Genomic DNA, 135,659 nt, shown 5'->3' on the forward strand with positions numbered 1-135,659 from the left:
CTTGACACTGTTATAAAACAATGAAATAAAAGAATATAACACAATGAAATAAAAAATATATATACACAAAGCAGAATACATTCTACATATGTGGCACTTAAAACAGTGCCTAAAGTAGAATAAAATCTATACAACATTAAACTTAAAGAATGCACTTCAAATGAAATGCAATATTTCAGCAGAGTTTTATGATTGTAGCAGAATTATTTTTCTCTATTATTAAAAAAATATTATGTAAATATTATTATGGAAGATAGCGAATCACCTGATCCACGATATTTGAGGTTTATTTTGTCAGTATTGTTTGAAATATTTAATGGAAATTATTGTTACGTTGAAGTAAGTATATTTATATTGACTTGGCAATGAAATGGCAACAAAAAAGGAAAAATAAAGCATTAATTAACACTAAATTAATAGCAAATGAGTTTAAAACAATTTTTTTCTATGTTAATTCTACATTTAGATACACCATTTGTGGCAACACTAATGAATAACTTTCCGATTTGTTTACCTTTTTCGAGTAACGGAAGTTTTTCGTCTTTCGACTAACAATCGTTTGATTACCTAAACAATGCACATGTTAACCCTGCATTGTTTTTTTAAATAGTAATAGCAACAAGCATGATACGAGGATGGCATTGGGGTTGGTGAACGAAAGTGAGCAGGGGTCGAAGTTCTTTACCTTTTAATATTAATTTATATTTATAATTTTTTAAAACTAAAATAGAATGAATTTATAAGAAATATAAAAAAAATGAGCTTGCAAAATCGTGTCAACATACAGACAAAAACTATGTGTAAAATTAAATAAATTTCGGTAAAAGTGAATTATAGTGTGCCCCCTACTGCGCCAACAATGCCAAGTCTCCAATAAAGATTGCGGACAAAATAAACAAATACTTCCGCGGAACAGTTACGGTTACCATTTCCAGCCATATAATTAGGACTTTTAACTGATAAGTATTTTTTTTTCCATACTGCTCGGTGCCTTCTACAGATACCGAAGCACCGGGCAGAATTTTTTAACTTAAAAAAAACATCCTACGGCTTCGCTAGCAGCGGGAGCGGGAACCTAGTAATTCCGCTAGCACATTGAACATAAGGACTGTGTGGATAACAGAAACAGTACATAACCAAAAGAAAAGAAAGAACGGAGAAAGAAGCAATCGGAACATTCTCCATACAAAATTTCAAACATTCTTTTCCTAACTTCATCAACTCGTAAAAAAATATATTCCACTCACCCTTCATCCATTCTGCCGGTTCGATATCAAACCATTCTCAATACAAAATTTCAAACAAACATCCTTTCCTAACTTCATCAACTCGTAAAAAAATTATATATATACATATTTAACTCACTCTTCATCCATTCTACAGGTTCGAAATACGCCCGACATAACAAATTATGAAGGGAACCAACCGTTAGAACTCCAATAAGAATTACGACAACTGCGAAGAATTCCATTGCAGCTGTCTTTTAAAGTGAGAATGCAGATGATTTTTAAAAGCGCATACTGACAATTAAAAATTGCAAAAGAATAAATATTTTCTGTTCGTATTCACATTTAAAAAAAAGAAAGAAGAAAATAACTTTTAATTATAAGCTTAACTTTCTTTATTTAATAAACTTTTTATCATAATAAAGAACAAAATTAAAATCTTTAATCGATATTTTTTAAATATTTTTAATTTAACATTTTTCATAATATAGTTTTAGTTTATGTACAACTCCACCATTGCAAAATGTAGTAAACAAAACAGCAGTAGGGTTGCTAGAAGAGCGTTCCGATGGGTTGCAATATTGGCGACAAACTCGGGGTCACACTATTCTTCATTTTATCCTAAATTTCATCTAAAAGAAAACTTGATAACAGAAAGAACTGTAAATGAAAGCAAGCGAGAAAGAGGTACTTGTCGGTTATAACGACGACTATAAGTCGCCAAGAAAAAAATTTCGCAAATTTGGCGATTTCAATCGTCAAACTATATAGCATGTGATAATATAACTTGATACTTGAGTATATTTTTACAACTTGGCGAAATTTTTTCTTGGTACTTTTTGGTCGTCGTTATAACCGACAAGTACAGAGAGTGGTTTACCAACTTTCTCATATACTCTCTAATAAATGTGCTTGTGAAATAATAGCTGCATTCCATTGGCGAACTAAAAGAGCGTATTAGCTTGCAATTTTTGGCAATAGTTATTGGCGATTAATTATTGCTAGAATTTAGTTAATACAGAAATACCAGAAAACTGACAATATATGTTGGACTTTTTTTTCAATCTACCGATTGAAACTAAAATTTGACAAAGAATTATAATTGTAGTCACAAAATCACATACCAATTTACATATATTTAATTCTTTGTGTTTCTTAGTTATCGCATTCGCATGCTTTTAAAAGTACAGAACGGCAGATAGTTAATTTAGTTACAAGTTTAAAACAGATCTGTTCCAAAGTTTATACAGAATCCAAGTATGTAAAGAGAGTTGTACAGATTCCAAGTATGTAAAAAGAGTTTGTTTAGATTCTCAGTTTGTAAAGAGAGTTTGTACAGATTCCAAGTTTGAAAAGAAAGTTTGTACAGATTCCAAGTATGTAAAGAGAGTTTGTACAGATTTCAAGTTTGTAAAGAGAGTTTGTACAGATTCCAAGTATGTAAAGAGAGTTTGTACAGATTCCAAGTATGTAAAGAGAGTTTGTACAGATTCCTAGTATGTAAAAAGAGTTTGTACAGATTCCAAGTTTGTAAAGAGAGTTTGTACAGATTCCTAGTATGTAAAGAGAGTTTGCACAGATTCCAAGTTTGTAAAGAGAGTTTGTACAGATTCCAAGTATGTAAAGAGAGTTTGTACATATTACAAGTATGTAAATAGAGTTTGCACAGATTCCAAGTATGTAAAGAGAGTTTGCAGAGATTCCAAGGTTATAAGTTTGTACTCGTTCCAAGTTTGTACAGATCTGTAACAAATATGTACCAAATTATGTCCATGCAAACCTTCATCGTTTAGAAGCTATCTTCTTCTTTTACACACAAGCGGAAGAACAGACAGACTTCCTTCGAATGAATTTCATTCCATATTTGTTTAAAATCTTCCAATTTGGTGTAAAGCCTATATACAAAATTTCATCTGCCTACCTCAAATCATTTATGAGTCATCATGATCACAGACAGACAGACTTCGTACCGAAAATAAGCTTTTCGAACTTAGGAGGTATGGAAAGTGGATATTCTCCAAATTTCCCCGAGTTCGAATATTTTGATTATTTACAGTACTTATTTTTTACATATCTCGTATACGAAGGGGTGCAATGCTACAATCTATGTAGATAAAATTTTCCCATGTGATTTTGATGCTTACATTTTAGTTTCGTGTCGATTTCCGACAGTCAGTCACTTTGAAGCGATACAATTTCATGGTAGAAACTCAATTTTCCTCATCACATTAAATGCCAAACTCAAACAGGATTGGCATTTAATGGCATTAAAAAAATTATGCAGATCGAATGAGGAAAGCGGTATGTACAGTCTTTATGGATTTATTTATTGTTTATTCAAATGTATAACTTCAAAACCTCAACACAGTAATTAAAATAGAAGCTATCCAACACACTTTCTCACACTAAGCGCATTCTTTCAACAAGTTTTCTTTTTTACAAAACCACAATTATACATGTTGAAAAAGAAGTATTTATTAATTGTGGGAAAAAGAAACAGTGTCGCTGATTTTTCCCATAATGCTTTGTGTGCTCTTAACGTTTTTACGAGTGCTACATTAAGCTGAATAGCAGTTTAATTAAACAACCAAGGCTATAGAAATGCATGCGATAAAAGCGTTAAAATTCATTTTATTTATGGCCATTCTGATTTCAAGGACTGGATCATAAAAATCGAAGCCCATCTTAAAATCATCACCAGTAAGGCGGGCTGTTATATTAAGTGGGGTCAAAATAACTAATCACATGATTCAAATGATTTTTTTCTTTTTTTTACTACCTCGTATAGAGATACACAAAAAGAAAATATTATACTCGTCAAAACATTTGACCTTGACATTTTGACTTATCTCCACGTTTCAGAACTCCATGAGTCCGTAAAACACATATTTGAAATTATATCTGCATCTATGTAAATACGATACCTAAAATCATTTTGAGCTAAGTGGACGAAATTTGGTACATAACTTGTGCATCAAATTTTAAATGAAATCCATTCAGAAGACAGTCTTTAAGTCCGAGTGCAAATAAACACATTAACTATTAAACGTAAAGAGCTAACTATATAAAATTTGGTACTTAGTTTTACCATCTTAAGTGCATACTTGTACAAAAGTTTGAGCTAAGGATTGATCGTCTGTTGACCTTGACATGCATGAAAACGCGATATCTTAAAAATGCAATGATTTAGATTAATGACATTTAATATGCGATCTATTTATTAAAATTTTAGCTAGTGCTGAATTTTGGCTTTAAACAATTAAGAAAAGGTCTTCCAAAATCCTCGCTAGTTTTTAAAAGCATACTAAGAGGCAAAAAAAAAAAAAGAATCATGCACAGATTCACAAAAATAAAAATCTGAGCATTTTTGTCATTTACAGTCTTATCCTAGGTACACAATTTATATACAGAGAAATAATATTTTTACTAAGAAATATATTAGATAATTTATTTAATTCAATTATTTATTTATTATTAAATTATTTAGAAATTTATTGAAACAATGAAAAGTATTGTTACAAAATACATTTAAAATATTTGAAATATTTATTAAAATAAGAAGGAAAATATTATATGGGAACACTATTTATATCAATGAAAATTTAATTTATTTACTTAATTTGTTATAAACATAATTTTCATGCAATAATATGCTACGAAGTTATTGAACAAATAATTGAAATTCCAATTAATTTTTAATTAAAAATCTAATGAAAATTTTAAAAACCGGTCCAATTACTTATGAAGTAACTTTGATATGCATAGGTGAAAAATTCTCCCAAATGTATATGTCGTATGTTTGGGAGAATTTTTTTCAACATAAAAAAATTGAATAATGAAATTATCATTTATGCCAATTTATAAATAATATCATGTTTAAAAAATCAGGGAATTCGTTGCTTATTACTTAGAAGATGGTATACGAACAAAATAAAGTATTTAATTGCTTACATTTGATAACTAAATATGTCGCTGACTAAAAATTGACTGCATGTCCAAATTACAAAAAAATTGTTGAATATTCGTAATGCTTCTTTCCTGTTTTCCATTGCTTATATGGGATCAGCAGTAATGATTATTTCCATCTTTATTTTCCATTTAATTTCTTTCAACATTTTTCTCTTTACACAAGTAAAATTAGAAAAACTTTTCAAACCTGTAAGCAAATTTGTGCTAGAAACGAGAGAAAAGAAATCGAATATGACATCTAATTTGTCATTTCCAATCATAACCTTTGCTTAACATTGCTTCGAGCATCTTCCAGTACTGGACTAGATAATTTGTAAAATTAAGTGGTGGAACATCGATTAGTGAACTTTCAAAATCAAGTTTCGGACATTGGCGTTGTTAGATTGGTAGATATGTTGGTTCGGTATTGTTTGCCTCTTACATCAGAGTCACAAAAAATGTAAGACATTCATAGCAAGTTATTTGTTTGTCTGGGCATATAGCTATGCAGCACGAGTTCTTTTGCCACCGTTAGTAAAATATTTGGTATTTTATTTATTTATTTATTTTTACATTTTTATTTTTTGAGTCAACAGATGGGAACTAGATAGTATTATCTGTCATTGCAGCAATAAAAACCGCAATTTTTTTTCGCCATTAATTGGTCCAAATGTTGGTTCAAACATTCACCACAATATGTAGAGGAAACGCTTATTTCTACAGCTGCCAATCTGTTATATGTTAAATATTGGTTCAAATATTTAACTCAAGATTTGATGTATCGTGCAACGTCAACTTACAAAACATGGCATTCACAGATACATACTTTAAAAGATATATGGCAAACAGATACATACTTTAAAAGATATATGGCAAACAGATACATACTTTAAAAGATATATGGCAAACAGATACATACTTTAAAAGATATATGGCAAACAGATACATACTTTAAAAGATATATGGCAAACAGATACATACTTTAAAAGATATATGGCAAACAGATACATACTTTAAAAGATATATGGCATACTATATAAACCCAGTTTTCTCTATTTGAGTTTGCCTTTTTTTTTACTGAAACACCAAACCTTTTATTGAGCTATAACTTTTCTCTCTAAACCACCGATGCGATATTATTCTGACATTGTTACATATTGGACATATGTATATGCATTTCAAACAACTGCTATCAATTTGCAGCCACAAATTCAAATAGTTTAGCAATCCGACATGTTTTAATTGAAAGTTTTTCTCTTGATTTGTTCCGTTTTAAACAGTTGATCTCAATTTTGGCTATCTTCCGTGTTATTTGAACAAAAAGAACATTTTAATCTTTTTTTATTGAAAAAATAACTGATTATATCAAAGAAATTTAGTATATAGACAAGATATTTTTAACGGTTTTCTGGATCTGTAATAACATGTTACACTCAGTTTGAAATCTAATTGTAACGCTTCAACTAGTTTTGCAGCAGTTTATTCTGAGAATGGACCTTGTATCGAGATTCATTCTAGCTATAAATTGCTAACTACACTATTCTCGTATATTTGTTTATTTACTTACTTGGTATTTTCTTAATGCGAACGAAAAAACAAAGCGGACAACTAAATTTGGACGGATAGAAGTACTAATCTGTAGATGTTTTGTTGCTTATCGAACTTAGCTCACTTTCGTGACCTTAAAGGAGTCTCTTGTCTCTCCTGGGAAATGATCGAAGCCAGATATCTTAGGTAAATGCTACATGGAGCCCCCAATGGAACCTAAAATATCGCCCACTGAGCATGTTGGATGAGACATAATGAAGAGCCATGGTCAGATACAGAAAGAGTCGACAAGATTGGTCTCCAGCTAAGGGATTTTGCTATTTGGATACTGAGAAAGTCGTCATTATTCGAACATGGTTCTGCCTTCTTTGAAAAATTATTCTCCAGATATTGTGAGCCTGCAATGAAAAATTGATGAAAGTTTTTTGTACATAATGCAAATAAAATATTTACTTTAGACATCTTAGATGTGTAAAGTTACCTATAATACATCACAATACGTAAAAGTAAAAAAAAGATCTCCTGACAAAAGACTTTATTAAAAATATGATAAATTTCTGCAGTTTTGGTGAAAGGAGCATATATTTATTTCACCTTCGAAATAAGCGATTCTTTTTTAATTCTCGCATACGTAATATGGAGAAAGTATAGTAATCATCAAAAAGAAAATCGAACACGATATTTTGACGTATCTCCAAGTTTTGGACCTCAATGAGTTCGAAAAACAAATTTTTAGATGATGTTCATCTGTTTGTAACAAAGTAAACTCCATGCTTTGAGATAGACGATTAAAATTAGGCATACGGTTTTTACAATAAATTTGCAGTCAAATTTTGAGCAAAATTTGTTCAGAGACAGTTTTAATGTCCGGCTGTTTGATTGTAGGTTAACACGCTAATTACAAAACAAAGTGGGCTAAATGGATAAAATTTGGTATCAAATTATAAGGTTTGTAAGATTTATCAAATTATAAGGTTTGTAAGATTTATCAAATTATAAGGCAAAACCAATGAGAGGTTGACCGTCTTTTGGTTCTGGACTTTCAAAAACATATAAATGCGATCGTTCAAAACTTAAATATATCAAATTTAGCATGGAATTTTGTAACTACAAGTGCAGTTTTGAGTCAGATTTTTGTTTCAATCAGTTGGAAAAAACGTATTTAAAACACAAATTCGATTTTTGGATACTATTATCGCCACTTTGGATAATCGCGATACAACTCACCAGAGGTTACATGTCAGATTCAGTAAAAATGATAAAATAATGCCAAAAGTTGATATTTCGTAACTATTGTACACCAGTCACATGCTAGGCGTTACCTGGCATGAAAAATTTGTTAGAGAGTGTACAACAAATTTTTTGTGGAACCACTCCCGCTGGTTTTAAAAATAGTTGCTGTATTAGCATTCACAAAGAATCATCTCCAAAAATATTTGTTTAGGACTCAGAAAGATCTAGAATATAAGAGTAACATCATCTCGAAATTGAACTTTGACCATTGCTTTACTTTCTTTTTGTTACACAGTAAAATAAACTGACTCACCCATTTTAATTTCCGAAAAAAAAACCCGTCCATCTATAAAATTTTATCATTAAACAGAGTTCAAAGAAAGTTTATTAATGAGATTAATAAACTGATTCAGCGAATTATTTAACATGACTTATTAGTCATCAACTTTTTGTTTTAAACACGCCTATAATCTTTGAATAAGCAGTTGATTGTTAAAATCAATTTATTCAAAGGTATAAGAGAGAAAAGGGTTTGAAAAAAATTGTCGCCCACTTGTGATGCCGGTCGTTCCTGTGAAAGCGGTTTTGGCTTTCAAGAATTAAAGTAATTTTTTTTTTTCTTAGAGGAGTGTCTTTTACGGTAGTAGGTGGGCAACTGTTGCGTGAATAATTGCGCATCACTGGTTTTTTTCTTCTCTGATTGCTGCCCATTGCCCATTATAGTGTTTATTGCCCATATATAATCGGGTGGCACCTTAAATTGATAGTATGGATTCGAGTTGTATTATTTACGCCCATTTAATTAATCCCGAATAAAATCCCAATGAATAAAAATTATATTATTATATTTAACTAGTATTTAAAGTAAACAATAAAAATTTAGTGTTTGGCACTAGAGAATTGTATATTCAAAATAAATTTCATAAAGTAACGCTTTGTAAAAACGCTTTTTTTATTGTTTTAAAAAGTAAAATCTTTTTACTTTGATTAAATTCTAATTTTCAGTTTTAAATTTATTACTCATTATTATAAATCTTGTGGAATCTTGGAATATTTTTTTTTCTTCAAATTCATTATCAGATGAGGTAACTTGCATGAAATAAATTTCGTTAAATTAATCGATTAGTTGATAATTAAATTCTGAAAATATTTAAACCGAATAGAAAATATCAACAGTAAACTATTGTACGAAATACTATTGCACTATCACATTAGGAAATTAATGAAAGATAGATAGCCAAATTACATTTAAAATAAGAAGTTATTTTTTGAAGTTGTTTTATAAAGTATATAACTATAATTTCAATTTAATTAATTTACAAAGTTTCATCTTAATTTAGCCCATAGTAAGTTCATTCTCTTATTTCTTGATCCAATTCCACTTTCTCTACATAATTATTTCAAGAGAAGCTTTATAAAATTGCTGAATCGGCTAAACGCCGACACATTCTCACGCTTCGCGTGAAGGGCTAGAAAAATGTCCAATAAGCACATTCTTTTTTAAAGGATCCTTGCATTTCCCTTACTTGTGATTGACATGCGTCGGAAATCCCTATGAGAATCTTAATAATATATTAGCACTGTAAAAAAATATTTTCTCTATCCATATCTTATGTTATATAAGACGAGGGATAACTTCTTCCGGACTTCTGCTTTTGTGTGGCGCTGTGGCGGACGTGACTTGTTCGCGCCTTCGCCTCCCGAAAGAGAATAAAACGAACTTAAAAATACAAAGTCTCTTCACTGCTTGTTACATCTGCGTTCTGCTTCACATAAAATAATGCTTATATATATATATATATATATATATATATATATATATATCATGTGTCTCGGAAACGGCTCTAATAATTTGAATCAAATTTTATATTAAGATAAGGTTTTGCTTTTTAAGTTTATATATATAGGTGTCTTTCCTAAAAAACACGTTTTGGCGCAATATTTTTTTATAACTAACAAATAAAATAAATATATTCAACTTAGACTTCGAAGTGTAGGCAATGAAGTGTTGTGGTCAGAACAACAAGCGTGTGTTGCGGTTTCTCTATTCGAGTCGCGGCTTTTGATTTATTATAATGCTTTTGTATTTATATTTAATATTTTTTCTTTTTAAAGTTATTTATGTAGGTGTCTTTCCTGAAAAAACGCGAAGTTGCACACACACACACAACCCATTTTTTCTTTTTTAAATAATTAACTATTAGAGTCTTTTTTCTATCTGCTCTGATGCTGACAGTGTAATAGAGCAGCACCTCGGAGCCGATTTCACCATGGTAAAACGGAGTGCAAGTTCAAAAATATAAATAAAGATAAATAAAATTTAAAATGAATACTGCAATATAGCAAATTGTTTCGAACAACATGTTAAACTAAGAGCATTCACGATTTTCTTTATTTAAGTGATCAGTTCATATTGAAAAATATTCATATGTAATCAGTATATAATTCATATTTAAATATTTTTTATAAAAAATGATAATTTTTTTTAAAATCTTCTGAGTCGCACACCGGTGATGCAATCACTCTCAGCATTTTACGAAACTGACAACTTCAATTTTGATACAGATATTACACAAGAAAATTACTTACAGATTAGGTAGATTTCTATTCGAATACGTAACATACAGATTCTTATTCAAATTTCAATAGTAATAACTATGTTAATTAATGTATAAATATAAATTTACATTAAGTAACTTTAGTGAAACCTCATAAGAACATCGTTTGTTGATGAGGCAGGTCTTAAGGCGATTAGACTAGTTGAGTTAAATACAGAGTCCCACTGCTAATTGATTTCTAATCAGATTGTAATCAATTGATTCACATCGAAATGGAATAATTTCGATTACATCATGCGAAAGTATATCGAAAAATAAGCATATTTCTTGATATCCATCCCTCATCCATTGCTCCGAATAGGTTGAAACATCCAATTTTTATATAGTCTCCTATTAGCACAAGATTTTATAAGACACCTGCACTATTTTGTTCGATAAACCGAATGCCGGATAATATCGTGAACATATCATGAAAATGTTGGGTGTTTTATGCTAATAGGGTCGTTTCTCTTTTCGTCTTTTCAAGCTATTTCGACGTCTTCTTTAGACTGGAATGAAATTTCTAAAATGGCAAATTTCGATGGCATCACAAAGAAATATAATGAACCAACGGGAGTGGTCTCCGCTAAACACTTTCTAGAGTACTCTCCAATAAACTTGCCATGACAGAGAACGCCTTGCATAGTATTGGCGTACAATAGCTACGAACTATTAAGTTTTGGCGTGAATTTAGTATTTTTAATGAATCTATCGTGTTAACCTTGGCGAGTTTTTTGGTGATTAATCCCTATTACGCCGTTAATAATGCCCAAAAATCAAATTGTTCTTTCGATACTTTTTTCTCAACCAATTGAAACACAGATTTGACTCAAAACTACACTTGTAGTCACAAATTTTCATATCTAATTTGATTAATTTAAGTCATTATGTTTTTGAATTATGGCTTTTACATGTTTCTGAAAATAGAGAGCGACAGACGATCAACCCGTTAATGGATTTGTCTCAAAGTTTGACAGGTGGTTACATTATAGATGTTAGATAAATGTACCGAATTTTATCTATCTAGTTCTCTTCATTGGGTAGTTATTGTGTTAATTTGTATATGAACAGCCGGACCGATGAGCTTCTTTTAACGGGTTTTACTCAAATTTTGATGGAAATTCGCGAATTTGGTGTAAAGACATATACCAAATTTCATCCGTCTGACTCAAAGGGTTTTTCAGTTGTCTTTGTCACATACAGACAGACAGACAGATGAACATTTTCCAAAAATGTATTTTTCGAACTCAGGAAGGTCTAAAACTTGGAGATTCGTCAAAACCGAGAGTTCGAATTTTTTGGCGATTTTGGCTTTCTCTATTCTACGTTTACGAGAAAGAAAAAATGGTTGATTTGCTTTCAGTCAGTACAGAGGGAAAATATATAATATACCCATCGTCATCTTCCATTTCATTAAAATTGTCTGCTTAGTTTCCTTACTAGGTATTATAATTTTGAAATGAGAAACTTCTATGATTAATCGTTGAACAAATGAGACCATTGCTATAAAGACAAAGTACCTAATTCCATACTTCTAGCTGTTTGAATTTCCAGTTATCTAGCTGTTTGAGACCTTAAATATAAAGATGTATTCAAATCTCGCTTGGATTTGCTAGACTGGTTGAGGGTTACAGCAGGACACATGCACTGAACGCCATTAAGAATTTAGGAGAAAGCTAAGGGTTCCTTCTTTCTTTCTCTTCCTCTTTCTCTTCCTCTTTCTCTTCTCTTTCTTTCCTCCTTCTTGCTAAAAGAGGAAAGTATTGTGGTGAAAGCTTATAAGCCAGTTAACAGCTAAGCTACCCGCGTGATTGCTTTTGTATCATGGTCATGTTACTGGGCTGCGAACCACAAGGTCCCAGGCTCTATCCTCGTTCAATCCAATTCGCCAAGAGTCAAAGAATTAAATCAGCTGCATTAAAACCAATGAATCAAAACACATGAATCTCCAGGTTTTGGGCCCTCGTAAAATCGAATGAAAAATAAATAAATATAGTTCCTTGGTGAATGCAATTAATCAAAAATGGAACAAAATTTAATACGTGTTCATTGTATTGTATCCAAAGTGTAGATTTCTATAAAATTTTCTGATATTTCAGATGACAAAATCCGTCAATTTTAAAAATTGTCTGTCTATCTGTGTTAGCATAAATATTATAAAAGCAATTTCTTAAAAAATATTTAAGAAATAATATGCATCTGCCGTCAATTTTCTTAAAAGTTTTCTTTAAAATTTTAGTTAATGGAAATTTGAATGTGGAATGGAATGGAAAATTAATATGTGATTTTGACCTTTTCCGTCGATATTTTTCGAAAATATTTTTATGCAAAACTAATTTTTATACTGATTTGAAATTTTAAACGTTTATTTTTTAATGATACTAACTTAACTGTCTTGCAAATCTTTCCTAAGATTTAGCAATTAAAAACATTCTTGCACAAATTTCAACAATGGATTTAATGTTGCAATGGAATTCAATTCTTTTTTTTATCAGATATTTAATCGTGAGATTTTTTCCTTTATGAAAAGAATATTTAAAAAATTATATAATAAAAATATTTTGTTTATTATAGTATACAAATATATTTATGCGAAAAAAGACAATTTAGGCAAGCAAACTATCGTTGATTTAGAGAGGCATCGTCCTCGTCATCTGACCAAGGTTAAAAAATTACTATGCCCTTCCACAACACAACCAACGTTGAAAGCTGTTCAGAACTGTAGGTTATGGGATTGAAATAAATTTAATATAAATTCCGCATAACACTGTATATGAAATGCTTTGACCATTTCTAAAAGAATAATATGAAATTAAATGTTTCATGAGCTTAAATTGAAATTGCTGCACTTTAAAATTTATCAATTAAGGAACACAAGTAATTGGTAAACAATGAAAAATTGATTAAATTAAATGATAATCGAAATTCTGCTTTTAGATAGTCTAAAAAAATTTTATATGAAAATAGCAGCATTTATTGTGAGTAACGAATTAAAAGGGGAAAAAAAAAACGTTTAACTGAAGACTGAAATTTACAAAACAAATTAATAAACTACAAACAAAGCATTTGCCGTCGGGGACAACGCATTTTAAACAATATCTAAGCGTAAAAACATTAAATCACTCATTTCTTCAAGCACCCCTAAGGCGGGAAAACCCCGTTTAGTCCAACCCGAAGCCAAGGCGGGGCCAAAACCGCACTGACCGACACCGATCTTCCTGTGCAGCCCCCCCTGATGTCCTCCCCCACTTTCACCCCGCACTCATTCAACACGCACGAGCAGACAATCACGAGCAAAAGAACAAAAAACAAAAGCTCGCTATGAAAAAAAGAAAATGCTGAAGAGATCGTCCAGTTTTTTTCCCACGCCACCCCTGAAGGCCCGCCTAGTACTCCCTCTAGTGGAAAAATAAAAAAACAAAAAACGAAAAATTATTCGACGAATCAATACGCAGACGATTCCGAGTTTTCTCCTCCTACAAAGAGAAGAAGAAATAAAGAACTAAAGATCGCAGACGATGCGCAAAGAGCTTTGGTGTTGTTGCCAATTTTATTTTATTTATTGTTGTATTTTTTTACGGCGTTGTTATGGCTCTGAAGCACCTGCTGAATTCCTCGCGCAGGTTGTAGCATAGTGGGCATTCCTTGTTCGAAACCGAACGAGTGAGAGTGGAAGATCAGACGAAGTGCTTTAAACGGAAGGAGAAAAAAAGGAGTGGACGCGTGAAAACATGATCGCCTTGCAGGTGAGTGTCTCCTTTGTTTATCTGGAGTTTTTAATTAACCGCCGGGTGAAAGTGATCTCGCCTTGATGCATATTAATAGCTCTTACATAGCAGAATGAAGGAGACTGTTTATTCTCCAATTAATCAAACTCAAATGTTGTCTTTGTTTAAAATTAAACGCAATTCGTATTCAAATAGAATGAAGGATTGTTTATTTTCCAGTTAACGAATTGAATTCTGCCTTTGTTTGATCTAACACTGGTGGAGAATGTTTCTTTCCTAATTAGTTGCTAAAACTTCATCTTTATTTATTTATTAATAGAAGCTAATTTCAAATAGAATGAAGGATTGTTAATCTCCCAATTAGCTAGTTAAATTCTCCTTCTGATTGATAAAACAGCTCTTATTCAAACAGACTAAAAAGAGATTATTTGTTTTCTAATTAGTCGCTCAAACTTCATCTTTCTTTATGTTTATGGAATAACTTTTAAAAATCATAACATCATTCATAGAAAAGTTATTGTATTGCTAGTTATCTATCAGGGAAATTTATTTTGGCTTAATGCATGTTAACAATGTTTGAATTGAATTCTGTCTTTGTTTGATCTAACACTGGTGGAGAATGTTTCTTTCCTAATTAGTTGCTAAAACTTCATCTTTATTTATTTATTAATAGAAGCTAATTTCAAATAGAAGGAAGGATTGTTAATCTCCCAATTAGCTAGTTAAATTCTCCTTCTGTTTGATAAAACAGCTCTTATTCAAACAGACTAAAAAGAGATTACTTGTTTTCTAATTAGTCGCTCAAACTTCATCTTTCTTTATGTTTATGGAATAACTTTTAAAAATCATAACATCATTCATAGAAAAGTTATTGTATTGCTAGTTATCTATCAGGGAAATTTATTTTGGCTTAATGCATGTTAACAATGTTTGAATTGAATTCTGTCTTTGTTTGATCTAACACTGGTGGAGAATGTTTCTTTCCTAATTAGTTGCTAAAACTTCATCTTTATTTATTTATTAATAGAAGCTAATTTCAAATAGAATGAAGGATTGTTAATCTCCCAATTAGCTAGTTAAATTCTCCTTCTGTTTGATAAAACAGCTCTTATTCAAACAGACTAAAAAGAGATTACTTGTTTTCTAATTAGTCGCTCAAACTTCATCTTTCTTTATGTTTATGGAATAACTTTTAAAAATCATAACATCATTCATAGAAAAGTTATTGTATTGCTAGTTATCTATCAGGGAAATTTATTTTGGCTTAATGCATGTTAACAATGTTTGAATTGAATTCTGTCTTTGTTTGATCTAACACTGGTGGAGAATGTTTCTTTCCTAATTAGTTGCTAAAACTTCATCTTTATTTATTTATTAATAGAAGCTAATTTCAAATAGAATGAAGGATTGTTAATCTCCCAATTAGCTAGTTAAATTCTCCTTCTGTTTGATAAAACAGCTCTTATTCAAACAGACTAAAAAGAGATTACTTGTTTTCTAATTAGTCGCTCAAACTTCATCTTTCTTTATGTTTATGGAATAACTTTTAAAAATCATTACATCATTTATAGAAAAGTTATTGTATTGCTAGTTATCTATCAGGGAAATTTATTTTGGCTTAATGCATGTTAACAATGTTTGAATTGAATTCTGTCTTTGTTTGATCTAACACTGGTGGAGAATGTTTCTTTCCTAATTAGTTGCTAAAACTTCATCTTTATTTATTTATTAATAGAAGCTAATTTCAAATAGAAGGAAGGATTGTTAATCTCCCAATTAGCTAGTTAAATTCTCCTTCTGTTTGATAAAACAGCTCTTATTCAAACAGACTAAAAAGAGATTATTTGTTTTCTAATTAGTCGCTCAAACTTCATCTTTCTTCATGTTTATGGAATAACTTTTAAAAATCATTACATCATTTATAGAAAAGTTATTGTATTGCTAGTTATCTATCAGGGAAATTTATTTTGGTTTAATGCATGTTAACAACTCAAATAAAACAGAATAAAGAAGACTGAGACTGTTTATTATCCAATTAGTCGCTGAAATCTCGTCTATAATACAAATATCTCTATCAAACAAAATGAAGGAGAGTGTTTTATATTCAAACAATCAAGTATGTTATTGAATTTTAATAATTATTTTGCAATAGAAAGATATTGTTTACGTCTTAGTTAATTTCAAATTTTTTAATTCTATTTGTATTTATATATTAAATTTGAGCGAATAATAGCTTAATATTTGCACAAAAGGTTGAATTTGCATTTTATCAATTACTGGATGAAGATGATTTCGATTCGAACTGGTATTTAATAGAATGAAAACAAATGTTTTATTTCCGTTTAATCATGTATAAATCACTTTTGTTTAAAGTTAAGTAGAAATATTTTTAAGGAATCTGGTTTGATATGGTACATAAATTTTCTCATGAAATGGTGTGAAAAAAGCTGGTATCATTTTTTATTGTTGTTGTTTATATTTATCAAAAATTCTGTATGAATCATATTTTGGTGCTTGAAGAACATTTGTAATTTGTGTCTCTCAAGAGTTATTTCCATTTAATTCACACTGTACTTAAGAAATTGAAGAAGACTGTTTGTTTTCCAATTAGTTACTAATATCTTGCTCTTTTTTATATCTGATGAGACATTTTTAACAAATTATAATTTGATCTTATAACAGATCAATGTGGCTTTTTATTAAATATTGAATGAAAACTGGTTTAATTTGACCGGTACAATAGCATCTAAAGGTCGAACAAAAGGGTTGCAGATGCACGGGCGTAAATTTGAAGAGGAAATATAGAATTAACATTTTTTCATTTATTTTAAATTCTTAAAAGAAGAAGAATATTTTTAAAGTCATAGAGAAGAAAAAAAAGAGCAAAACGTGAGCATTATTTCCTTGGAAAATTATTTTGCATTAATGATTCATTAATGTTTATGATCACATGATATATTGTCTTTTTTTCAGTGTTATGAAAGTGATTATCATTTTTTAAATGAATCATCTCATTTTTAATGATTATTTTAAAATTCTTTGAATTTTTTCATGTGTTGCTTCTTAAATAAAATGCTGAAAGTTTCATAACTCTTTTATGAGATTGATAAGTTATGGACATTTTACACAGCACGAAGGGAATATTTTACGCTCTGCTTGCTGTCAATATCAACGGGACTTTCATTAAGTTTTTATTATCATTATAATTTGTTACTTGTTTAGAATATTACAGTTTTTATCAGATAATTGTATATAATAAATTTATCTTTGAAAATATAAATGTGATGAATTTTTTTTTAGTTATCAGAAAAGGTGTTCATTTTCTTGATTTAGGGAATAGTGCTATTTTTTATATTTGAATTAAAATCTGGCGCTTGTAAAAAGTAACAAAATATTTGTTTATGGCTTAGTGAAGTCAATTTCAGTAAGAGTGTATATTTAAATTTATTTTTCAATAAAAAAAATATCTATTTTCTGTTATTTAAAATTTCGATTATAATTTAAACCAACGCAATAAACACATAATATTTACTTTTTTAAAGTTTATAAAATTGATGAAATTTGTATTTTAAACATTCAGAGAAATAAATTTCATTAGATCAAATTGGAAAAAAAAACATTATTTCTTTCGAACAATAAAGAACGCATATAACGCAATAATTAAAAAAAATATTTAGTTGATATTACAAAAAAAATCTTTATAGTAACTGATACATAAACTTGAAAGTATCAAAGTAAATTAAAATATAGGGTATCACGGTCCCTCTAAAAAAGCCTAAATATGAACCTGGCGTAACCTAAAGTCATCGATATATTTGATTTGAATTTAAACACAATTAATCGATATTATGTATAATCGAAATTTAAATGTAATTTTTTTTTTTAATTTCTTTGCGCTTCCTCTAAACCGGGACAGAACGCAAAATTCTCCTTCCATTAATAAAGTAGTCGCGTGTTGCTTTCCACTTGAGCTTTCATTGATCATTATATTTATACATTATATATATTATTTTTGTTTAATTATACAGAATTTTAAATATGAAATATTTTCAATACAAATTTTCTGTAGTAAAGGATTAAATGAACAGTAAAATGAATGATTCCCCAGTTTTTGTTAATTTTTGTTCATACTCTAATGAATATATAATCTAATATATTAATCAGATTCATATTGAATTATGTATTATAATTTTCATCTGATTCATATTCATAAATATCTGATGAAATTCATCAAAAGTCGTTGATTTGCATTTCGTTTTGAAATATATAAGTGTTTTTTTTAATATGAAATTCAAATGAACAAATACAAATCTCAATATGCGAGTTCGTTTTTGTAATTGTATATGTTTTATTCTATCTATTTCGAATAACCTTGAAATGGCGTTCTAGGCTATTCTGTACAATCTCGATTAGATGAATTTATATTAATCAAATTATCTTAAAATATTACTGGATTGTGTTATATTGTTATAGCATTACATAAGAATAAAAATTAACTGAAGTGGCAAAATGATTTGGTTCGTTCATTAGTGTCATATATTAATGGAGAAATTAAAAATTTTCCAATGAAATAAAGATAATCTTGCCCTACCATCCCATTTATAAGTTATTTTTTTAGGAAAAAAAAACATAAATATGCTGTGAAAATTAGGAAAGAAAATAATATTTTGAATGTGTGAAATCGAAAAAGAATTACATTATTTATCCTAATCCTATAACAAAACTGAAGCGTGCAATCAATCAAAGCCTTGAAGAATATTTTTTTTTAAAGCTGAAACCATAAATAATTTTATTTTTTTTGTAAAAAAAAAACTACAGTTTGATAAAGAATAAAATGCGCAGCTTTTGGTATTTGAAACAATTTATAGGATTTAAATGCTTTCAGTTTTAATCAAAGAAATTAGTCTTTTTTTATCATTGTTTAGAATGAATGTTGAGATGTTTTAATCAAATAATTCTCCGATATTCAAAACAAAAAAAAATGACTATATACCTCACTGTTTTTCTAATATCAGATTATTTTCCATCGAGGTTTCTAATAATCAGTCTTCATTTGAACCGGCATCACGCTGAAGAACATAAGGGAGTCATTTTAAAAAATTTTTTAAAGTTGTGAGCGAAAATGCAAGATGGTCATGAAGTTTTTATCTGATTACAAAATTATTATTACAAACGTAACATTGAGTATAATGCTGTAAAATTTTTATTATTGAAAAGTCGTGTTCTTAATTTTTTAAATCTAACAGATAGTGAAACTAATGTAGAAATGATAATTTTCATTCGATTGTCATCAAAATGATTTCTGGCTTCAACAAAGAAAAAAGTTCAATGAGTTTTTCGCTTCCAAGAATTTAAATCTCTTTTTTTTTTCAATGTCATTCTTGGGTTATTGTAAAGGACAAAGTATTTGCAATTCCAGTTAACGGTATTACAATAGTCAAAGCTACATCGCAAATGCCATGCCCAGTGTGACAGTCGAAATGTTGGATAATACGTGGCGAGAACTGGAGTACCAGCCTTGACATTCATTAAGCTACCAAGTGCATTCACATTGAAATTCCCCGACTTAGTGGTTTCATTAAAAATTTTATAGTCGTTTATACAATATATCGAAACGAATGTATATAATATTCCAAATTTTTTTTATAATTTGGAAAAGAACAAAAAGAACAGGAAAAATCAAACTTGTTATTTTTTAAATTAATATTCTAATAATTTTTTCACTCAAAATCGGCTTATGAAAGGGAAAAATTTAGCAAACCCTTATGAAAATTTGGATCACACAGCAAATCTCTTTAGTTGGTCGTCAAGGACCTCTCGAAAATGGCATGTGAAGAGAATAATGCACTATCGAATTTTGGTTCAAAATACAATAAACTACATATTTCGCATGTAAAATATAAATTTATCGATCTTTTTCTTAAATCTTTCGATCTTTTTAGTATGTTGCGTCATACTTAACTGAAAGAAGAATATTGAGAAAAAAAAATTTATTTTTAAATAATTGAGCAATGCACGTAATAATTATAGTATTATCTCCTATACTGTGACATTCTAGATCTTTTATTACAATGTATAAATTAAAATTATTATTTTTACTGTTATAGAAACTCCTAATTTATCTTTATTAAAGTGAAGTTTGCAAAAAAATGCTTAAATTAAAATTTTGCTTCAAAAAACTCATGCAGATATCTACTGTCATGATACTGAATTTTGAATTCTAAATTTCGTGTAAAAAAATGTTTCTTCTCTCTTTTTAAGCCATGTACTATCGATTGTCTATAACAATACAAAAACATTTTTAAGCAATGAAATATGAATAGGAATGAAAAAGACGAAGATAAAATGGCGAAATTAGAGATTTTTTTGCAATTTTTTTTAAAAAATGATAGCACAAATTAGCAGTAAATATGTTTTGTTATAAAGAGTCTGACATGATAATATTTACAAAGATAGATATTATCTGCAAATTTCGAAATGAATGAAGCATTTGTTCAAAACTTTTAATTTGTAACATTGCAAATTGTTGGACATATAGCTATCAAATTTGGCATTTAGTTACTTAGACGTTGAGATGTTGATAAGTAATATATATATAGATATGTATTCGAATATCCTATAAATTATTTTCATAAACGTTCTTTTTGTTGTCCCTAAAATATTATAAATTTTTTTAAAATAAATTTTATCAAAATATACAAATTTTGCTTTAGAATATCTTGTATTCTTTAAAATATTCGCTTCAAAAAAATTGTTCGATTTTTTTTTTAAATTGTTTCATTTGGCAATGGATATGTACTTACTTTTTTTATGATGATTATTATTTTTTATTTTCGTTGAACAGTTTTCAGAACGATCAAAATCGTGATAATAAATTATAGCAATAAATTTATAAATAATGTAAAAATATTATTTAAATATTTCTTCATAATTGCAATTGTTCTAACAATAAATTTATTATTAATGCAAAAATAGCATTTAAAAATATTCATTCATAATATTCATATTTTCAGTCTTTATATTTTAGACCAAAGAACTACAGCAACAAATGTATTTCAAATTTTTCACAATATTTGCAATCTGATTAAATTGGCAAATATCGCGGCGGTATGTTTCGCCTGCAATGAGAGATGGCGCTACGAGCAATTAATTTTGTCTCATTATGACAGAAATGATAATCCATTAAATGCATTTTTCACAAATATTAATTCAAAGAATGATCTGTTTTCTATTGCTTCTATTTACCTAATGAAATAGCAAAGTAGCAAAACTCCACGATTCAATCATTTCAAGCAATTATATTAGTAAAATTAGCTTAGTATAAATGGAGGTATTTAGATTTTAGTAGAAATTTATGAGCAATATTATACAAATAAACATTGATTAGAATAATTTATGGCAAAATATTCACTTTTTTAAGTCAGCAGAGTTAAAATTTTCTTCAATATATGCAATATTGAAGACAATTACTTTGTGTGTGTATGTATATATATATATATATATATATATATATATATATATATGTATGTATGTATATTATTGTGAAGGACTTTATTATGAATCAGGGGGGATTATGGGATTGCATATCAGAAAATAGGAAAGCTCATGTTTTAGTGTTCTATAGAACATATCGTTACTATTGTAGTCAAAATGTCATATGTCAAATTTGAAAAGCATTTTGCTATCGCAAAAAACTTGGATATGTTAGTTACATCTGTTCACTGATGTGTAATATGTGCTTGCATTCTACTAAGAACATCACGTGTCAGTAGTGGTTCAAGCTGTTAAAACTAACTTTTCCCATTTTAGCGTGTACATGTGATTTTTGATTTTCCAACTTTTGAAACAACAACAATAATTATTCTTCATTCATATTCATAACTGCATGTTTTAGCGTTTTATAAAGTACATATCGTCAACTTTATATTTAAATGTCGCATGCCGTATTTATAAGTTACCTATCCAAGTATTTTATTGATTTAATATTCTTCGATAGGCTAGCTATATAATGCTCTCAAATTGTTATATGTAACAATTGATTATTGCATATGATACAAATTTCCATATGGCGATTTCAGTTCCTATTACATCAAACTTTTGTATTTGTGTGATTTTTGGTATAAGATATTTTGATATAACAACAACTACTTTACAATTCTTCCTAAAATATAAAGGGAAAATAATTTTCATTTTATTTTTATTTTCATTAAATTAACACTATTGCTGCTATTTTTCAAGGAAGTGCATTTCGAATGGAAATTATTTCAATAGTTACCACTTAAAAAAATTAATACTTTTTTTCCCTCTTTAAATGCTTATAAACACTAATGTTCAGAAATACTAAATGTCTTAATGTTAAAATGGAAAGCAGATATGTTTTATTTAGCTTTCGTAACATTACGTTTCCCAACGAATAATTTATTTCACGTAATTCATCTGGACTGAAATTACTTTTTCTAAACAAATAAATAAATGACATTATAAAAAACATCAAAAATACTGATAATCACAAAATTGAAGCCGTAAATCTCGTTCTAATATAAACTAATCTCTCTTGAATTTTCGCTGTAGTCTTTAAAGCAGTTTCATGAGTTTATTTATGCACGAAAATCATTTTCACGGTTACAGCTATACAAAAAAAATTTCCAGTAAGTAATTATAAATTTAAATAATGATAAATAAAAACAAATTTTTGAACTAGTAATTTAATAAATTTAAAGGTTAAAAATCATTTTTTTTATTTAATTGGATTAGAAAGCCAATATGTTAGATTTTGATTCTATTATTTTGAATAAAGCTTCATAGTTTTCGAATTCCTAGTTTAAATTATTATTAATATTTTTCTATAACTAAAAAAAATTCTTATCTGAAGTAAAGTAATAAATTTCATATCAAACTTTCACTAACAAACTTCCCACTTTTTTTTTTAACTTCTCTCTTTCTTTTTATTGAACTTTTACATTTGAATTTAAAAGTTCATTAATGTATTACAGAAATTGAATTTTTTGTCTAAGAATAGTTTCTTAAATCTCTGAAATTAATGATTCTATTATTTGGTTTTATTTAATTGCAAGAATCTTTCTATTTTGAAATCTGAATTTTCAATCCTAGTTGAAAATTTCAACAAAATGTATCAAAATATTTGATCGAAATTATCTATTTTCTGCTTTATCAGCTAATTGAAGAGTAGCATTTTTATGATTATATGCCCTTGCTACCAGTCTTACAAAACACCTGCAAATTTACTTTTTTTATGTTTTTGAACTTTTTTGACTTTTTGTTTGTTTTTGAACATGAAGGTGGTGAAATAATCAAAACACGAAATTTATCCGTGATATTTTATCATGATTTAAAGAGTCATTAATTATATTTAAATTGATCATCAATCTACTACATTAAGATATTTATAATTTTGGATTTTTTTTTTTTTGCAGAAGTTGTTTTAAAATGATAGATTCGGTCCTCGCATATTAATTTAAAGTAAGAAAGTGACGTAGCGTTTTATTTCATATCCTTTAAAACTGTGCAAAATTCGGATACAATTTGTTCATGGGAAAATGAAAATCTTTAAAAGTTTAAATGAATCGGTAATTATAAAACGAAGATAAGTGTCTCTGGACACATGCGTCACATATTCTCTTTTTATATTTGTTGATTCAGTTATTAATATAATGAAATATCATTAAATTAAATTAGTTCTAGATCAACCAACAATTTTGTCACTTAAACAAACGAATATTAATAATTTCTTTAATAAACATGTTTGTTTAAAATTGAAAAGAGGCTATAAAATTAAGAAAAAATTTCGTAATTAAATGAATGATCAAGGTGTATTCTTCAAATCATACTGTACTACAATAATTCAAGGTGTAAATTTTAATCATAGGTGTATCCTTTACTGTATATAATTGCATTTTTTTTTTGTAAATTATTTATCAAGATGTATTGAATTGATAAACAATATTTCAGAACTCGCAAAAAATATTTTAAATCATTTAAAGCAGGTCATCTTAAACCACATTTATATTATTTTTTAAATAATATTTCGGCATTTGCAGATGGTATTTTTGATAGTTGGAGCCACGACATCTTAAATGACAGCATACTACTTGGTAAATGATATTTCAACATTCACAAACAATATTTTAGATAATTTAAGATTTCTTAAACGATAGTATACTGCTTGATAAACAATATTTCAACACTTACAAACAATATTTCAAATAATTTAAGCCACGACATCTTAAATGACATTATATTATTTGATAAATAACATTTCAACACTCACAAACAATATTTTAGATTTTTTAAGCCACGATAACTTAAAAGACAGTATGCTACTTGATAAATAATATTTCAATATTCACAAACAATAATTTAAATAATTTAAACAACAACTTAAACTGCAGTTATCTTACTAGATAGATAACATTTCAACACTCACAAACAATATTTTAGATTTTTTAAGCCACGATAGCTTAAAAGACAGTATGCTACTTGATAAATAATATTTCAATATTTACAAACAATATTTTAGACTTTTTAAGCCATGATAACTTAAAAGACAGTGTACTACTTGATAAATAATATTTCAATACTTACAAACAATATTTTAAATAATTTAAACAACAACTTAAACTGCAGTTTTATTACTAGATAGATAACATTTCAGAACTCGCAAACGATATTTTATATCACTTAATGCATGGAATCTTAAATTAAAAATTCTAACCTAATTGGAATATATAGAAAATTTGAGATCACGATCGTTTTACTGCAGACAAATTGTTTTATATTTGTTTGCCCATTAGAATCCTGCAAAAAAAAGAAAGATGCTTAGTGATTTGATCTAACATTCGGTACATGTAAATTTTGATGCAAGGACCCCATACTAATTTTATTTATGTGTCCAACTGCTTTTTTACTTCTATATACTCACATAAACAAAGGACTATTTTTTTCTAAATCCAGAAAAATCTTAAAAACGGAGATTTATTAAAATTTCGAGGTCAGATTAGTTACTATCGTACCATTTAACCACTTGTTTTATTTTCTTTACTATCTAATAAGATGACACCTTCTATTTTGGGAATAATTTCTTATTTTGATTCAAATGGAAGTCTATTGAATACTTGACTTATCTATGCATTCGAAGTAATTTTAATACAACTATCAAAATTCGATAAGTCGATGCATGTATGACACTCGGGCAAAACAGTTCTGCGGCTATCTATATATACTAGCTCTACCATCCCAGAAAATAAAAACCACAACAATTGCTCATGATTATCCAACACCAAACGCGCTTCCAAATACGTTCTGCCAAAAAAAAGATTTTTACATCGTTAAACGTACCTCGATAACCAATATCCGTATCGTCCACCACAAAGTCCTGATCCTAACAACATTTTCACCCACATTTCAGACCACGATAGTTGAACGGACCTTATCCGGAAGTTTTAATATCAGCGCAGAGAACAAGTGAGAATTGTAAGACAATAGCCGTCCGTTGACGGGATGCGGTTTCCGATTTAGCCCTTTCGCACCACATAGGCAAACCACAAAGTCCGTGATGATGTGATCGAAATGGTTCGAGAAATATATAGTGTGTTTTATAGTCGAGAATAGAAAATGTGTTTTTTTTTCAAGGTTACTTAAAAGATATCCGGATATGATTACTATGGATGCGTCATGGGAAAAACGGATTTTTTTCCAGGAACCTAAAACGGATTCGGTCACAACAAGCAACTTTTTAATTAATACGAATCCGAAACTATGAGATGCAAAAGTTCTTGGAATATAGGCATGTAAAAGAGTGTGACTTCATAGTCACATGACAAACGTAGATGCTCATTTAGAATTTATTTTTAAATTTTCTGAACTTATGTCTGAAACTTTCTATAACCCAGACACAAAATCTGGCTTTCACAAGAGGGAAGAGTAGACATTAAAAAGATAAAATCCAAAAAATATATCAATTAACAAGCAAAATAAATAAAAGGTGTATAAAATGGAAAAATAATCATTAAAAATTAAATAAAACAGAAAAGGGTAAAGAAATTAGTATATTTTATAATTATTAGTTCTTTTTAACTAAATGTAGGAAATTTAGAAAGAAGTATTCTTCAGTAGATAACTATTTCAACAAATAAATCTAAATAATTGCTTGGCATTACTTTTTTAAATTTATTTATTTACTTTTTTATTTAAAAGTAAAATAAATGTGAATTCTCACGTAAAATACTAAATTATTTTTACTTTCAATATGAAAACTTACCTTTGTTTCAGAAAATAAAAAATTATGCCTTTTTAACAAGTCCCAGGAAATCTGGGACCTCTGATCCAGTCAAATTAAGGACCTCAGATTACTTTAATTTAACTGTATTTTGTCATAATCAGCTTTAGGACATCACATTATTTTTTCTACTTGTAAGCGGACAAATGGATTCCAAAATTAAACGGATTGGTCAACACATTGACTTAGTTGAACTTCTACTTTTGGATTGAATTGTGTAAAAAAAAAAAGGCATTTTTTTAATAAAAATTTTGAAAGTACTTTTTTTAATAATTAATATCATTACAGTACAGTCCGTTAATTCATATTTCCATCATCACTGATTAAGATTTATATCAAAATATAGCAAAAATCAATGCAAGCTGTGTCTTTATTTTAATAATGACATATATTACGATTGACGATATGTATTCTTGGTGATATGTTTTTAGAAACATTTTATTCAGTTCACTTTTATTTATTTATTTATTATTACTATAAAATAAACAGGAAAAAAGAAATTGGGAGACATTAGGTGAATTGTCTGCGGGTTAGTTAATTGCCCTAAAGATAATGATAAAAAACCAAAGAAACAAAAAAATATGAAATTTAATTTTTAAGAAATGATTTAAAAAAATAGATGCAGCAAATGCATCAAAAAGGGAAATTTTCAGAATTAAAATTCAGGTTATGTGTGCAAAATTAGTTCAGACGGGTAATAACCACTTTTGATTCATAACCATTTTTGCATAGCTTTAAAATAACCGCAATTAAGTGAAATTTACCTTTGGAAGCGCCATCTATTGAGTAGATTAAAAATTTATCAAGAATAATTCCATTTTTTTTAATATTCTATTCTCTGTTTGAAAAAATAGTCTGAATATAAATGAATTCATTTAAAGAAAGACAATTCCGAAATTAACAACTTTTATAATATTTTTTTTATATATATTCTCTTTTCTAATATTCTAATATACTTTTAGTACTGTAAATTTGTTCTACTGTAAGTTTGTCCTTTCTTTTTCCTTCTGGGAATTTATTTAATTAAACAGATTTCTGAAACGAACAACTTTCATTAAGCCTTTCTTGATGCTTTATTTTCTACTGTTCTTATATGATTCTAGTTTCCTATTTCTGAAATATTGCCTTTTTTTTCTATTCCTTGAATTAATTTGTTTAAAACATACTTCCGGAGTTGAAAACTTTTATAATGCTTTTTTTATGTTCTCTTCTACTATTCTAATATGCTTCTAGGTTCTTCTACTCCAATTTTGTGTGTGTGTGTTTTTCTCCTGTGAATTTATTTGGTTAAATATATTTCTAAAACTAACAACTTTCATTAAACTTTTTTTTATGCTTCATTTTCTACTATTCTTATAAGATTCTAGATTCTTCTGAAATATTTCTTTTTTTTATTCGCTGAATTCATTTGTTTAAAACATACTTCTGAAATTAACAAATTTTAAGACTTTCTGATGTTTTGCTTTCTATTATTCTAATGTGATTCTAGGTTCTTCTATTTCAATTTTGTCATCCTTTTTTCTCTTGTGAATTTATTTGGTTTTGAAACTAACAACTTTCATTAAGTGTTTTTGATATTGTATTTTCTATTACTCTTATATAACTCTAGATTTTTACTTCTGAATTATTTCCATTTTTGCCTATTCCTTGAATTTATTTATTTAAAACATACTTCCAAAATTAAGGACTTTTAAGACTTTTTAATGTTCTGTTTTCTAATATTCTAATAGGCTTCTAGGTTCCTCTACTTCAATTTTGTCCTTTTTTTCTTCAATGAATTTATTTCGTTAAATAAATTTCTGAATCTAGCAATTTTTACTATGCCTTTTCTTATGCTTTATTTTCTACTATTCTAATATGATTCTAAATTCCTACTTCTGAAACATTTCCTTATTTTCCCCTGTTCCTTGAATTCATTTGTTTAAAACATACTAGCGAAATTAACAACTCATTTGGTTTAAAGATACTTCTAAAACCAGCAATTTTCATAAGACTTTATGATGCTTTGCTTTTTACTATTCCAAGGTATACTGCAGCTTTCGTCTTTATTTTCTTCCTTTTACCCATTTATTTAAAGGAAACTTCCGAAACTATCAAGTTTGATAAGATTTAAATATTTTGTTTTTACTTTTCTAATATATTTCTAGACTCTTACTATTGCAACTTAATCTTATTTAAAAAAAAATCCTATTTATATTACAATGAAAGCAAACTCTTAGCCTTTAATTTTCATTGCGAATTTGCATTTCCTTTGTGATTTCAAACGAAAAGAAAAAAAGGGAAGAAAAGCAATCTGCTCATGAATTAAAGAGAATCGAATTGAGTTCCGATTTAAAAGAAAATCGGGGGAAAAAAAACTAAAAGTGATTTAAAAGAAGGTTTTGAGATATTCGCAAAGGAAAATCGTTTTTCGTTTTTATATCAATTATAAATCATCTTTTAATCCGCTTTCAAAAGTATAAATGAAGGTTTTAACCCCAGTAAAAACGAATTACGGATTTAAATGCCAGGTATGCTGGAGATGATAGTAAATTTAACTGAATCAGCTTTGCATGAAAAATAAAAAATTAAATGACATAAGATTATTCTTTTTACGATTTCTTTAACCTAGATATCCTGAATAAGGTTACTGAAATTCGTTGTAATCAGTGTTGCTTTTTAGAGCCTATATTTCAAAAATCTAATTTTCCCATATTTGGTTCGAAATTTCAAATGGAGGCTTATTTTTCAAAAATATATTTATAATGTATTTGTTTCTGTGCTTGAAAAGTTGAAATTTATCAACCGATTTTTTACTCTCAAACAGATATGGGAGAATTTTCAGTTTTGTTATGCAGTTGTATGCTCTCGATGACAATATGTTGTTTTAATAATTTCAGAATTATAAGGTAGTCGATTAATTAAATTAAATTTTGATTTCGCGACAGTGAATTGGAATCTCAAGATTAAAGAACTGAAAATAATTAACAATGAATAATTCCAATTAATACTGTATTTTAACTAAAACTATTAAGAAAGCATTAGTTACTAAATTCAATTATTGCAGATCTTTCCTTTTTTTTTTTTTTTTTTTTTTTTTTTTTTAGTTACAGCAGACTCCCGATGATCCGCGGGCGGGTTATCCGCGCCTGCCACACAAAGTTTTTTTTTTTTTTTTTTTTTTTTTTTTTTTTGTTGTTGACTGATTTTTTCAAAAAGGTGTAATTTTACAGTTATGTTTTTGTAATTGCATACTACATTACAGTATTAAAACAGTACATATGTATTAATTTTTCTATGTATCCTTGATGCCTCTCGTAAATACAAAGCACTTTTCTGTTTTCATTAACAAAATGCATTTTAGGTTAGTACTACTTTAGGTTAACTTAATATTAAACTAACGTTTAATATTAAGCGTTAGTTAAACATTACCTGCTGTTTATTTTACGTTTTATTGTACATAAAACGATTTTTCAAAGTTGGAATGACTTTTCTTTTTTGCTATACCCGTTTTTTGCTTTTTTCGGATTATCCACGATTTTTGTTATCCGCGGCGGCCGCGCCACCCAATTCCGCGGATAATCGGGAGTGTACTGTATTCATTTCTTTCTTTGTACCGATTATGTTCAAAATTTGATACATCTAAAATTTTGGTATCAAGATATCATATCAAATTTTATTTATTCAGTTATGCAGATTTGGATAACTCTACATCGAAAAATAGATGCAATTACTAACAATTTCAAAGACAATACAGTGTGATTTCTTACTGATATTACTTATATTGTCATTAAAATTTAAAATGGATTAGTCAGATTCGATATACGAATAGATCGTTTTCAAGAGGAAATAATTAGTCATAAAAATATATTTTTTCTCTGAGTTTAAATGGACAAACCGTCGTACAGCTGTTTTCAGTAGCAGTAACAGTTTTCATTTCCTTTGTTATAGAATTAAATTATTCAGAGTTTATTTAAAACTCCTGTGCCTCTTAGTGGCACTATTTAATCATGTATTAATTAAGAAAATTACAATTTCACTCCATTTCAAAATTTCAGAATTGAAAATTTTCATTTAATATATTTAAATAACTTTTGTTCAAGGAATTTTCAAAAAGCATTTGTCAGAAAATTCAAATACTCCATAACAATAAACAGCGCGACATTGAATTCCTTTATCATTTCTGACTTCTGCAAAATATTCATAAATCAACGGGTGTAATGAAGGTGTCGTAATCTTTCCTCCGCATAAAATTGTTAATCTTCTGTAAGGTAAGTAATTGTTGATCTTGGCATTGGTGAGCGATAGTAACGATATATAGATTTTCAGCGCATTTTTATTATTTTTACTGAATCGATTGTGAGAATCTATATTTTCGACGCCATTTGGCGACCGTTTGACACGGTACTACAATTGTAATTACAAGTAAACGTTCCGAATTTCATTGATTTAAGCCATTCCGTTTATGTATTATTGTGTTGAATTTGCTATAAGATATAACAATTACATTAATATATAACATGTGTTATATATAAGATGTATGCGATTATACAGACCAACAAATGTTAACTCTTTAACATATTTGGTTCAAAATTATACAGGAATCTATATTTTAGTTACTAAACCTGTATACTAAATTTTATGCTTCTAACTGTTTGCATTTTGCAGTTATCGCGTTCTTTTGTACTCGAACAGCCAGACGGACAACCTTTCTCTAAATGCATTTTTTTTTTTTCAAAATTTGATTGAAGTCAATAAATTTGATCGTAACTCTGGGCATCAAATTTCAACCAACTAGCTTTAAATGATTTTAAGTTACTATGTTTAAAGATAGACAGATATATATGGCCAAAAACAAAGGGGGGTTTCGAATTCAGGGAACTTTGGATTGGGGAAATTCGCCAAAATCTTCATTCGAATTTCTTAACGATTATATTATATCCTCTATACTTCGTATATTAGAAAGTGAAAAAGTAACAATTTTTGCAATTTATGTGTTTTATATGTGCATACCTGCAGAAATGATTGTTAAAATTTTCAACAAATATTTTTTTTTTCCAAAATTTTTACAATTATACTATGCCATCATAAATTGTATACTGCCATAACGTTTCGAACACCATAGATAACGCTTTTTATTTATTTTTTTAATTAATTTTGGCTAGATATGAAAAAAAATTCACTTTATTGAAATAATTTTATTGTTGAAAATATTCACTTTTGCAGCAGGAAATAGATATTTAAAGCCATCTTATTCTCAAATAATTTTTTAATAAAACTGAATCTTTTTTCAAAACATTAATCATTGCTCAATAAAAATCGAAAACATAAAAAACTGTATTCACTTCTGAATTTTTTCATATACTTTGAGAATATGGTGGTTTCGGTTTTAAGACCGCCGTATAAATCCCAAATATGCCTTCTTTTGTTTTAGATTTATTATATATTTCCACAGCATGGCGATACTTGTTTTGGATTTGTCGTAAACTTTTACAGCAAGGCAGCTCTAATTTTAAGTTTATCGGTAACTTCCACGGAAGGTTGCTTTTGTTTTAGATTTGTCATATTACAAAGAGATAGACCACATCTTTATTTCTTGACCAATTTGTGCCAAAATCTGACACAAAATTTCACAACATTGTAACTTTTGTTTTAGATTTTTCGTACCCACAAACTATTAAATATTTCAAATAATTATTCTGAAAGGATGAAGCTTTCCCCAAATATCGTTTCATTTATGATTTGTACTGTAACGAACCTTTAAAAGCAATTGAAAAACTTAAATAAGAATATTAGTCTCTCAGTTTCTTCATATACTTCCATAGTATGGTTGCTTTTATTTTTGATTTGTCATATATATCCATGATAGGGATTGCAATACCGGTATACCGGGATACCAAATACCGGTATTTTGAGCCATTTGTACAGTTTTGTAATACCGGTATTCACAAGTTTAAATACCGGTTTTTCGGTATTTACCAGAAATTTTTAAAATTGTCTTCACTATATATTCAGGGATTGCCAACATAGCAAAATAGTATACTTTTTTGTTTTTATGTCTCCCTAACAGCCGAAATTAATTAACTAATTAATTGCTTAAATCTAAATTAGCGAAACATGGATTATTCCTGAAAGAAGATATTGTATCCATAATGACTTATGGAGCAACAGTTATGAAAAAAGTTGGAAAGTTGATTGGTGCAAATCAGCAATTGTGCTATACTCATCGAATTCAGTTAGGAGTAATAGATGTATTATCCCCAAAAAATAAAGAAGAATCCAATTACTGTGGATACAGAAACTTCGGATTCTAACTTTGAAGAGAATAAGTGTGAGTGATATTGACAATGAAGATAATGACATCGTAATTGTTGAAGAAGATATTGCTAATGTGGATGAAATATTAACCCATCAAGAATTGCGTCCTATAATTTATAAAGTTCGAAATTTTTTTAAGATATTTAAAAGTTTCCCTATAAAAAATGACATATTACAAAAATATATACTTACTGAAAATAAAACAGAATATATGTTAATATTAGATTCCAAAACACGTTGGAACAGTTTACTCCTAATGATGGAACGATTTTTGAAACTGAGGAATCCAACCCAAAAAGCAATAATCGACCTAAACCTGTAAATTAATTTTTCAGATAGTGAATTCGACTTAATATCCAGAACTGTATCAGCTCTACTTCCAGTAAAACTGACTATTGATCCATTATGTCAGAGAGATTCCAATTTATTAACAGCTAATGCAACAATAAATTTCATGTTGCAGTCACTGAAAGAACAGCACACATCACTATCTGAAGAACTATATATTACATTGAAAAATCGCACAGAAGAAAGGCATATCGAAATAGAAAATGTCTTATGGTATTTACATAATTGTAAAGACTTTGAAAATGAAATGAAAAAGAGGAAAAGAAAATAACCAATTCAAATCTAATCAAGTTTATAGCAAATTTTCTTAAGAAGATTTTTTTTACCCACAAGCCTATACACGTTTAAAAGAATTCGGTTCAGTTATCGAAGATTATGATGATACTAATGTCGATAGTGAAAAGGAACTGTCTCTTGAACAAAAATTAGAATTAGTGGTAAATAAAAAAAATGTTAACGAACCAAAATGCCATAAAGAAATTAGCTATACCCAAAACCATCCGACGAGAAATCGATTTATTTGAAGATGAGGGATTTAGAGGTAAATACTTAGAAAAAGTATATCGCGCATTAAAAATAGTGCCACCAACAGGCATAGATGCCGAAAGAGTGTTTTCGACAGCTGGTAATTTTTGCACAAAATTACTTTAAAATTACTTTCTTTTTTTTTTACTTGACAGTGCAATTGATGCATTATGTTTTTTAGATCACTTTTCAAAAATTTGCAATAGTACCACAGACTGAATAGTGATATTTACAGTTTTTTGTGATTTAAATAAATAAAATGCTCCTTTACTTTTTTGGGATTCCTTATATAGTGTTATAATTTATAGGTTACAAGTTATTTTTTGAGATATTTACACTCTCTAATAAAACTGGCAAATTAAACAAAGAACACCTGTGTTTTCGTTCTTTTTCCAAAATTTCTAATACCGGTATTAAAACCGGTATCCCGGTATTAAGATCTAAAAAATACCGAATACCGGTATTGAAATTTTGGTCCGGTATTGCAATCCCTAATCCATGAAAGATAGGGTTTGTTTTAAGTTTGCTGTAACTCCAACAGTAAAGCAACTTTTGTTTTAGATACTTCCATAAAAAGTTTCGTTTTAGGTTTGTTGTAAACTTCGACAGCAAAGCAACTTTTGTTTTACATTTGTTTATAGTAACGTGACGGAACATACCCTGCCTATATTACCCAAAAATTTAGCATAGACCTCCAATTTTTGGCGTCAAGATCAGATTCTAAATTTCATTCATCCAGCTTGTTATTGTTTTGAATTATCTTGTTCCCATACACATGCACAGAGAGATAGACAAGCAATGCTATTTCTATGATTTAGTCCAAAATGTAATGCAGATCTTCAATTTCGAAGCAACAGTTTCTTGAACATATTTCATTTATGTAGCACGTTCCCATTTTGAATTAAAAAAATTCAAATATAATCGAACAGACGGCTCACAGATATTAAACTTGCTAACTTATTTTGCACTTCAGATTTATAATTTTGAATATAAACTATGTTCCAAGTGGCATTCGTTTTTCATGTCGCCTTTTTGAATTATCGTGCCATAAACAGATATGCAGACATTGACGAGTTTCGTCCAGAATTTGACAAAGACCAACAATTTTGATATAAATGTTTCGAATTTCATTCGTGAAGATACAGGCAAGCCTCCCTTTGATGTATTTTTTCCTAAATCTGACATAGATTCTCACCTCTTATTTTTTCACTTTCTCGTATACGTAGTATAATAAAAGTACAGTAATCGTCAAAAAATTCGAATTCGAGATTTTGATGAATCTCCATGTTTTAGATCCCCTTGAGTTCGAAAAACACATTTTTGGAAAATGTCTGTTTCGATAACAAAGATAATTCAAAATCTCTTTGGTCTAGAAGGTTTGAAATTCGATATATAGTCTCTACACCAAATTTGCTATTTTCTATCAAATTTTGAGTAAAATCTGATCAAAGGAAGACTATCAAATAAGCGTTAACATGATAATTACAAAATCAAGAGAGCTAGACAGATAAAATTCGGTACATAGATTTAACATCAATACTGTAGACAGCTGTCAAATTTTGTGCCAAATCCAACAAGGAACTGAGATCGTCTTTCAATCTGTATTTTCAGAAACATGTAAAAGCGATTGCTCAAAGATGAATGACTTAAATATATCAAATTTGTTACAGGATTCTGTGATTAAAAATGCAGTTTTGTGTCAAATTTTGGTTTCAATCGGTTAGTAAAAACGTCTCTAAAACACAAATTCGGTATTTGGGTTCTATAAACTGCATGCCAGGGATTAATCGCCAAATAACTTGCCAAGAATGTTATGAAAAATTCAATCAAAATACTAAATTCTCGCCAAAAGTTAATGTTTAGTAATTATTGTACGCCAATGCCATGTAAGACGTTCTCAAGAATGAACCTTTATGGGAGAATATGCGAGAAAGTTTTGATAGGAACTCCCAAAAAACATTCAGCCAAATCTATGATATTATGACATTTAATACCAAATTTGATTTAAAAAAAGGGTTCCATTTTCGAGTTGTAAGGACTGGCAGATCGATATAACACAAAAAGTTGTTTTTTGTTTTTAGAAACGTAGGTCATAAAGAAGATCGTACTGGCAGCGATATTTATATTAGGTTCCCCCCACCTTGAGACTACAATAAAGTAACGCAACCCTGACACTTGCTGTGTCTTCAGTATTGAGTTAATTGCGATTAATGTAGGGCTTGATGCCATAATATCTTATGACTGTGGTCTTGGGGAAGTATGGATTTTATCGGCAGCCGCAGTGCACTACAACATCATGCACATTAGTGGCTGATACTCTGCAAACGAGGAAACCAGCGTAATTATCCTATTCAAACTGCGGAAGATATCTCAGAACCACAACGTCCACCTCCAATGGATCCCATCACACGTAGACATTAGTGGTAATGAGGCCGCTGATAAATTTGTCCAAAGAGGGTAGCGAGAGATGAAACGGCCACTGTCTCTTCGCTTACTTAACAAGAACTATACTCAAATGAAAGATTTACACCCAATTCAACATGGCATATTCAACCTGCACACCAATGGTACATTGGAACATCCCCTGGCACTCTGCTGGAAATCAAATGTGACCGTGGCTCCCAAACTGCTCTGGCTAGACTAAAAAGTGACCACCTTAAGTGTCTTTCTTTCGAAAGTGGTAGAAAAATCCATCCTACTTGTAAAAACAATGCTGTGACCATCCATCTTCACCGGATCACATTCTGGATTCTTTCTAAGAGAGACTTAACATCCGATCCCCTTATTATTATAGATTTTTTGGCGGTCAACAACCTACTGGAGCTGATCTAACATATGTCAGATTTTTTGAAGATAAGCAGCAACAACATCAACAGAAACATATAGATTCATAAAAAAAATCTAGGATACTTTTTTTTTGGCGATAACAATACTTTCTCCTCGTATATTAGAAAACACAAATCCAAACTGTTAAAGATCGCTGCTCCAAAAAAAATAAGGAGAACACTTAACAAATTAGCCTGTCCATTTCCTTCGCTTGAGTTCTTGGGGTTATTGCCAAGAACCATTCTCGTTGCTCGCCATTTAAAACACGTCTCGCGTTTCTTATCTAGAAAGCAAAACCGTTTGATAGGTGAAGTTCAAGGAGGAAAAGCAATGCGATAAAAGGCCATCCGCAGTGCACTCACCCACATTGGGTCATCCTCATTTAAATTCAATGTGTGACCATACTTCCAGTCCTTTCAGAAATCTCATTATTGTAATACGGCTGAGAAATTGCACATTAGGAGAGTTAATGAAAAATGTGTCTCTTCAGCTTCTGCTGTGATTTATTGGTGAAAGTTGAACAAATGCTACTTTCGTTTTCTCCTCTGCCTCTCTCCGCCTCTATCTGGTGAGGTTGGAATGTGAGTAAAATACGTTGCTGACAGTGCTGGTTACCAACCTTCTAAATTTTGAGTTTCACCTTATTATATTCTTTCTTTGAATGATTTTTGTTGTAATTTCGACTCTTTTCCTTCTTATTTTGAGTCGTTTTTTTAATAATTAGTATTAAAATACATTACTTTTGTTACTTATTTGTATTTACGTATTTTTGAGAGTTACAATGTAATATGCTTTTAAGAGCAATAGTTGTCAAACTTTTAAATTTTGAGATTCACCCTATCATTATTTTGAGATTCACCCTTCATTTTAATTATTTTTATTTTACTTCCGATTATTCTAATCATTTTTGGAATGGTCATTTTTTGAATGATAATAACAAGCAATAAAACGCTGTACTTCTTTCGTTATTTATCTGTATTTACATATTTTTGCGAGTTGCAAAGTAGTATGCAGTTAAGAAGGACGGCTGCCAAACTTTTACATTTTGAGAATGTGTTTTAAAGTGTGTTAAATTTTAAATGTGTGTGAGAATGTGTTTTTAAATTTTTTTGTGTTTAGAGAATTGTTATTTAATAAGAAGTAATAAAGTGATGTAATATGCATTTGCATATTTTTGTGAGTTGCAATGTAGTATGCAGTTAAGAAGGACGGCTGCCAAACTTTTGAATTTTGAGATTCACTTTATCATAAACGCCTCCATTTGATTTTTTTTATTTACCTTCCATTCTTCTAAACATAAAAAAAATTGTTTAGAGAATTGTTATTTAATAAAGTATTAAAATGTTGTACTGCTTTTGTTACTTACATAATTTGCATATTTTTGCGAGTTGCAATGTAATATGCAGTTAAGAAGGATGGTTGCCAAACTTTTAAATTTTGAGAATGTGTTTTAAAATGTGTTAAATTTTAAATGTGTGTGAGAATGTGTTTTTAAATTTTTTTGTGTTTAGGGAATTGTTATTTAATAACAAGTATTAAAATGCTGTACTTCTTTTGTTACTTATTACTTACATGTTACTTACATGCATTTGCATATTTTTGCGAGTTGCAATGTAATATGCAGTTAAGAAGGATGGATGCCAAACTTTTAAATTTTCAGATTCACTTTATCATAAACTCTTCCATTTGATATTTTTTTATTTACCTTCCATTCTTCTAAACATTTTTTTAAAATGGTTTAGAGAATTGTTATTTAAAAAAGTATTAAAATGCTGTACTTTCTTTTGTTACTTACATGCATTTGCATATTTTTGCAAGTTGCAAATAATATGCATTTAAGAACAAAGATTGTCAAAGTTTTAAATTTTGCGATTCACTTTTTCTTAAGCTCCTACATTAGAATTATTTTTGTTTTACTTTCGATTCTTCTAATCATTTTTGGAATTGCTTAGAGAACTGTTTTTTAATAGCAAGCATTAAAATGTTACATTTCTGTCACATATATTATTGTGGTTTTAACTATACAATAATTTTTGGTACAATAATTTGTAAGATGAAACAACCACAGATGAAAACGATATTAGCAAACTTTTAAATTATCAGATTCAATTTATCATATCAGTTCCTTCATTTAAAATACTTTTATTAGATTTTCGATTCTTCTAATTTTTTTTCAAATTTTTTTAGTCAATTTTAAATAACTAGTACTAAAATACGTTATTTCTGTTATTTATTTTTATTTGAATACCACGGTCGATTATAAAACAATAATTTTTTGTGTAATGATATATAAGCATTTAAAATTTTTCCGATTCACCTTATTGTTACTAGAAAATAATTTGAAGTAAAAAATTCGAATCGAATAATTTTGATCTCACTAAATTTGTAATATAAACACTGAAAAACTTACAATTAAGTGCCAAGTGAGATGGCACAAGTCGTAATTTATTAAACATTCTCCATTCGAATCAAATTCCTGTTGGAAAAAATTTTTGGTGTCTCGATGCATTTCTTAATTGTTTTTGCTCGATAAATGCTAAAGTTCCTTAAATAAAAAGAAGAATTAATGTAATAACAGAAGCTAAGATACATTAATCCGTTTTTACTTTCTCGTATAAAATATCGTAAATATCGTAAATATCGAAAATAGCGTAATATCGTAAATATCGTAAATATCGAAATATCGTAATATCGTAAATATCGAAAATATCGTAATCGTCATAAAATTTGAACTCGAGATTTTGACGAATCTCCACATTTTAAACATCTACGAGTTCGAAAAACACACTTTTGGAACATGTGCGCTTGTTTGTGACAAAGATAAGTAAAAAACGATTGAGTTAAACGGTTGAAATTTGGTATAAGATCTTTACACCAAATTTTTTCAGTTTCTGTCAAGTTTTGTGTAAAATCGGTTCAGAGGAAATCAGTTTGTCTGGCTATTCGAATATAGGTTAACTACAAAACGGACAAAACTAGACTGGTAAGATCCGGTACACATATTTAGCATCTATAGAAAAGACAGCTGTCAGATTTTGAGCTAAATCCAAGTATGGGTTAACTGTCTGACGGTCTGTACTTTCAGAAATAAGTAAACGCAATATTCAAAAACGTAATGACTTAAATACATCAAATTTGGTATGAGAATTTGAGACGACAAGCGCAGGTTTGTATCAAATTTCTATTTCAATTGGATGAAAAAAACATATCTGAAACACAAATTCGATTTTCAGGTAGTACTATTAACCGCATGCCTAGATTAATCGCCAAATTACCCACCAAGTATCACAGGATAGATTCAGTAAAAAAGATAAATTCAAGCCAAAAGTTAATATTTCTTAACTATTGTATGCCAATGACATGTGAAGCATTCGCTGGTATGACAAGTTTATTAGAGAGTGTCCGAGAAAGCTTTTGGAAGACCACTGGTTTTTTCAGTCATGAAACCTTCTTTCAGGAGTAAATTTTTGATGCCAAAATGATTTTTCCCAACTGATTTGTTTCATAAACGCTGAAATACCTTGCTGCAATCCACAATAAAGAAATCCAGCTTTTCAGCGATATCTACGCGTATGTGCAAAAATACGGTAGTAAAAATCTAGCCACTCTGTAACAAAAGCTTAGATTCTAGAATGACGCTTCCTTTTACTTTGTAGTTTCTTGAAATCACCACTCCTCCTACATACAGTTAAATTATTGTAATGTCTCACACCTTTCACTGCACCTCGTAAATCCCTCCTTAGCTTTGTATAGCTTGATGTAAAGTTGCGCTTTATATTGTTACACCAATGTTTTTCTGTGGATAAAATTACAAGCTTCAACTTATTACTAAAGAAGCATGAAGTTCCTTCTTTATATTTCAGCTCTTAAGATATTTTAAATGGAATAATGGGTTTTCTTTGTTTGCTGAAAGGCAGGCTTTATATTTTTGTTACATCTCTTACCACTGTGAAACTTTGAAATACCTATCTTTTTGACAACTGTGTAATTCTGTTTCTATCAGTGTTGTTTATCTTTTACTTCGTATGTTTAATATTTTTCCAACAAGTTTTAACTACTAAAAAGTTGTTTTTTTTTAGTTGATTTCGTATCTGATGTGTTAAATTCCTATAATTTTTATGGGAGGGTTGCGTTAGGTACATGTTGCATATTTGATATAAAAGTGTGCAAAATAATTTAAATTGTAAAAAGCTGGATGCCGCTATACAACTGAGAACCAATTCTAAAGTATAAATTTCGGAATATAGTTATTTTTTCAAAATAAAAAGCGAAAACTTCAAATATCACGTATTTCGAAAATAAATTATGGGATATACAGTAAGCTATCCGATATAAACGAGTTTACCACTATCGGATAAGTGAAAATATAGGATGTTCATTAATTATTGTCGGGGTTTCCGTACCTCATAACTTTCGAATAAAAAATATTGCGCAAAAACCGATTACGTATTCATAAATTACAACTCAAAGAATTTTATTAATGATATTAAAGTGTAAAGCGAATGCGCTAAGATCGCATTGTTGCCAAGTAAAATTCTTTGAGTTGTAATTTACGAATACATAATCGCCTTCAACTGAATGCCTACAAAGTGCAAATTGTGCAAGCTTTACACTTTAATATCATTAATAAAATTCTTTGAGTTGTAATTTACGAATACGTAATCGGTTTTTACGTAATAATTTTTATTCGAAAGTTATGAGGTACGGAAACCCCGACAATAATTAATGAACACCCTGTATTAGAAAAAAAAAGTAAAGGATCCTTTTTAGGCATTATACCTATATTATACATTAAAGCTATTATCTTTTAGGATATATCGTATTCGAAGAAAGGATAAAAAAATTTCATAACAAACAGACCTTGTCTACGCCTATATTAAGAAGAATATAATGTCTTTAAGATTAACTTATAATGTCAAAATTATTTCTCCGTTTTTGAAAACATTTGTAGTTGTAAAGTCAAATCAATACAGATAATATTTTCCGACTGTTACATCAGAATACCTCATGAAAAATATCAAAATCATTCTCTTGCTACTTCTCTTGTTATTTAAAAAGCTTCACAGTTGCTTAAGTAGATTTTAGTCCATCTCGATGAGCCAATGACCAATTAATAACGCCAATTGCGCCACTTTTAAGTTCAGCAATTGTGACAACAATTTTCTTCCTTTCAATCGTCACTATAAAGTTATTTTATAACTAAACACAAATAAAGCTCGGTTTGATTAAAATAAAAAGTATATGCACTTAAAATTAATCAAGAATTAAAAATGCTTTTCATTTCCTTGTATTCTTAAAGCACTGGAATTTGCAAACTGCACTGGATTTCTTTCAAATGACGGAAACATAACCCATCTTACAAACCTACACAATTAATGATAGTGAAAATAACAAAAAAGCGACAACTTTTTGACTTCCTCACACGCGAAGTACAGAGAAAGTATCGTAATTGACGAAAAATTCGAACTCGGGATTTTGACGAATCTCCACGTTTTAGACCTCCCTAAGTTAAGAAAACACATTTTTGGAAAATGCCCGTCTCTTTGTCAGTAAAAGAAATAACTCAAAAATGCTTTGAGGTAATGCAAATTGGTATAATATCTACTCCAAATTCGTAGATTTCTATCAAATTTTGAATAAAATCTGTTCAGAGGATGTCTATCTGTCCAGCTGTTCGAATATAAGTTAACACTAACTACAAAACGAAGAGAGATAGATAGAAAAAATTCGGGTACACAGATTTAAAATCTATACTGTAGACATCTATGAAATTTTCAGCAAAATTCCTTAAGCGATTGACTGTCTGTCGGTCTGTGCTTTCAGAAACATTTAAATGCAATAAAAACTCTGTGATTTAAATGCATCGAATTTAGTATGGGATTTTGTGACTACAACTGCAGTTTTATATGAAATTTTTGTTTTAATCAGTCGGGAAAAACGTCTCTAAAGACAAAATTTAATTTTCGGATACTATTCAATGAAAAAAAGAAATGCTTCATAACTTGCATTTCAGAAAACTGAGATTGAAATAAAAAGTTGATGACAGTTAAAAATTGAAGAAAAACTACTCGCTTAATTTTACAAATCTGATTATCACTCCGGAATGTTATGTAGGCAAATTTCGTCTTAATATCAGGCATGTATAATACATTATTGTATGATATTAAATAATATTTACTATAATATTGTTGAATATTGAATATATTATATCGCATACTATAGTACAATATTGTACGAGTGGTTTTGCTATCTTGGTCATCAGGTAATATCTAGAGACTTTAAATTGTTTTTCTATATAATTGGAAGAAACCTCAAAGGTTTTCTACTTATAGCAATTTATTTTTTCAGTGAATTTATTTCAGGAAGAATTCTCCGAAAACACTTTCAATCTTAATATGGGTTGCAAAACTTGCATCAAATTTCTGTGGTCAAATGAAGGAACTTTGTTGCCAAGACGACAATTTTGCTTCGACAAATAAATCGTTTTCATATACGTATATATATAGTGTCAGATCAGATTCTATTATTAAATTTATTTCATAAGAAACTCTAGTGCATAAGACCCATTTTATCCTTTTTACCCAAATTTCAACTTAAGCCCTAAACTAAATAAGGTAAAGGAGAGAAATGCCATATTTAAAAAAAAATCATGCGATAATTACCTCTTATTTATTTAATCTGACTTTTATTGGGGATGCTATTTATCGCTTTTCTGTATAATTTTTATTTATAATTTATTTCAGACATTATTGTTATATCATATTTTTTTTTTAAAAAAGTGATAAACGATAATAATAACATGTATTCTAGAAATGAAATCATAAGTCTGATTAATTTTCGCAAAAAAAACTAAAGAGGTTAACATCATTTTTATTGTTAGTATATTTTTGTTGTTACAAATTGTTTTAAATATATATAATAATATAATTTTGTCTTACCTGTGTACACTTTTAAGTCAGTCACTATTAATATTATTAAATTGTTTATAATGATTCTCTAAGCCTTTTACCATATTCTGCTTCATTTTTTGCTAATTCAAAGAAGAGTATTTAAATTTCGATTGAAAAGCTGGGGCACCATAAAAAGTAAAATTATTGGCACTTGAAAATGTGTTTCCAAATTTTAAGGCTGAAAAATGGAAAATGTTATTCCTTTCGCTTTTTCGATTGCTTTCATATAAAAAACCAACTGGAGTGGTCTTCCCAAAACTTTCTCGCATACTCTCTAATAAACTTATCATAACAGCAAACGCTTTACGTGAACTGGCCTACAATAAATGAGAATTATTTTTTTGGCATGAATATAGCATTTTTACTCAGTCTGTCGTGTCAGGCATGGCGAGATATTTGGCGATTAATCCCTGACATGCGGTTATTAGTATCCTAAAATGAAATTTGTGCTTTAAAGGCGTTTTTCCCAGCCGATTGAAACAAAAATTTGACACTAAACTACAAATTGTAGTCCCAAAGTACCGTACCAAATTTGGTATATTTAAGTCATTACGTTTTTTGAATGGTCGTTTTAATATGTTTCTAAAAATACACACCGACAAATAGTCAACCCTCTGTTAATTTTGGCTCAAATTAGTCGGGTGTCTTTATTAGAGATGTTAATTCTCTGTATCTAATCTAATCTATCTAGTTCTCTTTATTTTGTGGTTATCGTGTTAACTTATATTCGAACAACCGGACAGTCGTACAGAATTTAATCAAAAGGTGATAGCAAAAATCTGCAAATTTGGTGTTAAAATGGTTGCCAAATTACAACCATCTTGTTCAAATAGTTTTTGAGTAATCTTTGCCACAGAGAAACTAATGGACATTTTTTTTTTTTTTTTTTTAATTTAGGGAGTTTTGATACTTGGAGATTCGTCAAAATCTCAAGTTAAAATTTTTTGACTGTTACTATACTTTCTCTGTACTACGCACACGAGAAAATAATATTTCCTGATTAGTCTCATAATGCGGTATTAATACAAGATGCCACATATATTTTTTTTTGCAATGATTCATTCATAATACTGCTATCTTGCCGAGCACTCTTATATAATGAAAGTTACAAAATTGTATTTAAAACAAAGTCAGTCTTATTTAAAACGAAGTTACAAAATTGTATTGAAAACTAAGTTTGAAAAACTTGTTAAAAATAGAGAAAAAACTTTTTGGAAACAAAGTTAACAGCAAGGTAACTTCTTGCATTTTTCAGTGATGTAAAAACGGTTTGGGGATAGTAATATGCTTCAAAGTTAATGAAGAAAGAACAATTTTTAATTTATGAGTCTAATGATTAATTAATTCATGATTTTAATGAAATATTTAAAATTAAGATTGACTTCTGAATAAATAATAAAAAAACCTGACTGATGACCTCGCTGATATTATTTCCATGTTTCCAAAAAACAGATATACATGCCCCCCCCCCAGTTGCGGTTGGAATCTATAGTTAAAGAAAACTTGATATATTTTAAATTATTTGCATCTCACGTCCCAACAATTTACTTTTTCAAGGAACTTATTCTAAAAATTCCTCGAACCCCGTCGATACTTACACCCATTAAGGTTCTTTTCGCACCACTGTGTGGTCTGATACAGTAACGTTGTCGCCAGAAAACTAATTTGGTGCACCGGCAAATGAACCGTTAGGTATACGCCATGGCGTCTATGTTGCATCTACGGAAAGAACCTCTTCCTGTGTCAATTACACGCGTGGGACTGTCCACGCACGAGGCCCAACCAGCCCCCATTACACGAATTTTAGCTTAAATCCCCGAAGGAAATAATACAAAAAGGGGAGGATTGTTTTTACGTCGGAAAAGGAAAACCGACCGTACTCAAGACCGCGTTGTAATTACGCTCCTACAAAGGAAACCGCTAAACAGGTACGATTTCTCCCCCCTCCCCATCTGTTCCAGAACATTGGTTATGGCTATAATTCTCATTTGTTCTTAGCAAATTTGACAGGAAGTTTTTTTTTTCTCTGTTCTGTTTTGTTCTTTAACGCTTTTCAACACGTAAGAAAAACATATAGTGGCCCTAAGTTCAACTGACTGGTTATGGGTTTTCCAATATCTTTTTTGTTTGTTAGTGGTGTGTTCTGATTTTCTTTTATTACCTGCGGTCAGAGGTCAAATTTGTAGAGCGTTCGTAGAATGAGATAAATGCATAGAGTAAACATACGAATTTAATATAATTAAGGAGCCTATTTTAATTTTTCTTTAGAAGGACTTGGGGTTATAACATGTTCTTAACAACTGGAATGAGGGAACTATATCATTCATAAATTATTACTTTTTTTAAAGTTAATTCAATTAAGAACTTCTTGAAGATTTTCTATCGATCAATTTGAGGTAAATAGTTTATTATTTTTGGACTCAGCAGTATATATATATATATGGATTCTTGAACTACAACCAGAACTTAATTAAACACGACAAAATATATACAAAATTCTATTGACATTTAATTGGTGCTTACAGTTTAAGGTAGGTGACCACGTTAAAACACTGGCACGTAGTGACGCGTTAAATCACTGGTGACCACGTCGAATTTTTTAGAAATTATGAATTTTTTAATTTAATATTCTTAATGTTTCAATAGGTTTCTTCATATAACCACTAGAATTTTGTTTCTAAGTCTATTGGGGGGGGGAGGTTACACTGATTTTTATATTTGCATTTAAGTACGTTTTAATACTATCTGGCATCTTTAGATGACATTTCCTCAAATTATAATCTTTAATAAAAAATTTCTTACGAAAAATCTCATAAATTAAAATTTAATGCATATTTTTTTCTTCAATGTGTTTTTTTTTAATCTTGATTTGGAGAATAAGTAATCTATTAATTTAGAAATATTTTATAATTGTTTCCGTGCTTCACGATATGAAAAAAAATAGGAAATTTCTTGTTATTTATAATTTGAACCCCAATATTAAAAAAAAAGGAATAAAAATACAACATTTTTTAGTTCAGGAACTAGATTATATATTTCTTAAATTATCTGCAAAATTTTAAGCAAATCATTTAATAAACCTTTTAACTAGAAGATTTTTGCTTTATAACCTTTTTTTTGAGAGGAAAAACGCCCTTTTTATCAACTTGTTTAAATACATTTTGAGACTTAATTAGTATATTTTATTTTATAGATGATTTTTTTATTCGAAAATATAACTTTTTGAACTTTTTTGAAAAAATTCCTCCCGATCGTAATCACATAACTTAAGACGTTTAGTTTGTGATTCATGAGTTTATATATTTTAAGAAAGCCTTGCACATAGTTAAATTATATGGACCTATGAATTTAGAATAGATAAATTAGTCCAAGAAAGGTAAGGACAACCCTCATGGAAAAGATGAATTTACTTCGAAAATTTAGAGTATCGGATAAACTCTCATATGATAGTTTTCTACATATATAAACAAAAAAAATTAAGAAAATCAGAAAATATCTGACTAAAACTTTTTTTTTGTAGTTTTCACTCAATTATCAATAACTAATGCAACAATCTTTTTCAATTTCGTGCCAAGGCAAAATGTTTCTGACGAAATGAAGGCTGTAAGAGATAACAGTTTAAGAAACCTTGATCTAGATATTCTAATTACAAAATTATATACAGTAGACTCCCGATTATCCACGGGCGGGTTATCCGCGCGCAAGAAGCAAACACAAATGACTGATTTCTTCAAAAAGGTGTAGTTTTACAGTTATGCTTTTGTAATTACATAATACATTACAGTATTAAAACAGTACATATGTATTAATTTTTCTATGCATCCTTGACGCCTCTCGTAAGTACAAAGCACTCTTCTGTTTTCATTAACAAAATTCATTTTAGGTTCGTTTTGAGTGATATACTAAAATATTAAGCGTTAGTTAAACATTTCCTGCTGTTTATTTTACGTTTTATTGTACAAAAAACGATTTTTCAAAGTTGGAATGACTGTTTTCTCTTTTGCTGTACCCGCTTTTAGCTTTTTTCGGATTATCCGAGATTTTTGTTATCCGCGGCGGCCGCGCCACCCAATTCCGCGGATAATCGGGAGTGTACTGTATATTATTTTCAAGAATAAGCGAACATTAGTTACTTCAGTCCCTCAAGGATTCAACTAAGCATCATTAATTGCATAACGTTGCTTTGGCTTTAGTTGAATATTTAGATGAAATTTTGCTTCACAGAATTCCCATTTATATATTTAGCTTCTTATTTGGTTTGAAAATAAAGTAATTTTTTTTTACATCTAAATCATTTTTATTGTATGGTTTGTCTAACTAGTCATTTAAAAGTTATCTTAAAAAACGGCAGAAGACTATGATTTTTTTTAAGCAATTGACCGAACCTGAAAAGAAAACCCATCTTTACCTTTTATCTTTCTTTTCGAATAATTTTTATTATCTTTCATTTTACACATATGTAGAGAAAATATCAAAAAGTTTGTGTGTGTTTTTTAAAAGTTGCGGACATAGAAAATTCATTAATTTGTAGAATAAAATTATCCTTTACAACCAACTATTACGAACCTATTATCTTTTATCAGAATAGGATTATCAGTAGATATTTTGCTGACTCCTGATATAAGCTGATTCAGCTTATGCTAAAATACTTTGCTTTAAATTTTAAATAAAAACTATGCCAGTTAAATTATGCTCGCAATATAAATGACTCCATCGACACAACCACATTATGCGTGAAATGGAAGATTACAAGAAAATATACGAACAAATTGAATCGCATCAGTTGGTGTGAAAATCTCTGGAGAACATAAAGGTGTTAAAAATGAAAACGTAGCAAAGAAATGGCAAAGTTTACTTGACTGTGATTCGATAATCGAATGAGCAGATTGATAATCAGTCATATTTCAGTGTGCCAACGACCTGGCCTAGGGGTAACTCATCTTCCCCGTGATCTGTGCTACTTGGGTTCGAGTTCTGGTTCGGGCATGGTTGTTCTCTACCGTGTGTTCTATATGTGAAATATGTAAAAGGGTCCCCTATAAAAAGGGGTTCTGCAAGCTATCTACTATTATCGTGGCCAGTTAGTGTGCAAGCGAATGCGTGAGTGTCAGCATCATATGTGCTTGAAGTCAGACTTCTGCCCTCGGGTGCTCAGGGGCTTTGCCCTCAGACGCCACTGCAGACTCGGCTTAAATCACTGACAGTTCGTCTGCGGGGTTGTAAAGTGCCATAAGTAATAACATCTCTGTGTACTCTCAAAATTTATTTGCTAACACAGAATTTAAAAAAAAAAAAACATTGCTATAATGCTGGTCCGAAATTCAACTTTTAAATAGTGTTTAATCCATGGGCACGAATGTTTTTTACTCCTTTCTGTGAATGCACTGTCTTAGCACGATTAACTGATTTTGGAAATTCTATTTATCATCAATCTATTCTCGTCAGAACCGGCTAGAAAACTAGAAGGCGGCTCTCACTGAAAGTTCCTTTTGCAATAACTATCAATTAACCTCAAGCACAAATGTTTCAAAAAGTTGAATTATGATTTCAAATGCTAAATTTAAAAATAGATAACTCTATGTTGCTTTTTAAAGACACACTAAATCAAGCATTAATTTTATTTTAATAGTTAAACTGGCAAGCAAAACTTTCGTTTTGACAACATTCTGGCATTAAATATTGTATATAAGAATATAATTAAATACATTTTCATCAATGAAATGTAAGCAATTTTGTGTGTGTATATATATATATATATTTCGCTGAAAACTTAATTTGAATAACCGAACAAAAAAAATAATTAGGGTAGGAGGGAAAGGGGTAGGTTTCAATGCTCGAAAGCTTCTCACAGGTTTTCTTGTATAAAATAAAGATTTTTCCATTGTACTTTTCTGTATGTAAAGGTATTTATGAAGAAAGTTTATAAAGATAAGACATCGAATTAAGAACTTTACAAATTATTTGGACACTTTATATCTCCATGAATCCGAAAGAATATCAAACCTTCCTATACTTGTCAATTCTTTGGAATGGACGCTTTGTTTATAAATCAAAATTATACATAGATAGATGAAATTTGGCATTTGGTCTTTATACTAACACTGTTCAAACACGCATTCAAATTATTAACCGAATTTCTAGAATGGGAAAGTATTTTTCTAAAATGTTTTTTTAATTTCCCCCATCTCTCTATATAAAATTGAATGTCTGTTTGTTTGTTTAAATCTTTTATAAATCCATATCCCTTAATGGATACAAACAGTATTGGCACAGATGTTCCTTAACACATAGAAGGTTTAACTGTACTATTAAGATGGAAAAAATATAAGAGTAAAATGAATTTACGTTTTTTCGTTTAAATTTCAGAACTTATCATTGTACAAAAATCACTTTTTCACCCTTTTAAAAAAATCAAATCTTTAAATTTTCAGTAACACAAATTTAACTTTTAAGCTATTAGCTCCTTAATTTTAATAATTTTTTCAAAATTAATTTAAATAAACTTATAATAATGCTTTCTCCCCATTGCTATTTCTACCTACTATTTGCCCGAGTCTATTTCACTGTTTACTTATGTCTATCACTTGTCCGCTTTTGCCAGTGTTAAATTTTAGGATTAATAACTTGTTAATATTAAAGATTTAGGATTTTAGTTATCCTAAATCTTTAATATAATAAGTTATATTTAATCTTTAATATTTAATTACTTACTATTCGAATTAGAACTGCAGTTTCTACATCATTTTAAGGAATTGTTGCTGTTGTTGTTTCTAATGGCACTTATCAAAGACAAGCCCACTGACTTTAGAAGTCAGTGTTTTTAAGCCAAGGGTGCGTCTCTTGTTCTTTCAATAGCGCCATCTAGGGCCAAGAGTACGACTTAGCTACACACACGTCACAACCCTTTTTACGGGGTGGACTTCATTCATACATTCATCCCCAGATCGTAATTTAAATATGAATCTAAGAACGATCACCCCTGATCCAGTACCCCCAATCTTATTACTCTCGACATGGAGGACTTTGTGACCATGACAGATTTATCGCAACCCAGGGACACGAATCCAACACCCTACCAACGAGGTTATCCCTCCTTTTTAAGAAATAGAATATACTAACTCCATAAAAGCATGACATAAAATTATATGAACTTTTTTTATATAAATGCAGAAAAATGAACGCTGAAGGAGCAGTGAACACAACTAATAGTACATTATGAAGCTAAGTAAACTAGCACAATACATATAAAAAAAAATTCTGGTGCATGGATTGCCATCAACATTGAAGGAAAATGTTATGCATTTTTTTTTCTGACATACGAAGCATACAATTGTATATTGTATACGACAGCTTATTATATTCATCAAAAACTCTGAATTTCAATGAATCTTTACGTTTCAAATTTCCTGAACTCCCCGCTCCCTCTATTTTTTTTAATTGTGTCTATTTGTAAACAAAATAATGTAGTAATTTAGAATTATACATTTGATACGTGGCCTCTATACTGAAATGGCTAATTTCTATCAAATTTTGTTCGAAATCCATCAATATATAGTCTATCTGTTCAACCATCTATGTTCTGAAGAATACTGTATCACAAAAGCGCAAACAGCGATTTGATTTAGCATGCATGATTTAGTGTTCCTCATTAGGATAATCAATCTACATTAAATTTTGGTTTAAATATCTCGAAAGACTGATAATTAGTCTATTAGAATATAAGAAAAGTGATTAACTCAAAAGTGCAACTGTTTATGCATATGAAAAATTTTATGCTGTCTCATCGCTAAAATGGTTGGTTTGTATAGAATTTTAGATCACGCGGTAAAAAGTAAGACACTGAAAATCCATGTTCAATTTTCTTCGCTATATTATGAAACACAACATTTTATTAGTATAAGAAAAAGTTGAGGAAAGAACTTTCTCTCTATTTTAATTACTGAATTTAATTTCTTACCTTACATTTATACACAAGAAAAGATATTTAAAAATATTTGTCATTCAAAGCATTTATGCTCATATTTTGTTAAGTATCTACAATATTGCCCTCCTACGCAACAAGTTCTTTTTTTATTTGGTAATGAAATGAATTTTACAGATAACGAACAGATGTTGATTAGATGTCGTTCAATGACCTTCATATTCAAACTTTGCGTCGGAAACGAAAGTTCTAGAAACTTCTGGAATTTTGGCGTTGTCTTGAGCGGTGATACGATATTCTTCCAGAAGCTTCTTTTAAATGTCGTTGGAGTTAGAGGCAAAGCTGAAGTTAGTTGAATTGAGCTGAAGCGTGCGTGGTTGAGTGAATTTTCTCATCTGATAGTTGGTCACCAAGGAGTTTTCTCTGAGCGCTTTGCTGCTTGTGTGAAGATGATTTTTACAAGAACTGTTTTGTGTACGTTTCTTCTGTATTATGTTGCCTGCATTTTGTGTTTTCGTGTAGAATAACATCTTATACTAATATCGTTACACGTTACTATTGGAATTATTACCATTACAACCATCAAATGGATTTCTTCTTTAACAATATATTGCGATAAAACTTGTAAATACACATTTTCTAATTTTTAACTCATTTTTTTTAATTCCAATTAAATAATTTAAACCGTTAATGCAAAGCGATGTAGATTTGCATGTTATGCTTAAAACTTCATATCTCTTTATGCGGCAACTTTTGCATAGTGGGTTTTGTTTTAATTTTAAATTTAACAAACTATTTTATTTTTTTCGAACACAACTAATATCTTTGACAGTTTATTTCTTTATATATGGAAATTCTCATTGTTGGCGAGCTGTCTATGCACAATTTCATTGCTTGGCAGGTGTAACGAATTACGATTATTTATATAAAAAACAATAAAAACGTACAAGAAAAATTGTTTTCGGATATAAACAAGGTAAGAGTGACAAATAATATTTATATTTTTGCATATACTGTTAAATTTATACAAGAAAAAATATAACTGTTTTGTGATGTAAAAATACATCAATATGCAAAATCGGTTCTACATAACTTCACTAATCTTATAGTTATTTTGTGAAATTTTTTTTACTGTTTTCCTTTTTTTTTTTTTTTTTTTAGATATATTCAAATATAAGATCAGACAGTAGATTTGTAGAACTCAAACAATGATTGCTCATGATGATGTAAAAATACATCAATATGTGTTTTTTAATTTTAAAAAAAATCATCTATTTTTTTCACTAACTACAAACATTTCCAGATTGATTTCAATTTTTATTTATTAAAAAAAATCATTTATTTAAGGGTTAATATACATTTAGTTACTTTGCCTTAATTTTGGGACTTTTCTATGGAAATTCAGTATAAAATTTTGAACCAATCAATTTAATTCAAAAAAATATTGAAATATTCAAATCCTTTGAATATAGATACAGTGCTGAATTTAGAATTAAGATTGATTTGAGTTTTGTCCATTTAAATCTATCAATTTAAATTGTATTTTTTTCTCTTTTATTATATATAATACCGAATATAGGTATCTAGATTAAATATATATCGTGTTTAGAAAGCTAATATTATACAGAATCAGGAATAATTGACCGCACCTCATAACGAAGTCATGTGATATAAAAAAAGTTTTAATTGGAATGTTTTATGTATTCATAAAATTAAAATCGCTTCTCAAATTTTAATTTTTCAAAATTAGAATAGTTAAGTTTTCAGTTCAAATAGTCCAAATCTCGGATGGAATGTTTTTTATTTTTACATTATTTTCTTTTTGTATAACGAAAAATAAAAATCATTTTATCTTGGACTTCATTGAATAACAGTACCAAATCGACTTTTCATTATAAACAGTCAATTACAAAAAAAAAAAAAAAAAAAATGGCTCACTGATACTCTGAACTTTTCAGTAAACAAATTTGCTGATTCAGCACTTAATAAAAGCAAGATGAGCTCTGGTATGCTTTGGTTAAATATTCTTATCTTAAAATATTTGAAAAAAAAAAAAGATAATTTCTGACTCAACAATTGATGTATAGCTAATCAAACTGTGTCTCCCAATATTTAATTGAGAAGAAAAAAAAACTAAAAATGTAAATAAACTGCTGTGGGAGATTAGACAAAACAACTTCGTAAAACTTTTGTTTTAGTTCACGATCATTTGTTTTTATTTAATTATTAGTTTTTTTTTCTTTCTTACTAATTGAAATAACTCGCAATTGTAAGTAACCGACACTTGGGAGGTCAAAAGTTTGATGCTTTTCAAAATGATTCTTCTTTTTTTCCTTCTTTTTACCTTGTACGAGAATCGTCTGCTTTTTTTGCTGTTGCCATTTCGCTCGCTTTTATTTCTGTGCTTTCAGACAATAATAACGAGCTGACAGAGAAGCCGCTTAACCAATAACTCTTCTCAAATGTGCCCGCTTTCAAAAGGACAACAAAGTAATTGAAAAAATAAAGACAGCGCTCTCCAATTAAATTAAACGTTTTTTCCTCTTTTTCCGCCAGTAAATGTTCGATTCACCGCTCTTCTGTTGAGAGGTTAATCCAGAATATTTATGTACGATTTCCACACCGAATTACAGTAAGAGTTATACTGGAATGGTCTTTTTACAAAGAAGAGAAGTTGTTCAATGCTAGAACAATGTAACAAGGTTTCTGAAGTTATGTAGGATCATAAAATGGCGGCAAACCGACTTTGCTTGTGAAAACGATAAGAAAAGAAAGAACAACAACAAAAAAAGATAAATAAATGAGAGAAAAAAGAAAAGAAATACAAAAGAAATAAAATTATCTGAATTCAATTATTTTTACGATTGACCCTAATCACAAGAGTTTAGTAAAAAAAGTAAAAAGTTTAACTGCAGAATAATTTTTGTACTTGATTCCTTAATTATTTAAGCATCGCTCTGTGGCAACGGTGAAAATCGGAAATTGAACTCGGCTAAAGAGTTTATAAAAGCTGTAATTTATACTACGAGATTGTTTTTGTTCGAAGTTAATTATTAATCAAGTAAAAGAAAATAGAAATGATTCTTTTTGAATATCGCAGACATAGCTTTCAAGGTTTAAATGTTTTGGTAAGCAAGAACGACTTTGTAATTTTTATTTTAATTCACAGTTTCTAAAAATATTTTGAAAACATGTTTAAATTGTTTATTGTTTTCAGTTTTCAAGTCACGTTTTTACCATCTACTTATAATAATAATGCATGTTTAAATAATTTAAAACTCCACGGCTAATTTGATGTTAATAATAAGGGGAATAATTATTATTTGGTTTTAATTACATTTGTTTTAGTATTCTAAAGCAATTTTCCATTAAACTTATGAAGAAGGAAATGGCTAATAATATCTTTTATTTTATCAGAAATTAATTCATGATTTTTACTTTTTTTTTTCTTTTTTTTTACGAAAGCATTAATTTAAAAGCAGTTTTCAAAATTTTCGCATACTTTATATATATATATATAAAAAAAAATTCCAAGGTATTTCAAGTGATCAATTCCTTTTCCTAAATGGTCACTCTTTCATTTAATTCAACAATTGCAAAGTGGTTGAAATTTCTTATAGTAATAACAGTTTCAGTTTAGCCTCAAAATATCACTTTATTAATTGAGTAAAACATATTCTACAAGTGTATTCCTATTAAATATCAAATTTTTGTGATGACTGCAAAATAAGCAGATTATTTGAATTTTTCTCTTTTGAAACTCATATTTTGATTTTTTTTCTGATTGTTTAATATCAAATATCTTTCAATGGAATTCTAAATAATTGTTGCCTAGTTTATTATATTAACACTTTCTACATTTTTTAAAGAATAACAACCTATTCATTTAATAATTTTTTTTTCACAGCAACTCTTTAACATTCTGATTATCTACCTTTTTTTTTATAGTAATTTCTGTACGACCGGCGTTCAACCCCCTGCTTGGCGCAATTTTCAAAAATCGCCAACAACGGTCTTGCGCCGTGTTTTGCGAAATGTTCAAAAGCGAGGAAGCAGATGTGCAATCATAGCGCATAATAAAGGCGAAATATAATAGGTTTGCCAATCTAGAGAAAACGGAGGTTGCCAGCTTTGGCGCATTATCGTATCTTGGCGAAGAAGGGGGTTAAACTCCGGTTCAACCGTAATTTCATGTAAAAAGATTAATGGGTATAGTTATAATTAAATGCTTAAATGAGGGAAGGAGGGAAACAATTGACATATGCGAATTACATGTGAATTCTTCCCTCCTTGGCATATTTGGCGTCTTCCCGTTGTTGGCCATTTTCATCATTAAACATTGTTTTTGAATCGGATATCAATTTGGAAATGTAGAGGACCAATACAAACCAGTGAGATGGTCTACTCCAAACTTTCTCGTATAATCTCTAATAAAGGTGCAGTACCAGAGAATATTGCATGGCGTACAGTAGTTACAAAATACTCATCTTTGGCGCGAATTTAACAATTTTATTGAATTTATCGTGTCAACTTTGTCAATTTTTTTGGCGATTAATACTAGTATGCGGTTAATAAACATTCAAAAATCGAATTTGTGACTTAGATAAGCTTTTCTAGACCGATTGAAACAAAAATTTGATTACAAAACTGCATTTGTAGTCACAAAATTCCATACAAAATGACTCATATTTCAGTTTTTGTGTTTTGCGCTGTTTACATGTTTCTGAAAATACAGATCGATAGACGGTCAACAGTTGCAGTTGGATTTGGCACAAAATTTGATAGGTGTCTTTTCTATAGATGTTAAATTTGTGTACCGAATTTTGCCTCTCTAACTCTCTTCGTATTTTTAATTGTCGTGTTAACTTATATTCGTACAGCCGGAGACGCACTTCCTCTGAACAGATTTTACACACAATTTGATAGAAATCTGCTGTAAAGACCGTATACCAATTTTCATCCGTCTATATTAAAGCTTTTTTGTGTTTTGCCACATGCAGACGGACATTTTCCAAAAATGTGTTTTTCGAATTCAGCGAGGTTTAAAACGTGAAAATTCGACAAAATCTAGAGTCACTGGCAAACATAATCAATGGGACCAGCATGCCATGTTTAGCGGTTCATTTTTTGGCGATTAATCCCTTGTATACTATTAATACGTAACTGGCCTGGTTATTTATTGAGACTTTCATGATATGGATCCTCTTACTTTTGCTGCCTGAAAAAATTACATTGAGTCCGGGGTAGCCTGGTTGGTAGGGCATTTGACTCGCATCCTTTGGGTTGTAAGTTCGAACCCCACCTGCCGAAGACTCTCCGTGTATGTGGTGGACTGGAGCACGTAAATGAATGGTACAGGTTCAGAGGTTATCGTTCTCTGATTCAGGTCTAACTATAATCTGTGGAAGAGTGAATGATATGCATGAAGAAGTCCGCACCCGTAAAAAGGGCTGTGATTGGATGTGATAATTCTCTGGTGCAAGATCCTTTTCTAGGATATGCTGCACCGAAAACACAGTTCACTTATCGAATTTCTATTTAGTTCCTTAAGGAAGAAAAAAAAATAAAGGGCTGTAAAGCGTGAGTAACTAAGTCGTACTCTTGGTACTAGTTGGCGCTATGGAAAAAAACAAGAGACGCTGACGCGGCTTAAATCGCTGATAGATAACTGTCAGCGGGCTTGTAGAGTGCCATAAATCACAACACAACAGAAATTACTTTTCAATTGTGCGAAGCAGTTTTAATCCCTACCTTGCTACTGATAAACGAAATGAATAATAACAGCATGTATTATAAAATAACATAAATAGCAAGTTACTTCAAAGGTTGTGACCAAAGTTTTATTTCCAGAATCTATCGCATTATCATTTGCGCTTTGTTATGTAATAAAGAAAACGATGTGTAGATTTTTTTTGTCAACCATTGAGAACCAAACTTTGATTGAAATACAGTTTCAATCATTAAGTACAGTTTCACCATTTAAGGTAGTGGTTTTAATTTATTGGGTTTACATGTGGGTGGATATGAAGGCGCTCTACAGATTAGACCGTTCGAACTAGAGGTACCAAATTTGGTCCAGATATATTTTGGTGGATTGGAATATGCACCTCGGAGCGCTTTATTTGAAATTTCAATAAAAAAGCAAGCAAAAGATTGGTATTTTTTGTGATAAATTCCGAGGATTTTGAAACACACACAAAAAAAAAATTTACGTCATCTTAAAATTCAAAAATTATCTTTTCAGAGATGCCAAGCGTTTTCCGTATAAATATATTTTTCTATATTTATAAATTTTAAAATAGTTTTAAACATATTTTCGAACAAACACTGCAAGAATCCTGAGACAAAAATAAACGGATCACGAACAAATTCCAGAAAAACATCGAGGTTATTGATAAAATAACTATTAAAGTTGCATTTTTTTTCCATTTTTTTTTTATAATCTGAATTATTATCCTGCCATTAGCACGAATCATTATTGGTAAAACATATTTCAGAAAAACAATCGATATATTTACTTAATTCTGGAAAGAATCTGTAAAAGATTAAATTTATATCTAAAAGGCTATTAAGGTGAATAGAAATTCCAAACAGTTTTAGGTTAGAAATTAGATAGCATAGTTAAAAGCCTGCAAACAAAGAAAATCATCCATTTTTTTAAGTGTAAAAGTATCCATATTGTATTTAGGGATACCGATAGGAAATAAGGAAAATGAATAGTAAAATCAGCAGAGTGTAGGGTTTTAAAAATAGCATGAACTATATCCCTTTTAAAATTTTATGGACTTATAAGTTAAGGACAAAATATATGGACTTTATCAAGCTTAAAAATATGTTACTGAAGACGGCATTAAGATCAAGTTACATTGAATGTTTAGTTAAAATTTTTAGGGGACCAATTAGTTAATAAAGATGACTGTTATGAAATAAAATTATTGTCTTGAAGGCAAAAATTAGTGATAATTTATTTGCTGTATTGCATTTGATCCTGAATCAAATTTAAGAAAAAATTACAATCAAACATTCTAGAATGAGATCAATAAAAGTATTATAAAACAGTCCAAGAATTACTTTTTCCATTGGTTATTTCTAATCGTTGTTCCTTGATCTCAAATTTTTTGTTTTGAAGATATAACTTTAGAAGACACTATTTAAGAAAAATAAATTACGATGTTTTAGAATACAAGTTTTTATGTATTTAATATTAAACATTTAATTCCCAAGCTAAATTTCTCCTGATTTTTCAAATTCAAAAGCTATATATATATTATTAGTCTTGATAACTTGTACGTTTTTTATTAAATGATTTATTAATGAATAAAATGAAAGTTTTTATTAAATAGCACAAAAAATTATATCTTATTATATACAAAAATAAACATTTAAATAAATAAAATTTTTATTAACGTGAAAACATATACAACCGATATTTTCCTCCCATTCATATAAGTACAATCATTTTTGGCTTGATGCCACGCACACAATCCCTCACACATAGCCACCCAAACACCTGCTGTGCGGTACCTGGCCCACAAACATCGGTCCAATCTATACACGAAATACCTTCCAAAAAATAAGTTCCTCCATAATGACCACTTTTATTGGCCACAACCATCATGCCGGGTCACGTTTGCACACGTGGGAGTTTAAAAACGCGGGACCAAAAAATAATAGCCAAAAAGCTCACCGAAGGAAGTACCACCAAAAAACAAAACAAAGAGGAAAAAATTTTTTCACCCATCTCCAACAGCTTCTCCAATATGTGCCGCTGAAAAATACAATATTGGAGTCACCAATTTATGCCACGCTCTCCTTCAAAGCCCCGAACAAAAACGTGATAAGCCTCGGGCGAGTCGTGAGTCGAGCTTTTTATTCGAGATTGTTACGTGTGACATACCGAACGGTGCCCCGCCTTTGAGCTGCCTTCATACTCGGCTGTTATTACTGCAGCAGTAAGTACTTTTTCTTGGGCCCATCTTCGGGCCCGAGGCCGTTTCTCACACACGTTAAGCCCCGAGCTGAAGAATTATTATTTTGAGAAACTATTAAGTGGTGTAAATGTGAGGATTCGGAGGGCAGGGATTAAATGTATTTTTGTAGCTGGGACAGAGAACTAGTGTATTTGTGCTTGTGATCTTTGGATAATACCCGGGAAATATAGACTTATAAACATTTTGTAACTCTTTCATGACAGTAGTTTTAATATTGTAGATGGATCTGTTTATTACAGTTATTACATGTTTAAGCTGCTATGCTGGATGGGCAAAGTAATAATACAGTAATGTATACTTATTACTTACAAAGAAGAACAAGAATGGCATAGAGTCTCAATACTTTCAACTACAATCCTTTCAATCTGGGTTTGAATTTAGGTTTAAGGTGCTGGCTGACATTCATTATAAAAAGCCACCGTGAGAGAAATCTCCAGCACATTACTTTCATGACAATAGTTTTAACATTTTAATATGGAATCTGTTAATTACAATTATTACATGTTTAAACTACCGAGATTGGTATAGCCACTGTGTTGGATGGACAAATAAATAAATAAACAGTGATACTATTTATCCAGTCTCCTTGCTCCAGCATAGGAGAGCAAGAGAAATATAGAACCTTGACGTTTTCAACTACAATTCTTTCAATCTGATTTCAATTTAATATTAAGATACTGACATCTATTATAAGAAGCTACTGTGAGACAAGTCTTTTACATTGTATCTACTTCTTTGTATGTTCTCAAAAGACCACGGCAGAGATCTCAACTCATGCTACAGAATCGAATTTACCAATTTTCATTTCATATGAAAACTCATAACTACTAGATACATCACTAATAATCGTCAATGGTTGTAATTGATCATTAATACAGTTAAACCATTGGCGGGATTTTTAAGCGAGTAAACAATATAGCTTTATTTTCATAATGATCAAAATAAGGAAGCATATTATAATAATAAGGAATAAAAAAGGAAATAAGGAAGCATTAACATATTTACTTGCAAGTTTTTAGTTCATATTTCCTCTTGCTCTTATTCTTTTGTTATTTATCATCAGTATTAGAGAGAAAAATCGAAATTATTTAAATAAAAATGAATAAAATATCCATGTTAGATTTTATGGCCAGCACATAGCTTTAAAAAACATTTGTGTGCGTGTGTGTGTGTGTGTGCTGAAAATAGAAACTTATTGATGAAAATAGTGGCTAATAAATAGAAGATTACTATTTTGTTCCCTTCGCTTTGTATTTGATTTTTAAAAAGTAAATAAACAACAATTATTGTCTACACAGTGCTTCAAAATTGGGTAGGGGGTGCATCTACATCCCTTATTTCACTCCCCTCTTATTACTTATTTTATTATTGACTCATTCAATTATTTAATGTATGGTAGCTTATACCTATAATGGTAATTAAGTGCTGCTGTAATTTTAAAATTAATAGATTTAATTTGAGGAAAATCATTTAACATATTAAATTAAAATAATATTTCTTAAATAATTTTACTTGGTATATGCTTTGGAATTATATCATTTTGCATGCTAGGACAATCCATTGATTTATCAACACTTATGTCTAGACAATAGTTTAACAAGTATTAATGCTAGAGGAACAAGAATTTTATGCATTCCCACGACTCATAATTAGTTTCAAGGCTAGAAATATCTGCAATGATATTGTACTTTAACAATATCCCTAAGAGAGACGCCGAGGCCATCTCTATATCTCTGTCCCTCTCTCTTATGCTACGCCACTGGCAAAAGATCTGTGTACTACATCACAATCCTGAGCGATGGACCCTTTAAATATGGCTTTCCAACTGGAGTTGGAGCCAACACTTTGCAGAGAAAACAAGTCGATGCGTTCCTTGCCCAAGCACAGTCATTTCAGGAACAAATCGTCCAAGCAGCAACAAAGGCAAAATTACCCGGCCCCATTCGCAACGAAAACGAGAACTATGTAATCGAATCTACCCTTTCACACCCACTTCTTCTATCAACCCGTCATTTCCTTTACAACGAAATTTCTTTTGATTTCTTCCGGTCCGCTCAGGAATGGGAAGGCACACACACACACACCACACATAGAAATCCACCGACTAAATGTCCTGAGGTAATGACTGTTCTTACCACCCGATTCGTAAGTTTTATTATTTTTATTGCTTCACCACCAAACAATTAAGGAGGGATCTGCCTTTTGGTCTGTTAAGAGAATAATAAACTGGAGGAGAGAGAAAGGCCATGCGGGTTTTTGGTCTTTGAGGGGGGGAAAGGAGGGGGTTGACTCATAAAATGACCGGTCTAATAATCTACCTGAAGGAAATACGTTTTTTCCGTCCAAAGGGGGAGGGAGGCAACAGGTTCGTCATCTCGCCCTTGAAGAAGCGCTGGAGGAATTGACCCCCAGAGGTCAGGTGGGGTCTATGGGAAACTGGGGCCAAGGGATCACGTGACTGAGGCGGCAGAGGTTAGTAGTTGTTAAGTGTCGGTGTGTGCAGGTTGGTGGGACTGGAGGGCGAGGCTTGGCGGTTTATCGCAGAGGCTCGTTTTTTACTTCGAAACAAAAAAACTTCAAGTAGTGACGAGTTGGACAAAGTGTCATATATTTGACTTTAAAAGTTGAAGTATATGCAATAATGGTTAAGGCATCTGGCATAAATTACATAAATCGGCTCTTGCCTCCCACTTCCCATCTCCGTTACAGTCCCACTGTCTTTAGGTTTATTTTATGGTTCCCTTTTCAGAACGATTCGATTTGCATATGAAAATATTTTACCATAACTCAAATCAAATATTACAGCTTTCCAATCCCAAAGCATGGTTGAGCGAATTTATTATTTAATAGATAATGAATTTTGTAATAAAATTTAATAAAATAGCTGATTTTTTTACTAAATGAAATAGATATTCTATGGTAGGACAAGGACCGCTTTCAAAGCTAAAATGTTTCATTTTGCTATAAACAACAATTAAAGTTTCATTTCATAAAAGTTTTATTTTACTTAAACTATGAGTTTTATTTGTTTATTTACTATGTGTCAAAAATTTAGTTAAAAAATTGGTATTTTAATTCAACGAATGTTGCTTTAATTATTGATTTGTAGTATCACGTTCACGAGACATACATGAAATGGTTAATGTTTTATTTTGCTTAAACTTCGAGTTTTATTTCTTTATTTACTATGTGTCAAAAATTTAGTTAAAAAATTGGTATTTTAATTCAACGGATGTTGCTTTAATTATTGATTTGTAGTATCACGTTCACGAGACATACATGAAATGGTTAATGTTTTATTTTGCTTAAACTTCGAGTTTTATTTGTTTATTTACTATGTGTCAAAAATTTAGTTAAAAAATTAGTATTTTAATTCAACGGGTGTTGCTTCAATTATTGATTTGTAGTATCATATTCACGAGACATACATGAAATGGTTAATATTTTATTTTGCTTAAACTTCGATTTTTATGTGTTTCTTTATTGTATTAGAAACAATTTTAGATAAATAATTGGCCTTTTAGTAAAACGGATTTTGCTTCAACTCTTGTAACAAAATATGCAAGGTAACGAGTTCATGAGATGTACATGGGATATTTAACAATTTGAGAACAGGAAAATTCAAAAGTGAAACAAGTTATGACAAGTAAATAAGACAATTCCAAATTAAATCTTGGAACTGAAAAGAGTATCTTACCCAAACAAGTACAGCTAATGAATATGAGAAGAACCCAAAAAATGCAGCTGATAAACAAAAGTAACATTTTGTAACATGTAAATAAAAATTCAAAAAATGAAAGAAATTAAATGTTTGGTACAAAATCTGTAAAAAGCATCTTAGGACAAGTTTAAAGGATAAAAAAATCAGTTTCCTGGTGTTAAAGACGACCCCGGCATTAAAGTTTACCTTATGGATCTCTAAACCCACTTTCGGCACTCCAATTTTTTGATTGAATGTTCGCCAACGCCCGCTATCATTTTTCTGGCAGCAGATTCCAGCAACCCGCAAGATGGGCGTGCGTGGCATCCCGGCCGCTGGACTCTGACAGGTGTACCACGGGGTTAACTATGGAGTGTGTCCATGTTCCTTGGCCATGTTTCTAAATTCTTCCATGCACCCCACCCACCCCCTTCCTCCTTTCTTAAATGGTGGAAAGAAAAGTTTTTTCCTTTCATTTTTATTATTATTGTAGTCCTCTTCTAATAGGACATTACAATAATCCTCCTGTTGTGCTGGTTGTAGCCATTGAATGGAGACGGTGTCGGCTTTTAATGTGTGGCTTATGCTTAAGCATTTTGTTTTTTTACATCGACTTTTATTCTAGGTGATATTTTTCCTTTCATTTTTTTTTCTTTTCTTTTTACGACCTGGACTTTGTCGAGGGTGGGCAGGTCTAGCCTTAGGGGTAGGAATTTATGAGTTGATCTTTTAAGATTTTTTTTACCTTCCCCGGTTGGTCTACCGTGGGAAAGAAGTCGATTAAGAGGACTTTCTGGTTGTCTTGTGGTTTATGAGAAATGACTTGATGGCTGTTTCCTCATCGGTGGCTTTCATCACTTTTCTCTAGTAAAGGGCCATTAAGTTCTGAGAAAAGATGAATGAAAAACTACTCGGAAATCGTGAAAAAAAAAACCATCTGGTGATAAGTGTAAAAAAAGAATTGAACACTCAATTAAGAAACAAAAGTATATTCTTCAATATCGTGGATTTAATCTTATAACTAGGTAACTGCAAATCAGTTGTTTCAAGAAAAATGCTTTTTTAATGATTTTGATAGAATATGATTACTAAGAGCAGCCTAAATGAAGAACTTATGGATCCACAGCATTTTTCCAGTCGTAGAATATTGTGAACTAAGCCAATATTTTTATGCGCATGCTTAAAATTTGCCAATTTTGAAATCACCCAGTTACTATTGTGAGCTACAACATATCCATATATCTTTTTTGCTCAGTGATATATCAGGGATCAATAACTCCTTCTTACTTTTTACTACCTACTTTATAATATTTTCATCACATTCACGTGATATTTTATTTTAAAAATGGGAATAAAAACATTAATATTTGTCTTTGCTCTGTCCTCTGACATGGTAATCCTGCTCTTCTGTTACAAAGTCTATTTTGTTTTAAAAATTCATAACTGTAAGTCTTCTGAAGTGTTGCTAAGAATAAAGAACATATTTTTATAGGTAATAGGAGTTTATAGGAGTAAATTATTTGCGATTAAGCAATGATGTGGTAAATAACGCTCAGGGAATAATAATTTGTGACTCATTCGAGATATTTTGACTCAAAATGGAAACAAATAGGGAATTTGTCTCTAGGTGCCCCCCTCCCCATGACTGGTTCTTGAAATTTCATATTCCCCTATTCCCTAACGTCGATACGCCACTAGTTTTTTTTAATCAAAAAATTTGCTTTTCAATCTTTGATTAAAATTTCACAGTGCAAAATTTGAAAAAAATATTGGTAAATAAAATGAATAAATTTTCCTTTTGCAAGTAATTTGTTTATTAAACTAAAAGAAATTTAATTACCAATTATTTTTCAAATTTAATGAAATTCTTTAAATAAAGTTTTTTTTTTTCTTTCTGTAATATAGTAGTGTGTAACTGACGAACTTTTAAGTACATTTTTGTTAGTAAAAAAAGCCTAAAACCTTTTTCGATTTGAAACCGCTATACTATTTTATTTATTAAATAGATTGGTAAGTAATGGAATTTGAAGAAACAAAGTAACACGATATTTCTCAGCTATTAAGTGGAAACATCAAAAAATTCTTTATTTTATTTATTGATCTCGGCAACAGAATTCTCGTATTCTTTTCATAAACAAATAGACACATTCAACTTTTTTTTCTTTTTTTTACTGTTAGGAACCAGATACAACTGTCGTTCTTCTAAATTACCGTAGATGTAGAATATTTAAGCAAATATCATATATACATACAGATGTAGTATATTTAATTATTTTGTATTCATTAATGAGTGTGCTGAAGAAATTTATTTATCATTTATTATAAAAGCCCTTTATAGTAAAAATGTTTTTTTTTAATTCTCCTTCGAGTTCAATCACCGCAGAATGTTTCAGCGACCCAGTTTGTCTTTCAAAGATAAGAAACATTCTTTTAACTCCCTAAAATACCCCATGATATCGTACTCTTAAGAGGCTTATTTAAAAAAAAAAAAGCATTCTGTTTAACAATGGAACTAAGCAACTGTATGTTTCACATCCTTTGAAAGTCCCCAGAAAACTCCTTGTCCCCCAAACAAATCTGGATGACCGTCTCTAAAGAACAAAGCATGATCACGGGTGTTCAATCAGACTAAAGAAAATGTGTATGCGGGGAGGGGATTTCATAATGATATGCAGACGTCTCGGACGTCTGTCAATTTTATTGAAAGAATGTTTGGGGCTTTTCAGTATTGACAGATCTACTACAATGTTTGTTGGAAAGAGTCCCAAAGCTTTTTAAGATTTTGTTAATTGTCGATTATCGTCATTTTATTTTGTTAATTATCGATTATCGTCATTATATGTACGTGTTTATTATTTCACACTCTTGTGTAATAAGATTTAGAATTGGGATTATGTTTTATAAACACTTCTAAGCTACTTTTAATAGTGTGTTTAATGCTGTATGGCCAAGTAATTCTTTGGGGTCAATCGTTTTCCAGCTATGGAATCTTTTAGATCTAACTTTTGCAAACAAATATTATTGAAACGAAGTAAATGACTTGATTTTTTTCAGGTAAAACTGACCATCTTCCGATTCGGGAAAATAATGGGAGGCATTATTGAGATTAAACCATAAGGCAACTAACCCTGTCAGTAAATAAAAATAAGAAAAGTATCGATTTACTAGTAAACAAGAAACAGACAGCAATTATTCAGTTTAATAAGAGATAGTTTTCATTTCCCTAATATTTATATATGTGTAAAAGCCATCACTAAAAGTATACTTCTCTCAATAGAATAAATACAGAATTTATGATAAATTTAGGGCATGGTTCAGCATCTCATATCTACCAATTTGACCTGTCTGCTAAGCAAGAACCAAGATCACAAATTCCACGCTCTTAGTTTTGAAATTGAACTATATCATGCATTATCAATGGAGAACTCGGAGAGAGATAAACTGTTGATTTAGCGTCATTTGCGCAAGACGAGTTCATCAGATATGTCACGACGTATGATTTGCTGTCCTCCAATCGAGGATTACTAATCCTACGTCGACTCCCCGGGCAATGGACGTGGAAATGAACGAGCGTTAAATCTACTTGTCAAAGGGAACACACCGCTTTTTTACCAGCAGCTACTTCCAACTCCTTGTTCGAGGACAGAAAGCAACAGCTGTTTTGACAACTAGTCGGTCCATCCTTTACCACGACGCTCAACATCTTCCCTAGCGGCCCATACATCACTTTCGTGGAGGAGCAGATTCTTTACGAGCAGAGGGGACACTTGACAGGACTTAATCTCTCCGGCAGAGCATGGCTGCAGCGAGATCATAAGTTTGCTTCAACGTCACATGTGCGAGAGCAAGAAAAACGAATGTTTCCAGAGATTAAATTATACGCAGCGAGACTTTAAATCAACGGAATTTATTTTGCTCTTTTTGCTCAGGAGATGTATGGTTCTAGCTTCTGTGGAGGGAAAGCTGTCTTTTTGTTCTGTCGTACGAACGTTCTTTTTTTAGGGTCGGTTGAATTATGTGCTGTGCAGAATAGATTTTCCGGGAAAAAGGGTCGTGTTTCAGCAAGGGCTACCGGTCGACCCCCATTAGGAGCCATCAGTTTTTGATGTATTTATGATATTCAACGTATGTTCGAGAAAGGTACCTTTTTTTAAAGAATCAAACATGCCTTTGCTCCATTCTATTCTCTTATATATTCATATCAAGTTATACCAGCGTGATTTCTTTTTTTTATAATCAAGTTTGTGTTGTTGTTATACATAGCCATAACCCATTAAAAAAATATTTTATTTATGTACATATAAATTAATGTAATTTTTGTGTGTATATGTGCGTTTGTGTGTGCGTGCGTGTGTTCTACTTTAACAGGACTGTGATTCATTCTCACTGAGTCATACCCATATTTGTGTGGATTGTGGGGGTGTTTTGGAACTCTACAGACTAGGACATTTAACCTAGAGCTATCAAACTGTGTATTAAATCAATTACCTTTAACTGCGCAATTTCTCAAAATATAGTATAATCATCAAAGACTAATGCATTGTCAATGCATATGGTGTTGTTGAACAATAACAATACCGTTACTGTACATCCAAAAGAAGCAAAAATCTGATTACATATGATGAAATTCTAATTATGTTATTTAAAATGTTTCCCAATATGGTACAGTTCTTTTGTATAACCAAAAAACAGAAATCTATTTTTAAAAAATTTGATATAAATTATTTTTTTGTTAATTGTTATTTAACAACGTCGATTAATTGTAAAAGAATGTTGCCACAGCGAGCTACTTTATGTATAACATTAATTTCGTCTAAGCCTACTATTCTACAGCTTAGAATTCTGATTATTTTTAACAAAATTTATTCAAAATATCGGTAATTTAAAAAGCAAAAGAAACCAAACCTTTTTATTTGAGAATGCTGAAGTGTAATTAATTTATATAAAAAATTCGTAATTAAAAGAACTGTTTCGCACAAAAGACTGCATTCGAAATTAGTTTTTTGATCCTATAATTCGCCTTGGAAATGATGATTTAAGTAGAGGATTTACCAACTTTGACAGTATTATTGAATCTACGGGTTTTCTTCTTTGAATATATAGATTATAACAGTACAAATTACATAGAAATCAAAATCTAGCTCAGTGTTCGGAAAGCTATATTTCATTCATACTATTTATTTCTTTCATTTCTGCTCAAAATTAATAATATCTTGGATTTTCAAAGCATACTGAAAATCCAGCCGCTAATCCAGCTTTATGCTTATAAATTCTTTGGGATTTCAGGAAAAACTTATTGGAAATATCGATAAATTTAAAATTTCAGTATTAACATCCATACAAATAAACAAAATGGAAAATTGCAAAAAGCAAAGTAAAATTGACTAACATATATTTAAATATGTACATTTTTTATCATTACATTAAGAAATGTAAGTACTACATATTCAACGAATTTCATGAAGTTCAGCTTGATGAAATTCTGAAATGATCTACAAACAACTTGAATCTAAATTTCATTTCATTATTTGATTTTGTCACTAGTAAATGAATCTCTTTATAAAGTTATGCAGTTTTATTTTGTACAACTGAAAGAGTTCAAATCTCAGGTAAAATCTGAATGTAATATTATGGGCTATTGGTCTATAACGCGTCTCAGTAACAGTGCCGTAGTAGCTTAGAGCATTGTATTTTTCCCTATCCTTCCTGCTCATATTCACTAATTTTTATCTTTAAAAATGCAAGAATATTGATTTCGCACTAGACACTGGAGCACAAATAGTCATCTATGCAACAACTCCAAAGGAAGCAAATCGACATTTTAAAACTTTCCTTCTTAAATGATACTTATTGGTACTGGTATATTTATATTTGTCACTAATTGGTGACATCTCAATCACATGATGATCCCATCTAAATATACTGGCTATATTCGTATTTCTATACAAATGCCAATATCATCAAGATATTCATTTTTTTAAAACCAAGCGATGTATATTTCTATCGAAAACTTCTCCCTTATTGATACCTTTAACATTATCCAAAAAAATAAAAATAAAGAGGGCAATGTTTCAGGGTGCTTTTCAATATTAGTTAGTGTCACTATAAAATATTGCATTCATTTTTACTTTCTCGCAAATGTAGTATAGATAAAGTATAGCAATCGTCAAAAAATTCAAACTCAAGTTTTTGATGAATCTCCATGTTTTAGACCTTCCTGAATTCGAGAAACACATTTTTTTGGAAAATTCCGTCTGTTTGTCTGTGACAAAGATAACTCAAAAAAATCTTTGTTATTCAATTGAAACAATATACGATCTTCATACCAATTTTGCAGATTTCTGGGAAATTTTGAGTAAAATCTGTTCATAGGAAATACATCTGTTAGGCTGTTTGAATATAGCACAATTATTACAAAATGAAGAGAGCTAGGTAGAGAGCTGCACAGATTTAACATCTATAGTGTACACATCAGACAATGAGGGACAGATGGTCTATAGGTCTTTACTTTCAAAGGCAAGGAAACATGACTATTAAAAAATACAGTGACTTAAATATATTAAATTTGGCGCGCGATTTTGTGGCCACAAATGCAGTTTTATGCCAAATTTTTATTTCAATCGGTTGAGAAAAACGTGTTTAAAACGCAACTTCGATTTTTGGATACTATTAACGCATGCCAGGGATTAATCGTCTAGTAACTCACCAAGGATGTCACGACAGATTCAGTAAAAATGCTAAATTCGCGCGAAAATTTAATATTTCGTTACTATTGCACGCCAATGTCATGTAAGGCCTTTTCTGACTTGGCAAGTTTATTAGATAGTATCCGAGAAAATTTTGTAGAGACCACTCCCGCTGTTTACAATATGTGATGAATAACTCTATTGAAAATTTCCCTATTAATGACACTATCTTTAAATACTACTAAAAAACATTGTAAATGGCAATTTTTCCAAGGTCCTTTTCAATACCAGTGCCACTTCAAAACCATTATATTCGTTTATACAGTATGTGATGAATACCTACATCAAAAATCGCTCATCTAGTGACACCACCTTTAGTGATGAATTATAGAGAAGAAGCCAAAAGCTTTAATGGCCTTTCTGAAGTTCATTTAATGCCCAATCACAAAATGATGGATAGATCTATCAAAAAATTCCCCTCTATTGACATCAAACCTTAAAGGTACATCTTAGAAGAGTCCATGATCTTCATGGATTCCTCCAAGGCCTGCTATTGTTACTATGCCAACACTTAATCGAACCCTTCCATTATTTTTCGTCTCTATAATCCATTATTTTCTGCCGACCATTAATAGAGCGTGTGAAATTGGGACACACCAATGCCCACGCGAGCAACCGAGTCCTCGAGCAATCCATCCATGGCGACTCCCACTCCATGACAGTATGCCACCAACAGACAACAAAGGAAAAAAATCCACTTTGCAAACATCTCATCCCCATCGAAAACCTGAAAGATGAGCTCCTGTTAAAGACAAAGACAGCGGCTGCAGGAGCAGGCCTGCTGTAATAAGTCATACAATAAAAACGAAACAAAACAAAAGCCTTCCCTTACCACTTAAGCTCCAACAACTGTAGGTATTAGCAGGTGTGGGTTTTTAGGGTTAGGCACGTGCAATTCATGCAAAGTATTCACTCGCCTGTAATGGAGTCACCAGAGAGGTCTTTGGACGGTCAGTTACCGTCATCCCAGGGTCAAGGGTAGGAACCCATACAGGCGTGAGAAAAAGCCAAGTGTTGGGCACACGTCATCGTTTATGAAGTGAAGGGGGGGGAGGGAGAAGGGGGAGAAAAAAGAGATGGAAGAAAAGTAGAATTTTCTTTCTTTTTTTGTCTCGCCCCGTAACAGCCCGTCGATGGAATTTGAAGCGGGGACTTTTTGAGCTTTATGGAACTATTGGCAAGTCCAGTTGCTTCGAACTGTTTGGAATTGTTGCGGAAGAAAAACAGTTTTTGCCCGCGGTGAACCTGTGGAGTTAAGTGGGCCTTAATGGCAATAGCAGCGGGAAATGTGGAGATCAGGCTAGAACCCAGTGATCTGCCTGGTTTTTGGTAAAAGAAAAGTGCCCAACTGAGGTCGTTGAAAGTGTGTATGGGTTTTAGCGTGATGTTCTGTAAACATTTTTAGACGATGCAAATTTGTTATGATTTACAAAAATCGTTTTAGCTTATAAATCAGAAACGACTTCATTCTTTCGAGTTATTTCAAGAATGTCTAAAAAAATCGTATTTTCTTCTTGCAAGATCTCATTATCTCACTCAATCATTGAACTTTAAATATCGATCAAGAGGATTTGGTTGCCTTTAAACACATTTTCAGTAATAAAAATAATCTTTATCAAAATTGTGTAAACATAGTAAAAACCAGAAATAGATAGAATTATAAAAACTATAGAACCAACTGGCAGAAGAATCTTATTGTTTTTCAACTCAAATTGATTTTTTTTTTCGGAAGTGAATGGAGTCATTTCACATGCCAGCAAGACCATGTGGCAAATGGAACCGCACCTATTACCTAATAGCTAACGATTGACTGTTCCATTCTTTTCATTCAGTAAGATGTAAAGTTTTTTGGGAACGGAACAGTATGCTTGAGATTTTACATTTTCATTATGTTGTTGTAATAAATTCAATAGTAACTCAATACTTCAATAGTTCAATTGTTTAAGAATACTCTTAAACTACAAAGAATGTCATTAAAATTCTAAAAACACTTACTAATATACACTTACTTACTTTATAGAGGAATAAATGAAATCAACTCTCTTGAATGTGACTGGAAATGATTTTTTTTATTTTAGTCTTCCGTAATTTTTTTCTATTTAAAAACTACTTAAGCAGATATTAAATTATAGCAATAGCTAGGTTTCTTATTATGCTCAATTGGGCAGAGGGAAACCAATCCTAACATTTGATAATGCAATTCGTCTATTTGCTAATCCGATGTCTTTTTTATGGTCATCGTTAAATACTTAATGTATTAGATATTATCTATTTATGACACAGACATTATTTCTTAAACATTCTCCTAATCTCCCGGGGAGGTGCACCTCAAAAATGGAGATGAAAAGTTTCCGACATGATAGTTGATTCTCGCTTTCCTGGTGGATTAAAAAATGATGTGGGTTTTAGTACCCCCAACTGATGACAAGATGTTATTCCTACCGGAAGGGTTGTGCCGTGGAAAATGATGGCTCTTAAAACTCAAACATAGTTCCAGCCAATGCTGTCATGTCTTTCAGATTTTCCCTGTGCCTTAGTGTAGAATCGGAGTAGTCGTTTAGGGATTCTTTGCGTATTCAATTTCCGCTGATTATTTCGTATATATTTCAGATTGCTTTCCCCCCAAAATTGAATTTGTATCATATACTGTTCTTATTTGCAGGCGACCCTAGCAATATTTGCTCTGACTCTTTGGTTGGAGGTGTGCGCTGAAATACTCAGAGGTTACCCCTGCATAAGACGGAAGAACCAACTCTACTGCCCATCACCGGGAAATACGTATCCCAAGTAAGAGTTGAGCATTTTTAAATCTTTTAACAATTTAAAGTCTTTTATAATTATGAAGATGATTTAAATCTCGGGATATTTTATAATTATAAAACAGATATTCCTTTTTTAAGTTAGTAGCAAATAGTATTTTTGTATCCTTTTTTTCCATATCTAATCTTTTATTTATTTATTTTTATTGGTACTAAATTTTGTACTAGAGATTTTCTATTTCCTTCCTTAAAATTGTCTCATATTTCTCATTAAAATGCATTCCATTATCTACTTTTTCATCATTGTACGAAAAAAATTATTTTCACAAGCTGAAATTCGTTTCTGGTGGGAATAAGCTGTTATTTGTCAAAAAAATTATTTTCATCTTCTACTTGTTTGAATTAAATCTGATTTCAAAGATTTAATTTGACTTCTTTACAAAAACGGCTCACGTATGTGAATTCGAAATAGATGTTTCTGAAGGAAAATTCATCACTGAATCTAATGCACATTCATTACTATTAGAATTCTCCTTAATTCATTCATCAGTTAGTTCCTAGCAACCTAAAATACAATTTTTAAAAGACTTGAAAATAATTGTCATTGTCATCAAACAATAGAAAAGTGATCTGGTACTGTTTCATTGTAAATGGAGCAATACCAGATCATTAATGGAACTTTGTAATAATAAAATCAATATATAAAATTTTAATTCATATTCTTACATGGAATATGTTTATAAATTTCAATTTGCATAATGATTTTAATTTATTGTTTTAGTTTTCTGTATAACTGAAAAATTAAACTTTACTTAAGCAAGTGACACTGGCTTCCTATTTCTTCAAATTAGTCAGACGGTGCTAAAATTTATATTTGGCAGTTTCTGTGAATAAAATTTACTATTAAACTATCTAGGATTGAAGACTTTTGCTGAGTAAATAACAGGTATTTCATAATATTTTTTTTATTATTATTGAATGCGTTTCAAACTGATTTTGTTCTTCTCACAAATCTTGAAACTAATTTTTTTCAGGAATGGAAAAAGTAATTATTTTTATAAATTTCAAATACTTAGATTGTTTCTTTTATAATGTTTTTAGTTGCATATATTTTATAATGTTTTGTTTTGCAAAAGATTATTGCTACTTTCCTCCCTTACCTCCCGGTTGAGAAATTGATAAAAAAATTATTAAATGCAAATATTAAAATTTAAAATCCTTTTTTTATTTATTTTCCCTCAGTTCTACGGAAGGGGAAGAAAGCCGGTCGGAAAGGGAGAGGAGGAGCAAGAGGTAAATAAATAAATTAATTCTTACGATTTATTACTTATCAATTAATTGCTGCTATCCCGATTTATTACTTATCAATCAACTGCTGTTATCCCGTTTTATTATTTATCAATCAATTGTTGCTAACCCGATTTATTACATATCGATCAATTGCTGCTATCCCGATTTATTATTTATCAATTGTTTCTATCCCGATTTATTACTTATCAATCAACTGTTTTTATCCTTATTTATTATAAATTAGTTATTGTTATCCCGATTTATTATTTATCAATCAATTGCTGATATCCCGATTTATTATTTTTCAATGAATTGCTGCTATCTTGATTTATTACTTATCAATGATTGCTGTTCTGCGATTTTTAAATGTTCATGAAAATGTATACATTTTTATTCCATAATTTTAATAAATCGAAAACATTTCCCATATTTAAAAAATTTGAACACAAATTAAAAAATTATCGGAAATCTTTAACTATCGTTTAATTAACTTTTCGATTTGACTTAACAATAATTTTAAATAATTATTAGATTTACATTGGTTAACGATTTCATTCCTTGGAAAAGATGATTTTTGAATTAATATCAGGATTAAAAATACCTTTTTTCCCTTTTAATGTTAATGTTGTAAATATGTTTAATTCGAAGTATTCTTGCACATGATATCCATCATACTGGTCTTGAGGTTTTTAAATTGTGCGTTCATAAATTCTTTGAATCCTTGTAGTTTTTAAAATGATACATAAATTTAAAAAGTTAGCAAAAATTAATAAATGCACTTTTTTTAAATTTTTTTTTCTTTTTTTTTTACGAAATTACTTTGAAACAAATTTCATTCAACTTTATAAGATGCACCAGATCGAAGAATCTGCAAATGTGCATTATTTAAAATGCTCATTTTCCTTCATTTTTACAAATTTGCTTAAAAAAAATTTGATTATAGACTCAAATTTTAGTGTAATAGATAATGAATATGTTAAATTTTTTTTTTCATATGCTAAATTCTAAAATAATTTCAATGAGATTTAAATTTGGATAGTTTCAAAAAAATTGACTAAAACTTTTGTTTGAACAGGAGTTATATTTCATCAAAAAATTTAAAAAAGGTTTCCATAACAAAAAGAAAATCTAATTATTTGCATTACTTTATTTGGTATTATTTTGTCATTTTTCCCTATAGCATTTTCATTGTATTAAATATTCTGATATTTATTTTAAAATTAGATCTGGAAATAGACTGACTGTAAAATAAAATTTTACTAGCAAAATTTCTACGACTTAACTAAACTGAAACATTTTTCTTTTACATATGTCACTGCTTTTCATAAATATATCTCTTAATAAATTATTATACCATAAAAATATGTTTACGTGTGCAATAAATCACTGTGTATTATTTTACAGAGATCGCATCGAAAAGTTTATCGACGAGAACAAAGCTCTGGTCAAGCGAATGGTTGGAGAGTATTCATTCGGAAGCGAAGACGATTCCAATAACACCCCTTCCTTCAAATTTGATCAGTTCGAAACATACGATGGTCATCCTGTTCACAGCAGAAATAAGAGAGCCAGAACGGCATTCGGAGCATCACCAAATAAGTAAGTTTGACTAATCTAATCTTGAAAAGTTGAGATGTTTTACATGTCCCGTAAAAAACGATCAATATTTTTACACCCCCCCCCCCCATAAAGTTATAAAACTTTCCATGATATATTTTTCTATTTAAGAAAAAAACTTATAAAACCACTTCAAACCACTCATATTATCTTACTCATAAGCTTCCACTGTTTCCTTGATTATAGTTTGTCACCTGATGCTTCTTGTAAAGGCAATTCAAGTATGCTTCTTGTAAAGTAATTCAAGTATTCTTCTGGTATTATTTTACTCATAAGAGACTAAGAGACTTACTCATAAGATATTTATGAGACCAATTTACATAAGCATAGACTTATCTTCTTTCCCTTAATATTTACCTTTGGTTCTTCTTTTGCCCTTTCATAAAACCACTTCAAGCCATATTATTATTTTACTCATAAGCTTTCATTCTTATTTTGATCTTCCTTATAGTTTGTTACCTGGTGTTTCTTGAAAAGGCAATTCAGGCTTTTGTATTATTTTACTCATAAGAGTAAGCCAGTCTTTTCTTCTTTCATTTAATTTCTCTATTTGGTTCTTCTTTGGCCGTTCTCAAAAAAATATTTCCAGCCATATTTTTATTTTACCCATAAGCTTTCATTCTTCCCATGATCTTCTTTAAAGTTTGATACTTGGTGCTTCTCGTAAAGGCTATTCAAGCTCTGTCAGTATTTTATAAGAGTAAGCCGTAGTCTCTTTTTTTTCACCTAATTTCTCCTTTGGTTTCTTCTTTGTCTCTTCTCATAAAACCACCTCAAGCCATATTATTATCTTGCTCATAAGCTTTCATTCTTCCCTTGGTCTTCTTTATAGTTTGTTACCTAGTGCTTCTGGTACAGGCATTATTTTAATCATAAGTGTAAGCCATAATCTTTTCTTCTTTCCCTTAATTTCTCCTTTTGGTTCTTCTTTGGCTCTTCTCATCAATTCATTTCAAACCATATTATTATCTTACTCATAAGCCTTCACTCTTACATTGATCGTCTTTGCACTTTGTTTACCTAGTGTTTCTCGTAAAGGCAATTCAAGCCCTGATATTATTTTACTCATGAAAGACCTTCATAACTTTTATTTCCTCCCCTTCATTTCTTCTATAATTTCTTCGCTGGCTCTGCTAGTAAAAAAAATCAAGATCTGGTGCTACTCTATTCCTGAATAAATTAGCCTTACTTAAAACTATTTTATGAAATTTTATAAGCAGTCGACTTTATTTTAAAGCACAGGAAGTCTACTGAGTAATGCATTAGATACTTCCTTAAGCAACTCAAGTAATTATCAAATTTTTAACAAAACATAAAACTGTTGTAAAAAGAAATTAAATTTATTTATATATTATGAAATTGTAAATGAAATAGCTAAAAGGATGCTAAGACACATTTTTAATGTTTATGTTACTAACTCAAAAGTGCTTTTGATAAAAAATTAATTCGAAATTTATCCGGAAATTATTTAATATGATTACAAATGTATGAAAAAATTCTTAAATTCTCGCTATAAAATCCAATTTTTTAAAAATTATTTTTGTGGTTTAGGAGGCGGGATAACATATTCAATAAATAATCAGTGTTAAGAAAACCTTTCAACTTTTAATGTTATTTATTAATTTTATTATAACAGAATAATAAATCAAATAAAAGCGAGACTTAAAATGAATAGATTAAACTATATTAATCATTTTATTGATTTAATTAATATTAATTATTCGATGAATATTCAGACAGATTTCTTCAAACTAATTTACTTTTCTGTATATAACTCAATAACTGTTATGATAGTAGTTTTAAAAGCGCCATTTTCTATTACTTCATAAATTAAAGATGTCAAAAGTTATGATAAAAATTAAAAGGCATACGCTGTGTGCCAGCTGCTGTAGTTATCCGGATAGATCTACTAATTTTGCTGATTGTCATAAAAGATTTAGAAATATGTTTTGTGACATAAAATAGGGATTTAAGTTTATATGAGACATATTTTATGCCTATAATTAAAATAATTTTATATAGCTTATAATAATTATAAGACTCTAAAATTTGTAATGATTTAAATGTACATGAGTCACATTTCGAACTTACAAAGTCTATAAAATTTGTTAAGCATTTAAAATTTAAAAAAGTTTCTAATTTTATTTGGAGCATTGGGGAAGCTTTTCTCTTAGATTATGAATGGCATTTAATCCATTTTTCCGCCATTTCTTTTTATCAAAACGTTAGTTTGCTAATTTATTAATGAAATCTTTGATTTAAAAATTGAGTACAATGATCTAGTAGTAAAATTTTGACTACTGTACCAGACGACTGAGGTTTCAAAATCCAGCATCGTTGAAGATCTATCATCTGCAATGGTTAAATGATGTCCATGAAGCTTGATGGCTTCAACGATTGCTAATAGGGCTGCTTACGCCAGCTCAAATTTTGCAATTGCAGTGATTTTGGAGTAGTTAGTGTAAGCCTGGGGCTTGCCAAATTAGTTGGAATTAAACCATTTCCGTTAACTTGTAGTGAGAGTTTATAGAACAGTTGTAGGTTCAAGAGGAGTTTTCATCTGCTGTCTAAAGAACAATTGGAAATTAATTCTACTTAAGTAGCATTGGTTAAATTTAAGATTATAATGAAGCTTCGTCGCCAAACATTTGCCAATTGTTAAAATTTTTCCCAAATGGCTGCCATCTTGGAGAATGTCAAAAGGCTAAATTGCACATGAGAAGCATTCAGATTTCGTAGGTTTGCAACTAAAATTTTGTAGATTGCCACATCTGGAGCATTATCGCTTTAAAAACATTACATTCTACCATTGTGCATATTTATAAAATATTGCGACTAATGAAAAATTTACTTTTTTTATCAGTTTATTCATTTTACTGAAATAAATATTTTTATTGTCAACTTGCTATTAATTCACTGAAATTTATAAAACGATTTCCAGTAAGAATTAATTAAAAATCAAACGCAGAAGACAACAGGAAAAAAAGGCTTGTGAAGTAAAATAGATAAATAGAATTAATGTAAAATGAATTTGTAAAGTGTTGAATATTTTGCTACATTCAAATACATTCAAGTGAGTGACAGTAATTATTTCTTTATTCCAGAGTTGATGCTTGTGAGTCAGCCGTTGAAATTGTCACCCCTTACTGGGCATCGAACAGTGCGGGAAAAATAAGAGCAATAGTCAATACGCAGCATCTGCAGCAAGCAATACAGCAAGAAGTTTGCCAGTAAGTAATATTTTGTTCAACGCATGTTTAACAATCCAAATATTTTGCTCATTTTGATGCCTACGCATTCAACAATTAATATTAATTTCCTTAAGAATTTAATTCTAAATGAAATTTTGAAATCACAGCAAAGAACGATCATGGATATATTGTTGAAATAAAAAGAATTTAGTTTATGATACCACGGAAATTTCCTGAGGTTTTTTGCTTAAAGACAACTACCTGTTTGTGGAAACTTTTCTCTATGGTTCTACCACATTGTTAGTTTCTTGCTTATTTCATAAAGTTATATAACGAGTTTGAAGGTATTAAATCTGAAACTATATTTTAGGTGCAATTTAAGGGTTTATTGTGCTGCCATCTATGGATGACAAATGCAGAACTCTTTATACTTTTAAATTTTAATTTATGATTTTAAAATATTAGAAAATCTTGAAATGCGAGTAATGTCACATTGAAGACGTATGAGTTTTGAAAATAATGATATTAACTTTATATGTGTTGGATTTAAAAATGAACCCAGCATTAAATATTCCTTTGATGCATAACAGATTTTAAACTTATTTCCTTGGTGAAAAAAGCTTATAAATTAGGGGGGAAAATCAATTACTACAGCAAAAGCAACATATTTCGATTTAAATATTTATAGTACTTAATTTTATATAAAAAATCGTATACAAACGTATATCTGAACTAGAAATCATATTACTAATTTAATTTAAATTCATAATTCAAAGCAAGCACCAAGCTATTTTTCTTGTATATTTCGTTTGATAAAACTAATTCTTAACGCCTATGTCTGTCTTTAAAATGATAATTATAAATTGGATTAACTTTATTTGTTATTGTTAGAAAACCCTAGGCCAATGATATTTTAAAGAGTTTTTAAGCGTTTTTATATTCAAAAGTCAATTAATAGCTTCGAAATTCATTTGAAAAGGCATGTCTTAAGACAGAATATGTTAAATTACTAGCTGATTTTGGCAACTAGTTAACTCGCCGTGAATAATGGCTGTTAAAAATGTTAACTAAGCATTTTGTGTAACTATACTTTAATAGGTTTCTCCGAATTTTTAAACTAATTTTGATAGGTAAATTTGCTATTCCCTTACAACTTTGGGAAATTCATATCGTTATATTTATTTGCTATGCAATAAATTTCCCTAATTGTCTATCTGTAAGAATGCATTTATTAAAGAATTTAGATGTTTTTCAGTGAAAGAATTTATTAAAAGTGGAAGAAAAGTAGTGACCAAAAAATTGGTATAATTGATAAGACATTTTTTATTTTTATTTTTTAGGAGATGTGGAAATATTTTTTTCAACTATTATATGTTTGAAGTTATCACGAAAAAAAAAACGCCAGAATTTCGCTTAATTTTTAATTAATTAAAATTTTAAAAAGAAAAATCTTTCGGAAGTGCGCATTTTTACCTTCCAAATTTTATTTATGACAAGCTCTATCTCAAACAGTTTACAAAAAGTCCACACATAGACACAGTTAAAAAAACAAACACCCACATTCCTTTTTATTAGTAGTAGAGATTTATTTTAAATATGATCTCTATGCTCATGCAGAGTTACTTAATTTTTTCATTTAAATAAGTCATGTAAATTTCTTTGAATATCGAATTTGGATAAGGGTTGAACACAATAAAAAATTAAACGAATTTATATATAATAGAATGAACATTCATAATATTTTTACATCGTTTGATCCATTTATAGAATGATTATTTTGGATTCCATTTATTCATCTTCTTTTTTATTTTGATCTGTAATACATTGACATTTTTATAGTTTTCTTTCATGTATTGAATAATATAAGGATCAAAAGTGTTTTAACATTATAGTTAAAAAAATATTCATTATTTCCTGAAAAATAATTTTGTAACTGGCATTTTTTTAAAAAAGTTCAACACCTATTCAATTTCGATAATTGTTTATAAACTTATTATTATTGTTATTTACTTTCCTAAACTGAAATGCTAAACATAAAAATGTTAGTTTTTATATTTAGTTATCTTGGAAAAAACAAATAAAATAAAACAATTCTATATCTTTGCACGCATGATGCAATTCTACATCTTCAATTCCGCTGTCACCTCTTCCACATTCAGCCACCAAGGTTAAACTTATTACCTCAGATGCAATCAGTGGCTTTTAATTTCACGTCGGTGGTCATTCCCGGTGAAAAATGTTCTTCCTGATTCCATCCATCAGACCTGATCGTGTTCTTTCGCAAAACACAGCTCCCATAAATCGGATCTCCCCTCTCCACGAAGAAAATCTCCTTCTTTCGTAACATGAAACCAAAAGTCAACATTAAAACTGATTTCTATCTCCACCTCTGTTATCTCTGGGTCATCGCCACGGATTGTCAGACGTCACGATGTCCCACAGGGAACCGTTATTGGGACACGGGACGGGACAGCCCTGGAATGCTTCCTATTAACGACTTCCCAGCTTCTTTTGCGGATGATATAGAGAAATGCTAAGTAAATAATTCGCTGAAGCAATCGTCCAGGAAGGTAGTCCTGCTGCTTCCGCCAATTATTCCAACCTGTGTTTTCGTCGTTTTATGGCTGTCTGTGTGGATTTAAAATTCCTTCACTGTGCTAGTTTGTTGGGGGATGGGGGAGATCCCCACATGTTGATCTACTTCCGACGACACTCGTTTGGAATTGTTGGCTGGAATGCCTTAATTGAGCTGTCAGAGGGGTGGAAATGGGGGTTGTGATTTGACCTCAGTGGCATCGACGACGTGCTTTATGCATGATCATAACAAAAGAAATGCATGTGAGGGGGCCGGGGGTGAGTAGAGAAAATTTAAGAGGATTATGTGGTGCCCTGTTTCAGAAAGTAATACTATTTTCTGATGAACATTATTAGAAGTTCCATTGTAAGGAAAATAGTATGTTAGTGGTCAGTAGAATCAAGGGTAAATACAAATACAGCAGACATCAGATAATTCAATGAGTGTCGTCTTGATGTGGGTTGTGTCATCGGAAATGGAATTTTGTACAATAATATTTTTAATAGTGTGGTATAACTTCTTAAGAAATATGTGGCGAAAACGAAGCGTATTATCCAAAGTTTCGGTGAAGAGAATTCTAAATCGAATGCATCGAATAAATTATTTGTCATTTGGAAGCAAATCTGCAATAAAATAGATGCATTGTAAGATTCTCTTTCTTCGAATAGTACAAAAGAATCAAACAAATTTAAGCCCAAGAACAAGGATGAAGGTTTTCTGAATAACGATATATCCTTTGATCATGTTCTTTATTTTTTATTATAGAACACGTATTAAAAATAAAAACAAGTGAAGTCGAATTCAAAGAGACCCGTTCTTCCATATGTACTTGTTTTCAGCGAAGGACTTCATTAATAAAGAACATTCCTTACATTTATCTCAATTTTTGAATATTAAACAAATTAAATTATAAATAAATTTTATATAATTACATATGGTGATTAAAACATTTAATTAGCAATAACTCTTCAATGAACTAATATAAATATTCTTTCTCTCTTAAATTTTTATTCTAAACATGCGGCGATAACTCTTCTGTGTATATATATATATATATATATATATATATATATATATATATATATATATATATATATATATATATATATATATATATATATATATATATATATATATATATATATATATATATATATATATATATATACATATATATATATATATATATATATATATATATATATATATATATATATATATATATATATATATATGTATGTATGTATGTATGTAATGATATCTCTTAATCTAATTTAAAAGCTAATTAATTTCCTAATTTTTATCTTATTTTAGCCCATATTAATTTCATGCTAAAATGTTCTCTTATTTCCTAATCCAATTCCACCATTTTTATTAAATGAATGCTACAAGAGCTATGTAAAACTGCTTTAATCAGCAGGTTCTCACGTTGTGAGTGAAGGGATAAAACTCCTGAATGTTTAGCAAATTCTATTTCTCTTTGCTAAGACTGACTACATGTGTCAAAGAAATCCCTCTCAGAATCTCAGACTAAGAAAAATTTCAGTCTCTTCTGCTCTTGTATCGCTTGTGAACTACGTCAGTTTCATCTTTGTTTCTTGTACATAAATTATGTTCCCGGGATGGAATAAAGCAAAGTCAAACATTCAAAAGTGTCTTCTCTTCTGTTAAAAAATATGTCTTTACATATATATATTTTTCCTTTCTCAAATTTTTCTCCGAAACATTTAGCAATAAAATGTAATTATCAGTTTTGATTTATTAAGATATTTACTTAAAATTTTCTAATTCGATTTTATTTTAAAGTAAAGCTATGACGAACAGATAAACTTCATCGCGAAGATTTCGATCTGGTATTAGAAAATGCATGATCAATATCAAGGAAGCTCAGAATGGATGATACTTTATGATACTTTCGCTACTAATTTTTTTTAACACTGAAATGAATGAAATGATAGGACTAAGACAAGACGGCATTTCATGTGGGCGTATTAACAAGCGACGTACAAAAATGGTTTCAGTGCGATTCGTGCGTTAGAAGAACATTCAAAAAGGAAATTTATCTTCAGCAAATAATAAGAAAAACTTTAAATTGATTATAAATTCCTTTTCCTAACCTTTTTTTAATATATTCCCTAAATATCTTGGTGAAAATGACCCTTGTAAATTCTTTATTCACAATTCTACCACGGTACTTTTAATTGCTCTCTTGATAGATTGTATTCGATACAAATACACAAGCGAAACAATTTCAGCCAAAGATTACACAACGATTACTCGAAAGATAATGTCCCAGAATGGCAACATCATGACAAATCAGCGCAGACTTTTCACTGTGTGCAGATAAAAACTCGCATCACCTTCAACGAAACGAAAAGCTGGAAAAAAAGAACAATAATAATTACCCCTTTACAGACAATAAAAAGTCGTGATCTCATGAATATATGCCCGATACCAAAAAAAAAGAGAGTGAAAACCTTCCTTAATTTGGTGCAACACCGGCAGAGGCCGAGTTATAAATCGTTGATTATTATCCGCGAAAAACCGGTCTTTTTATATTTCTTTTTTTCAGATGTATCTCTTCGTTACAAAAGAAACGCTCTGGTGGGAGGGGTAGAAACATTATTTCCTAACCTTCATCACATTTTAAAATATTAAATAAAATAATAACTCGGTTGGGGCATTCTTTGGGCCCAGAGACGTAGTGAGCCCATCAAATGGTTGATGTACGTCCACATTGTGGTGCGCTCGCAGGGGCCTTCTACAAGTGTTTACATTCCAGACAGGACTTTTGGGCGATGACAGGCCTTTGCGCTTTTATGTCGGGGGTGGGGGATGAATGGAATGGACCTTTGTTAGCGCGGTTGGTGGTTGTCACGTGTTTCTAAAGTGAGGACCGGTATGCCACAATTTCGGCTACAGAGCGTACCTCACCAGTTTTTGTAGGGCGCGTCCACAAATTGGACGTATCAGCTTGGCGATATAAATTGCTGAAAGAGCGATCAGATAAAGAAAATAAAATAATTTACATTTTAATAATTATTATAAATTAATAATTTACATTAATAATTGCGATGTATGGAGAGAGAAAGCATTCAAATCATCAAAAAGTTTCAGTTTTGGATTTTCACATTTCAGAATCAACACGAGATCTTCAGGATTTGACTTTCATTGCTTTGAATCTTCACCAAACAGATCTAATCAAACATGAATAAGTCATTTTAGAAATTATGTCTGTTTGTGAATGAAATAAGTCAAGAAAAAATGTAGCCGGCTACACGAGTGAATTTGCTAAGAATCACAAATCTCTTTAGAAATCTTTCATAAATCCTCTCCGAAAGAATAGATTAAAAATAAATTTTAGATCAAATCTGTGAATAAGAATATAAAATGCATAATTGATCCTTTTTACCAATTTATACGAAGCTAAACATAAAATTTACCTTGTATAAGTGCAACAAGAGGAAAAAAAAACACTTCTGTTAGAACTGGTCTTAATTCCCATCTTGATTAGAAATACCTTTATCATTTAAGTCTAATTTTTTACTACATTTAATTCTAAAAATATCAAATAATTTTCTTTTTTTTGTTTTTTTTTTTGAAAAAAAGACTATTTAAAGAAATATTTTACTGAACAGGTCTTATAACGGATCGAGAACAATGAAAAAAGTAATGTTTTTAAAATTAATATCATTTTATAAAATTTATTCATAGAAAGGTAATTTAACAGCATTTACTTTTCTTATTTTTTTCCAAATTTAAATAAAATTTTGCTAAGGCTTTTGCATTTTACAGTTCTTTAATTTTGCAGATTTTTTTAAAGATTTATTTAAAATATTAAGTTGAGTAGTCTTTGGGTGAAATTTTCCGGTATCCTCTTCTGAAATTAGTCGTTTGCAGAATAGTTTCTGTCTTTTGAATAAATTTTTTTCGAAAGATTGATTAATATTTATGTTTATTCATTCTAATTGTCTCGTCGCTTTTCTTTTTTTTTTCTGCATTCCAGAATTTAATTTTTTTTGCATTATTCATTAATCACTATCATTATCATTATCATTATTTATTAATAAATGTAATTTAGTTTCTTTTGCTATCTAGTGATTTTTTAAAAAAATTTATGATGAATGTTTGAAAGATATTCATTGGCGAAAACTCTTTTGTGCATATATTTCCATTCCACTTTTCTTAGACAGAAAACAAGAATATTCAGAGAAAAGTGTGTCCACTTTAACAATCTTATTTCTATTAGGCAGATTCTTATAGGAAGACTACCTATTGCAATGGTTCTCATGACAAGACTTTAGGAAAATTTCTGCAGATCTTCACCGATCATGGTCCCTACAATCCAAACCTACCCTTCCTTCAAAAGTTTTTCTTAATGTAGACTGTTTAAGACCCCAAAATGAATGATCACAAATGATATTTGTCGGTAGTAAGATTCAGTGAAAGTGAAGAACTAAACACTTCCTTTTTCTCTTCTTCTTAACCAGTCTCAAATTAATTGATAGTATTACATTTAGTACTAGTTAATTCATGACTCCATATAACTATTGCTTAAACTTTCCTTTTTACAATCGTTTCCCTTTTTCTTGATTTCTTTAAAATCTATTCAATTTTCATTAAAACTTTTATTCACAATCTCAAGCATATAGTCGAACAGAAATGGATGATTAAATATTAGTAGAAATGCAGCATGTTATTTGCGGTAAGCGAAGAATAATAGAAGGAATTTTAAAATTATAGTAAATTTCATAAGATATTTTTTAAACAAAATGGTTTGTTAGTATTTTTTTCTTCTTTTGACCAGTGAAATAATTAAAAAAAAAAGAAAACATTCGAGTGCCCAGTCTGCTACAAAACTATTAGTGATCAAAATCATAGCAAGCGAAAAACTGACGATAAAAATTCTTTTCAGAAATGAAATCAGTGTTTACGAAAGCAGTTCCGATATGTAATACGTCTCCATATCTAAAATTTCTTAAAGTTTGTAAGCAAGACTTTGTATCCAATAGACTATAATGAATGATTATTCTCTAATGTAAAGCAATTCTGTAGAACGAGATTAAACATCTTATACTGGTTATTTCTTTTTGTGGCAAAAATTATTCATTGACCAAAATCAATTCGTAAAAATTTTCAACAATCGAGGAGTTGAACTAAAAATTGTTGTTTGTTAAATTCTTTTGAAATCTCTTCACATCAAAATAATATTCTTGGCTTTTTAGAGGGATAGTCAGAGAGAAGAATATTCTCTCACAGTTTTCTCGACATCAACCATCTTAAGGATTCGAAACCAACTGATTAAGAACCCTAGTTATATCACTTCGCGCTTTCTTTCTTAGCACAGATTATCACTATGGTCGAAAAAGCACACTTAAACTTCCTTGAAAGAGTAGTTTCAACTTCTCTCAACCCGAATTTACACTCACCTTGATTTACCTTAGACTCCCTTATCCAATCAGATACTATATCGCGTTCCCAGCTTGGCCGCAGACGATATCAGTTTGGTGTCCACCCCCAACTTACGAGTTGCTTTTGTGGGCGAAAGACACCGGCTAATGGCATACGATAAGAGATTGGCAATGGCCAGAGGGCAGGCATTCAATTATGATTGCGGCCTCGAGGTGTGCCCCCCTTCCAGAGGAGGGTGGAAGATTTTTTTTTGGGGGGGGGGGGAGATTAAAAAAAGTATCGTTCCTCGTAATATTGCTTTCTCTCAGTCTCTTGACAGGGCAATAAAAAACAAAACTACACGAATAAAAAAATTTTTAAGACTTAAAAGAAAAAGAGTCGTGGAAGTTTGGTAGGGTGCGGCAGCTCTGTAAAAAAGGCTACCGAAGCTGGATGAAAGGTGGTCTTCGGTGTTTTGCAGCTCAGAATGTGTCAAAGGTCTTAATCTACCTGCGATTGCGGAGTACTTGCTCTCTTGCTTTTTTATTTATTTATTTATTTTTTATCTATCAACTTGACGTGGAAACAGGGTTTTTCATCGGCCTGGCTCCAGAGCAATTGGCAGGAGGTCCATGGTAAAGTAATGAACATATTTTCGAATAGGAATGATTCCGTGTAGCGCTTACATAATTTGAAGAAAAAAAAACTAAAGAATGTGGATTTGGGAGATATTGACCCAGTTATCAGAGATAATAATATATTTGGGTAAAACGGTTTCACATCAGCCTTATTCAAAAACAACTGGTGGCAGGTCCATGACCGAGTCATTAACATATTGTCGAATAGGGAAGATTTTTTGAAATATTTAAATAATTTTAAAAAATCGAAGAATTTAGAGTTATTATTCCAATGTTAAGAAGAACTATGGAGTTATGAAGAATTGGGAGAAATTATCCCAATTATCTCAATTGTTTGAAATGTTGGGTTTCCTTGGGAGATATTTTCCCAACTTAGACCTATTTTAAAAATAAGAAATAATAATTTAATAAGAAATTAAATGTATCTCAAATTTCATATTTCAAAAAATCCAAGTCATTTCAAGTTCTATATTTGAATAAAATTCTACGCATTAAAAAAAATGAAAAAAAATTGCATGGCATTCTTTCTGAAGTAGTTCAGCCAAACAGGTGGAACTAGATCTGAAAACAGATCTGGAAATTCAACTAATATGTATGTTTCTTTTAATAAATTTTTGAACAGAATTTAATACAATTTTTTTATAAATTTCAAATTACAAAAAAAAAAAAAAAAATTAAAAAAATAAAGAAAGAAGTGAGAAGAGTTGTGCACGGAAATCTTTCTTAAGTAATTCAACCCAATAATCGAATTAATTAATAAAATTATTTCTTTTAAAATTGAATTCTTAACTATAATTAATGCTTTGTGCCGATGTGGATATTTATATTCAATCTTTCATGTATATAAAAATACATAGTAAATAAATGCATTATAAGAATTCGATTTAAAAAATACAAGTGCATTTTTGTTTGAATCTTTAAAACAATTTTGTAAAATTATCAATGGCTTACAATTAAGGACTTAGAACTTATTAATTTTTGCTTCATTTCATTCACAGAGTAGATATAAAGAGCTCGAAAATCAATTAATTATAAATAATTTCTTGAATCTGTGTAAACGATCAATGAATTAGCTCTATTAAATTATTATTATAATAATATAGAATACATCTAAAAACTAATTTACCATCGACTGTAGTGAAATTTAGTTTTTTCTGTGCTTTTAAACTTTTCTTTTGATTATTTTTATACATTTTTGTCTTCAGAATGTATTTTATTTCCTACTGTTTGTATGTTTTTAACTTATAAATTTTAATTAAAAAAATCTAAATAATTACAGAACTAAATCGACAAAACTAAAAGTTATCTTGTCAGAAAGTACTAAAAAAGAGCAGCCTTTTTTTACTTATAACTTATTTTAAAGTTGAATAAGTTATAGAAATGGACATCAAGAAATGGACATCAATTTTATTTTTTTAATTTTTCAAATAGTTATGAAAAAAATTAATAGTTTTGTATAAACTATATTTGCGATTCCTCCTTTTTGATCATGCATAATTCTTTATCATCTATTAAATTAAAACGAATTGCGATTATTCTTCTATTTTTATACTTATATGAACACATTAATACATTTAAACTTATTCTTTGCAAAGAATTATTTAATTGTATTTTATTTTTCTGAACTCTACAACTCATTCAATCCCTTTAACTCGCAATGATAACTATTCTTAAAGTTATCAGGGAATAATTTTAGCATTGCGGTTAATGCATTTATTCTGTTGTTTCTTATGGCACTTACCATAGACAAGCCCGCGGTTACGAAGACAGCGATTTTAAGCCGGAGGAGGGGCGTCTCTTGCTTTCTTATAGTAGTGCCATCTAGGACAGTCCAAGAGAACGAATTAGTTACACATCCCTTTTTACGGGGAGGACTTCATTCACTCATCCACAGATTGTAATTTAGACCTGAATCAGAGAACGGTCACCCCTGATCCAGTACACCCAGTGGTATTACTCTCGACAAGGAGGACTTTGTGACCACGACAGATTTATACGCGCGTCAACCACAAAGCACGCGGGGAATCTTCGGCCGGTGGGGTTCGAACTCGCAACCTAAGGGACGCAAATCCAACGTTCTACCAACCAGGTTATCCCTGCTCATGGTTTCATTCTAGGTGATGCTATGCATTATAACATACATATTATACCGAGATTGTGTACAAATAAGTAAAAATAATGCTATTTTATTTAGCTATTAATAAAAATAATGCTATTATTTTTATTACTTCTCTTAACCCTTTCTAGGGGGCAGGGAAGTATATTTCCCACCAAATTCATCAATCCTTGTATGAAATTATGTAGGTTGGCATAAATTCTGAGTCTTTTTAATAACACAGAAGCTTAGATGCTTCAGTTCCTTATCTCACACAAAATGGTGTGTCTGATTTGTTATTTAATTATTAATTAACTAAATTAATTAATTAATCAAATTAAATTTATCAAATAAGCAAGATGAAACACTGTTCTTAAGCCAGTTTCATTCCTAAAAATGTTTTAATGTACCATGACTAGACAAAAATGGCTATTTAAAGAGTTAAATAGAATCCAAACAATACCATAATCATAAAAAAAGCAGAATATAACCCCAAAATTGTTTTATTATGTTCCTCATGTTAATTACAATAACAACAAAGCTTTTTCAAAAATTGTTTCTGTTTTACTTTTGAAATGAAAGTACCTTCTCCATTAAATTTCCATTTTTCTTTCTTTTCTAACCTCTCTACCACGTGTGGCTCAATTTATCTAGAAAATTAAATCGGTAAAATAATTTTATATGTATATAAGCAAGAAAGTAATAAGATATTTAAAACTACACGCTTTTTTCAATCAATTGTTGATTCCTAAAAATTTCGATTAAATATTTTAACTAATTTAGTCTTAATGACCTCTTGAGCAAAACAATTTTACTAAATGCATATTGTGAATGCATGTGTGATTGCTAAAAATTTCAGTTAAATATTTTAAATAACTAAGTCTTAATCATTTCTCGAGTAAAATAATTTTTAAACTTCAAACTTTGAACGACATAAAACTAAAATTATTTTAGAAATTTTACATCTTTCTGTTCACTGTATTATGCAATTTCCCAATTTTCTGTTGATATTTGTATATATCCAATTATATCAACAAAAAGAACATTAGTATTTGAAAATGGACTCACTTAGAAAAAATTATCATTACTTGGTTCTGAAGTTAATCTTTAGTTGTAAGTACAACAAAAATTTTATTAAAATCGTGCTTTATATTAAAGCATACTCAAAATGGAGGGAGGAACCGAATTTTCATGTCCTATTTATCCAACAAAAGAAAAAAAAGTTAGATTAAAATAAATAACAAAAATGAAAACGTTCTGAGTGTCACTACAAAAAAAATGCTGCTGTAAAATACGCTTTTTTTTTTCCTTTTTTTTTTTTTTTTTTTTTTTTTTTGAACTGCAAAAATACTATTGGACAAAAAAAAAAATGTTTTCATTGTTAAGATAATTTATTTTATTTGAAAAGATGATATAGAAATGACTTTGCGCGGTCATATTTTCGGAAAGTAGCAGGGAATACTCAAAATTTTAGCTTAATTTTTAATTAATTAAAATTTTAAACAAAGTTGTTCTAAATCAACAACGGCTTGTAGAGCACAAAGACTAATACACGTACATTCATCTTTACCACTAGTGAAAAACATAGAGAAATAAAATTACCTTCTATGAATTCTATTGATATATCAAAAGATTGTTCCAGAACAAAGTGAAGATATATTAAAAGACTATCTAAAATGTATTCAAGATATAACAAAATACTTTGAGAGCAAATCCATTACAATTATAGCAAGCTGAAGGAGATTTTTCTGCTAACCATGGAACAGGGTAGAAAAAATACATTTACAGTGCCAAATGAGTCACGTGTCTTTCACAATATCGTCTTATCAGGAGAATTTTGGAGGTCATCCCAACTCAACTTTGATGAGAGGTGACTAAAAATGTAATTTAAAAAAACTGTTGCCTGTTCTATATTTTTTAATTATCACATGAAACAAATAATAAAACAGTAAGAATAAGTGTCAGAAAAAGAGAAAGCAAATTTCTGTTATTAATTAACTTGTAAATAAATATTGATAAAATAAAATATTTTCTCAAATTTGTTTTTTTTAATGCAATATTTTTTTACCATTTTTTGTCAAAAAAAAAACTTTTATTTTTTTCCCCTTGTTATGGCAAAGTTTTATTATTATTATTATTATTGACTGTAAAACGACCAATACATTTTAGGATAAGGTCACACACAGATTGCGCTCTGTAAAGTTCCAAGTTTTTGTGTGTTTTTTTAATATTATACTATTTAAAAGGCAATACTATGAATAACTGTAAAAAATTGCTTATTTTCCATTACTATTTTCAAATACATAAACATTTATTTGTATATTGCTATTATTTATGAAAATTCCAATAATCATGAATTAAATGTTATAAATACCTTATAGAGATAATATTTTAATAAAAAAAAGCATTAATATTTATTTAAATTAACATATTTAAAAGAAAATACTCATATGACATTACATATTATTTGCATTTATTATTATAATTACAATGTAAATTTTATATTATTTTTACATTTTATTTTATACTATTTTTACATTACATTTTATATTATTTTTCTATCTGTTTTTATAATAATCACAAAAACAAGTATTAAATTATTTATGCTCTTTCTGTTTAGCTGTGCTTTCAAAAAAATAATTTTATCGTAAATAAATATGACAAAAAGGAAATAATCTGCTCATTATCTCGTCAGAAATTGTTTTAATAATGACGTTTTCTTTGACCAAACTATTTACGAAACATTAAAGTTTGTGCCCCGAAAAAAATGCCTTGATTTCTCTTCGAAAAAATATTAATAATTCTGATCATGATCCAGATATGATTGGAAAAAAGTCAACACAATAAATCTTAATTAAAAAAAATATTAGAAAATTCGAGTCTTCTATTCAGAAGAAATTTTACAAATATAATGTTAATGAATCTAACTTTTTAACACATTTCTTATCATTCTGAAATGTTACACTAGATTCATTAAACTCATATTATAGATGGCCTATTAAGAGAAATTTTTGATATTATTGGCTTCAAATTTATTGTGCGTCATCGATACACTGATATATCTTTTTGAATTTTCATAAAAAAGGCAAATAATTTATATAATTAAATAAATAATGTATAAATCTTATATAGGTTAACATCCACAAATCAGAAGAATAATTTCGATTTTTAAGATTTTAAAAGTAATTCTTACTGAAAGAATGCTCTAATTTATTCACCAGCTTTTAATATTCTTTTATATTTGGGAATAAAAATATTATGGCTAAAAATAAAATGGCATTTCTTTTCTTATTTTCAAAAATTATTTTGCTAACAAATTTTAAACTACATTGTTATCGTTCCCTTACTTTTAACAATCTCATCGTTAAATAAAAGACAAAACATAAACACACATCTTTACTCATTTCCTCTAAAGTATATTGCACTAGCATTGAACTTTACACAATAACAAAAGAACAGACTGCATCTCACTCCTGAGTCACGTTCCTTCAAGTCCCCTGACCATTAGTTACAATTTACTCAAAAACTAAGAACTCTGAACTTCAAATCACCACCCCTTCCAGCGATGGCAACAGAAGGTCCACTTGTTCCATGAATGAAAAGCTCTTGTCGGGAAAAATTAGAAAATTCATTACAAGCCTGAACTACACCGGCTCGGAACAAGCGCAAAAAATCGACATCTGCCCATGGGGTTAGTCGCCTTTACGGCCTCCTGACCCTGGCCAGTATTCCCATACCACCCACGCATGACTCCTGACCTCGGCGGATGTTTTGAAAGAACATTCTTTTGTCTACTGCCAGTCCATCTATACCCGTTGTCCTTTCTCTTCCCATCCTCCCTTGTCGGTCTAATCTAACTCCACTCATATACCTTCCCCCCCCCTCCATCCAGTTTTCTTAATATCAGTGATGGAAACATGGACCAGCTTGAAGGGTGGTAGAGCATCAGACAATGGTGAAAGTCACGATGGCTTTTGAGAACTCCAACGTTTCGGTGGATTTGCAGTGAAAGAGACAGTAATTGCTCAATTATGGGTTCTGGGTTAAGGTTGGATTTGCCATTTTTGCGGCAAATTCGAGTAGTTGTTCTTTTGTTGTTTCTTCTGAAGCTATTTAATGCCTTCTTTCTTCTTCCCTGCCTCCCTCCCCAATGCTATCTCGTCGTTTTCTGGTACTTTCCATGTTTAGGAAGAGATTGCATCATAAGCGTTAAAGCATCGTTTAGTTCTCTTTCTCTCTTTTTTTTCCCCCTACCACTTTTTCGTAATGATGTTCAGGCAATGATGCTATGAGGAAAGGGAAACGTATGGTTTTTTTCCTTTTTTTGATTTTTTTTTAACAAATTGGTTGAATATGAAAAGTTAATGGGGTGGATGCAGGAATGAGTAAAAGCCATTTAAGGTGCTTACTTTCTTGAAATGACTTCGCTTTTTAAATTTGACTGGTTAATCGATTCGTGTCATTTATGTTCTTGAGCGTACTCATTTTTTTATGTTCGACATAAAAGTCGAATATTCATGCTAAAAGTTATCTTTAAATGAAGATTAAAAGCATTAAAAACATTTTTTTTAAATCTTTTTATAACTTAATGTTGAAAAATCACATAATTGTCAAGTTGCAAATTCAGTCAGTCATTTAGCAAAAGCAACTACGCAATATTTTGTAAAATCTATTGGGCGTTGTTCCATGATTTTCCTGCAGGAAACCTACCCAACAATAATGGCAAATTGGTTGGACTATTAGACGTGTATCGCAGAAACATAACTTGATTCTATTTTTGATTTCTAAAAAAAATTCGAAAATGATATAAAATGTTTATCTGGAGAAACTACTGAAAGTTCTCCATATCCCTGATTTCCTTTTGTCGCAATTTATGATTTCTTAACAGTACAATAGTCCTGATTATGTCCTACAAATAATACAGAAAAGAATTGCACTTTTCAATTAAATGAATCAAAAATGCTTAGGAATAGTTGTAATTTCAATTTCATACTTAATAATATTTTAGATAATTTTTAATCGCAGAATCCAGGTAGATTTATAATTTTGGGGATTTTTCGTAGATTTTATGAGTGAAAAACATGAATTCTTGTCCTAAAGTGCATAAGGTATATGAATTTTTCTAAGGCACATTAAGATATCTATACTTCTTAACCTGTTGATATAGCTACCTTAGTTTCCATTGAGACATCATTAAGTATAGAGGCGAAATCTTAACAAATCAATAAAATTTTGATGTTTAGTATCAACCATTAGTGCTACCATTTTGTACTTATATATTATCACATAAACTACGTCGATATTCAAGGAATAGCCGACAAAGGATACAGCAATCAGTTTTTTCGCCGGATATGTTGTAGGCGTTCAAACATGTCCTGAATAGGGATTGCAATACTGGACCAAAATCTCAATACCGGTATTCGGTATTTTTAAAATCTTAATACCGGGATTAGAAATTTTAGAAAAAGAAAGAATACAAGGTGTTTCTTTGTTTTATTTGCCAGTTTTATAAGAGTGTAAATATCACAAAAAATATGTAACTTGTAAATTATAACAGTATATAAAGCATCACAAAAAAGTAAAAGAACAACTTATTTATTTAAATCACAAAAAAAGTGTAAATATCACTATTCAGTCTGTGGTACTATTACAAATTTTTGAAATGTGATCTTAAAAAACATAATGCACCCATTGTACTGTCATTAAGCCTGAAAAGTAATTTTGTGTAAAAATGACCAGCTGTCGAAAACGCTCTTTTGGCATCTACGCTAGTTGGTGATATTGTTAGCAATACGCAATATACTTTTTCCAAGTATTTACCTCTAAGTCCCTCATCTTCAAATAAATTAATTTCTCGTCGGATGGTTTTGGATGTAGCTGATTTCTGTATTCTATTTTGGTTCGTTGAATATATTTTTATTTATTTCTAATTCTAATTTTTGTTCAAGAGACAATTCCTTGTCACTATCGACATTAGTGCCATCATAATTTTCGATAACTGAACCGAATTCTTCTGAATTTGGATAGGTTTGTGGGTAAAAAATTGTAAGAAAATTTACTATAAACTTAATCAGATTTGAATTGATTATTATCTTTTCTTCTTTTTCATTTTCATTTTTAAAATCATTATAATTATATAAATACCATAAGACATTTTCTATTTCGGTATGCCTTTCTTCTGTGCGATTTTTCAATGTAATATATAATTCTTCAGATAGTGATGTGTGCTGTTCTTTCATCATTGCAACATGAAATTTATTGTTGCATTAGCTGTTATTAAATTAAAATCTCTCCGACATAATGCTTCTATAGTCAGTTTTATTGGAAGTAGAGCTGATATAGTTCTGGATATTAAGTCGAATTCACTATCTGAAAAATTAATTTACAGGTTTAAGTCGATTATTGCTTTTTGGATTGGATTTCTAAATTTCAAAAATCGTTCCATCATTAGAAGTAAACTGTTCCAACATGTCTTAGAATCTATTATTAACATATATTCTGTTTTATTTTCAGTTAGTATATATTTTTGTAATAAGACATTTTTTGTAGGGGAAAGTTTAAATATTCTAACAATTTTTCGAACTTTATAAATTATAGGAAGCAATTCTTGATGGGTTAATATTTCATCCTCATTAGCAATATCTTCTTCAACAATTTCATTGTCATTATCTTCATTGTCAATATCACTCTCACTGTCACTCTCTTCAAAGTTGGAATCCAAAGTTTCTGTATCCACAGTATTTGGATTCTTCTGTTCTTTATTTTTCTTTTTTTGGTATAATACATCTATTACTCCTCATTGAATTCCATGTGCTTGGCACAGTTGCTTATTTGCACCAATCAACTTTCCAACTTTGTTCATAACTGTTGCTCCATTAGTCGTTATGGATACAATATCTTTTTTCAGGGATAATCCATGTTTCGCTAATTTAGATTTAAGCAATTAATTAATCCATTAATTAGCTAATTAATTTCGTCCGTTAGGGAGACATAAAAACAAAAACGTATACTATATTGCTATGTTCGCGATACCTGAACATATAATGGGGATAATTTTAAAAATTTCTAGTAAATACCGAAAAACCGGTATTTAAACTTGTGAATACCGGTATTACAAAATTGTAAAATGGCTCAAAATACCGGTATTCGGTATCCCGGTATACCGGTATTGCAATCCCTAGTCCTGAATTGATTAATGCATTTATTGAATTATTTCTATTAACATCATTCTAGATGTTATTTTTTTTCGATGTGTTAACAAGCTTAGATTAATTTTCTAGTATGGTTTCTTAAGATTCAATAAGTATTTATTCTCTATTTCTCAAATGAAGCTTTTTGGTTTTATTTTATTTCCTCCTCTTGTTATATTCCATTAAATTAGTTAATTAATTAAATTTCAAATTATTTTATTAACGAAAAAATATTAGTTGAAAATTTAATATTTGAAGACATTATCACAAATCATTATTGCAAGATTTGAGCTTAGGAGACATAGATCATTCCAGATTTTTTTAAATCTTTTTTTTTGATAAATTAGCATGTTTAGATTAATTTTTCTGATATGATTTATAATAGTTATTAAGTATTTATTTACTGTTATGCAAATTAGATATTTTGATTCTGATCTAATTTCTCTATTTCAGGGCCGTCCAAACTAAGAAATGCAACGGAGACTGCAATTGTGAGCAGAAGTATAAGTGGCACAGGTTACTGGCTTACGACCCTGACGATGACTGCAAGGGAATCTTCATGGATTGGTTCCTATTCCCCTCCTGTTGTGTCTGCAGGTGTCTCAGCCCCCTCAAACAGTGACGAGCAATCGCATAATCGATTCGCAAATGTGATTTACGAATCCAGGCAGAAGAGACTAATGTTTCTGATGGAAAAATTCTTTTTTAATCACCATTGTCATGTTTGAGCTTTTGAAGTGCCCAAAGAACAATAGACTCCAACTATTACGAGAGATTGATCAATGACAATCAATACTCTTGGAGCAAAAGCACACGTACTGAATTTAGGAAAACGTAAAAGAGAATATAGGGAGAATGTATTTGAATTTATTTGGAAAAGAAATTGGTAACTATTTTCGTGAAAGAATTCAAGCGAAAAGAAATAAGTTTATGATTGTGTATTTAAATTTGTGTGTAAATGTTTAATTATTAGTTTATTTTCTTACAAAAAATCTAAATAAACAAGACAAAATGTCTACTAGTAATGAATTTATATTGTATTTAAATATTTAATTAATCGATAATATTTTATGAAAGAGCATTGTCTAAAGATAAAAATAGTATCAGATGAATAATTTAAATATAAAAAATAAGCAAAGAATAGAAAAAATAAGCAAAATTTGTAATAAAGCTGGGTTACATTTTCATTTTAAAATAACAATTTATTATAAATTGATAATAAATATATAAATTTATATAAAATATAAATTTATTACATTTTATATAAAATAACAATTTATTATAAAATGTCTTGAGCAGAAGATACAATAAATATAGTAATAAATATAGTATAAAATATTATACGAAAAATTACTGAATACTTTTTTTCAACAAAAACATTAGAAGTAAATAGAAAATATTCAAAGAACAAACGAAAATATTCAAAAACAAATGAACTTTAATATTCAAATATTAAAGTTCATTGAATTAAATTTCATAAAGTTCCGCAAATTGTGAAGATTTAATTATTCTATTAAAGAAAATTAACATTTTTATTTCAGCTGTAGATTTTTGATAAAACATAATTTGAAGTGATATGTCATAGTAAAAAAATAAACTGCCCAAACATGATATCATATTATGAGTAACATCTGAATCTATTTTATGGCTTATCATTCGAATTACTGAAGTGTTTACCCAGTTTTATTTATGCTAATAAAACCGACAGCATAGTGTAATATTTTTAAATGCACAAAAAAATCTGTTATATCTTTTGAAATGTTGTAATAAAAATATTAATTAATGATTGATTGAGAAATTAAATTTCTAAAATGTTGATATTACGAAAACTGAACTTTGAAGAATTGATAAAGTATGTGTGCTTGGACTTGACATAGTAGTCACAGTGCCATTTAAAAAATTTGTTAGTGAACAATTTGATTGGATGAAGTGATTGGATTTGGTGAATAGTTTTACTGTCTCAGTTATACTTGTAGAGAATCATTTCTTGAAATATCCAACAAGCATTTATTTATTTTTATCATATTAATACTCATATTTTTAGCCGATGATGTTCAAACAATTAAGTGAATGTTATTTTACCAAATTTGTTTTAAAGAAAATGATTTATGTTCAATTTATTTGATGACCATGTGTTTCTATCGATTCAGTACTAACATTATATAAAGATGTTTCAAACATATTTGTATCTAATAACTAACATACTTTCTGTTTCTCTTCAAATATAGTAATTTCTTAAAATTTATATTGTAGTCTTTCTATTTAAGAATGTGCATAATTATAACTATCTTTTCTGGTTAAATTTTATTTTAAGTTTACTCATAAATTCTTTTTTAAAATCTATATTTCAGATTTCCATAAAAGCCCTTATCACACTTTGATTAAAGCAATATAATAATTTCCAAATTATTATTATTTAACTGTGCAATTGTTTTATGTTTCGCTTTCTTGTTCCGTAAGATTGTAATTATTAGTTCCTATATTTGTGTTTAAGGCGGCCATTTTTTAAAAGAAAATGAATCAGATACCAGTGAATCAAAGTAATGGCTGATCTTGAGATTCAGATATCTTAAACTGTATATATACCATGCTGTATGTGTATTGTTTGCCAATAAAATGAGCCAAATCAAAATCGTATTATTTGTGTCATGGCAATGAAAGTGACAAAAAGATGTTACTAATCTAACCAGTTAACTGTTTCGGCTTCTTCGGAAAATGCATATCTAAACTGTGTCGCAAAAATTTAGCGATGACGAGTACACTCGTCAAACACAGAGTATGTGTAATATGAAATTAGTTGCAATGAAATGACTTTTATTTTTTTAAATTTAATAATAACATTTATTTATTTACTTAAACTAAAATACATTTTTTGAATATGAACGAAAAGAAACATAAAAAAATTAATATATTATTTTGTTAGAGAATAGTATTCAGCAAAGCAAGGAACAAAGCATAATCTTTTATTTGTTCCTTTGATTTCGACTTGGTCTCAAAATATTTTAAACATCTTGAAATTTACAAATATATTTGAGTTTTTACAAAAATTGTAATTCAAACTGAAAGTCATCACTAGTTATTACACCTGACGAATAAATTCGTCATAACACAAAATGTTGTATTTTTTCCATGGCGAGTATACTCGTCAAAAGTGGTTAACTGGTTAAGACTGTATGTGTGAAAGCAGTAGTAATTGAATTAATTTTTACCAATACAAAATTTATTCAAATATTTGTACAACATGAAAATTAAATGACAACAACAAAAGGGGAAAAAAAGACCTTTTTTATTACAATATATCGGTAAGTGTTTATTTTTAGTATTTAAAGTTTTAAAAAATAATTTATTTTTAGTAAATAAATAGCAAATTATTTTTAAAAATTGATAGTAATTATAAAAGACACTGTCAGTAATTTTTAACATATTAATTTTAATACACAAATAGTATGTAATATTTTGAATACAGCAGTTATGCAATAAAATTGCAAAATAAACGGTACAATCTGTATCTAGTATTTTTAAAAAAATAATTAGAAATTCTTTATTATTTTATTGATTGAGTATATTAAACATCAAATAAGCCTTAATGTGTATTTAAAAGACTTGGAAAAATTATTCGCTCACAATTACCAACATGAATTCTTGCTATAAGAAAACTTTTAACATTATGTCATTAGAGAATGCGAGGAACGGTACAAAAATTAGAAAAATCGAGGAAATTCAAATTAAAAACATTCGAATAAATCAATTCTATTGCACTAAAATGTGAATATCAATCCACAATTAAATACTTCCATATCATCAGGCATTACGAGAAATAATTCAGAATTTAATTGAAGTAAGGTAAATTGAAAGTGCCTCAAAAACAGCTGCAACAATAATCGTCTGCTCTTTGATTACGATTTTAGATACTTAAATATTTTTTTATTTTTATTTTGATAATACTGATAGTTTTTTTACATAAAGTTTTAATAAAAGCCTACGTGTTGACGTTATGTCAAAATCCATAAACAAAAACAGAAGAGATTCAGTTTAAAACGAGTATATGTTGGTAACATTTAAAAACTCTTTGAATTGATCTGTAATTCAATGCCTTCTAACTTTTATAATCATGATATAGAACGCGTAAATAAATTTTTAAAGAATCACGGGGAAAAATATCTTATGTTAATGAAAATAGAAATTTACCTATTTATTTTTAAGCCAAACTGTCAAATAGGAAGTTTTTAAAAGTACTGTTCTTAAAATATTTAACTGCAATAGGAATATCATCTATTAGCATTGAGAACTACTTTCCTGTTAGTATGGCAACAATGCTAATACAACACTCGAATATCGAGTTTGGCTACTATTTAACACCGTTGTCGCCAATATTTGAGGACAACTAGTGCTTAGCGACGAGTAGAGTCATGTTTATGGAAAAGTGACCAACTTTCACTAATGCTTAATCATATAAATTGTTGTTCGGCCACTAAGAGATGTAAATGCTGAAACAGTGTTGGAACTGAAAGAGCGTTATATCAAAGTTTTTAAACTCAGTTGTTTGCATGCATGGATCAAATAAATAAAATCTATGAGAAATCTATAATCTATGGATCAAATAAATAAATCTATAAAAAGAAATACAGAATTTATAATAGAAATCTTGGTTTATTTCGAAGACACAATATAAAAAAGATCAGGATTTATTTCCTTTCATGAAAGGAAATAATTTCTCTCACTGTTAAATATTACCAAATATGAAGATGCCAGTTTCTCTCTCAGCACTACAGTGTACTGCCAAATTGGGACAATGCTGAATTTCGATTACATATGATGATTACAATAGCATATAATTACTGATTGAAAATCAATGAAATAATACTGTTAATGAAAAAAAATCGAAAAGAAAAAAAAAACACTTTTTCTGAATAAGTCTATTAATAATGAAGATGTATGTATGTGTTTGTGTGTGTGTGTTTGTTTGTTTGTGTGTGTGTGTGTGTGTGTGTGTGTGTGCGTGTGTGTGTGTGTGTGTGTGTGTGTGTGTGTGTGTGTGTGTGTGTGTGTGTGTGTGTGTTAGGGCTCTGCAGGGCAGACTGATATTTATATTGATTTGATTTGATATACAATTACCAAATTTTGCGCACAGATATCTAATTTAATTAAAAAACAATAATATAATTAAAAATAAATAAATACTAGCTTAGCCATCTGATACAGAAGCAGTGAGGAAAAAAAATATGACGACATAAATAATAAGAAACGAAAATAAGAAAGCATAAGTGGGAGGTTTTAAGAAAACGAAAATCTGAAATAGAATGCAAATCGAAAAAACGTGAAAATGAGTAATTTAAACTAATACACAGACACTGAAAATGAAGAGTGGTTGTGCTTAATTTAAGGAGTGCGGGCACTTGACAATATATTATGTTATGTTATAGCAGCATATGAGGCAACGTAAAGACAACTTTGGGACAAAGCACGTAATTTTGAGTTGCGGACAAATGATGAGGATGATTGTTGATATGATACTCCACCTTGTACTTATTTGTTATAGCAGTAGTTATTAAATTCACATCTGCCACTAAACAATTTAAAATTTTATTCAAATATTCGTACAATAAAATAATGATTAAACTTTCTGTTTCACGCTTATTTCTTGATATTTCTTTTAAATTTTCTTTCTTCTGATAAAATGGAGTTTTTGATAAAACGGTAGTCCTTTATAGATAATTAGTGATTCTCTGCATTTCTAATAATATTTTGCAGCTTCATTAATTAGTGAAGCTATACATTAAGTGCAGTCTGAAAAGTTCCTATAGCGATTGGTTTGCATTTGACTGTTGCCATTTGGCAATTAGTAAAAAGAGTCGTTTCTATGCCATATATGTTAGTTTTTAGTTATATACAAGGAGTGTTCAAATGAAAAGGTACGAAACGTCGTAACAACGTAACCGTTAACATATTTGCCTATGCCGCTATGGGAGAACGTAACGAGACATCTAGGGATGCGATTGGAGTCTCTGGCGTAGATAGGAGTATGCAAGGGCTACCCGCATGCGTAGAAGAGAGCAGAGGCTCTTATAAAGAGCGCCATCCAATTGACATGGTATGTCAGCTACTTGGTGAATTCCTCGAGCACAAAAGAACCATTAACTCCGAGACATTCCGAAGACTACTGAGGTCCATCAAGAACAAAAGACCCGGGCTACTCCCAGAGGGTGTGGTTTTGCTCCATGATAATTCCAGGGTCATACAGACGGAACTGACCAAGTTCAAATAGGAGCAACTCGATCATCCGCTTTACAGCCCGGACATATCACTCTGCGATTTTCATGTGTTTGGTTCCCTGAAAAAACATCTGAAAGGGAAGCGCTTCAACTCGGAGGGCGAACTCAAGGACGCTGTGAAGGACTGGGTCTCTTCACTGCCAGAAGAATACTGGGAGCAAGGAATCCTTCGGCTCTTAATCAATGAGATCGTTGTTCTCAGCCCTATGGTGTATACTTTAGATAAAGTCTTCAAATATGCCCACAGTGTCGTTTCGTACCTTTTCATTTGAACACCCCTTATAGATAGATGGCTCAAAAGTTATACAACTGTTATACTACGAAGAAAAAAAACCTGTAGCTTTATGTTGGGGACCATGGGTCGGAATATTTAGCTAGGTCGAGCTATTTAGAAGCGTTCTTATAGTTTTGTTGCAAATAAATTTAAAAAAAATATCAGAATTTTTTAATTAAATTTTGCAAAAGATATTATGTGTTATTTCATTTATTTCAAATAGTAATACCAACTCAATATCAGTTTAATAGACACAACACACTGTTTTTCACACAAAGGATAAAAAAATTCTTCTTAGCCGAGATATATTACAATGAAGTCAACAAAAAATTTGTATCCTAAGTATTTAATATTTGTATTCTAAGTCGCTTTCAAGTATTTGAAGCATACAAAAGTATAGTGTAATAATCACCTGATATTCGACTCAATTTCGATGATACGCCACGTTAAAATTCTAAATAGTCTTCTAAGAGCCCCCCCCCCCAAAAAAAAAGAAACATAAAATTATGTGTTTTTGTCGACCCACACTATAATACAAGAATATTAGATTAGAGAAATTTAATTCGTAATCTTTACATAAACTTTTTTTTGAATATTTAGTATTCTTCATTTACTAGACATTTTTCTGTCAGTTATGCGAAATATGCTAATGCAGTGTCATATTCCAAAGAATGCAAAGCGGTTTTATCTCTCAATGTTTAGTGTTAAAGCTTCAGTATAAATGTAGGATGTCTGCTATTATCGAGGCCAATTACTAATTTCTTAACAATTAAAAATAAACATATTATTCCAGTCAGTAAAAGGCTTTAAATGACGGAAAGAATTTCATTTTATGTTGCTTTAATTAATAAATATATTTTTGAAAAGGCTATGAATTTTAATATTCAGAAATATGCACTCCCTTCTCCAGTCTTATCTGCCCTATTTAGTAAAATATATCGGCACTTTGAAACATACGATAAAAACATCATATAACTTAATAACAAAAAAATGGCTGAATATCGACTGTTTAACCTGTTAGACTATTTTATCGACTGTTCATTTTTAAGAATAAAATTGAAAAAGTAAAAGAACGTTATATAATTTCAACTTGATATCATTCCCCTTCAAAACCACTCTCAAAGCCATGATACGATAAAAACCTCATATAACTTAATGACAAAAAATGGCTGAATATCGACTGTTTAACCTGTTAGACTATTTTATCGACAGTTCATTTTTAAGAATAAAATTTAAAAAGTAAAAGAACGGTATATAATTTCAACTTGATAGCATTCCCCTTCAAAACCACTCTCAAACCCATGAATTTAGCAGTAAAATTCCTCTAAAGTAGCGATTTTCAACTCTACCTAACTTGTTTCCTAACTCTATCAGCTTTAGTCGAAAAGATTTTTTTTTCACAATTTAAAAGTGGCAACATTTTTTTAAAAATATGATTGATGGGACAAGAAACTATATAAAAAGATAGATTTTGAAAAATATATTCATTGACTCAAGCAACATAAAGTCCTTTATTGCCTTTTTCCAACTGGAACCATATTTGTGCCGGCGTCCTGACCTAGGGGTAGCGCATCTTCCACGACATCGAGGTGTCCCGGTTTCGAGTCCTGGTTTGGGCATGGTTGTTCTCTACCTTATGTTCTATCTGTGAGGTGCTTGATTGAGCCCCCCCCCGTAAAAAGAGGTTGTGCAAGCGAGTGTGCCATCTTCGTATGAACTAGAAGTCAGATTTCTGCCCTCGGGTGCTCAGGGGTCTTTACCCTCCGAATCTACTGCGAAAAAAAATGGCTTAAAATAATTACACAATAACTATATTTCTACTTTTAAAGGCTCAGAAATGAACTATTGGTCCATTATAAGAGCAGACAAATTACATACGACAGTTGGGTAGTTAAAACTACTTTTAAATAACAAAGAATTTTTTAATTTCACATCAACTATTTATACCGCATTCTCATCATACAAAATAACTTTCATTTAATTTTAATTCTATCAGCAATAAAATAAAATACTTAATAATTTCCTCCCATTACTTACAAATGGCATGCGTATCAAAATCTGCCCATTTGTTCTGATTGGTCTTGGTTATCTTATGAATATCATTTCAAATGAAGAAAAGAAACATAATATAAAATATCATTTGGAAAAAAGCACCTATAAATAAATGTTAATTTTCACTTTCTCGTATACGTAGAACAGAGGAAATACAGTAATCGTCAAACAGTAACCCCCATGTTTTAGATCTTCCTGAGTTCGAAAAACTCATTTTAAAAAAATAATCGTCTGTCTGTCTGTGACAAAGATGATTAAAAAACCTTTGAGTTAGACTGATGAAATTCGGTATACGGTCTCTACACCAAATTTACTAATTTCTATCAAATTTTTTGTAAAATCTCTTCAGAAGAAATCCTTCTGTCCTTCTGTTCGAATATAAGTTAACACAATAATTATAAAACGAAGGGAGCTAGATATATAAAATTCGGTATAGAGATTTAACATCAATAGTGTTGACACCTGACACATTTCGAACCAAACTCAGCCACGGGTTGACTGTCTGTCGGTCTGTATTCCTAGAAACAAGTAAACGCAATAACTGAAAAACACTGACTTAAATATACATTAAATGTGGTATGGAATTTTGTGTGTACAAGTGTCACAAAGTCAGTAGTTGTGCCAGACTTTTGTTTCAATCGATTGTGGAAAACGCATCTGAAATACAATTCGATTTTCGATACTATTAACTATTTAGATAACATTAACGGCACTGCAAGGATTTATCGCCTAAAATCTCGCCAAGGATTACGTCATAGATTCAGTAAAAAAGCTAAAGGTTAGTATTTCATAACTATTGGGCGCCAATGTCTTGCAAGGCATTCTCTGGGATAAAGCCTTTATTAGAGAATATGCAAGACAGTTTTGAGGAGGCTACTCTCGCTGGGGTTTTTTTGTGGTATCTCCCAAACATAATCAGCAGTTACATCAGAGATGTGGTCTCGGCAATATTTTTATAGTATTCATTGCATTTATATCTGATTTATATGTCCAATCAGATAAATTGCTACAACCCTGGGATTTAAATTGTTACAACTTTGAGTTTCTACTGTTACAAAAAAAAATTTCCAATCCAGAAATGCCACATTATAAAATGATGATTCTTTGTATTATATTCCAATGTTCCTGAGAATACCCTCCCCCCTCCTAGTAAAGCGTAAGAAAGAGCAAAGAGCCGGCGTCCTAGCATAGGAGTAGCGCGTCTTCCCCGTGATCTGGGCGTCCTGGGTTCGAGTCCCGGTTTGGGAATAGTTGTTCTACGTGTGAATGTGCCCTCCTGTAAAAAGGGGTTGTGCAAGCGAATGATTGATGCGTGAGTAGGAAAGTCGTACTCTTGGCCCTACTTGGCGCTACTATAAAAAACAAGAGACGCTCCCCCACCGGCTTAAGTCGCTGCGTTCGTAACAGGGGGCTTGTCCGTGGCAAGTGCCATAAGAAACAACAACAACAAGAGCAAAGAGGATTAAGCCTTATGGTATGCACAAGAATAGAATTTTTAATTAATTAAAATTCTAACTAAAATTTCAAAAAAATTAGAGGTGTATATTGTCAATCTTTCGAAGTACATATCTGAAAACAACACACGAAAAGTCTAGTATGTAGAGCACTAAAATACAGACACAAACATGCGCACACCAAGAGACACACAGAAACAAACATGTAGACACGCACACACATTCATCTTTGCTGTAAGCAGTGACAAAAAGTAAAACAGGGTCATTGGAGATGTATTTGACACAGATACACTTTAACATGCCAACGTCCTGGCCTAAGGGTAGCGCGTCTTCCCCGTGATCTAGGCGTCCCGGGTTGGAGCATGGTTGCTCTCTTTCTTGTGTTCTTTCTGTGAGGTGCGTGAATGAGCTCCCCACCCCCTGTAAAAAGGGGTTGTACAAGTGTGTGTGCTATCTTCATTTGAGCTAGAAGTCAGGCTTCTGACCTGAGATGCTGAGGGGTCTTTACCTTCAGAAACTATTGCGCAATATTTGGCTTAAATAGCCAAACGACAAAAAAAAGACACTTCATCCTTTGGCGTTCCCTATAACGTCGGATTTCAGACTTTGTCATTAACATATATAAGAGAATAAAAATGAGATACATGCATTCGTATTGAAGAATTCCAAAACTTCAAGATGTGTTTACTTTAAAAGTACTATAAATCTCATTTTGTATGTTTTTTACATGAATGTTCATATTTAAGAGACAGCAAATCATACGCCATTATATTTACTCTAATGACTAAAAAATCAGACATACAGATATTTTTCTTTTCACAATAATTCAAAACCTTTTAACATATACGACTACAAATACCACTCCTTAATGTTATCAAGCCAGATTTACTTTAAATTCTCCTTCAATAACTTTAATAAATCGCTTTCAGGAAAAATAACCAGAACAAAGTGTTTAATGCATCTGAGAATTTTAATATCTCTCCTTTTCATTCAAATCATAATTGTTCTTTCACATTCCCATTTAAATCTGACTTACATACCCAAAATTGGGATCTTAACATTTAGAAAGGGAATAATTTCGTCAGATCCCCGAAATAAAGCATTATAAAATGACGATTCTGTGTGTTATCTTCTAATATCCCACGGAATAGCACCCAACCTCCCCCCCCCCAAAGCGAGAAAGCAAAGAGGATTAGGCATTAGGGTTTTGGTAAAAAGGGGTGCCTAAAAACGTTTCGGTGGCATGTTCTTAAAGAAAACGTTCGGAAATAAGAAAGGATTTATGCAGATATGTTGAAGATCTTCCCTCAACTCGGGTGGTATCAGTATGCAAAGTAGGGAGAAAATGGTAATAGTAAATTTTATTCTTTGCTTTATTTCATTTCGTTTTTATCTGTTGGAAATTTTTTTTTGATCCGTCAATTGGGGAGGTTTTATCATCTTTTTGGTTCTTTCTTTCTACTTTTTCCCCTCACCGTGATAGCGATTAGATTTTTCACGTTTTCTTTTAGGAGCTATAATCCGGGATATTCCCCCCCCCCAATACCCCCATGCACCATTTAAAGTTTGAGGGGGGGAGTAAAACGAAGCGAAAGTGGCAAATCAGAAGTGTAATAAATAAAAAGGAGAAAAAGAGTTAAGAGGGAGATGAAGAAAAAAATAAATAAAATAAAGGCTTTTCTTCTTTTGTAGACACACACACACACAACGATGACGATTATTCCGCCGTGGAGAGCCTTTATTGTAATCGTCGCGTGTGAATTGTCATCTGAGATGAGAGGGAATCAGATGCGGGGAGATGTGGGGCTTGGAAACGAGAATTTCGAAGCGCAAGGGTTGAGAAAGCGATGTTGTGTCAGAACACAACTGGGGTAAGGTGTCAAAAGCCTGCCTGTAGTTTTCCATATGGAACATAATTCTAACTATTTCAAAGCATCACATCTTTATCTAGATTTTTCTCCCATTTTCAAGCTGCACGAGATCTATTTTGAAACTTATCTAGTTTTCAACGCGAAACATTATTCTAACTATTTCAAAGCATCGCATCTTTAGATAGAATTTTTTCTCGGTTGCAAGCTGCATGAGATCTATTTTGGAATCTATCTAGTTTTCAGCGCAGAGCATTATTCTAACTATTTAAAAGCATCGCATCTTTAGCTATATTTTTCTCTCGTTTTCAAAAGCTGTATGAGATCTATTCTGGGATCTATCTAGCTATCAGCGTGGAGCATTATTCTAACTATTTCAAAGCATCACATCTTTAACTAGAATTTTCTTTCGTTTTCAAGCTGCACGAAATCTATTCTGGAATCTATTTAGTTTTCAAGGCAGAACATTATTCTAACTATTTCAAAGCATCACATCCCTAGCTAGAATTTTCTTTAGTTTTCAAGCTGCACGAGATCTATCCTGGGATCTATCTAGTTTTCAGCATGGAGCATTATTCAATTTCAAAGCATCACATTTTTAGCTAGAACTTCCTTTCGTTTTCAAGCTGCACGAGATCTGTTCTGAAATCTATCTAGTTTTCAACGCGAAACATTATTCTAACTATTTCAAAGTATTATATATTTAGATAGAGTTTTCTCTCGTTTTCAAACTGCACGAGATCTATTCTGGAATATATCTAGTTTTCAAAGCGGAATATTATTCTAACTATTTCAAGGATCACATCTTTAGCTAGAATGTCCTTTCGTTTTCAAGCTGCACGAGATCTACTCTGGAATCTATCTAGTTTTCAGCGTGGAGCATTATTCTAACTATTTCAAAGCATCACATTTGTAGCTAGAATTTCCTTTCGTTTTCAAGCTGCACGAGATCTACTCTGGAATCTATCTCAGTTTTCAGGGTGGAGTATTATTCTAACTATTTCAAAATATTACATCTTTAGCTAGATTTTTCTCTTGTTTCCAAGCTACACGAGATCTATTCTGGAATCTATCTCAGTTTTCAGGGTGGAGTATTATTCTAACTATATCAAAGCATCACATCTTTAGATAGATTTTTCTCTCTTTTTCAAGCAAAAACACGATCTATTTTGGAGCGAATTTGCATAATAATTCTTATTTTTTTTAATCGTATTCAGAATACTAGGACAATATTAAAGCTATCATCCTTCTTTTTCACATTTACATTCCATATCAGCATAACTGCAACCACCAACATCGGGTCTCCTTATCGTTCCACTGTCTCCTTACAGAAACCGAGATTAGTTACAAGATTACAATGGCTTCCCCAAAATGCCTCAGATTAATCCAATAATGAAAAGATTGGAATTATAGACCGTAATTATAGGAAAGAGTCATCCAGACTGAAAAAAATAAATAGAACTTGTATGACAATTCTTTAAGTCAAATGAAAAAATAAAAAATAAAAATTAAGCAAAGTCCCCAAACCAGTTTCATTTACTTATAGAATACTAGCCGCCTTTGGCGACCAGCCGGTTCGCCAATCTTAATGTTCGTTAAGATTTTATAAATTAAATATTTTATGCAATTTCTACTTTAATAGCTTCTTCATCAAAATGTTTTAAAACTTCAAATTTTGATTATCATATAATTCATTCATAGTATTATAAAGGCCTTCAGTCATAACGTAATATGTATCTCTCTCATTTTCTGTTAGCGCCCGTAGAATTTATGCTTTAAATTAAAGTGGAAAGAATTTATCTTCAATTAATATAATAATATTTTTTACTGAAAGCATTTTTTTATAATCTGATTACTGAAAATAGAGTCACTCAACGTTTAAACTTTATGGGCACTAAAGAATATCTTTTTTAATTTATGTAATATCTCAAGAGTTGGTCAACAAAATTTTCTTAGATTCATTATGAGCAGATCGATTCATTAACAATGTTTAAATTTAAATGCATCAAACACTACGAAAATAAAACGAATCGTTTAAAATAAACGGTTGAAAACGGTAGAATTTATGCTTTAAATTAAAGTGGAAAGAATTTATCTTCAATTAATATAATAATATTTTTTACAGAAACAAAGCATTTTTTTATAATCTGATTACTGAAAATAGAGTCACTCAGCGTTTAAACTTTATGGACAGTAAAAAGAATATCTTTTTTAATTTATGTAATATCTCAAGAGTTGGTCAACAAAATTTTCTTAGATTCATTATGAGCAGATCGATTAATTAACAATGTTTAAATTTAAATGCATCAAACACTAAGAAAATAAAACGAATCGTTTAAAATAAACGGTTGAAAACAGGTTTTAAAAAACTACTTAAAAAATGATGTACTTAAAACTATAAGCATATTAAAAAATATATAACTAACATAAATACAATTTACTTACAAAAGCATGCAACTAACCCAAAAATAATTTAAATCATCCATTGATAACGTTGTCATGGCAACAGTCAGAACAGAATGCGCATGCGTGAATTTTCTTCGCCGGTTACGTAACGCAAATACGTGATTTTTTCTACGCCAGTTGGGGTAACGCTATGCGGATTAGAAATTTTTAATTTCCTTTATTCTGTTTTATTTTAATTCAAAAGTACTTCAGAATGAATCTGAAAGATTGATTCATTAACAATGTTTAATTTTAAATGCATCAAACATTAAGAAAATAAACAGAACCGATTGAAATAATCCGCCGAAAAATTTTAACCCTAGCCTCATTACTGTTGGGAGAAAAAAATCCTGAAGCCTTTCTCGTTTGGCGGTGGAGAAAATGGAAGATTTTTTTGGCGGAAAAGTTGGCGGTGGGGAAAATGGAAGATTTTTTTGGCGGGAAAGTTAGTTTTTAATTAATAATTAAAATTCTAATTAAAAATTCGAAAAAAGGAACCCCAGGTGCACATTCCCAACCTCCAAGGTATACATGTACCAAATTTGGTAGCTGTATGTCAAACGGTCTGGCCTGTAGAGCGCCAACACACACACACACACACACACACACATTGAGCTTTATTATAAGTACTAACCGCCTTTGGCGACCAGCCGGTTCGCCAATCTTAATGTTCGTTAAAATTTTAATAATTAAATATTTTATGCAATTCCAACTTTAATAGATTCTTCAGCAAAATATTTTAAAACTTCAAATTTTGATAGTCATATAATTCACTCATAATATTATAAAGGCCTTCAGTCATAACGTGATATGTATCTCTCTAATTTTCTGTTACCCCTCGTAGAATTTATGCTTTAAATTAAAGTGTAAATGATTCATCTGCAATTAATATAATGATATTTTTTACTGAAACAAAGCATTTTTTTAATAATATGATTACTGATAATAGAGTCACTGAGCGTTTAAACTTTATGGGCACTAAAGAATATCTTTCTTAATTTATGTAATATCTCAAGAATTTGTCAACAAAATTTTCGCAGATTCATCATGAACAGATCGATTAATGAACAATGTTTACTTTTAAATGCATCAAACACTAAGAAAATAAAATGAATCGTTTAAAATAATCGGTCTAAAACAGGTTTAAAAAAACTACTTAAAAAACGATGTACTTAAAACTATAAGCATATACAAAAAATATATAACTAACATAAATACAATTTACTTACAAAAGCATGTAACTCACCTAAAAATAATTTAAATCGTCTGTTGAAAGTGGTTGTCATGACAACAATCAGAACAATGCGCATGCGTGAATTTTCTTCGGAAACTTCTTTTCCCTTTCCAGCTGTGTTGCCATAGAAACCGGCGCACAGCTGTTTACACGTTTATGTTTATCTATTCAGATTTTATAATATCTAATCAGAGTAACGGTGAATATCAGTGTGTTCGTGTTCGTCAATAAATGTTAATTTTTTTAATAACATGATTAACGAAAACAGAGTCACTGAGCATTTAAACCTTATGGGAACTAAAAAATATCTTTCTTAATTTATGTAATATCTCAAGAATTTGTCGACCAACCGGTTCGCCAATCTTAATGCTCGTTAAAATTTTTATATTTAAATATTTTATGCAATTCCTACTTTAATAGCTTCTTCATCAAAATATTTTAAAACTTCAAATTTTGATAGTCATATAATTCACTCATAATATTATAAAGGCCTTCAGTCATAACGTAATATGTATCTCTCTAATTTTCTGTTAACACCCGTATAATTTATGTTTTAAATTAAAGTGGAAAGAATTAATCTGCAATTAATATAATAATATATTTTACTGAAACAAAGAATTTTTTAATAATCTGATTAATGAAAATAGAGTCACTCAGCGTTTAAACTTTATGGGCATTAAAGAATATCCTTTTCAATTTACGTATTATCTCAAGAATTTGTCAACAAAATTTTCTTAGATTCATCATGAGCAGATCGATTCATTAACAATGTTTACTTTTAAATGCATCAAACACTAAGAAAATGAAACGAATCGTTTAAAATAGACGGTTTAAAACAGGTTTTAAAAAAACTACTTAAAAAACGATGCACTTAAAACTATAAGCATATACAAAAAATATATAACTAACATAAATACATTTTAATTACAAAAACATGCAACGAACCTAAAAAAAATTTAAATCCAGTCCGCATCGGTTGATAATAATTCGTCAACACAATGCGAAAGTCAGAACACAAAGCGCATGCGTGAATTTTCAACGCGAGTTACGTAACGCAAATACGTGATTTTTTTTCTACGCCAGTTGGGGTAACGCTATGCGGATTAGAAATTTTTAATTTCCTTTATTCTGTTTTATTTTTATTCAAAAGTTCTTCAGAATGAATCTGAAGGATCGATTAATTAACAATGTTTAATTTTAAATGCATCAAACATTAAGAAAATAAACAGAATCGTTTGAAATAATCCGCCGAAAAATACTAACCCTAGCCTCATTACTGTTGGGAGAAAAAAAAACCCGGAAGCCTTACTCATTTGGCGATGGCGAAAATGGAAGATTTTTTTGGCGGAAAAGTTGGCGGTGGGGAAAATGAAAGATTTTTTTGGCGGGAATGTTAGTTTTTAATTAATAATTAAAATTCTAATTAAAATTTCAAAAAAAGGGACCCCAGGTGCACATTCCCGACCTCTAAGGTATACATGTACCAAATTTGATAGCTGTATGTCAAATGACCTGGCCTGTACAGCGCCAACACACACACACACACACACACACACACACATTGAGCTTTATTATAAGTATAGATATAGATAGATATAGATATAGATATAGATATAGATAACAAGAACGAAAGTCCACATTCGTCAATGAACGCCATATTTTCTCATTATTCCACTAATTTGAGCTAACTGGACATTTAACGTTTAGCTTCTATGTAACAAAAGAAATGAAAATCAGAATAGAAATATGAAATTTTAGAAAAAAAAATATGTTATAATTTTTCTATGCAAATTATCAGTTTTTTTTTAATTTCACGTATACGAGGTATACAAAGTGAAAGTAATGTAATCGACTGAAAATTCGATTTCGAGATTATGAAGAATTTCTATGTTCCAGACCTCTCTGTACCTCCAAAATACATTTTTGGTTTTATGATTGTCTATCTGTCTGTGAGCACGATAACTCAAAAACGCTTTAAGCTGGGAAGATGAAATTTGGCATATGGTTTTAACATCAAATATGCAGATTTTTTTACAGATTTTTCCCGAAATACATTCAGAAGAAGTCTATCCAGTTGTTTAAGCCCAATTGAAACTGGTAAATGCAAATATGAAAAAAACCAAATAGATCAAATTTGGTACGTAAGTTTAGCATCAAAAAAGAATATCCGTATCAAATTTGGAATTAAATCCGTCTGGGGATTGAGCTCTGTTCGTCTGTACTTTTGCATGCATGCAATTGTGATAATTCAAACCTTAAAAACTTAGGTAAATGAAATTTGGTTCTCAGTTTCAGCTCTGAAATATAGATCCTCATCAAATTATCACGTAAAATATCAATATTGATATATTGATATACAACGGGTGTTCAAATGAAAAGGTACGAAATGACACTTTAGGTATAAATGAAGACTTTATTCAAAGTATACACCACAGGCCTTAGCACAACAATACCATTGATTAACGAGCCGAAGGATTCCTTGTTCATAGAATTCTTATGGCCGTGACGAGACCCAGTCCTTCGCAACATCCTTGAGTTCACCTTCCGAGTTGAAGTGCTTCCCTTTCTGATGTTTCATCAGGGGACCAAACACATGAAAATCGCAGGGTGACATGTCCGGGCTGTAGGGAGGATGGTCGAGCTGCTTTCATTTTAACTTGGCCATTTCCGCGTGTGTAACTCTGGAGACATGTGGACGCTCGTTATCATGGAGCAGAACTCCACCCTCCGTGAGTATCCCCTGTCTTTTGTTCTTCAAGGACCTGCGTAGTCTTCAGAGTGTCTCACAGTACACATAAGGGTTAATAGTTTTTCTGTGCTCTAAAAATTCAACAAGTAACGGACCTCGGATGTCGAAAAATACAGTGAGCAGCACCTTGCCCGCTGACGCTAAGGCTTTGAACTTTTTAGGGAGAGGTGATGATGCATGCTTCCGCTGCATGCTGTCCTGTTTTGTCTCTCCCTCATAGTGATGCCACCAGCTCTCATCACCTGTAACGATACGCTCCAGGAAAGCGAAGTCTTCATGATACCGAAACAGATGTTGAAGTGCTAGTCCCATACGCATTTCCTTGTGTGGTAGGTCAGCTGCTTCGGAACGCACTGCGCGCACACCTTCCAATAACGCAACCTGTCGTGAACAATTGACTACAATGTTTCAACGCTGGCATCCACCTTCACTGCCAACGTTCGCAATGTGACACGCCGATCACTTCTCACTAGGACTTCCATCTTGTCGATGAGATCGGCTGTGATGACTGTGTTTGCCTGGCCTGGCCTCGGATTACCAAACAAACTCTCACGCCCTGCAAGAAAACGGGCACTCCATTTTCTCACTGACTTGTCTGACACACAGTCTTCCCCGTATACAGTTACCATCCGGCGATGAATAGCGGCCAGGTGTAACACCTTCCGCTGTCAGAAATCGAATAATGCCGCGCTGCTCCTCAATCGTCGAATTTTGCAATGTGAACGCCATCCTGCTTTCATATTTACTGCCACGTCAATTGGGCGGAACTCTTTATAAGAGCCTCTGCTCTCTCCTGCGCATTCAGGCTCCAGAGCATGCTCCTATCTACGCCGGAGACTCCAATCGCATCCCTAGATGTCTCGCTACGTTCTCCCATAGCGGCATAGGGAAATATGCTAACGGTTACGTTGTTACGACGTTTCGTGCCTTTTCATTTGAACACCCCTTGTATAATTAAATAAATGAATTTTCACTTTCAGATTTATCAAAGGGATTACCTTTTGTTATGTGTACATTCACACGTATTTAAAAGCTACGCCTTATATAAATGAAATTTATTATGTATTCTGACTACAGTTGTAGTTATATGTCAACATTTGGCTTCAATGAGTTGAAAAAAACCAGCAGTGGAGGTCTCCCCGAAACTTTCTCGCATACTCTCTAATAAATATGTCATCTCAACCTTTGGAGCTAATTTAGTGATGATGATGATGCTGTGTCCGCGTTACAACAGAAACAAGGGTACAGTAGCTTCTGAGGGTAAAGACCCCTGAGCATTCGAGGGCAGAAGTCTGACTTCTAGCTCATAAGAAGATGAACGACACACATTTGTTTGCGCAGCTTCTTTTAACAGTGGGGGGGGGGGCACATTCACACACCTCACAGATAGAAGACAGAAGAAGAACAACCATGCCCGAACCAGGATTCGATCGCGGGATGCCCAGATCACGGGGAAGATACGTTACCCCTATGCCAGGATGCCGGCAGCTAATTTAGTAGTTTTATTGAATCTATCGTGTGATATTTGGCTAGTTTTTGGCGATTAATCCCTGGTATAGCATTTCCGGTTAATAATATTTTCAGGTCAAATACAATAGTATTGTAATCAAATTTGTGTTTTAGACATGCTTTTCCCAGCCGATTGAAACAAAAATTTGGTACGCTTATGGTCACAAAATCCCATACTATATTTGATATATTTAAGTCATTGTGTTTTTGAGTTATTACGTTTACATATTTCTGAAAGTACAGACCGACAGACGGCCAATCTCTTGTTGGATTTCGCTTAAATTGTAATAGTTATCTACACTATAGATGTTGAATTTGTGTACCGAATTTTATCCATATGTCTATCTTTATTATGTAGTTATTGTGTTCGTAACTACATAACAAAGGCTGTTATATTCAAACAGCCGGACAGACAGGCTTCTTTGGAACGGATTTTGCTGAACATTTAATAGAAATCGACAAATTTGGTGTAAAATCTGCATTCTAAATTTCATCTGTCTATCTCAAAACATTTTTGAATTATCTTTGTCATAGACAGACGGAAAATGTATGTCTCCAAAATTGTGTTTTTTCGAAACTCAGAGAGATTTCAAATTTGGAGGTTTGTCAAAATCTCGAGTTCGAATTTTTTTGACAATTACAATGCTTTCTCTATATTGCGTATACGGAAAAGTAAAAAAAAAGTGTATTAAATGTATTCCAGTTATGAATCACCAAAAAAAAAAATCGCCAAAGATTGACACCAAAGGTTTTTAATAACCTTTGTTCGCCAATGCCACGCAGGTAATACACAAGTATCGTTTTCCTTTTCTATATATGGTCTTATCTATACATGTCTCATTTGAGAGTCCAAATTTGATAGATCGCGAAATTTCGTTAACCAATTGGTCTCAAAATTTGGTAGAGACCTTTTATTTTGTGTAACAAGATCACATAATAAATTTTATTCGTCAAGCTTTCGGAGGCATTTAATAATTACATTCACTTATGCACGAATGAAAAAGATCGACAAAAATAATGAACTCAATGAATTTTTTGGGTCCAAAATTTGGTGTTTTTCTACTTTTCTGAATACAAAACTACTTCCCAAATTTCATCTATATAGTGTTTCTTATTTGCCGTGTTCACATGGACTCGGAAGGACAGAGAAACAAGCTATTCTTTGATTGATTTAATCCATAATTCGGTAAAAATTTAACATTTTGGTGAAAAAAATCACAAACTGAATTTAAATTAATCTTTATTACTTCCATTTTTCACAGTTCCGTATTCAAAAACTGAGAAAAGAACAAAATTTGAAAAATTATTTTTTTTTTTTGCATCTAGGAGCACCTTGAACATCTCACACACCTTTGGCGCTAATTATTTTGGTTGGCGATAATTGCGCCATCTTGTGTTTACATATATTTTCATTACGCATCCACCTTGTCCCGCTATATTCACTTGTCGTTTTCGCTTGGCGCCATCTCGTTCTGGCTTGGCACTTTTTTTCGGCTTGTCGCCAAAGGTGTGGGCTGTCCTAGGATTTTACTAGGAATATGCATAGAACTTACTCTCATCTCTAGACCAGTTTTAATTTCTTTAGAGAGAAACATATATTCCAATCAGAAAAAAGCTCTACGTGATTTCATGTATTAATTATATATTATCTTGTTCCAGACAGAAAACGTTTCGCTGAAATAATAAAAAATTCTAAATCTTATTATACAGTCTAATCTCCTACAATCACATTTAGTAAAATTCTGCTACGAATCTGTAATATTGCTTCCCAGCGCAGTTTCTAAAAAAAATGAGAGAGAGAGATTTACATATGGTTCTAAGGGTTGTTGAATAAATGCCAGGTCTTGGGACTGTTTGGGGACGAATTTAACAATTTTGACGGTAAAAGTTCAGGTGACTATATGAAAATCTTGAAGATATCTGTATTAGGAGGTAAATTACATTACATTTTTCTAGATCCTTCATTGTCCGGTCATAAAAACTATTACTGTCTGCTGAATCAATTATTATTATAGAAAAGGCTATTAGGAGGCAAGATACAAGATATTTCTAGATCCCTCATTGCCTTTCCAAAAACTATTATTATATAAATTGTTTATCAATAGACAAGATATAGGATCCTTCTATAACCTTTGTTGCCCTGTCATAGAAATTATTATTGTCTAGTGAAATTATTATTAGAGAAACTGTCTATTATCAGTCAAAATACGTGATTCTTGAAGACCCTTCGTTACCTTATCACAGAAACTGTTATTATCTATCGAAGCAATTATTGCAGAAACTGTCTTTTAAGAGACAAGATACATCCCTCTGGTTCCTCCCTTGTCCTGTCACAGAAATTATTATTGTCTATTGAAACTATTGTTACAGATCTTACCAATTAGGAAGCAATATATGGGATCCTTCTAAATCCTTCATTGCTCTGTCGCAGACACTATTGTAGTCTATCTATTGAAACTGCTATTAGGGGGGGGGGGCAAGATACAGGATAATTCTAGATCTTTCGTTGCCCTGTCATATATATTATTATTGTTTGTTGAAACTATTATTATAGAAACTGTTTATTAGAAGGCAAGATACAAGATCCTCTAAATATTTTGTTGGCCTGCCATAGGAACTAATATTGAAGCTATTCTCTGTACGAAGGCAAGATACAGGATCCATCCGGATCTTTCCTTATCCTGTTATAGAAACTAATATTGTCTGCTGAAGCTGTTATTAAAGATCTTATCGATTAGGAGGCAAAATACAGGATCCATCTAGATCCTTCGTCATCTTGTCATATAAACTATAAAATGTGGTGGCGTATATACAAGAAATAACAGTCCAGGTTTTCTTAATAGTTTTAAAGAAATTTATATGAAGATCTTTTGTCAAAACACAGAAATCTGGAAACACACACACACACACACACACACACAAAACAACTTAAGCCGGCGTCCTGGCATAGGGGTAGCGCGTCTTCCCCGTGATCTGGGCGTCCCGGGTTCGAGTCCCGGTTTGGGCATGGTTGTTCTTCTGTTGTTCTATGTGTGAATGTGCCCTCCTGTAAAAAGGGGTTGTGCAAGAGAATGAATGATGCGTGAGTGGCAAAGTCGTACTCTTGGCCCTAGTTGGCGCTGCTATAAAAAATAAGAGACGTTCCCCCTCAGGCTTAAATCGCTGTCTTCGTAACAGCGGGCTTGTCAGTGGCAAGTGCCATAAGAAACAAACAAACAAACAACTTAAAAATGGACTGTAAACAATTTATATCCGAAACAACTGTTGATTTGGTTCATTTTCATGCTATTTACTAAAAGCAGATTAATTGTTTAATTAATTTACTCTATACATACACTCTAGCATTTCTATCGGAGAATGTAATTTGAAGTATTTTTATAACATATATTAATAAGTTACGAAGAAAATTAACAAACAATTTCAATTTAATTCAAAAAATCTTCTAGACAATAAATGGATGTCATATGATCTAATTTGTTCATAGATGAGCATTTTTTTCATAAAATGTATTAGACATGTAAGTATTTTAATCCTATGCTATTCTGGAGATATCAGCAAATGGACTTCAACACTAAGATAGAAAATGAATTTAAGTGTTTCTCATGAGAATTAAAATTCATTGAATAATACATTGCTGCATGCATTTATCTCTAATAAATATTCGGCATTATGCTCCCTTTTTTGTAGAATTCTTAATTATTCAGAACATTTCTAGCATTATTATGTTATTCGACTTCACTTGTTTCCAAAAAAGACTTAACTAGACCACTAATGTTCAGAGTGCAGCCATCAAAAAAGCCCTTCTAAATACACATTTTACCAATCCCAAAACGGTTTTATTAACCACGGCGCTCGGATTACTTAGAATGCTTATAGCTCTCTCAAAACCAGCAGAATTCCGAAATGGCGAATCCAAAATCCTTCTTTCCGTGGAGCGAAGACAAATCGGGAAAGATTACAGACACAACACTTTTCAGATTTTGGGATGCCAAACCTTCTCTGCACCTTCCCACTCCTCGAATACTTATTTATTTTTTTGGAAAAGAATTTAGATCCATTTTCCTTCCATTTTTTTATATTTTATTCCACTTAATATGCAGTGTTCTCTATAGGCCGGGAGAATCAAAATCATGTATATCATTATCTCTTTTCGCTTTGAAACGGAGAAATGTAATTTTTTTTTCTCCCAAATTTTTTTATCTCTTTTCTTTCTTTTCATTTTTTAAGTACGCGTAAAGATTTTATTTTATTCAAATTTTTCGCTTTTTAAGAAAATGCTGTGGGATTTGTATGGGATGAATGTGTGTGCGTGGAATATTAAATGCGACGTAAATAAACGCTTCTTTTTTTTTTTTTTTTTTTTTGATAAATACTTGATGTGTTTTAAGGCGCAGACGATTTTTTTCCCTCTTCCAATGAAAGCGATGGCGATTGCGCGGGAAAAAAATCCTAAGTTAGTAGAGAATATTATTAATATCTCTTGTTTCATTTCTTCGAAGAATAATTTATTTATCTGCGGCTAAAAAATTAATCATAAAAAAAGCACTTTTTACACTTCTTAAGAATTCTAATTAATAGCGATAGGGAAAAAATAATTTTCTATTCGATTCGAAGGATTAGAGACAAAAACTACTGAGTCGATCTTTTTTTTCCATCAAACTCTTCGCGCCATTTTTTAATGCGTTTCAGTTCTTTGATTCTTAAGATCCTCTTTTCAATTACGCATTATAAAGAACGAGAAAAAAATAAGGAAACATTTTTGCCGGTTTTGAATAAATAGAAAATTATATAAAGGACACCAAGCAATTGTCGAATTAATGAAGGAAAAAACCCATTTAGTTAATAAATAATTAGTTACTCGAATATACTGGATATGAAAGACTTGGAGTAATTCGTCGGTTAATGCCACATTAAGTACTTTAATTTAAATACCATTGTTGACGATTTAAGAATACAAATTACTATTCATAAACTTTTTCCAGCCATTTAATGTTAATTAAAGTAACAAAAAAAATTGTAAGAGAAAAATGTTCTTCAGTGAATTGCTAATTTTCGACAAGTCTTTTTTAATTTAAATTCAATTTTAAATATTCTAGAAAATTATTATATTTGAAATCTTATATTAATTTGTTAGAAAAATGTGTTTTATTATTTTTTGTTATTTCACCAAGATTTTCAGATGAATTCAAGTGATTTTGATGTCGAATAAAATTCTGCTAAAGGAATAGTTCTAATTATTTTTCTTCATTTATATATCAATGATTTATTTATTATTTTAGCTAGGGATATTTATTATTGCAATCATTGAATGGAATCACAGAATATAGAAATATGCCAAAATGTGCATTGGTAAAATTGCATAACAGTAATTTTTAATACAAATATGGCTTCCGAATGCCAAATAAAATTCTAAAAGAAATAATATAAGCACCAGAATCTGATAGTAAAATTGCTGATTTAAGATTGCTCTAAAATAATTTTAAAATATGTCAAATATTCTAGGAAAAATTAATTAATATTTAAAATTGGAAATTTAAGATTTTAAATGCGCTTAGTTCTTCCTTTTAAAAAATATTTTTATACATTTATAAAATGGTTCTTCATACCATTCTAATAATGAGTGCTGAAAGTGCTATAAAAAATGAGTGCTATATTTTATGGACTTCATCAATTATTAACAGTGATAAAAAATAGATTTATCATTATTGAATTCTAAAATGAGTGGTGAGATATTCTATACCGGTGTTCTATGGTGTGCTGAAATATTCTATACTGGTATCAATTTTATTTCTTCAAATATTAATAATGATAAAATCTTTATTTCATCAACTATTAACAGTGATAAAAAATAGCAATTAAATCAGCAATTTAACTGTTGGATATTGGTGTCAGTTTTATTTCTTCAACTATTAACAATGATTAAAAAAAACTTATTTCATCAACTATTAACAGAGATAGAAAAAAATAGGAATAGCATTTTTGAACTCTAACAAAGAGTGCTGAAATGTTCCATATTTTATACACTTCATCAACTATTACAAATTTTAAAAAAACAGGTTTATCATTATTGTATTTTAACAATGAGTCCTGAAATGCTCTATATTTTATTGACTTCGTCAACTCTCGAACAGCAACAGTGACAGGAATATTGAGTCCTTAGGGACATCACCGGCTAAGTCGCAACCCTTCCCATCGAAAATACGTTACGTCATCTTTTCTGTACCCATCAGAAGGGCAAAAACCTTAACTTAATCATCCTCATTTTTGAGATGCCCCTTAGTGGCAGTAAATGCAAGTAAAATAAAATTTCAAAAACTTTATAGAAATGGGGCTTATTTTAAAACTCATTTATCATAAGAACAAAAATCAGATTGAAATACTATTAGCAAATATTTGAGTTTTCTATCAAAAATAAAATAAACTATTTTAGAATATGTTAAAAAAATTTTAAATTTATTAAAAATTAAATTAATTAAAAATTAAATTAATTAAAAATTAAATTAATTAAAATTAATATTAATTTTAATTGATTAAAATTCAATAATGTCGAAATCATTTTTATTCTGCAATATTTTCGGAAGTTAATGCTAAAAAATGAAATTTGGCCAAATTTTAAACTAAAATTGCAAAAACATTGCTCCATGCTGAACATTTTCACCCTTCCAAAATAAATAAGTACCAAATTTGATATCTCTAAGCCAAAAGGTTTGACATGTAAAGTGTCAACATACTCATATGCACACACTGCATAATTGGTATGAATGATATATTTAATACATTTTAAGTAGCGTTTTAAGTTGCGTTTTTCTCAAAATATTTGACTTAATAGAAGCAAAAGAAAATTAGATCTTTTTAACTTAATCAACAACTGCATATTGCTTCTATGTATTTTATCACTCTGGGAAAAAAATGATGTTTTTATGGAACTTTAGAAAAGATAGCGAATATATCTTCTTTATAAATAAAGAAAAAAAGATTTCAGATGTTAAAAACTGATAATGTAGTCTATTTAAAAACTTAAAGACTATTAGTATGCTAAGCACCCAAAACAAAATCAGACTACAATTAAAAATCATCATTATAATTTAATCATCAAACATTCATCAAATCATTGCTTTATCTTCATTCTATTGGAAGTTAAATCTGGTATAAATCTTTAAAAAAATTAAAAATTAATTTTTTTTTTTATTGAACACAGTTGGAACTTTATTATAACGAATTTTCAAAAACGAAAAACGATATGGAAACCAAGCATGATAGCATCATTGCCGGTTACTTCATCATTAAGTTAATTTTTTAAATATAATGAATAAAATTATACGCATTTAGTTGCCATTTTAGAATACTAGCCGATTTCAGCGATCAACTGTTTCATCGTTATTACGTTTAATTTCAATTAAGAAAATTACGTTTAACGTTTACGTTACGTTATTCAATTAAGAAAATTAAAATTACGTTTAATTTCAATTAAGTCTCTTGAACTTAACATATGCTTTTTCTCCACAAGCTATTTTTAAGCATAAAATTAAATACTTATTGAAGCCATGTTATTTTAATATACTTACACTTGCTATGTTTGTTGTGTGTAGTAATCTTTCTTACCCGTGATGTTATTTAAAACTTAAATTGGTCGCTATTAAAGATAAATCCATTTCAGTAATGTAATTTCAGTTTCTGATTTCTCAAATAAATTGTTCAAATAACAAGCATATATTTTTTTTAGATTTGTACAATGGAAGAAAAGCAAACGATTAAATATTTGATGTACAATGAATTTCATTTCAACAGCAAAATCTATAAGTGAAATTTTGCAAAAAATTATTTTTCTGATGCTTAAATTAATTTTAATTAAACCAATTAATTGCACAGCAATTAAAGTTAATATTAGAAAGGATATGCTATAAATTTTAAAATGATCCAAAAATAGATATTTTGTGCTATAGTTTTATTGCTGAAAAATAACAGTTTTTTTTAACTAAAACTTTAAATGGCCATTTTTTTCTAGTCATATCATGTTAAGATATTTTTAGGCTTGAAATTAGAATAAGAAAAGGGATTCATTTAGCTTATTAGATAAATTTAATTTGATTAATTAATTAATTTGGTTAATTAATAATTAAGTATCAAATCAAGACACATCATTTTGTATAAAATAAAGAACTAAAGCATCTAAGTTTCTGTCTTTCTAAAAAAATTTGTCAGAATTTATGCCAACCTACATAAATTCATACAAAGATTGATAAATTTGGTGGGAAGCATACTTCCCATGGCCCTAGAAAGGGTTAATTAAAATTTTAAAATCTTCCGAGTTACACCTTTACATCCTCCAAAGTATATCTTTACCAAATTTGGTTGCTTTTGGTCAAAAGGTTTGTTATGTTGAGAGGCAACATTAACACACAACAATTTATTTTATTATTTGTAGAGATAATAATTTATGTATTAAATCATATTTCTTTCGTAAAAAATTTCCGTTGTAAACTTCTTTAATTCGGCTATCTATTCGTAATTAATTCTTTAATTTATTAAGAACGAATTTTATTTTGTTACACTTGATATATTCTTTTGATCAATTTACATAGGATCTTGCTAATTAGAGCCAGCTTTCATTTTCTTACAAAATACTGATTAATACAAATATAATTAAATTATTCCTAAAATTATATCTTAAAGATATGGATTAAGTTCTTTTTTTTTTCAAATGGTCAACCAACACCAAAAACGATAAATCCCCAACTCTTTACATTGCAGTTCGCTTTGGCCAGCTTTACACAGCTTCAGAGAGCACTTGTTATTATTGAATCAGCATTTGACAGTTAGAAGCGTTTCCAGCAAAACTAACAACACATTAGCCAAAATAGAAGTCAAACCAACATCTGTCCCATTCCACCCCTTGCCAGAAGTGGCTAGCTCTCTACTTGAAAAGCAAAATATATGTCTGCTAATAGCTCCAACACTCCACCAAAAACTGCCACTCAATATACATAAGAATCCTCTCAGCATAATCCAAAATTCGTATTGGCTCTGCCCTAATAGTCAGGATTTCTCATGTTTGCTTTGGCAATGGGAGTTCTATTTCCCTTCCCCCCCTCACCCGAACGGCACTTTTGTCCAAACAGATGGCACAGCCGACGTGTGAAGACAAACAGAACCCATGAGACTTTTATGTCACCTGTTTCAATAGATGCCGTTTGTTCAAATCGTTTCGAATTTCTAGTATTGTGGCCACTTAGAGACGGTGTATCTTCTTTTAAGGGATGGCTTCTGATGCTTTGTTTTGTTCTCTGGTGTGACTGGGGGCTCTTGAAGTTCAGGGGGGAGGGCTTTTCTGTAGTCTTTTGTGTGAGACTGTCTATTCTCACATGGATAGGATGGCTGGAATCTAATATATGCTCATAAAGCAGGTTTCGGGTATCGAAGCTCTTGGTGTTCATAGAAAATCAACAACATCAGTATATTGCAGTTGGGAAAAAAAAGAGCTTTGTTATTTCTTCATATATAAAATATGCAAAGAAAAAGTCAAATAATTGTCTCAAAATTTAGATCAATCACCATGTTTTGGACTCTCAAAATTCAAAATCTTATCAAATGCAAGATCTACAATTGCTGCGCTAATTCATACAGAATTAATACTGAAATAACGTTAATAAATAACGTTGAAATACTGTTAATAACACGTTCGATGTCTTTTGTTTAACGAGAAAAAAAAAAAGGAAAGGAAAGGTTAAAAAAAAATATCGTGATTCAAAGAAACTAATGTAATATATGATCGCCATTAACAGTTTATCTTCTCAAGGCAATCGTCATTTTAAAATTCGCTAATTTATTCACTTTATTACGAATTCTTTTAAATATTTTATTGATACACCAAGCTTAAATAAGAGCGATAGAGATAGAAAAAAAAATCGAGTGATACAGATAGTTTAGTCTATTTTACTTTAGTTATATTAACGTTCCGTTTTAAAGCAATATTAGGGATATTTTGGGACGGACCTCGTAACTTTGAGTCGAGGTCAGACGATGAGGACGACATCTGAGCTGGCACCACCCCTCTCCATACTTCCACACTACACTAGCAGGGGGACGTTTGGCCTAGACGGCTTTATCGTACATCTGACCCGCTTACACGACGGTTCTTCGGTTGAATCGAGTTTCGAACCTGAAGCCCAACAATTCCGAAGCCGAGACTTTAACACCAGGCCACCACGACCTCATGTACAGATAGAAGATACCAAAAAGTTTTTTTATCGAAAAAAATATATCGGTTGCAAAAAAAAAAAAAAAAAAAAAAAAAATGGTTTTATTTTGAAACCTTAAATTGAAGTAATCTTCGTAACAGTTTTTAAAATTTTTATGTGAAAAGGTTTATAATTAAAAAATTGCCGAACAATAACTTTTACCAAAAACATGTTGTTTTTTTAGTGCTGCTTTCAGACCTTAAAACGTTATTCTAAAAGAATAAAAGTTTCACCAGAATCTGCAAGTCAAATTGCAATTTTATGATTGCTTAAAAATTTTTTTTAATGTGCCGTATATTTCTAGAGAAATTTTTTTTTATATTTGGAATTGAAAATTAAAGCATTTAAACTTGCATGATTTTTTGGCTTTCTAATATGCGTTCCTTTATAGAAACGTTCCTTTTTGTTTTGCATAAAATATCTTACTAATAATTAATTTCAGTGCTTAAAAGATTCGTTGATATTTGCTGCATTATATTATGAATGTTTCGATATCTTATGCGTTTTATAAGTCATATATTAACCAAATAAAGCATTTCAAATAATTTGTGAAATGTGCTTTATTCAAAGTTATTAACTTAAAAAAGCAAATGTTTGAAAATTAGATTAAATCTATCAATAACTGCAATTTATTCGTAGTTTTTTTAGATTTATTCTGAGGAGATGTTACTTGAATGAATCTAGAACAGAAAACACTAATTTCTTTCAATAAAAAAATTATTTCAAAAGATAAACATTAACAGCATAATCTATTAAAAAATAATTAAGTTCCATATAATAGTTATTTGCGGGAACTTAAAAATGTTACTCTACTACACTTAAAAAAACTTTTTAATAGTTTCAAAAAAAATCTTTTAATTGTTACAGCTGATATAAATATTCTTAAGATATAAAAAATAATTTTTTTTTTTTATTTCGACAATTTGTTGCAAAAAGTTTTGGTAAAGAAAATTTCTCGCCAAATTTTTATAGAGTTAGTAAAAATTTTTAATCGTCAAGATGCAATTATTTTGTGCAGTGCCTTGTAATGTAAGTAATATTTGATTTAAATTTAATAATTACATGCATGTGATTTTATTAAACCACAAAATTTCTTTTAACAGCAAGGGGACTTTGCTAACTGAAAATTAGCGCGGTTGCTATAAAAATTCGAATCATGAGAAAGTTAAAAGTTAAACTGGGTTTAAAAATAAATGCAATAAGTGGAAACAACAATTTTGAAATAAAAAATGACAGTAAGAATTTAAATACAACCTATAATATTATAAATAAACTATATAAATATAAATTATAATATTATAAACTATATTAATAAAGAAAGTAATAATAATTATAATCAAATATCAATAAAAATAATTATATAAAAATAATCCAACAATCTCTACTACTGATAAAAGGGGATGTGTGTATTTGTACGTGATAGCTCTCTATAGGGCCCCCTATCCGGCCTAAACGACCAAATTTCTTATAATCTTATTTTGGAAGCTAGAGATAAGGACCGCAAATTAAAATTTTAACAAATTTTTATTAATTAAAAATTAAAGGAAGTTGCAATATTTTCATTTTTTTTTCTTAATGTTACAATATATCTTATTGTACAAAATTATTTTTATACTATTTTAAAATTTAAAAACTATTTTTTAAATAAAAAATATATAGTTATAATATGTATTTTTCTCAATTTTGATAATTATTTCTCCAAAATATTTTTATGTGCGTAATTCACAGCAAAAATTTTCTTTGTTGCAATGGGCTTCAGACCTTTCCCATTGTTCCTATAAATGTTCAAGAGCAAGTTTATTGCGAACACATTTAATTGGTGAAAATATTTTTTTTTTATTTTCGAATTCTAACGAATTAAAATATTGGATGATTTACAGGCGATAATTAAACAGCGTGTTTTTTGAAAATTCTAAATGCTACACATATGCATATAACTAAATAGATTTTTAATACTGTACTCTTGGAATTTTAACTTCAATATATTTCACTCTAAGAGGTGTAATTTATACACAGAAAAAACAATTAGAGATGGGCCAGTCTACATTGCGATATACGAGTAAAGCGGCAGTAATTTTCCCTTCAGTGATTTTATTATAAGATTTTGATAGGGATTTCTTTGCCACATGTAATCGTAGGAAAGGGAATCTCAGATATCTTTAAAAAAAATGTTGTAAGCGTTAGATATTTTTATCCCTTTGCTCGGAGCATGAGAAAATGCTTAAATCATCACTTTTCTAGATCGCGTATAGAATTAATTAAGTAAAAAAGAGGGAATCGGCTCAAGTAATAATAGAACACTTTGGAATGAAGTTAACAAGGGCTAAATTAAGATCAAAATTAAGAAATTAGGAAATTAATTAGGTTTTAAATTACTTTAAGAGATATCATTACAAACACACACAGATATATATATATATATATATATATATATATATATATATATATATATATATATATATATATATATATATATATATATATATATATATATATATATATATATATATATATATATATATACACCATGTAAACAATGATTACTCATTTCGCCTTATTACATAAAGTTCTCTTCCAGTAAATTAAACTTTTAAAAACCTTTAATACATCACCACTAAGAACAAAGAAACTAAACTGGAGTATCTTTAAGCACACAGTGTTATCACTTCTTACACATTCTTCTTAAGCCAAGAACAAGAATCTCACCGTCATCCGACAACACAAGGCGAGAATCTCCACCATTTCGAAATACCACTCTAACCTTCTGCTTCAGAGGGTATTTGCAGGTGTAGAAAAAGCTGCAGAAAATCAACTTAGCACTCGAGAAACCACTCGAAAATCGCCTGCTACTGAGGATCGTGGGCGATCAGCAGAAGAGGTCCACTCCAAACACCTCTCCTGGTTAGGAATGATAGTCCATCCTGAGGGGTCAACACAGCTGGGATTTGCAGAACGTCCACAAAGCTGACCTTATCCACTATGTTTGCAAATGAATGAAATTTTTTTTCTAGGCATGTAATCATGCTTTAAATTGTTTCTTTTTGTTATATAACAAGCCAGTTTCTAAATTAAAGCTCCTTTTTATAAGACTGGGTGCTTTTTTTTTTAAAGTTTACTCAATCAAATTTATTAGAGTCAATGATGAAATATTGAATTATGAAATAAACAATGCATTGTGTTCTTTCAATAAACTAACGTTATCATTTTGACTTTTTCGTATATGAAATGCTGTGGAAATATCATAATCGTCAAAAAATTCGAACTCGAGATTTTCACGAATTTTTATATTTGAAATTTCTCTCATTTTGTATAGCACATTCCTGGCTATTTTTCTGTCCGACTGTCCATCACTCAGTCATTTGACTGTCTGAGAATACAATGACTCGAAAATACTTTGAACTATGATGAATGAAATGAAATGCAATGACCAAATTTGGTACATGGTTCTTTACACTCAATTCTATCAAACTATAAACGAAAGCCTTTCATAAGAAGTCTGTTTGTCCAAATTCCCAAACACAATTTAACACCTTAGCTACAAAACGAAGAGAGCTAAATGGAAAAAAAATAAAGCACGTATTTAACATCTACAGTGTAGATACTCATCAAGATTGCAATGAAATCCATCAAAGGTTTGACCGTCTGTCCGTCTATACTTTCGCATGCATATAAGCGCAATAACTCGAAAACGCAGTGATTTCAATATGTGAAATTCAGTATGTGATTTTTGGCAATTGTAGTTTTGCGTCAAGTTTAGCTTAAACTGGAAAAAACACATCTAAAACATACATTTATCTTTCATACAATATTACCTGCATATCAGGGATTAGTCACCAAAAAAAAATTCGCCAAAGGATCACTCGATATATTTAGTAAAACTGCTACATCAAATTTAACTTCAACTGGAAACAACACATCTAAAGCATAAATTTATCGTTCATACAATATTAACTGCATATCAGGGATTAGTCACCAAAGGATCACTCGATATATTTAATAAAACTGCTACGACAAATTTAACTTCAACTGGAAACAACACATCTGAAGCATAAATTTATTTTTCATACAATATTAACTGCATATCAGGGATGAGTCGCCAAAAAATTCGCCAAAGGATCACACGATATATTTAGTAAAACTGCTACGACAAATTTAACTTCAACTGGAAACAACACATCTAAAGCATAAATTTATCGTTCATACAATTTTAACTGCATATCAGGGATTAGTCGCCAAAGGATCACTCGATATATTAAATAAAACTGCTACGACAAATTTAACTTCAACTGGAAACAACACATCTAAAGCATAAATTTATCGTTACTACAATTTTAACTGCATATCAGGGATTAGTCGCCAAAAAATTCGCCAAAGGATCACTCGATATATTTAGTAAAACTGCTATATTCACAGACTCACCAAAGATAATATTTCGTAGCTTTTTCTTCGCCAATGTCCAGCGAGGCATTCACGGCCTTCCCAAAGGTCAGTAATTTTATAAAGGGGTGAGGGTAGGAATAACACCTTTATTAGAGAATATGCGAGAAAGTATTGGGGAGACCTTTCCCGCTGGGTAGGTCTTCCCTCCCACTCCCAGCTTTCTCATGCATCGCCAACAACGTGCTATCTCAAAGGATAGGAGTAAGCAGCAGAACACAATATGGGATGTTGAAATGTGATTCACATTTATGTGATTCCTTGTTCTTCAATTGTTTCAGAATTAAGAATGTTAGAATATTATGAAGAATGAAGAATATTAAAATAAAGAATATTAAAATTCGCCTTTTTTTTCTTTACAATATTAACAAAATCAAATTATAAATATAATTTAGTAAAAAATTAATAATGAAGATGAAGCTGAAGTTTGTTACAGACCTAAGCGTAATGAAAACTCAAAACTGTTGCCAGGTTAAGAGCCATATTATCACAACTTTCGATGTTCATGTTGGAGAATTGAAACTAGAATTAATAATTCAGAATTCTATACTAATCTGAAATTAATGTGTTTTTTTAAAAAATAATATTAAAACAACAGGCAAGAAATAAATTTATTATATTAAAATTATATTGTTTTAAAATACTTTTTTATAACACGCATGTTTGCAAGTTTTCGGTTTTAGGAACATTTTAATCATATTGTTCTTAAGAATATAAAATCTCTCAGTCTTATTGTTATTAAATAACCAGCAATCAATACATGAAGGTAACAGTGATCTTTTATATTGGCTTCGAGACCAAAACAAATTAAGGTAAGCTCTAGTTTCATTACTACATTACATACATCATGTAATGTTTTACTTGGTGTAGAATTTAAATTTTTTCATATGGATAGATCAGATATTTAAGACAGAGAACAGGAACTTTAATTTTTTGTATAGTTTTAATAATTTGTTAGTTATAAGGATAAGCAAATTGCACATTTTTTTAGATAATTAAAAGTGAAATAATTAAAAAACGGTAAACAATGATAAGAAATAGTTTAAATTTGTGGTATTAGATTGACTCATATTCTTTTAATCAGCATTTAGGTTGATTACAAAATATAAATTTCTTTATATTTCTTTTCATATAAAATTATATATTATTATATTATTTTGTAACCAAATTTTTTTGATGGAAAAAAAGATATTTATTAAAATTTTAGATAAATAAAAAAAATGATGGTAGAAATTATAATTTGAGGATATTATTTGTAATTTACGATGAAATAATATATGAAAGTCAAAAATTCATAAATTATCAAATCAAAATATTATTTAATGTGTAAACTATTTATAACTATTTCCCAATATCTTTACATTATATGTTCAGCATCAAAAGTAATTAAAAACATCTATGAATGGAAATTAAACACATAATAAAAATGTATGACATTTATTACAACAAAAAAATTAAACAAATACGGATTTTTTTTATTATATTTGCATACAAAAAGGAAAGAAACTAAATTAAATATTTAATGGGAACAATATCAAATACATACATTTTGAATTAATATGCCGTTCCAATTTTTATTTCTTCACGAAATGATAATCATCGATTTAAAAAATTTAAAAAAAATCAATCATTTATTTTATTATAAACTAGCCATCGTTGGCAAAACAACAAGTTTGACGGGAAAAATCATTTGTATTTAATTAAATTTAAATATCTTATGCACAACAATCTTACATCTGTTTTGTTTATTGTAACAACATAACGAAAACAAGCACCATGACGTAAGAGGGCAAATAAAGGCATAATTATCCAGCATTCCACCTTCTAATTGCGCCTCAGCTTTTACAGTAAGATACTTCACTTGTGTATTCCACATGTAAACTGCCTATATAAACAATGTTTCTTTATAAGATTTCCACACTAAAAGAAAATCAAGGCATTAAATGGTTGCGAATCAATGCTTGAACTTCTTTGCAAAATGTATTATTGAAGATTACGTAAAAACGATTATTTTTATCAAAATTCAGAAAATAAGCAGCTATTTAAAGAAACCAATTTAACTCAGTGGCAATAAAATTTTATCAGAAATAGCTAGATTCTTTTTTTAAATTTTAAAATAATGTAAATATCTTCTTTGTGTTGTTATATTTTCGGAAGTTAATGTAGAAAATGACAAGAACTAGCTTAAATTTTAATTAATTAAAATTTTAGAAAAATGGCTTCATGATGCCTATTCCATTCCTCTAAAATATGTTTGTGCCACTTTCTTTAGCTCTAGATTCAACAGTCTGCCCTAAAGACTGAGACACATATATATTATTCTTTATTAGTTGTAGAGATTTATCGCTTACAAAAATTATTGTTTATTACAATTTAACATATGTATTTCTATGTACATAAAAGAGATAATTCATTAATAGTTTGTACGCTATAAAAATCAAAACTATGGGACTGAATTTCTATAAATTTTGCTCAGTATCTAATATATACTATGAAGCAAATATGCAAAAAAATAGTGTAGATATTTTAAATACTTTTATTTGTTTGAATCCTAAATGTCTCTCACTGTTTTTAATAAAATTAAAAGCATAAAAGAAAAATGAGATTAAAAAAAAGCTAGTTTTCGGCATTTTTTTAAAAAATTCATTTGTTTTAATCTGCACTTTTTGGATATACAAAAATGTATAAGATTTTAAGAGATTTCAAAATTGTTTGACATAATTGATATTTTTATTTAATTAAAATCAAGTCACAGAAAATAAATGGATTCTGCAAATAGAAAGGCAAAATAATATATATTTTATAGAAACGTAATACTTTTATATATTTTATGGAAAGGTAAAAATAGTATAAATTTTATAGAAAGGTAAAAATATTATATATTTTATGAAAAGATAAAAATGGTATATGTTTTATAAAAAGGTAAAAATGTTATATATTTTATAGAAAGGTAAAAATGGTATATATTTTATAGAAAAGTAAAAGTTGTATAGATTTTATAGAAAGGTAAAAGTGTTATATATTTTATAGAAAAGTAAAAATGGTATATATTTTAAAGAAAGGAAAAAGTGGTATATATTTTATAGAAAGGTAAAATTGGTATATATTTTATAGAAAGGAAAAAGTGGTATATATTTTATAAAAAGGTAAAATTGGTATATATTTTATAGAAAGGCAAAAATGGCATATATTTTATAAAAAGGTAAAATTGCTATATATTTTATAGAAAGGCAAAAATGGCATATATTTTATAAAAAAAGTAAAATTGGTATAAATTTTACAGAAAGGTAAAAATGGCATATATTTTATAGGCAGATAAAAGTGCTATCTACTTGCGATCGGTTCCTGATATTAACTCTCTCTCTATTTTTTTCTATATCGTCTGTAACGTTAACATCAGACGATCAGCAATAGCTGATTTGGTTATCATAACTTTAACCTTTGTTATGTTATGTTATAAGATCTTTCTCAAAACTGCTGAAGTATAATAATAACTATTTTATTTTTACATAAATAATTATCATTCAGCGAATACAAATTAAAATAAACAAATATTTTTTTAATTGTATTGTTAGTTTACTATCAAACTAAAACATTTTTTAATTGCATCGCTATCGAATTACATTTCTATTTACAGATTCCCATAGATGTACTTTTTTTTATATAAAATGTATATAATACAACTAAAGAAATTAGAGTTTTTCAAGAAATTAGACTACTGAGATCTCAAAAAATTATTTATAATATTTTAACAATTAAATTTTAATTTTTTTTCTTACACTTAACGATCTTCAAAATCTAAACTAGCAAAGTTATCAATCGACAATCAATCCAAAACTTCGCTAAACCGAAGCCCTCCTGTCAATTTCACAAGCTAAAGCGCATGCTCAGCATGTGCTCCAATGAGATGCCAAATCTCCTCTACGTCACAACTTTGTCCGCCGAAAATCAAACCGCGTTTTATTGACACCTGGCTCGAAAAGCTTAAACAAAGTGCTGTATAATAGGGGTTTAAACTAATCCCTATTGATCTAGTTCGTTTGCGTTTTTCTTACATTCTTTTTTTCTTTAGGGGGTTTTCTGCCTCCGATTGGAGGACACGATTTTGGGGGTTGGATATGGAAGGGGGGGGGGGAGAAGATATCGGGAAAGAGGTGATATTCACTTCCTTTAATTGTCACCCCTGACAATAGTCGTGTCAAAATCGCTGTCAATCGGTTCTTCTACATTTTTAGGTGTTCCCAAATTTTTTGCGATGTATAATTCGACTTCACCCCAGGTAAGGCAGTTAAAGAGTTAATTCGCCTTAAAGAAATAATTGAAGTTAGATTTTTAATTTATATTCTAAATTTCAAATACTGTATGATAATTTATTTAATACAATTTCATTCGGAAAATTATTTGTATGTGGAAACTGTTTATGAATTAGGTTTGAAAAGTTCTGATTTCGGAAATTATTTACTATTTCTGTAATTAGAATTTCTAAAATGATTTTAAATATC

The 135,659-nt window shown here is 30.1% G+C and overlaps 1 protein-coding gene across 2 annotated transcripts; it reads left to right on the forward strand.

The window, feature by feature from the left end:
* Positions 1–14,078: 14,078 nt before the first annotated feature.
* On the forward strand, positions 14,079–97,793 carry LOC129972393 (protein spaetzle 3-like). Of its 2 annotated transcripts, XM_056086516.1 has the most exons (6): positions 14,079–14,298; positions 72,542–72,666; positions 73,881–73,931; positions 75,333–75,527; positions 78,650–78,775; positions 97,079–97,793. In XM_056086516.1, exons 1-6 carry the CDS (start codon positions 14,284–14,286, stop codon positions 97,245–97,247), a joined length of 681 nt encoding a protein of 226 aa, XP_055942491.1. In that variant the 5' UTR covers positions 14,079–14,283; the 3' UTR covers positions 97,248–97,793. The 2 variants fall into 2 exon arrangements, with proteins under 2 accessions (XP_055942491.1, XP_055942492.1); XM_056086517.1 differs by lacking the exon at positions 73,881–73,931.
* The last annotated feature ends 37,866 nt before the right edge of the window (positions 97,794–135,659 follow it).

This window comes from Argiope bruennichi, chromosome 6 (assembly GCF_947563725.1).
Source record: "Argiope bruennichi chromosome 6, qqArgBrue1.1, whole genome shotgun sequence".
Lineage (NCBI taxonomy): Eukaryota > Metazoa > Arthropoda > Arachnida > Araneae > Araneidae > Argiope > Argiope bruennichi.

Bases quoted from the DNA above. Each gene is read 5' to 3' on its own strand.
- LOC129972393 (XM_056086516.1), top strand. The intron at 72,667-73,880 runs GTAAGAGTTGAG...ATTTTCCCTCAG, and splicing joins CCGGGAAATACGTATCCCAA to TTCTACGGAAGGGGAAGAAA. The intron at 73,932-75,332 runs GTAAATAAATAA...ATTATTTTACAG, and splicing joins AGGGAGAGGAGGAGCAAGAG to AGATCGCATCGAAAAGTTTA.